The sequence below is a fragment of the Aphelocoma coerulescens genome, chromosome 28 (genome assembly GCF_041296385.1).
Source record: "Aphelocoma coerulescens isolate FSJ_1873_10779 chromosome 28, UR_Acoe_1.0, whole genome shotgun sequence".
Taxonomy (NCBI): Eukaryota; Metazoa; Chordata; class Aves; order Passeriformes; family Corvidae; genus Aphelocoma; species Aphelocoma coerulescens.
This window is the reverse complement of record NC_091041.1, coordinates 1,475,298-1,600,310: the sequence shown is the minus strand read 5'-3', so window position 1 is coordinate 1,600,310 and position 125,013 is coordinate 1,475,298. Positions and strand designations below refer to the sequence as shown.

The 125,013-nt window shown below is 51.8% G+C and overlaps 5 protein-coding genes and 1 pseudogene across 11 annotated transcripts; 5 read left to right on the top strand and 1 right to left on the bottom strand.

The window, feature by feature from the left end:
- Positions 1-26,603: 26,603 nt before the first annotated feature.
- On the top strand, positions 26,604-35,368 carry ANGPTL4 (angiopoietin like 4). Its single transcript, XM_068997110.1, has 7 exons — positions 26,604-27,119; positions 27,441-27,551; positions 28,023-28,149; positions 32,392-32,505; positions 32,591-32,686; positions 32,981-33,256; positions 33,814-35,368. Exons 1-7 carry the CDS (start codon positions 26,604-26,606, stop codon positions 33,993-33,995), a joined length of 1,422 nt encoding a protein of 473 aa, XP_068853211.1. The 3' UTR covers positions 33,996-35,368.
- A 14,499-nt stretch (positions 35,369-49,867) lies between these two features.
- On the top strand, positions 49,868-67,864 carry RAB11B (RAB11B, member RAS oncogene family). The gene is made up of 5 exons (XM_068997369.1): positions 49,868-49,976; positions 55,497-55,692; positions 57,534-57,727; positions 59,290-59,370; positions 63,103-67,864. Exons 1-5 carry the CDS (start codon positions 49,937-49,939, stop codon positions 63,246-63,248), a joined length of 657 nt encoding a protein of 218 aa, XP_068853470.1. The 5' UTR covers positions 49,868-49,936; the 3' UTR covers positions 63,249-67,864.
- A 793-nt stretch (positions 67,865-68,657) lies between these two features.
- Positions 68,658-102,824, top strand: MARCHF2 (membrane associated ring-CH-type finger 2). Of its 5 annotated transcripts, none has more exons than XM_068997376.1 (5): positions 68,658-68,716; positions 81,117-81,336; positions 84,881-85,076; positions 97,201-97,410; positions 100,020-102,824. In XM_068997376.1, exons 2-5 carry the CDS (start codon positions 81,161-81,163, stop codon positions 100,176-100,178), a joined length of 741 nt encoding a protein of 246 aa, XP_068853477.1. In that variant the 5' UTR covers positions 68,658-68,716; positions 81,117-81,160; the 3' UTR covers positions 100,179-102,824. The 5 variants fall into 5 exon arrangements, with proteins under 5 accessions (XP_068853477.1, XP_068853478.1, XP_068853481.1 ...); XM_068997377.1 differs by lacking the exon at positions 68,658-68,716 and adding an exon at positions 68,799-68,876; XM_068997379.1 differs by lacking the exons at positions 68,658-68,716; positions 100,020-102,824 and adding exons at positions 71,269-71,859; positions 94,988-95,123 and having other exon boundaries at positions 97,201-97,317.
- Positions 102,825-105,116: 2,292 nt separating this feature from the next.
- On the bottom strand, positions 105,117-108,210 carry LOC138099808 (E3 ubiquitin-protein ligase TRIM7-like). Of its 3 annotated transcripts, none has more exons than XM_068997325.1 (3): positions 107,872-108,210; positions 107,650-107,738; positions 105,117-107,033 (listed from the first exon to the last, which is right to left on the bottom strand). In XM_068997325.1, exons 2-3 carry the CDS (start codon positions 107,720-107,722, stop codon positions 106,513-106,515), a joined length of 594 nt encoding a protein of 197 aa, XP_068853426.1. In that variant the 5' UTR covers positions 107,723-107,738; positions 107,872-108,210; the 3' UTR covers positions 105,117-106,512. The 3 variants fall into 3 exon arrangements, with proteins under 3 accessions (XP_068853426.1, XP_068853425.1, XP_068853424.1); XM_068997324.1 differs by having other exon boundaries at positions 107,650-107,759; positions 107,872-108,209; XM_068997323.1 differs by having other exon boundaries at positions 105,118-107,033; positions 107,650-107,762; positions 107,872-108,206.
- A 3,962-nt stretch (positions 108,211-112,172) lies between these two features.
- LOC138099868 (butyrophilin subfamily 2 member A1-like) lies at positions 112,173-116,193 on the top strand. Its single transcript, XM_068997460.1, is given in 6 exon segments — positions 112,173-112,697; positions 112,700-112,744; positions 114,029-114,036; positions 114,265-114,487; positions 115,031-115,305; positions 116,137-116,193. Coding segments are annotated over 6 exon segments (789 nt in total). The 5' UTR covers positions 112,173-112,516.
- Positions 116,194-120,294: 4,101 nt separating this feature from the next.
- LOC138099867 (E3 ubiquitin-protein ligase TRIM11-like) lies at positions 120,295-122,315 on the top strand (annotated as a pseudogene).
- The last annotated feature ends 2,698 nt before the right edge of the window (positions 122,316-125,013 follow it).

The following is a 125,013-nucleotide window of genomic DNA, read 5'->3' as shown; positions in this document are numbered from 1 at the left end:
TCCCAGCTGCAGCCCTGTCCTCTGTGGGAAATGCCCTTGCTCAGGGGCAGCAGCCCTGAGATCCCCAGCCCTTGGTGATAAGCAGGGACACTGGCCTGCGTGGGGACAAGGATGTCCCCATCACCTGGTGGGTGATGTGTCTCAGCTTCACCCACGGGTTTCCAGCTCATCCCTTCATCCTGCAGAGCAGGATGGGGCTGGCTGTACACCGGGAGCACAAACCAGCCCCCAATCCCTTCTGCTTCTGTGCTCTCTGCCCTCTAGCATCCAGCAAAGACTCCAGCTGAGTCCTTAGGACAAAGAGGGAATTTCCTGCCCAGCAGATGCCTCTCTGCCTGCCCTGCACAGCCAGGAGCAAGCCACCCAGTGTTTCCCCGGGGAGTTATTTCCAGCTGTTTTCAGGCGTCCACTCTCCCTGCCCCAGCTTCACTCTCCCCGCCGCAGAGCCCTCGGGCTGACGGCATCCGGCTCCCTTTTGACATTTCCAGCGGAATCGGGTGAGGCCACTTGTGTCCGGCACACAGAGCGCCCTTCTCCGGCCGGCGCCCGCGGCCGGCAGGTTCCCGGCTGCCGGGGATCTGGCAAGGGCCGGGGCGACGCAGCGGGACCTTCCCGACGGGAATGGCACAGATCTGTCATTGAGAGGAGCAGAAAAGCCCCTCTGTGCCGCCGCCCGAAGCGGCACAGCTGGTGCCGGCAGACAATCGTGCCTTTGAGCTGGCAGCGGTGGAGCGGGGCCAAGCAGAGGGGCTTTCCCGCTCCCCCCCTCCGGGGGCGGGTCGGAGCCTGAATCCTCCTCCGAGCAGCACTTCTGGCATTGCTTTCGGCTCTCGGATCTCCACCGGGAACTTCTCACTCCATCCGCAAGACAGGAACACGTTCCCCAAGTGTGGATCCATCGCCACCACTTCAGGAACTCCCTCCTGCCATCCTCTGTCCGGGAGCCCCAGCGTGTCCGCACTGCCCGGTGCCAGCATCCAGCTGGTTCGTTTTTTGCTAGCGAGCCGGGAAGCTGGAAAGTGTCTGATCTACGGGAGTTTTTCTTGCAGATGCTGCACAATGTAGGTGGTGCCTCTGAACTTGCTGGTCTGAGCCCACCTAAACTGCGGGGACAGGGACGGCCCCACAAGGAACAGCCAGGCATGTGGCACCTGCGCCTTCTCCCTCGAGGAAGAAAAGAAGAACAGAGTGATTCGGCCCCCCAGCCACGGGGGCAGGGAGCACCTGCAGTGCTACTGGCACCTGGGGACATCTGGGGCTCTGTGGGTGCCAGGAGTGATGCTCCGGCCCCCTGGCACTGCTCCAAACACGTCTCCTCTGAGAGAAGGACAGACACCTGAAATGAGGGGCAGTTGTTAATGATTCAGTGTGTTATCTGTGTGTTTGAGGGGTGCAACGCGGGCCCTGGGTGTCGAGGTCGAGCAGGGTGTGGGGGTAGCGTGAAAGGAAGCGTCCCTCCGGACAGAGGAGGATCCCGGGAGATGGGGAGCCAAAGCCCGGCCAAACACCTGGGCGGTGGCTGGTGCAGCCCATCGAGCTCTGAACAGGAGGGTGATGCCGCAGGGTGGCCAAAGGACCCCAAGACCCACCGGGCAGAGGGGAATGGAGGCAGTGGTGGCTGGGGTGGGGAGTAGGGCACCACGGCACAGCTGGGGCTGGGGGACTGCAGAGGTGCCGAGCTCGCTGGTGAGGGGAGCAGCATGTCGGGGTCTGCCCAGCGTGAACCTCTGGGGCTGGGTCCGGGGGAACTGTGGGAGCAAGTTACATCTGCCTGCGGGAGCAGCCGGGGTGGGGTGACAGGTTGACAAGGTGATGGGGTGGCAAGTGGATGCACTGGCAGGGTGACGGGACGGTAGAGTGATTGGGTGAGGGGGTGGCAGGGTGAGGGGGCGGCAGGGTGGCACGGTAGCAGGGTGGCAGGACGGCAGGATGAGAGGGCGGCAGGGTAGCAGGGTGAGGGGGAGGCAGGGTGGCAGGGTGAGGAGGTGGCAGGGTGGCAGGGTAGCAGGGTAGCAGGGTGAGGGGGAGGCAGGGTGGCAGGGTGGCAGGGTGACAGGGTAGCAGGGTGAGGGGGTGGTAGGGTGAGGGGGAGGCAGGGTAGCAGGGTAGCAGGGTGAGGGGGTGGTAGGGTGAGGGGGAGGCAGGGTAGCAGGGTAGCAGGGTGAGGGGGTGGTAGGGTGAGGGGGAGGCAGGGTAGCAGGGTAGCAGGGTGACAGGGTGACAGGGTGGCAGGGTAGCAGGGTGACAGGGTGACAGGGTGGCAGGGTAGCAGGGTAGCAGGGTGGCAGGGTAGCAGGGTGAGGGGGCGGCAGGGTGGCAGGGTGACAGGGTGGCAGGGTGGCAGGGTGGCAGGGTGGCAGGGTGAGGGGGTGGCAGGGTAGCAGGGTGAGGGGGTGGCGGTGACCCCGAGCTCGCAGCTCCAGCGCTGCACTCCCAAAGCCCCGTCCCAGCCCCGCTGCGGCCGGCAGGGGGCGTTGCCGCCCCGGGAACCGGGCGGGGCCGGGGATGGATTTAGGGGATGGATTTAGGGGATGGATTTAGGGGATGGGTACTGAGGGTGTTTTTAGGGGATGGATTTAGGGGATGGATTTAGGGGATGGGTACTGCGGATGGATTTAGGGGATGGATTTAGGGGATGGATTTAGGGGATGGGTACTGAGGGTGTTTTTAGGGGATGGATTTAGGGGATGGATTTAGGGGATGGGTACTGAGGGTGTCTTTAGGAGATGGATTTAGGGCATGGGTGCTGGGGATGGATTTAGGGGATGGATTTAGGGGATGGGTACTGAGGGTGGATTTAGGGGATGGGTACTGGGGATGGATTTAGGGGATGGATTTAGGGGATGGATTTAGGGGATGGGTACTGAGGGTGGATTTAGGGGATGGATTTAGGGGATGGGTGCTGGGGATGGATTTAGGGGATGGATTTAGGGGATGGGTACTGAGGGTGGATTTAGGGGATGGGTACTGGGGATGGATTTAGGGGGTGGGTTTAGGGGATGGATTTAGGGGATGGGTGCTGGGGATGGATTTAGGGCATGGGTACTGAGGGTGTTTTTAGGGGATGGGTACTGGGGATGGATTTAGGGGATGGGTACTGGGGATGGATTTAGGGGATGGGTACTGAGGGTGTCTTTAGGAGATGGATTTAGGGGATGGGTACTGAGGGTGTTTTTAGGGGATGGATTTAGGGGATGGGTACTGGGGATGGATTTAGGGGATGGGTACTGAGGGTGTCTTTAGGGGATGGATTTAGGGGATGGGTGCTGGGGATGGATTTAGGGGATGGATTTAGGGGGTGGGTTTAGGGGGCGGGTGCTGGGCGTGCATGCTGGAGAGTGCCCTAGGAGGGGGCATGGGGTGGGTGCCTGCTGGGGACAGGAAGCAGCAGGGCCCTGGGGAGGTGGGGGCAAGAGCTTGTTACTGCTTGGGACAGTGACAGGACAGACAAGAGCCCACATGGCCCAGGTCAGCACAAAGGTTTATTCTCCCCCCCCGACCTATGCAGCCCCTCAATGGCTGCTCCCAAACACCAGCCATGGCTTGGGATGACACAGAAAGATGGAGTCATGGGAGGAGAGAACAGAAGGCCTCCATTGCAGCTCTCACTCAAGCCTGCAGCCCTGCTCTGTGCTGCTCAGGCTGGCAAACAGCCCCCCTGAGACCCTCCCAAGACCCCACACAGGAGTAGAGCGTCCCGTTCTCACTGGTGATGGCCACAACAGGCACATTTCAGGGCCCTGGAGATGCTCCACCACCTAAAACACCTTAATCAGACCAACAGCAGCTCAAGAGAGCTAATGGTGACTTTTTGGGGGGAGGGTCACTGCCATGCTGTTTTTCTCCCCCAGATGATGCCCAGTGCAGCACAGGGGATGGCTGGGGACAAGGACACGCTGGAGTCCTGGTGGGAAGTGAAGCTGGAGCAGCCTGAGCTCTTCCTTGGAGGGCAGGGGGCCTTAGCCATCAATCATTTAGTGCTGTGAATTTTTAATGTGTAAAAATCTCTTTAAGTGAGGAGTCGAGCGCAGAGTGAGGCTGATGATTAATTCAGGGATGACGCATGGAGGCGAGTGCTGGCCTGGCCACAACGGGCGAGGGGTCCCACTGCTGGGGACCGGCCACCAACCAAGTCAGGGTGGTGGGGAAGGGATGGACCCCCTAAGGGCTGGTGCCACAGGGTCACCAGTCGGTGATGCCACAGTGACAATTCCCAATGTCCACCCAGGACATGGCTGACACAGCCCTAGAGGAGTTGCATGCACCTCTGTTGGAGTATTTTGGGGGGTTGTGAAGCAAGGAGCCGCTCTGAGTGGGGTCTCCCTGCTCAGCTGATGCTGCTGGTGGTGTTGGAGGCTGCGGGCTCTGGCAGCCCCTCCACACCAGTGTCCCCCTTGGAGCCCCCACCCCGTTTCCAGCCTGCAGCTGGGTACCAATAAACGCATAAACAAATAACAGTGACAGGAATAGTGCACAGATGGTGGAAGTGACCCACCAGGTGTCCATGAGGGACACACTGCACCTCCTCATCACCCTTGTCCCCTTCAGTGGGGTGAGAAAACCCCAATCCTCCCACTGTGGCCTCAGGGAGGACAAGCCAAACCAAGAGACCCTTAGGGTATGAGATAAGCAGAAAGTGTCACACCAATAGCAGGATGGGGAGAAAGAGCAGTGGCCAGGGCTCTCTTGCTGCAGCAAACCTTCTGGCCACACTGCTCACACCCAAGCACGGCGCAGCGCGGGCAGGGCTGGTGCAGCCACAAAGCCCTGGCTGTTGAGCAGCCAGCAGGTTCAGGCATGACAGGAGATTGAGATGTGTCAAAGCTGCTCCTGTGTCCTGCCAGCATCCCCAGATTTCCAGCAGACCCTCCTTTTTCAGCTGTGGCTGGATACCAGCAGCGTGGGGAGCTGGGAGCTGGGCCAGCAGGAGGAGACACGTGGTGGTGCCCAAATGCAGCTGCCACCTCTCAGAAGTGGAAAGAGAGGTGTTTTGATATAGGTCTGTTTTATTGAAAACTGCATTTCTCCAACAGCATTTGAGCTGCCAGGTTTACCTTTATGTATTTGGGGAGCTGGGCTTGGCATTCCTATGTTAAAAGGCAATTAATTGAGGATGTCTCATTAGAGGGGCAGGGAGGGGATCTGCCCTGCAGGGAGCTCTCACAGGTACTTTCAGTTTTGCTGAGGTTGGACACGGAGCAGCGCGGGAATTTTCTAGGATGAACCACGTTGGTACAGCTGCAGTTCAGGGACATCCGGCCCCACACGCATCTCTGGGGGAGGACCACCAAGAAGAGCCATGGAAATGATCAAAGTCATGTGGGGAAGATCCTCAGCACTCGGGACCCAGTAAAAAGCTGCTGTGCTCTGTCTTGGCTCTGAGGTTTCTGTGGCTGAGGCCTCTGTGAATGAGGCCTGGGGCCAGGCTGGAAGGGAGCAGGGAGGGGAGCCTGAGGAAACCTGCTGCTCTGCACGAATGTGAAAAAGTCGAGTGGATTTGCAAGTCCCCAAATTCCACATGTGCTTCAGAAGAAGGAGTGATAATGGAAGGGCTCTGCTTTTGGGAAGGCGAGTTTAAATAATTAAGAGGAATAGTGAGGTGGAAATGAATGTGCAGAAGGTTTGGGGCTCCCTGGAAAGAAGCAGAGATGAAAGGAATGGCCTTGCTACAATATTCATAAAGCTCTGAAGGCAGCAGCACGAGTGCCTGGAAGAAGGGTTGCTGAGTGATCTCGTCTCCTCCGGAGACCCTGTCCAGGCAGCCGGCGCAGGCGTGGGAGGATGTGCTTGGCATGTTTGGGGGGAACAGCTCTTGTGGCTCTTCATGCCACGTGCAGGAGATACCCCAGCCCCGCCCAGCCCCAGGAGATTTGGGGGCCTCCTGCCCACCCCCACCCCCAGCCCCTTCCTTATGGGTTTTGTTCATTTCTTCTCCTTTGTCAGGGATGAGAAACTGGGAAAGTCTGTGCATGAAAGGGTCAAACCCTAAACTGGTTTCATTGGACCAAAATCTGGGACAGCAGTGCCTCGTGCACTGGTGCAGGTACAGGGTCTTTGTGCTGGGGATGGTGTTGAACATCAGCACTTTCATGCTGGGAGTCAGCACTGGGTGCTGGGGCTTGTACTGAGGGCTGGTACTGGGAGTGGCCCTGGGTACTGATTCTAAATCCTGGTCCTGGTACTAGGGACAAGCATTTGGTGGTGGTCCCGGGTGTGAAGTGCTGGTCATGGGTGTTGGTAGTTGCTCTGATGCCTTGTGCTTTCAAAGCCCTCGGCAGCATCCTACTCTTCTGTTGGCCAGACATGACTGCACTGTGTGGGGAGCACTGTCCTTCCATGCAGCCCCCAAAATCCGGGGTCCTCCACAGGCAGCTGTGAGTCCTGGGCAGTCAGGGATGTTCCATGGGAGGTGACACTTCATTTTAGCACTGTCCACCTTGGACTTTCCAGTAATGTATTGCCAAGAACCAGGTGCACACACTTCTGGTGCCTCCCTGGTGTGAGCTGCTTGTCCCATCCCAAGTGGGAAGAGGGGTCTTCAGCCCTGCCCCTGTGGATCCCCCCTTTCTGACACCCCCAAGGGAAGAGTGTCTCCCAAGACCAAAGGAACTGACCGCAACATGAGCTTTCTGATGTGGATTCTCCATAGCAGTGGGGAAAGTGCTGCAGAAATTCCAGCCCTCAGTCCAGGACTCATGGAAGTGTCTTAAGGATCCAGGAGCTATTCATCAGCAAACAGCAAAAGGAAGGAGGGTGAAGGATGCTGACTCTTTCCTGGGGGCTGGGGCAGGAGGTGGGGATGCTCCCTGGAAGGTTTTGGGAAGCTCACGGATGCCTCCTTGAGCACAGCCCACTGCTGCCAGCCCAGCTGAGGACAGCTTTGTGGGTTCTCACTGCCCCTAACCAAACTCAGAATTTCCCTGGGCAGCATTGACCTAACTCCTGAAATTCACTGATTTCCTGTTCAGACAGAGGGGTGGAAGCTTATGCAAACACAAAGAGCTGCTCTCCCCTGCGTTTCTCCTCCCTGTGCATTCCCCGGGGAGGGAGGGTTGGCAGAGCACAACACAAAGCAGAGATATGAACATCTGGAACATTTCTTAGATGGAAGAACCTAATGTGCCTGGCTTGTTTGGCTGGTAACTCACTGGTGAGCCCAGGGTTTGGCTCTTGAGGGATTTCCATTCCCAGCATTGCCATGGGGTATTTCACCCACAAATGGATGCTGGAGTTGCCACTTTTCTCTGTGCTGACCATCCCGTCCATGTGGCCCTGGGTCAGACTGGAGTGCACCACATCTGCTCCCACCTTGCAGTGCGTTGACACACACTGGATGTGACACCAGTGAGAGCTGCTTTCCAGATGGCTGGTGGCCGGGCATGGTTTTAACTGTGCTGTCTTTGGCCTTAAATGCTCAATGCGGCATTTGGGGACATGGTTTAGTGGTGAACCTTGCAGGCCTGGTTTAATGGCAAGACTCAATGATTTTAGAGGTCTTTTCCAACCTTAATGATTCCTTGGTTTTATGATAAAAGCCCTTGGGAACTGCATGCTTTTCAAATGCATCCTTGTCTGGAGTTGCATTATTTCAGAGGAAATCCAAATCAGCTGCTGCCTTTGCTTCCCAGTGGGCCAAGGAGGGTTTTTGCTGGTTTGATGTGCCTGCAGACATCTACCACTGTGTTAATGCGAAGTTTGGCACATTTCACTGTGGCCACTGGCTCAGAAAATCTCCCCGGTGGGTGCACATTCACTCTGCACTCACCAGGCTCTGATCCACACCAGCCTGTTGGCCACTGGCCACCCCACTTCATCTGAAAGACCTGACAGATTATTTAGTGGCTGCTGCCATCACAGAACCCCGCGGAGCTTCTGCAGAGGCTCGGCAGAGCCTGCAGCCTGGCTGTCAGCGGGGAGGGGGGTGCAGCAGCCAGCAGCCTGCCCATGTGGGGTGCAGCATTCTCCTCTCCCTTCCCAAGCCAAGCTTTGCTTCTTGGGTGGCTGTGGGTGGTGCAGGGGAGCAGTGACCTCCCTCACAGAGGGTGATGGAATGCTGTGAGAGGTGGAGGCAGCTGGGGCAGTGGGAGCTGCTGGCCCAGGATGACACAAGGATGTGCGAGCAGGACCAAGCTGCCAGGGTCTTGCAGTAGTTTCCAGGGACCAGCAGCAAACTCTGAACTAAAGGGGGATCTCTGCTGAGACTGACTGGGAATGTGAAGAGAAGGAGGAGGGGAGAGCAAAGCAACCACCACCCTGGCAGTGGGATCAGTGACACCGAAGAGGCAGAAGGGCTGTGGCATAGGGTCAGCCCTGGTTTTCCCCAAGCTGTGTGACTGCCCACGGTGTGACCGAGCAACATCCCCACGGAGATGGGTACTAAAGGGGCTCAGCTGCTGATGGGGTCCCCAGGCACTTGGGCACCCCCTCCCGCTGTGACTCAGTGGAGGGGCCATGCTGTGTCTGGCAGCAGGCTCAGGGCTGCCCTGCCTCACCCCATGTCCCAAAGCCCTGGGGAAGAGGAGTCCCCAGTGCCCAAGGATGCCCTGAGGGTCGACTGGGATCCCCCTATGTGCCCTCAGCAAGGGAGGGGGTGATGCCAATGGCTCAAGGAGCATCACACCAGAGGACAGAGGGACACTGCACCCTTGTGCTGTGCTCGAACTGCCACATAACCAGGGCATGGCCAAGGTAGACCCCCCAAATTCGCACTTTCCTCCCCCAGATCTCCCAGCTGGGGACAGGACCTTGTGGATGAATCCAGGAAGGGGTCCACATACATCTGTGGTTGTGCAGCCCCTTTTCCAGGCAGGGGGTGAGGATCCCAGGGATCCAATGCCCCACACCTGGGGGCCATGCTCACCCTCAACCCTGTGCTGAGGCCAAGCCCTGGGGCTGAGGGTCCTGCCAGTGAGGGAGCCCTGCCAGCCACCTCCTGCAAATTTCTGTTACCTGCCATGGCACTCCAGGCATCCCATGTGCTGCCAGCAGTCTTCAGCTGGAAACAGCTCACCCGCAGTCTTTCCCTCCATTCAAACCAGGAGGCCAATCCTTCTCCCTGGGTTTGTTGTCCTGGACTTGGGCTGTTGGAGATGTCCCTTGCCTTCCAGTGAGCTCTGCTCTTTAAACCATGACGGATGTTCCCAGGGGCAAGTTGAAAGGAAATCAACATGCCAAACTGAAATACAGTGGAAATAGCCTAAAAGTCCATGGTAATGAAGCAGAGAAATGGTGTCAGTCTATTTATAGAAGTGTCTTGCAGTGGAAACATTGCACTTGCTCCTCAGCCCTGGGGAGTGTCTGATGCTGGGGAGATCAGCCTTAAACCCCAATTCCCAGCGGGCCTCCTACACTGGAGCAGGGCAGAGGCTGAGCTGTGTTGTTTCCAGGGGCACAGCTGAACTTGAGATGTTTCAGGGGATGTCAGAGCCTTTACCAAAGCCTGTGTTAGTCTTGGATGGTAAAAGCCCTTCGTGCTGCCCTGGCCACAGCCCCCGCAGCTGCTCTGTGCCCAGAGTGGGGACGGAGCTGGCAGTGAAACCTCCAGCCAGGCTGCTTTGGGCCTTCCCTCCAGGGGCTGGGTAGAGCTGTGTCTCGGCAGGGCAAGGGGAACCTTGATGATGTGATGCCAATGCCACCATGCCCAGGCCCTGCTGATGTGGGGGTTTCACAGACACTGTCCATGCTTGAGCGGGGCTGGCCGGGGGTCTCGGCCATGAGGGGAATGAGGGATGGGGCTGCAAAAGCTGCTTAAGGGATTTGAACTCTTAATCCCCATTACAAATTAATGTCCAAATCCCTAAAGTGGGGGCAAATCCCACCCCAGAAGTTCATTTTTCTTCAAAACAGAAAGAAACACAATCTGTAGCTTGTAGGACCAGTAGCCCAGGAGCAGGGCTGGCCAGGGTCACCCACAGCCCCAGGCCACCCACAGCCAGGTGCTGTTTGGGCACAGCTGCCCTCAGCTCCCTCTGGGTGCTGGGACATTTTCTTCCTCTCTGGCTGTTTCAAAGCCTGGGAATGCAGCTTGGGCTCTCATCCTAGTGACTGATCTTCCCTCTGCCACCTAGCCATTAGTGAGTCCCCAGAACTCTCCTCCCATATTTCGGGAAAATATTTCCCCTCTTCTGCAAAGCAGTAGCTGGTTTGGAGAATGGTCCAGCTCCTGGGAACCCAGGCAGGTTCTATTGCTTTGAAATCAATTCCCATCTGAGGGCTAAGCTAATTTTACACATGACTTACTTTCACACCTTTAACAAGAAGCAGTTTCTTTCTCGATGAGCAGTGCATATGGCAGTTAACTTGATTATTGAACGAGTGAGAACATGCAGCACAGAAACTGCATTGGATACCCAAGGCATTGGAAAGGGTCTACAGAGAGGCATGGAAAAGTGCAAACATGAACATATCCAAACCCGCTGAAGCTCGCTGACAGGAATCACATCTTGTGCTAAAGCTGGTGAAAAAGTCAAGATGTAATTTAGTTTTAAAATCTGGCTCAGCTGGCCTTTCCCTGGCATTTCCTGCCCTTCGGCAGCAGTGTTCTGTCTGTCCACAGCCACAGGAAGGTGCTGCACGGCTGTGGGGACGGGAGGACCCACTGCAGGCTCAGAGTGCTGGGACACACGGGCTGGATTCTGCTCGTGCTTCACCTTTCTCTCCTTTCACTTCCAGTGGAAATCCCTGACACAGGGCACAGGGACTCCCACTGACTCCTGGTGTGGGAGCATTGCAGGGATTCTTGCTTGGAGGAGGATGGAGCTGCATGACCTTTGCATAATGAGGGACCCTCCACCATTTGGTCACTAACAGGGGCAAAAGGCTCAAAGCAAAGCTCCTTGACCTGGCCATGCTCCTCTCTCCCTCCATAAGGATTTCTCTGTATTTCCACTCACCTCTAAGTAAAAACACATCTTGGGCAGGAGACAGTAGGTGCTCAGAGAGGGAAGGGTCCATCACAGCCCCATGAGCCCAGTGGCCACGGGATCTCCCTGCTGGTCAGACAGCGCCAGCCCCAGCACCAGGTCAGGGTGGCCACAGCGTTGTGCAACCAGGTTTGGAAACCCCAGGCAGGGATGGAGATAGCCCGTGGCTCTGCAGCCCACCCCAGGGCTGTATCTCCTCCAGGGAAGGAGATTTTTCCTGAGTCCCACCCAAATCCCATGAGCAGCAGCTGCTGCATCACAGACAGGAGTTTTTCCTCATCATCCCTAGGCTGGATTAAATCCCCCCAGCACAGCCCCTTGCTCCCAGAGGCTCAAGGGTTTTTGCTTCTGCTCCTGTTTCCAGCAAGCTGTATGGGAACAGGCTCTTTGCTGTTATCCCAGCCCTGTCCCAGGTCTGTGGGTCCTGCTGGTGGATCATTCCCAGACCTTGGCAGCACAGGAATTTTGCTGTAATTTCCTTGCCCAGGTGGTAATCATAACGAACATCCTTGCCGCAAGGAAGCCCAGCACTGTCAGCTCGAATGACGCTTTAATTCAGGTTAATTAATGGATTCAGGCAAGAATAAACAAGCAGACAGGCTCCTCAGAGCAGGTGATGGAAGAGCTGAACCCGAGCTGACAGCCGCCCACGGGAGACGGCCAGTCCGGGGGTGTTGGGGGGGAACACTCCTGCTTGAAGCTGCACGGGGCACAAACCCAACTTATCCTATGTGGGTACCCAGGTCATCACCCCACGACCCCAAACCACCTGGTAGCAAGCAGAGAAAGGTCCCAGGTCAGCCCAGGACCTGGCAGGTGCCCAAAACACTGAGCCAGGGAGGTGTTTCTTCATGACAGGTCTTTCCAGGATGTTCCCCAAATGCTGGGGTCTGTGTAAGTGCACCCCACCTCCACTGCATATGTCTGGGGTGGGTGCCTGGATTGAACCCCAAATTTTTAATGAGGTATGATGTGAATTTACTCTGACGGGTCAGCAGCTGGGGCTCAGGACCAGACAAGCCTTCTAGGCCGAGACAACCTCCATGGAGCTCAGCTTTCTGTGTGCTCCCAGCACCCACCTCAACAGAGGTGGCTTGTGCCAACCTGCCTGTTGGCACGCCTACCTCCAAAGTATAGGACAAGCCCTAACGGATTGTCCTAAATGTTATGAGAAAACAGGATTTAGTGCCTGGGGAGGGTTTTCTTGTGCAGCAGTGCAGGGTTCTGGCTGGGATGGAGGAGAGTGCTGGGGCTGCGCGCTGCCTGCCTGGGCTCTGTGCAGAGCGTGCGTTACTCCTTCTTTTCCCTGTAAAACTGCTTCTGAGGGACACGCTCATGAAATATAAATGTGAGACCTGCTTTAGGAGGGCAGAGCCCGGAGATGAACAGCGGGTCTGCGCAGGCGGCAGCTCACAGCCTTTCCCATCTTAGCTGCAATTAATAATTTATGGTTTTCATAACAAGAGCTGTGATCTGAGAGCCCAAAAAGCCCTGGGGGCTGGCAGGGCTCACCCCACCAGTGCTTCACCTGCACAGACAGGCACTGTCCCCACAGCCCCCCACGCAATGCCACACGGGGTCGGGCCACACCTTGCCATTGGCACAGGGGGCTGGGTCTGTTCCCCAGTGAGGGTGGGTGGCACCGACTGGGAACGGGGGGCATGGGCTGGTGATGGGTTGGTGATGGCTGGTGAGGGGTCAGTGAGGGGTGGGGACTCGTTGCTGAGGGGAGGGGATGGGTTAGTGGTGGTGGGTGATGGACGGTGATGGGTTGGTGGGGATGGGTTAGGGACAGGTGGCAACAGATGGTGAGGGGCTGGTCATGGGTGGCAATAGGTTGGTTATGGTTGTTGACAGTCCCATAAAACTTTACAGTTTGGGGACTGTAGGGGTGAGAAGAGGGGTAATAACCTGCTGGGGACTGGGTAAATCTGAATGAAAACCTGTCTTCACAATCATCACTGGGTGAGAACCTCAGTTTCTGCAATGTCATTGTCTTCTGCGAGGAAGATGACCCAGAATAGTTAATTTTGAGTGAGCTGACACAGTCCATGCCCAGGAGATACCAAGTGCTGGGCCAATGTTCAGAGGGTTGGGGATCAGCTGCCCATGCGAGGACAGCACTGAGCCAAGCTAGGGCAAGGTCAGCGACTGACAGATGGGACTGTAACACAAGTGTGGCTCCTGCAGCAATGGCACTCCCTTGCTGGAGGGTTAGGACAGGAAAGGGCTTCTAGGGGCCGAGGAGAGGAGATACAGCTCCAGGCAGGTTGCCCAAAAGGCAGGGCAGAGGTGTGTTGTCATACAGACAACACCACCACTTCCATGCCGGAGCCCTACAGCCTGGCTGCACATCCTCTGCCACTCCTGGGAAGAGAGTGATGCCAGGGCCACCATCACCCACTGTGCCCGGGGACACTGCCCTGGGTGTGTTCCCAGGCACAGACTGGCTCTAGGCCAGATGTGGGAGCGGCACCGGGGCCAGCTGAGGTGTCCCAGCCCTGTCTGGGCTGAACTTCCCCCTCCTGGCTTCTGCTCTATTTTCAGCTCAGCTAGAAAAAAACCCTTTGGAGTTGTTGTTTCTTCCTTTGTTTCCTAATTTAGATGGTCCCAAGGCTCCATAGGCAGATAAAGGCGAGTTTATTGCTTCTCTGTGTTTATGGCACTGCTGGAACACGCTGCTCCCACAAATATTACATCAAGGGAGCATGGGCAAGGCTCAGCATCCCCAGCATGGCTTAACTCTCACCTACATCTGCCCATCACTGCTCACCTCTGGCACCCTGACATCGCAGCCCTGCCGTGCCGCTGCCGTCTCCGTCCTGGTTCCACCACGCTGCCTCTGCCTGTGCCAGTCCCTGCGTCACCCTCTGGGGCAGCCGGTGTCCCCAGCTCCTGCTCTGAATCGTGCTGGTGCCTCAGCTCATCCCACGACTTGGAAGAGTCCCGGTGCCAGGTGCCACACGGATCCCACAGCTTCACACTGGCCTCAGGCCCTTCTCATGTGCCTGCTGTGCCCACAGGGAGTTTAGGGACAGCACCAAAAAGCCCTTAAGGGATCAGCTGACAGCCTCCATATCCCCAACAGCTCTGCTCTGCCATCGGGGCAGAGAAGACACAGGGCAGAGCAGGTGCAGAGACAGGCAGGGACACCACAGGACCCCAGCTGAGCTCATCACACTGTTGGGAGTGAGGACCGTTCAGGATGTGGGTCCCTTGCACTCTGGAGACTTCCCTTGGTCTTGGTAGCCACAGCCCAGTCAAAAATCATCCCCGAGGGGTGCTGGGCTGTCCCTGGCTGGCAGGGCCGGGGCTGCGCCGCTGTTGCAATGGAACACGAGGCCCGGGCAGGGTTTCTTTGGCTGGGACAGTGGGTCACCGCCACGGAGCCCAGGTTGCATCATGCCAGCAGAGAGGGAAGAGCAGTGCCCAGCCTCCCTCTGCTCCACGGCCAGAGGCAGCTGCCATCGTGGGGGAAGGCAAGGGTGGGGGAGAGGCAATGAAGGGGAGAGGATGGCAGTGGGAGGGCAGGGGGGACAGCAGTGAAGTTGGAGGGTTTGTTACCTGTGTGAAAGCAGCTGGGGTTAGGGGAACCCTGAGGCACTGGAGGGAAGGGCTCAGGACTGGGGCTGGGTGTTTCAGTGGCTGTGCTTTAATGCAGCCTGACTTACCCACACAGCGCTGGTGGGAGAGGGATGCCTGTGAGACCTCTTCTGTCAACATAAGTACAGAGACAATGACATTGGGGATGTCAGGGTTTTTCAGGGCAGAGGTATGATGAGCCCCAAAGCCCCTATCACAAGCACTGCCCTGGCATGCTGCCAGTGCCCTGCCTCTTTCCAGGGTCTGACAGAAAAATGAACTCAAAATCCCTCTTTGTGGGATGGCCAGACAGCCAGAGATCTCTGACAGGGTGTGGTTGATGGGGCCCATTCTCCCTATCTCGAGTCCTGAGAGGTGTTGGTGGTGGTGTAAAGCCAGTGGGGTCAGATCCCTGGCGGTGGTTGGCACCTGGCAGAGTGTCCTTATCACCAAGACGTGACTAAAATGCAAACACTGGCCTGCTTGGTCTGGCTTTCCAGAGAGGTCCAACATCCCTGGCCAGTCTCACCACTTCTTCCCAGGCAAGGAAGAGACACCAGACTGGCACTGCCTTACCCAAGCTGTGGTGGTCACGCTGGGCACAACACTGACCACACACAGCTGTGGAGGTGTCCCAGGCAGGCTGCATGGGGGAAAATTAAGGTTGTCTGTCACCACTGCAGGGGAGAGGGAAGTCTGTCCCCTCCATGCTCTGGCTCCATGGAAAGGGACATCATCATCCTCTGAAGTCAGCCTGGAGGCTGGGAAATGTGTCAGACCCTGAGCAGCAGCAAGGCCAGGGATACCTGGAGAGGAGCTGGACCTTGGGGAGTGGTAGTGTGAGGACAGCAAAGGAAATCAGAGATAAGGACAGGAAATAACAAATGTGAGTCAGCTGAGAAGTACGTGGGCAAGGACAGCTTTGAGGAGCTAATCTGCAGGAGATAACGCTGCCAAGATGGAGGAGCCTTGGAGCTCATGGAAAGGAAGAGTCAAGGCACAGAGGTGTCTGAGACTCCAGTGGCCAACACAGTTCTTTGCATTACACTCAGCGACTTCCCCCTGGGAGCTGGGGGAAGCGAGGGATCTGGCACCCAGCCTTGGGCACTCCGGGGAGCATGTACACTTTGGGATGCATTTCACAGCCTCCAAAGGCTTCCCTGAAATCCTGCAAGGGGTGTTTATCCCCTGGCAGACAGGACTAGCTGTGGGTGCAGCCTGTCTGCTTTTAGTCTGGTGGAGATTAAGCTCCCCAGGACCTAATGGCGATTTTTTTGGCAACCGTTCAGCAGGCTTTAATCCATCTTATCTCTGCTCTGAAAGGATGAATTAGGTGCCTCTCCAAGCGCTCAGTGGGGAGCAGCAGTGGCAGGAGCTCTGGCAGAGCACAAGCTGCTGCAGGCACCCTGGGGCTGCCCTACATACGGCAAAGAGCCCCGGAGGCACCAGCTCGCAGGCAGGAGCCGGGGCAATCTGGGGGCTAGGGAAGAGGCAGCACTGCAGGACAGCCAGCACACTTCCCTGCACCCAGCAGAACCCTCTCACCTTGCTCCCCCTGCACATCCAGCTGTTGGCATCACCAGGAGTCTTGGCCTGAGTAATGAAGGTCCCGATTCCCTTGGGATGTGCCTGGGTATGAGCCAACAGCAGTGTCTTGGCTGGTGGGAAAGACTGGCAACAACATGACCCCACTCATCCTGTGCAGAGGCTGCCATGCCTGGACCACCAGTGCCTGTGAAGCCCATCCAACCCATCTGGCACCTAGGGATGTCCCTGCTCCCACAGTCCGGATGCGGTCAGGATTCCCAAGTGACAGAGAGGACATCATGGTCATGTGGGATGGTCCCATCATCCCACTCACCACTTGCTGTCAGGCACAGGGACTCTGAACTTGCCTTTTTCAAACCTGTCCTGACATTGCTAATAATAACTGTGTTAATTAGGGAGCTCTTACGGCCCTGCATGATTCGTTCAGTCAGTTATGGGTAATATTGTCAGGGTAACGCAAATGAGGGGTGGCAGTCGCCTCTCCAGCAGCCGTCTGGAGTGCTGGAGCCATGTCTGAGACCCGAGGCACTTGCTGCACATCAGGGTGACCCAGTTGATGCCACAGGCAAGGACATGGCTCAGTCCCACACAGATGTTTGGCCCAAGGAGCCCCACAGCTGCTCGTGTCCATCCCCACCACAGGCACTCAAAGGTGCACTTTGGGGCGAGGGGCTGTGCCCCAGCTGGGCCATCTGCCCCGAGCCACCCAGCGGTCCCTGGCTCTTAGATGACTGCCCATCATGATGGCATCTTGCCTTCTCCAAGTCCCTTCCAAGTGAAATCAGAGAGGACAGTGACACTGTCCATGGGCTCTGCAGAACCTGAAATCTCCCACTTCTCTGCAACGAAGAGTTGCTGCAGTGGGTGGCTGGGGGCTTAATTTCTTTTTGGCTGTGGTATCCCTCAGGTGACAGATAGCCTGGTGGCTCACTTGCTCACCTGCCCACCCAGCAGGGGTTAGTACCACAGCATGGCACTGGGACAGGGTCTCTCTGAGCCTGCCGGCAGGACTGGGTTACCCTGAGATCAGCTGGGGACAGTTTGCAGGACGGTGAGAGATCCCCTGTGACATCACCTGGTCTCGTCCTGCATACACCCCACAGCTGGGAAATGCCTTTAGAGGGGAGGTTTCCTTCTTTTCCACGGCAGGGCGAAGGCAGTGGCGGGTTCGCTGCGGGGCTGCTGCCAGCCGGCGCCCATTGGTGCTGCCGAGGGGCCTGTCCCCACTGGATCACCCTCTCAGGGGCAGTTGTGGGTGGTGCCACCGCCTGGCATCACTGCCATCCACTGTCCTTGCTCCTGACCTCAGCCCTGTTTGCTTTGGACCAAGCTGTGCTGCCTGTCAGTCAGTGTTCGAGGTGGCTGAGGTGGCCAAGGTGGCTCTCCAGGCAATGCCAGGATGACACCCTGGCCATCGAACCCAGCCCACCACACCAGCCCCCAGCCCACCCCCACACTGCATCAGAGGTTCTATAGGGACCCCGGGCATCCCTCCTTCACTGGAGGGTCATGGGGGTCTTTGCTGGAAATTTAATCAATGTCTTGTTTCTCTCCTTAGCTTTAAAGCTCCTTTTTTCCTCTGGAAGAGGATAGGAATTAATTGAGCAAGAATTAATCAGAAAGCAGAAAGATGCAAATTTTCAAATGAGACATCAGGTGCAGCAGGTCCTGCCCTCTCTGTACTTTGGTTCCAACCTCAGCTTGTTCTGCTCCAGCCACTGGCAGCCCTCATGTCTATCCCTGGCTCAGAGCCCCACAGGAGCAGAAATCCCCTCTGCGTTGCGTCACCAGTTGAACTCCAGTGCATGTTGTCTCCAAAGTAACAAGCAGCTAAAATTGGTAGAAAGTTTGATCTGAGCCTCAGCCAAGCTTAATTTTTAATTGCTTCTAATTTCACTCTCTGGGCTGGGTTTGCCAAGCTGGGCAGAAAGGCCACAGGGGCAGGTGTGGGCCGGGTCACCCGCGGGCAGCACTCTGCTCTCCCTGGTCTGGAGCCCTCAGCCGCAGCACTCTGAGGGTACTCAGGGCCCCCAGACCCGGGGGTCCAGCTCAGCTGCCTTGTCCTTGGCCCTCTGGGCTGTCAGACAGGCTCTCAGCTCCCCAAGAGACCCATTTGTTGCCCCCATGGCCAACATGAGCCCCTTGACTGAACCAAGAAGGCAGTGGGACAGGTTTTCAGCTTCTGGGTTTGTGTGTTCAAGACTATCATGGGGTGAGGATTTGGTACAAAATCCCAAACACCTTGTGGCATTCCTGAGCCCATTCCTGCAGCCTTTCCCATTCCATGCCTGCAGCCTTTGTCTTCCCATCGCATCCCTGAAGCATATCCCTTTCATTCCTTCCATCCCATTCCATTCCATCCCATTGCTGCGACCTTCCCCTTCCCATTCCATGGTTGGTCAACCAGTCAGGGGAGCGTTTCTGGCATGGAGACACACAGGGAATCCTACAGTCAGCACTCACATTTCCTGGAAGGCACCTCCTCTCCCAAGTGCCTCCCTGAGCACGGATTATGAGGCCACATTCCTGGTGTTATTCATGGCTACCAACAGAGAGGTGAAAATCTTCTGGCCCTGGCTCAGAGCCGCTGGAACTTTGCACAAAATCCCCAAACACGTTATGCCTGTGCTGACACAGCAAACAGTTACTCAAATGGCAAAGGTCACTTTCCCCTTTCTGACAGCTATTTTTGCTACATGTCCTGAAGTCCAAGGATAAAGGAGATGCAGAGCCAGGCAGAGTTCCACCCCTCACACCAGCTCAGGGTGTTAGAAAGATTTGGGAGAGAGGAAGGAACCATCCTGGGGAAGAAGCCAGGAGGACAGTGTCCCTCCTACCTGGTCCTGCTGATGTCCCACAAAATCATCCCAAGGAGCTGAGTGGGGTTTGCAAACATTTACAGGATGTGGTTGTGCAAACGAGCATTGCCTGGACTGGCTGCACAGCTGGGTTTCACCAAAGCCTGAGGCTGTGGTGAGTCTCTTCCCCAGAAAGTCATCAGCACCTCAGCAAGACTCCGCAGCGAATGGAGAGCAGCGAGTGCCAGCGGCTCCCAGCCCTGTGAGGCTGCCGTGTGTCACCAGTGGCTGGGAGCACCTGGGAACCGACACAGGTGGGGGAACAGCCACGAGGGCTGAGCCTGGTGCTGGTGATGCCACAACCCATAAGCTGCCCCAACTCCACGGTGCTGAAGGCAGCCCTGAGCCACTGGAAGGTCCAGCCCTGCTGTGATAGTGCTCTCCCGATGATATTCCCGTTTTCTGCGGAGTCCCGGGAGAGGCTGGTGATGGGGAGTTCCTGGGTAGCCTCGCACCGAGAGAAGGAACATGCACCAGAAATGCTGGTGGGCTTTCTCTGGTGGGTCCAGGGGAACTCCTGATGAAAGTCAGGTCCCCACCAAGGAATGCATTGAAAGTCATGCAGGGGGACTTGCCTGGGGCCACTCCTACCTCATGGGCAAGGGCACTGGGATGGCTGGGACCAGCCCTCTGCACCCTGGCCTTTCTCTCTTCAGAGAGTTTCTCCCAAAGGAATACCCTGCCCAGTCAAGGGCACTGATCTGGGTGGGTTTGGAAATGGCCACTTAGCAGGTGGGAACCACAAAATCACCGTTAAAATTGACACTCCCCAGCACAAACCCTACTTTTCAGCTGGAATGGAGGAGCCACGATGCTCTATGGTCTCAGGTGATCACTGCCAGCTCACGATCATGGAAACGTCGCCCACTTTGATTGACAGGAAACTCCCCATTTTGGACCCTTTTTTGGGGATGGGAGGGTTTTCTTAGACTCAGAATTTGCCTTTTCTCTGTGCTTTGCAGTGAGGAAACAATTTCCAGGCCCCCTGAGTGTGTAGCTGCATTCTTGTCTAGATATTTGAATTTCCTTGTGTGGGGGATCACCAGATGTCAAACCTGGGCACCTCCCGAGGGCACATGCTCAGCTCCAGGTGAGTGAGGTGGTCCAACAGCAGCATCCAAGCTCAAAGCTCAGGTGCAGACTTGGACCCACATCAGGTTTCTCACAGTGCCAAGCAAAGCCCTGGGAGCGGAAACACCCATCTGCCAGGTAAAAACCCCACAGCTTTTGTTTTTTTAAGAAATTCAAACTAATCAGATGCTGCTCTGTCCTGTCCTAGTAGAACCACTGCATGGCACATGCTCCTCTCTGACCTGAGGATGAGGAAAGCTGGGTGTAGGATGCCCCTGCAGAGGTACTTGTGAGTGCTGGGTACTGGGTTCCAGGTGTGGGATGCCCCAGGCGAGGTATTCTATGGGTGCTGTGCACTGGGGTGGAAGGTTCTGGGTGTAGGATGGTAGGATGCCCCAGGGGATGTATCTCGGTGCTGGGTGATGGATTCTGGGTGTGGGATGCCTCGGGGGAAGTACCTGTGGCTACTGGGTGCTGGGCAGCCCCCACTTGGGAAGCCGAGCCCAGCAGCAGGGACAGTGCTGCTGTTCTGGGGAGAGCTCAGATCCACCCCATGGGCAGCAAAACACTCGGTTTGGGAAACCAAGAATCAGCCGAAGTCCCTGTCAGAGCAAGGAAAGAGCCATGGATGGAAATGGGGCCAGCTCTTCTCTCCCAGCCCTTCTGGGGATCTGGAGCTTCCCCAGCCACTGCTGCTGTTTTGCCAGCGAGGGGGATGGGAAAGGGGCTGCTGGGGTTCTTGATGCTTTGGGGCATTTTCATCTGTTTCTTTTCAGGTTTTCACAGTTTTTTTAAATCTCCCAGTGCCTGTATGTCCTGTGAGGTGGGGTGTAAAAATCTAGAAAAATCCAGAAGCCGAGCATGAAAATGCAGAAAAATCTTGACTAAAGATTAAGACATATTTCCCATTGGAAAATGCATGCAACAGACAAAGCCTTGTTTTCATCACTTTATTTTTGGTCTGCAACCCTGCAGACCCTTCCCTTTACAGCAGGAAATATCCCGACTTCCCAGACGCAGCCCAGGCAGCGTTCCCGGACACCCCGTTACGCAGCTGAGCGCACGGTCTGGACGCAGCCGGCCGGGGGGGCTGAGAGACGTCACCGCTACCTCGCCTGGTCCCTGCAGGCACGGCCCTGCCTCGCCCTGAGCTTCGGCCAGCAGAGCCAGACAAGGAACCCGAGCATCACGTTGTCTTAGTCACGAACCAAGCAGGGAGACGTGTGGGAAGAGGTTTGATCCCCAGCTGGGGTTTTTAGGATGGTGCCTCAAAATTTGCATGCTTTGCTCTTTGCTGCTGCATGAGGAATATGTCCTGTCATTCTCCCGTATAAAGCTCTGCTTCCTGGAAGTCTCTTCCCAGGAGGAAAAGCAGCTGTGGTCCCATGGGGACAGGTAGAGATCTAGCAGAGCCCTTGTGGATGTGGCTGCTGCTGGCTGTGGGTGAGGAGCCCACAGAGCTCTTACCCAGCACTCACCCAGCAGGGTGTTGGACAGGAGGGCGCATCCCCAGGGGTTCTGTGGACACCCATCCTGAATGTCCTGGGACAGCTAAAAACCTTCCTGGGCAGCAGAAGTGACCTGGCAGTTTTTCACACAACGTAGCCAAAAAAAGCCGTTCGTGTTGCGTCAGGAGATCCAGCCTGTGAGGGGCCGTGCCAGCAGGACAGAGGGGTCACGGCCACCAGCAGATGCTGACTGATAAATGCCAAGCAGTGCCAGAGCTGGCTCTGTCCCATCACAGAGGAGGAGATGGTTGGCCCGGAGTGACAACAGGGCTGTGGATGAACTCTGTGAGCTTTGCTTGTACTTGCCACAGCGGCTTTCTCCTTCCAGTGGCTCTGGGCATCTCCTTTCAGAAACTACGAATGAAATGAAAGGATGTCCAGAAAGTACTGGAGAAATCCCTTGTCACCCTCATGCCCACCAAAGGCTCTACCAAATCCATTGTGTGCCACTAGCCAAAGGCTGCTGATAGAATAGAAGCCACCATTGTCTCACAAAGAGAGCAGAGACCAGTCCTGGTTCCTGTGGTCCGGCCCTTCCCACATGGGCCTATGAGCAGACTGAGTGTGCCAAGGGGCAGCCTCATCCCCAGGAACCTGGAGTTCCCTGAGCCCTTAGCTGCAAGCTCAGCCAGCCGGAGTCCCTAATGTGAAACGCATGTTGTTTAAACCAAGAGATGACTGTAAAAAATAAGGGTCGGATTTCTCTGGCTGCGAAGCCTCCCACGTTACCCCAAGCCCTCTGGTTTCCTGCCTTCTGGCATGTGTGACCTTCTGCACAGTAACCCCGGTGCTCCCCACAGAGCCCGGGATGGCAGGAAGAATAAAGGGGAGTGAAGACTTGCATAACGTTCATCCAGGCTTGCCAGGAAAATGCGGAGGCTGCTTGGACCAAGAGCATTGCTAGCCTTTTATGTCGGCTTTTCAAACGTGAAAACAGGCCTCCCTGCTCTGGGCTAATGGGCCCAGGACCTTCCCCAGGTGAGAGGGACCCCAGGGTGGCTGCAACCCTCACCCATCCTCTGGAGCCCTCAGAAGATATGGCAACCTGGGTAATTGCATCTTGCCTCACTTGGGCTGCCAGTGGTTTACCCAGGGCTGCCCTGTGCTGGCAGGGAAAGCCAGAGGAGAGAGGGTGGGAATGGAACCCAGTGACATGGCTGAGCTCCCAATGGAGCTGCTTCTCACTGGGGTGGATGGCTATGGCAAATCTTCCATCTTTTTGACTGACCCTGCTTTGAAATTAATCTCTGCTCAAGAAGCAGCCGAGAGCAGAAGCTTTGGGTGTCCTCTGTCAGGGGTGAGGGGGTGTCCCGAGCCCTGGGGAAGGATGAGGCTGTGCTCTGGCAGCCTGTGCCACCCTGCTGTCCCCTCAGAGCAGTGAGGGTTGGGGTACAACCAACCTGGGCAGGTGGCAGGAGCTGCATGGCTGCTCTCCAGAGTGGGGAGTGACAAAGTCTGAGCCAGCAAACTCGCTTGGGAAGAGAGGGAATAGGTGACCTCAGGGGTGGGGGTTTAGCAAGCTGTCAGGGTGTGTGATGGATGAATCCTTGGAGGACCAGGTGTGAGCAGTGACTGGATGGGGTACCCACTCTGTCCAGGAATGCTGCCAGTGCCTGTCTGGGTGAGATGTGCTGCTGTGCCCAGATGGGGGCCAGTAGGAAATCCATGTTGGATGTTTCCTGACCTCTGCCAAATCAGAGTAACTGTTCCTCTGGAAAACCTAAATTTATCCTTGAAGCCATGACGATGTATTTCACATGTCCTAGTCCCTCTCACTGGAGTCTCCCTTATGTTTGCAATTTCTAACAACAAAGCAACACTGTGAGCATCCTTCCTATTAATCATCCAACCATCCCTCCCGGTGATGCGAGCCCGGGGCTGAGCAGCTGCAGGAATTCGTGCGAGTTCAGACCGGGCTGAACTTTCACACAGTGACCTGCCAGGTCAGCCTGGGAAGGAGTGGGATGGAGAAAGGCAGAGAACAAAGACACTCACCAGAGTCCACCCGCTCACAGCCTGACATGCACGGGACAGGAACGGGCATGGGGATGAGGACAGGGATGCGCTGCCATGCATGTGGGGGCTGTTTGAAGGAGCTACTTCTGATGTGTGCTGGTGATGCTGCCTTTCCTGGGTGTCTGAGCTGGTGGGATTGCATGGAAGAAGGGATAGGGATGGATATAGTGAGAGGAATAAGGGCAGGGATTGAAGGATGGGGTTGGGAGCATCCCTTGGTTCCTGAGAGAACCTCCACAGAAAATAACTTCCACAGAAAATAACTTCCTCTGGAGTCTGCTCTTCCCTGCCCAAGGGCTCACCCCAGACACCCACAGAGAGCCCCGAGAGCCATTGTTGTGCCCTGCTGCTCCCTGTGCTGCTCTGGGTCCCAAGGCCACTGGGCCGGGGCAGTGTCTTCATGGGGTCCCTCCTGGGGACCTGCACAGGGGAAAGGCTCCTTCATCCCCTGGGACCAAACCTTGATCCTGCCCTGGCCCCAAGCCAAGCTGGGCAGTTGGAGCCCCACAGAGATTATGACCATAGCTCTTTTCCACACAGGACAGAGCAGGGCATGGAGAAACACCCCAGGAGCTCACACCCTGCTGGCCAGGCCGTTTTAAGCTCCATTTTAACTCGAGAGCACCCAGCTCTGTGGAGAACACCTTCCCAGCAGCCTGCAGTCATTCCCAGCCTGAGGCAGCTCATGGCCTCTGAGGGCTTTGCATTTGTGTACTTCAAAAATTTTTATTTCTCAGGGCAAATTTGAGAAGTCGCAATAGGAAAACGCAGCCAAAGGAAAACGCGTAAATCATGTGGCTTCTCAACAGGCCTTGGCTTCTCACATTCCCTCTCTCCTGCCACTGCAGAAAATAACCAGTGGGAACACGTCTGCTGCAGCACCCGGAGTAACCCTGTCATTTCCCAGGACAAGCTCCAGTGTTGGGTAACGGTGGGCAGGGAGCAGAGCTCACACAGGATTCATTTTGCCTGACATCATTCACCCACAGCAATAGCCAGCACATGAAACTGTGCTTCCCTGTTTGTCCCAGTGACTCGGGGGTTGGTGTTTTCCAGTCCAGAGGGCTCTTGGGGTGCCAAGTGCTCCAGCCTTGGGCTCCATGGGCATGACTCCTGCCAGCTCACTCTCTCCTGGGATGCCAAAAACCAGCAATACAAGCTGAAAAGCAGAATTTTCATTTTTCAGATTCCACCGGGGAATTTTTGGCAGAGCTTTGGCTGCCTCTCCAGCCCTACTCAGAGGTGGGGGATATGATGGCAGATCTGTTCTTGGTAGAGGGGCCATGACCCATGAGGGGGCACAGGCCAGCCAGGGGCACCCCAAAGAGCCTTGCAGGGACCCCAGGCCCAGCAGAGAAGGCTGGGGGGGGGGGCAATGGAACCCCATCACTACCACCCTTCTATGTCCCCAGCTCCTCTCTAGCAATAGTGTCAGGGGGAGCACAGAGGGACCCCCCAAAACCACAAAGATGTGGAAAATGAAGCTCACATTTTTATTGCTTCTTTTTCTCCTGCAGTATTTCCTACCCGGGTTTTTTTTTTCCTCCTCACTTGAAAAATTCCTTCTGACCATGAAATAAATGTGAAAACAGTGGCTGGCAGAGGGGGCTTGGGACTTTCTGGAGTGTGTGCCTGCTGGAATTTCCAAAATTCCTCTTTAACCTCCATGACTCCACCCTGAGCTGTTGCTGCTGGGTGCATTCTCTGAGGCCTCTCACTCACCGTTTGGACAGCAGCAGCCTGGGAAATGCTTGGAGATGGCATGGGGACTCCTCGAAAGAGAAATCCTCCTGCCAGGCATTTTCCGACAAGATGAAAAGCCTTTTCCTGGGGCCATGCCTGAACTGCAGGGCTCCGAGCAACAGCAGTGGGATGGAGGCAGAACTGCTGGGGGCTTGAGTGGAGAAGCTCGGCCCCGGAACCCACTGCAGCCCTGGTCCCAGGGGGCTCACATCGGGCAGACCCAGTGAGCAGTGGGAAGCGGGGACTTGGCTCCAAAATCCAGAGTAGGAGGAGAGGCAGTTCCCTGCTCGAGGCTGCGCGGTGCAGAGCAGGGACAGAGCACTGGGGCAGCAGGAGGAAGCGCCCCGTGGGGAGGGAGCAGAAGGGCTCCATCTGCTCCAATCGGAACAGAGCCGACAGCAGCTCCATCACAGTGTGTGAATTCCTTCATGGAGAGAAAACACAGACACTCGAAAATCCCTTTAAGGCAACGGAAAAAGACAGAACAAGAAGGAAGAGCCAGAAACCAGGGTCCAAGACACTGGCAAATAAAATAAGATGCACATTTTTTCACAGGGGAGTGATTGAAATCTGTGGGGGGAGGGTAGTGAGGGATGGATATATTCATCCTTGTTGCTCTTGGAGACCAGGAATGTTTAGAGGAGTGAACATTCGGCTTCCCTCAGGTGTACAGAGGAGCTGACCCGAAGAATGCCCCCTCCCCAGGGTTGGCAGCACCCACCTGTGCCAGGCCAGGGCCCCCCAGCAGAGCCCTGTGCCCACAGTGGGCACCTGCCCTGGGGCCCCAGCAGCCGCTTGGGCAAGGCCTGGGAGCCCTGTGCCACAGGGTCCTCCCGCCCCGGGGCCAGCAGGTCCCAGAGGGGCACGGCCTCTGAAGGTGACACGGGGGCATCCACAGGGGTGGGGAACCAAGCATCAGGGCTTGGTGCAGATCAGGGTCCCCAGTGCGGGATGAGGGGCAGGACAGTCAGCAGGGCTGGGATAGGGATGGGAACGGGGATGGGCATAGGGTAGGGATTGGAATGGGGATAGGGACAGGAAAGCGGATGGGAATGGGGACAGGAATGGGATGACGAGGGGAATGGGGGCAGTGATGGAGATGAGGACGGAGATGGGGGCAAGGATGACGAGGACTGGCACAGGCAGGGCTCAGCGACAGGGACCAAGGCTGCCCCGGGCGGGGGCGGACAGGACCCGGAGCCGGCGGCGGATGCGGGGCCCGAGCCGCGGCCGACGGGGAGGGCGAACAAAGCGGCGGGGCCGGGTGGGCGGGGAGGGGCCGGTGCGGGGCCCTCCCCGCCACGGGGGCATAAAAGCAGGGCGCCCGCGGTGGCGCGGGGAGCGGAGCGGGCGCGATGCAGCTCGGCGGCGCGGCGCTGCTGCTGTGTGCGGCGGGGCTGGCCGTGGCCCCAGCGCCGGCACCGGGAGCCGGGGCCGAGCGGCGGGCGGCGGCGGGAGCCGGGCGGGAGCGGCGGGCGCAGTTCGCCTCCTGGGACGAGGTGAACGTGCTGGCCCATGGGCTGCTGCAGCTGGGGCACGGTCTGAAGGAGCACGTGGAGCGCACCAAGGGACAGCTGCGGGAGCTGGGCGGGCGGCTGAGCGCCCACAACAGCTCCCTGGGGCGGCTGCTGCGGCAGGCGCGGGAGGCGCAGGAGCGCGGCGAGCGGCTGCGGGGCAGCGTGCGGGAGCTGGAGGGCCGCGGCCGGCAGCTGCTCAACCTCTCCGAGGCGCTGCGGCAGCGGCTGGAGGAGGTGGCGGCTGACAAGGACGCGATCCAGGGCCGGCTGGAGCGGCTGGAGGGCCGGGTCCGTCTGGCGCTGCAGGTGCGGCCGGCTGGGAACCAGAGCGCTCGGGACCTGGGGGCGCTGCAGGTGAGCGCGGGGGGCACCGGCATCCACGGGGGAGCGGGCTGGGGGGAGCAGACCGGCACCGGCCGGGGGGAGCGGGATAGAGAGGACCCGACACGCCCCTGCCACTGGCACCGAGGCGGGGAGCGTTGGTGGGGGGACACTCCCCAGAGCCCACCCGCAAGGGGACAACGAGAGCGATGCCCCGGGACATCGGGAGCGGTGGGTGGGGATCAGCTCCAGGGGAGCGGAGCGGTCCTGGGGGCACCTGGAGCACGCTCCCGGGAGTCTCGCATGGGCAGAGCTTCCCGGAGTTGTGGGGCTCACCTGGCTCTTCCCCCGCAGTCCCTGATGGATGCTCAGAACCTGCGGATCGAGGAACTTCTGCAGAAAATCAAGCAGCAGCAGTACAAGCTGGACAAGCAGAACCTGCAGATTAAAAGCCTGCAGAGCAAGGTGAGCCCCTGTCCTGTGCTGCAGCCCCCAGCCTGGCCCTGCATGCTGTGGGCACCCTGGTGTGAACACCCCTGCTGTCCTAGCTCTGGTGGCTGTGCTGCTGCTCCCCGGCTTTGGGGACCCCAAAGGGGCCACAGCTCTGGTCCCTGTGCTGCAGTGATGTGAGGGTAGCAACCTGCAAGCTTCCAGAGAGTTTGTGTGGAGCAATAGGAGGAACTGGTGGGTGGGTACAGCCTCCCTGGGCTCTGCCTTTGCATTTATCTGTAGAATAAAGTAGCTAGCACGGGTGTGAAAAACCACAATCATTTCTGGCTTTGCCAGGACTGGGTATTTCCTATTCCTCGAGGTTTCTAGGCAAGTTCAGCCCCATCTCTGGTCACGGGGAGTGGCTGGCCAGCTCCCCTGAGTAACGGGGTGGAAAACAAGCGCAGATGAAACTGTTCTGATTTGTGCATTTTTTTTTTTTTTTAGGTCAATCTACTAATTCCCCTACACCACAACAAAACACAGTCTCCAAAATGGAAGATAAGCCTGAAAAAGAGCCTCAACCTCACCAACCAGAGTCAGAATATCAGTGGGGAGCCCGTGCAGACACAGAGTGAGTATCTGCAGGTGCTGCCCTGCTTGTCCATGCCAGAGCAAACCTGCAGCAGTTGTAGCTTTTTGGAAACAAAAGGTTCATTTGTCCTGAGCCAGGATGTGAGATTTGCTTGAAAAACTGGAGCTTGGGAGTATGGCCAGAGTGAGGGCTTCTGGAGCACAGGCAGAAGCCTTCTGGGCCAGTGTTAGTCCAGCAGGAATTTAGGATTAAAGAGGCTTTTTTTCCTGCCTGGTGTTAGGAATGCAGTGGGGAGCAGACAAAGCCTGAGAGCAGGTATTTGTCAAGAAGAATTGGCAGGTGGGGGGTGAGGAGAGGAGGGTCTCAGCTCTTCTAAGTTAGCTCTTGTTCACCTGCTCACACTTCACCAGGCAGGATCTGCTTTGCTTTCTGTGGGAGGAGGGGAGGGTTAGGGAGCCCTGGCCTGAGAGCAGAGCTGTGTACTTTTGTATCCCTCTCCCTTGGCTCGTATTTAGAGATCATGCATGAAATGCAAGTGTCTCAGCTCGCACTATCCTTAGCAGAAGGTGCTGAGTTGCAGTGGCTGCTCACAGCCCTGGGAAATGTGCACTGGAGCAGGCGAGTGGATGCTGCATCTGCAACTCCCGGCTCTGCCTGGAGCATCTTCTCTGGCAGCAGGGCTGGAGGGGCTCCTGCAGAGCAAAGGGCAGCAGAGCGGGTGTCCCCAGCTGCGCCAAGTCCTGCAGCCTCCCTCCAGACGGGAAGTGGTGTCCCCGCAGGGTTTGTGGGCCAGGAGCAGCTGCTGTCGTGTTGTGTCAGCTAGATCACAGTGCTGGCTCTGCCTGTGCAGCTGTCTGGGGATCTTCAGCAGGAGCCAAACAGAAAGCAAGCAGCATGAGGAGGCATGGGGAATTCCTTCTCAGGGCCTGATGCAGGGATGGTTATAGGAAAACACATGGTAATTCATCTGTGGAGCTGGGAGCTGTCACTGGTGTGTCTGAAAGCTGGGTGGGCAGAACAAAGGGCTTGTCCACATGGACAAAAAGAGAGGTGGGATATGGGGCTTTGAACTCCTCCTGGTGCTCAGTTCAGTGGGGCTGTGCAGGGTCAGCCTTACTCAGAGCAGCACTTCTGAGCCAGGAAACTCTCTCAGAACTTCTCTCCCCTGTTTTTTTCCAAGCTCTGCTTTGTGACTTGCCTGCAGTAGTGTGTGCCATAGAATTGTTTGGGTGGGAAGGGACCTTTAGAGGTTATCTAGTCTAACCCCCAATTCCACTCTTGGGGTATGCTGACTGTGGGGTGCAGGGAGATGGGTTGGGACCTTTCCTACTTGCTGGTGCAGATGTAGGCTATGCTGGCTACAGAAATGTTTGTGATGCACAGTGGAAGGCAGCAAGAGCTACAGCCCCCACAGATGCTGTGTGAGCTCAGCACCTTCCAGTGCTGCACTGTCCCTGATGGAGAGACCCTGGGCATGCCGATTCTGTCCCGCCCAGCTGTGAGCTTCCCCTTTCCTTTCCTAATCCCTGATGTTGGTATCACTGACAGAAAACAAATTGGCTTCCTTTCATTAGCAAGTCGAGTGAGTTTTCTGGCAAACCTTAAAGCACACAGGCTGGCCCTGTGCCCTCTGCCTGGGGAGGCTTGTGGCTGCCTTCAGAGCAGGGGAGTGCTGGGGAGGCTTGTGCTGGCGGCTCCCGGGCTATTGTCAGGCAGAGCCCGGTGCCGGCGTGGCCCTGGGGAGCGGCGATGAACTCCATCAGCAGCCCTTGCAGAAAGACCCTTTTATTTGCATCCAGCAAACACAAGTTTTTTCAGGGCTGGGCTGGCGTGGGGCCAAGCATGTGAAAGTTGAAGGCTCAAAGCTGCCTGGAGAGTGAGAGGTTTAATAGCTTGCAGAAGGAGGATCACGTCTTTGGGCAGAGCCTGCGCTTGCTGGCAGCCAGCCGAGTAGGGGAAAGGTAGAGCCCTGCTCACGTTCTCCCCATGGCACTGAGACTCTAAAATAATGGGGTTGGGTTGGGGCAGGAGAGGGGGAGGCAATGCAGGCAGCTCTAGGCATGCCCTGCCATCCCTGCAGATGGGTGTTTAATACCAGGTTAGTGACCTCCCCTGTGTCATGGCTGGAAATCCTGTTGGGTGAACACAGAGCCTAAGGCAGCTCCAGTCTTGTTGTCTTGCTTGGCTAAATAAAGGGGGAGGGAAAAGAAAACACAGGAGCAGTCAGGAGGGCTTGTTCTGCTGGTGCTGTTTGGATGTGCAACATGAACTGGAACTAAAAAGCATGTTCCTCAAACAAAAAGATTGAACAGGGACTGTTCAAGCAGCTGCATCTCGTTCAGCTGCTGGAGAGTCCCTGTGGCACCAGGGGAACAGGGATCGAGTGCAGGGAGCGCAGCCAGGGCCCAGAAATGAGAAACAGGCAGGGATGGAGTTGACTTGTGCATGCTGGGACTGCTGAACATCTGCCTGGCATCATCCCACTGATGCTGGGAGATGCAGTGGGAGAGGAGGTGAGGAGCTTGGCAAGCCTAGCACCTTCCTGCCATGGCAGTATGAGCAGGGGCCTCTGGCTGGGGGGTTCCTTCCTCTGAGCCTGGTTTGCTTCCCTGCCTGCATGTACCCAGAAAGTGGGGCTATTTGGGATGCCCTCGGCCCCTGCACTGCTGGGGGCTCTGGGTGGTTTTGATCCTCGATGCACAGTGCACTCAATCCCTGTGTCATGGGTTCAGGGTAGGGCTGGGGCACAGCTTGTCCTGTGGTGCACTGATGGTGGCACCAGTCCTGCACTGGCATTGCCCTGGGGGTGTGAGGGATGTGCCACGAGCTGTGCTGGCTGTGGGAGAGGGGCTGCCCCTGCCGAGGAAGGGAGATTTTGTGGGGGGAGGGGGAAGCAAAGGGAGGGATATGTTGGAAATGGGTTAAAGGTGATGGCAGGTGTCGTATTTCTGTCTCCTGGGTCACCCCTGACCTTTCTTCTAGTTGGGGCACTGCTCTTCACTCCAGTGCAGTGTTGGGGCTCCTCAGCACCCAGTGAGGGTGGAATGGGGTGATGCTATGCAGGGGCTGCTTTTGCTCAAAGCACCTCTTTTTTCCCCCTGCATCTGCCCCCAGGAAGGCCCTGGCTGCTGGAGGAAGCCCTTCTCCCTGCTGCTGCTCTGGATCATGGTGTCAGCCCTGACCCTGGGGCAGTTACTGCAAGGGGACCCCCACAGACAGCACCTCAGCACAGCCCAGGGCTTGTCTTGAGGTTTCTTTACTTGTCTGTCTCAGGGTCATGCTGGCAGCAGCTGTGAGCCAGGGTAGCCAGAGCTACAACCCATCCGCTCTGGCTTGGGGAGAACAGGCCCCCTTTGTCTGGGGGTGACTGGGGCACCTGTCCCTGCTGACAAAGAGCCCCTTGACTGCGCAGCAGCCTGGGGATGGAGTCCCTGCACATCCTCCTGTGGCCTTCTGACTCGGGTGTTGTAACAGGTTCCCCATGCCTCATCTCTCCCAAGTGCTGTGGGTGGTGGTTCCTGGATGGACTTTTATCAGTGCTGTTGAAATGGTGCTTTGCTGGCAGCTCTGGGCAAAGTCCATGCAGGGCAGAAGGAGCAGTGGGAGCCCCTGGGGATGGAGGGGGACAAGCTGGGGGTGGCTTCACCCTGGGCAATCCACTCCTGTGAGGAGCTGGGGCTCCCAGAGTCCACCCCCCCTTCCTTGCCTCAGTCACTGTATCTTGGAAAAGGGGTCGCCCCAGCCTGGCGCTGTGCCTGCTGGTGGCAGGTTGCCCAGCAGGACGTCTGGCTGGGGCCACCACAGTTGCTGGGAGAAAGAGGTCTTGTGCTGGATGCTCAGGCACGTTCCTGATGTCAGGACTCTGTCTTTCTTTCTGCCCCTGAGGCCCCTTGACCCTGTTTCAGCCTCGTGTGGGATGGGGATGCTTGGCCCTGGCAAGCTGCTCCTCCCTGTGGGTGTAGAGGAAACTGGGAAGCTCCTCCGTCCCTCCTCGATGGGGAGCCCTGCTCTCCAGCCGAGGTCACTCCAGCCTGGCCCAAAGCCTGGCTTCTGCCTTGGATGAAAGCCCAAGGAGCTCTGTTTGAATAAAAGGGAAGATGTGGGATCACAGCATTTAAAGATGCTGAAGTTGGGGGCCGTGTCCAGAGCCGCAGCCACTGCTGTGCTCGGCTGGCCGGGCTTGTGACCAGGGCTGCAAGTGCCCAGGCCATGGTAGGAGCAACCTGCTGAGGAAGTGGGGTTTGTGGCCATCTCCTCAGTTGCTGTTTCCTTCCCCTGCAGAGCTACCAGAGGGTTGCCACCAGCTCTTCCTGGCTGGGCAGCAAAGCAGCGGCGTTTTCCAGGTGCAGCCCGCAGGATCCCAGCCCTTCAAAGTCTACTGTGACATGACCACAGGTGAGGCCGTGCACTGTCCTGCAGGGCTGGGCTGGGTGCTCTTGTAAATGGTAACCCCAAGGGACTGTGTTTTCCCTTCCCATAGAGGGTGGCTGGACAGTGATCCAGAGGCGCATGGATGGCTCTGTGGACTTTGACCAGCTGTGGGATGCCTACAAAAATGGCTTTGGAGACCTTCATGGTAGGTGGATGATGGTGTCTATGTTCTCACTGTGGGATAAGGGAAGCTTAGCAAAAGCTATTCCCCTTGCTGGCCCCTGGAGCTCTCTGTGCTGAAGCACAGGCATGGGCTGAAGAGGGGGGGACACTGCTTGCAGAGCAGGGGTCCTTGATCTTCCTGATGTGTCCTGCAGGTGCCAGACAGTGATTCAAACAGTGCAGCATCCTAGGTTGTCCCTGTTTGGAGCTTGCTCACATCTCTGCTTTTCATGGCATGTTTGTGTCCCTGCAGCCAATGTAATGAGTCTTATTTCAGGTGACTTCTGGCTGGGCCTGGAGAAGATACATCACCTTGTCCAAGAGGGAAAATACAATCTCCTGATTGAGCTGGAAGACTGGGAGGGGAATTCCCAGGCGGTTCAGTTTGTTTTCAGTCTTGGTGGTGAGAGCACAGCCTACACACTCAACCTGCTGGGCCCTCTGTCTGGAGAGCTGGAAAACGCCATTGGGGAATTCAGGCAGCTGCCCTTCTCCACTCGGGATCGTGACCATGACCTTAAAGCTGACACAAACTGTGCCAAACACCTCTCAGGTCAGTCTGAGGTCTTCTATCCCAGTATATGCACTTCCCTTTCAGCCCTCTACTGTCTAGTGATGGTCCAGTGGGACACAGACCCTGTGGCACTAGACTCCTCGGCTGAAGGAGCCTGTCTTGTCCCCTACTTCCCTGGGACAGCTGCTTCTTTGGGAGGAGCCGTGCAGGGAGCCGGGGGGGAAGCTGAAGCTGGGGGAGGGTTCATGGTTCAGGTCTTGGCCCAGGCATCTGTCCTCATAAGAGCTTTGTTGTCTGCCACTTTGCTTGGAGCCTTTCCAAGCAGAGCAGAGGCCTCCCCTGCCCTGGCTGCTGAAGGGTTGGAGGGGGTTTTTCACAGAAGGAGGAGCAGCCTGGATTTGCAGATGCAGCCTGAAGTCATATAGGATCTGTGAGAGGTTCCCCAGTGCATGGGACTCCTTGACTGTGCATGAGGTGGTCTTGTAAGATCCCAAAGCCCTAGAAAAGTTGGGGAAAGGGGGGCATCAGCTGCCTTGAACCTGGGTTTTTCTGTCTGGAATTTCTATGAGTTAAAATTCTCTTCATTGCCCTTGCAGGTGGCTGGTGGTTCAGCACCTGTGGCCATGCCAACCTCAATGGGAAGTACTTCCGCTCCATCCCCCGGCAGAGGCACGAGCGCAAGCAGGGCATCTTCTGGAAGACATGGAAGGGCAGGTACTACCCCCTGAAGTCAACTGTCATGAAAATCCAACCTGCAGTACTGGACGCAGAGCCCTAAAATTGCTACTTGAGACTTTCTCTGTGGAGCATGGACCTGAGCTCCATCACTTGGTGTTTACAGAAAACAATCCCCCCTTCCTTGGTTAGAAGCCCTCTAGAGGCATAACATTGCTCCTCGCTAAAAGTAAAACAGCTCTGTGTTGCCAAAACCCCTGCATGGGAGCTCCCAAACCTGAAGAGGAGCCACCAGGAGGGAGATCCACCTCCAGAGCATGCACGAGGGTCTTCTGACCTGCTGTGTGCTGCTGTGAGAAGTTCAAATTGTCTGGTGCTTTCTATCCTGTCTTAACATTTCTGTACTGTGTTGATGAGCTGGGCCTGGGGCAGGTGGGGCATGTGAAGTGTCTCGCTGCTCTGGACCACAGCATTGGGTATGGAGTCTTGCTGTGTCCCATCTTTCACTGTTGTTCCCTAATGATGTCCCACATACCCTCCTGTGAGAGCCCCTGGAGCCTCCTTCCCTTGCTGGGTCTGGGGGCAGTGAGCCTCAGGCAGCTCCATCTGTGCAGCCCCTGTCCCCCTGAGGTACAGGGCTTGGTGGGAGTGCTGAGGGTGACCTGTGCAGAAGGGGACCTCAGGCTCACTTGCCTTCCCTTTGAAGACCTGTATTTCTGGCTGTGCTGGAATTTCCTGGGAGCTGGGAAAACTGCTTCCAGCTCTAAGGTTGATGGGTGAGATCCTGCAGCTGCTTGCCTGAGGGGCCAGGTCCTGGGGAGCTGTGTCTGGAGCTCTGTCTGGAGCCTGCCAGTGCTGCTGGGGGTGGGTAGGACAAGCAGTGGGGACAGCACAGATACTGAGCAGTGACTGTCCCTTGGTGGGACCAGCCCTGCTGTCACTGTCAGCCCCCCAGGAATAGGGGCTGCCTTCTTCCACCAGACCCCTCATGCTTTGCAGAGTGACTGGACCTGTCCCCACACGTGTGTCCCAGCACTACAAGGCCAGGGGACGGCAGGGTTTCTCTGCAAGAGCCACAGCTCATCAGGTGTGTACCATGATGTGTGGCATCACCTCTGCCTTTGGGGTGGGTGTCTGGGGAGAGGTGGCCAAAACAGGTCCCTGAAAACTTACAGGCCAAGCTGCAGTCTTGGGGCTTCCCAAGCATCCTGCCCTATTGAAGTCATATTGACTACTGTGCTAGAGCTCCTAGCTGCTAAATACTGTACATAGTTGTTTGTAGGATGTTGGACCTTTTTGATGAATTCCGTGTTTTGATTTGTTTTCATATTTAAATGCAGTGTTAATAACAATGTGGTGTAATTTATAAATGTTGATGCTGGAAAGGAAAACAAGTGTAGTTTGTGTATTTTAAACTTTTTTTTTGTACTAAAATATCTTTTCTGAAGATGTCTTTTAATAAAAACAAGCCTTTAAGTGTCGTGCCTGGATTATTTTCCTGATGGTTTACCTGTGGCAGGTGTGTGGGAGCATTGTGAGGACTCTGCATTTGAAAACTTCCCTTGCTGGAAGTGTGACCTGAGCACTCTGCTCCCTTCTGGCCTCCATTTTCAGCTGTAGCCTTATGGAGCTCTGAGATAAATTGCTGCTTGAAGTTTATGGGCTCCTAAATTTCTTTTCTTCGTGGAAATTAGGCTGTGGGGCAGCAAGTTTATAAGTGCTGATGTGTTGGGTTTTCTTATTCCCTGATGGCAGACCTTTGCATGAAGGGGATATTCTGTGGACATAGCTGGAAAAGCCTGTGCCAACTCTTCAAAAATGAGCAGAGGTTGAAGGTCTGGGTGATCCAGGCTCATCAAAGTCAGAGCTGATCAGGACAAGCCCCACCAAATTAGCAGCCTTTTGCCTGCTTATACCACATGTGTGTAGTCATCTCCAAAAGCATTTATTGTAACTTCTGGGGTGTGATTATAGATGTAGGAATGAAAGGAGCCAGGAATGGAGCAGGGGCCTTTAAGGTGATGGGGGTAAATTCCAGCAGTGCTCCCAATACTGTATTTTTTTTTTCTCCAGCTCCAATCTACTAGAGCTGGAGAAAAGCATAGGTGCTTCTCTGGCTGGGCAGGGAAGGAAGAGAAAAACTCTTTGTTGCAGGAAGAAAAGATGAGTCTGCTCTAGTCCCTTGAGCAGCTCTATAAATACCTGATGTACCTAAATATGGCCCCAGCTCCTGCATCTGTCCTGCGTCCCGGGGGGAAATCCCAGGGTTAATGATAGCCCCAAGCACAACTGTGCAAACAGCCCATTATACCCAGCTCTGTGCTCACTCCTGCATTCACAAATGCATTTTTAATACTCCCTTTGCTTAATTCAAAACTTGCTTAGTCCCTGAGTGCAGCAGCAGCTACCGGAGTGCATGTTTTAGTCTGGATCCTGAAGTAATGAGACTGACGTGGGATTTATGCATCAAATAGAAGCTGGTGAAGGAGCTCTTCTGCATTTACTCATTGTCAGGGGTTTTTTTGGCACACCTGGGGTTTGCTCCCCTGTGGTGCATTTGATCTACAAGGAGCTGCCTGGTCGATGGTGCCAGATAGTACCAGACACCATCCTGGGTTTGGTAAATGCCAAATGGGCAACTGCTAAATGTCCTAAATCTTGCCTCTCCTAGGGCTCACAGCTTCTGCTTTCCTGTGTGTCTCAGTCGTGCCCGTTCTGCTGCACGAGTCTGCACGTTCCGTCAATGCCACCCATGCCCCAGGGCCGCTGGTGCCACACTGGAGCATGCGGCACCCTGGGGCCCTTTCAAGGTCCCTCTGCAGAAGAAGCCAGTTCTGAGTCTCTGTTTTCATCTGAAATCCTCCACCTCTTTCACTTTTAACAGCCCCTTCAACTGCAGCTCGCGGGAGCTGCCACGGGGCTCCTGACAGCGACAGCCCCAGCGCGGCCGGAGCACAGGCGGCCTCCAGGTACCGCCTGCTGCTGCTCCCAAAGCCAGCGTGCTTCCTGCAGGGGCCGGGACCTGCCGTGCCAGCAGCTCCTGCTGGGATGAGCCAGCCGGGACTGCGAGACCCTCCAGCAAAACCCCAGCGATGGCTGATGTAAGGGCTGCTTCTGAAGGTGGGGATGGAGTAAAACCAAAGGCTGCAGGGTCTGGACAGGCGCGATGGGGTTTTTGGGGCAAGCAGCACTGTGGGATAGGTTGGGGCCGTGCTCAGGGTGGCACGGAGCTGGCGCACCCCTCAGTGATGAGCGTGGAGGTGTTAGGAGAAGCAGAGCGATTCGGGATTCTCACAGAACATCATTAGATCAAGACGAAGTTGTGTATCAGGCACCAGCATCCCAACCCAGTTGTGTCTGTGGCCCCAAAAAGTGAGGATAGGCCCAGCCTGCTGCACAGAGCTCCCTCTGAACAGTAGCAACAACCATCGGGAGACAGGACAGCAGGGCCTCAAGCTCTTTTTTGTTCAACAGTGGAATCCAAATAGCTCTTTGGCAAAAGGGGAAGGTGTGTTTGTGTGTACACAGAGCTGCAGTAGCTTGGATGGACAGGCTGAACCCCTGCATCTGTGGCACCAAGGTGCTGCAGTGCGTAAGCCAGAGGCATCACCAGAGCCCCCCACCACCGTAGCACCACAGCAGCAGTACAAAACCAAAAAAGGCAAATTGGCAAAGTCCCGCTGAGAACAGAAACCTGCCACACAGCCAAGGAACAGCAAACGGAAAGCAAGAGAAAAGTTCTCCACCCACCAACACCAACACTCTCCAGGCACCCCCAGTCCAGCACTCGGCCTCACCAGCTTTCAAAGTCATCTCTGGTTCCCAATGCCTCAGGGTGCCTGGAGACACAGGGGTGCCAGCACTCTCCCAGTCCTTCCAGTTGCTTCAGCTCTTCTGCTGGATCTCAGCAGCACCGAGCACAAATTGAGTTTCTTATGGATGTGCCTGGCACAGCTTTGTATCTGCACCTTTACCAGGGACACCTCCCAAGCAGAGTGTTCTGGGGTGGCCCCTTGAGGGTGCTCATGGACTCCCAGGGATTCAGATCCCACTAAGAGGGTGGGAAGGGGAAATTCTGGCTTGAGCATCCCAGGCAGGCAGCTGTGTTTCTGGGACACTGCAAGGGTTGAGGCTCTCAGGACAAGCTTCAGCATCTTAGGTGACCATTTTGAGCAAGTTTTTGTCATGTTAGAAAAAGAAGCAGATGGCATAGACCTGACAGCTCTCCAGGGTGTGGGCCCCAGCAGAGTTTAGCAAAGTATTTGGGGCTAGCAGGACCCCCGCTGGCTGTTGAGGAGCACAGGCAGTGCAGGTGGCTCTGTGCGGCTGCAGTGAGAGCTGCAGGGTGTGCTCGGGGTGTGTGGAGGGTCACGCGAGGCCCCTCTGGGGTCACTGGAGCTGCTGCTGTGAAGGGGCTTTAGTCCCAACAGTGACAGTCTGGGGCCAGTGGGCCCAGAGTGGCATCAGACTGGTTGGACAGGAAAGTGTCCTTAATAGTTTGTTGATCCAGGTGGGACCCACAGGCCACCACCTTTGTAGTCTCCCTTCTCCAAGCACCCAAATGCTGCTAGCAGGTGAGTTCACCTTCATCTTTGGAGCAGGGAGCAGCCTGAGTGTGGCTGTTCAAATTCCCCGAGCACATTCAATATAAATGCTAAGGGTGGGCCTGGGCCCCTCTAATGGAGCATCATTTCCTTCAGATTTGGTGACACTCCTGCAGGGACTGGAGCCCCTCGGGAGGCACACGCAGAAGGGGTTATATTTTTGTTAGCATGTAAAAAGGTGGTTCAAGTCCCTCTTAGTGCTTGAAAAGGCAGGAATAAGCCCCGGCACGGAAAAGAAGGCGCCCTTGGCCGAGGCTGTGCAGGACAATCCTGCGCTGTGCCTGCAGCGGTGCCCACGGGAGCTGCGGGCGCAGCGGTTCCCGGTCCCCAGCGGGCCCGGCGAGCGCTGGGCAGCGGGAGCAGCGCGCGTGGGGCCGGCACCGTGTCCAGAGGGGGGTCCGAGGGCACAGCCCGGCCCGGCCGTGGCCCTGCGGGGACTGCAGGTGCTCGGGGGGCTGGGCTGAGCTGGGCTCGGAGGAAAAAGGCTGAGGAAGAGCGGTTGAAGCATTTTTAAAGATACAATGGGAACCTATTAAAAATTGTGCGCTAGAGACAGTCTTTGACGTTTGGTGATTCCTTCAAGACATTTTAATCTAAGAGTTGATTTAAAATTTTTTTTGTGGCCTTCTGAAAAGCTTTTGTTCCAGCTCCCAGGAGGGCCGTGTCTCTGGGGCTCAAACACCCGCAGAGGGAGCTGGTCCCTCAGGGCACTGTGCACATGGAGCCTCATCAAAAAGGGGGATTCGGGGAGATCTGCATACAGAGGCACCTCAGCTTCCAAATGTGTGCTGCTTGTGTCCATTTTCCTGGGAAACTTGCATTTTTTGTGAATTCGGATTTAGTTGTAACTATTTGAATGGATTGTTGGGGTGTAAACTAGAAATACCATGGCGCATGTTCTCCAGGTGTGTGTCAGCTCAAACACCGCTGAATCTTTGTATGTATATGAGGTTCCCTGTGGACATACACTTGCTTATAATGTTGCTATTTTTGTGTGTATTTCTAAAAGAATATTTATAAAAGCACATGTTTCTGCATGTACATTTATATTAGGTGAAGGGATGGCAAATATACAAATAATATTTGAAGACTTCCCCCAGAACAAGGAGAACTCTTGTAGCTGTTCTTGAAGATCTTCTATGTTCTATTCATGAAGGGAGGGCATCACCCATTGTTGCAGTGGGGATACTGCAACACGCCTATATGAAACCAGGAGTCCCGTGGAAAAGAAATATACACGGACGGATTCTTGCTAGATGTTTCAGAGATGTTTATTTCCCCAGCCGCATGGCCGGGCTCTGCCGAGAGACTCTACCACAGTCACAGGACCCGAGCTGCTTTGCCCGTGCAGGGGAACACAAACCAACCCATGGGGAACGAGGCTGAGCAGGGGCAGGGAAACCCCGTGCCTCCCTCAGGGCTCCCGGGGCGGAGGGAGGAGACCCCAACATCTCACCCGTTTTATTTTAATAAAAGGAGAATGAAGACAATTGGATAAACATAACAAGAACAGTTTCAAAACAAAACAAGCCACCCTCCTGAGTCTTTAAATGTCCAAACAGATTCTGTGGAACATCTTAGGGCTGACAGAAGGGAGACAGAACTCTCTGGACATGCCTGTGGGGAAACTGAGGCAGAAGAGGGTTCCTTCCCTCCCCCTTTTCATCCCCCCATCGGCATCGGAGAGGAATTGTAGGGAAATGGAACTGTATAAGGAAGCCATGGGGTGAAAAACGGATTAGGAATAAACTGGGGATAGGGTAAACTTAGGAAAGGGTTCATATTGGGTATAGGATAAAAGGGGAAATTAGGCTGTGGGTAGGGAAATTGCTGGAATGGATATTGTTTATAATTTTGTGCATAACGGCTGCCTTTGACTGGAATACCTCCAGGCCCAGTAACATTCGCTGCTTGTAAACCCTTCTTTCCTTGCACTATATCAAATTGAACAACTTCCCCATCTCCTACACTTTGCAGGTAATTTTTAGGGTTATTCCTTTTAATGGCAGTTCTATGGATGAATAAATCTTCCCCTGTATCATCTCGTGTTATAAATCCATAGTTGTTTTTTACATTGTACCATTTCACAGTTCCTGTGACTTTCGTTGCTAGAACGTCTCCCATCACATGCTTGCGTGTCTGTCGTGGGTGCCGGTCTCGCGTGGCCGCCGCCTCGCTGACTCCGGCGTCTCGGTCAGGCCCCCGCGCCGCGGCCGCTCTGCGCTCTCTGCACGGCCCCGCTCCGGCGCGTGTCTGGGCTCTGCGCGGCCCCGCGCTGCCATCGCCGCTGGCCCCACACCCCGTGAGCGGCTCCGCTCCTCAAACTCCACGCTGCTTTGAGAGCGGCCCCGTTTTGGCTCGGCGCTGCGCTGCGCGGCTTCTCGTGTCGCTGTGGAAACCGCCGCTTCTCCCTGCATAGGGCTCTCCGAGCCGTATGCACAGAGCGGGCTTCCACACTGACCTCCGGTTCCTGGCTGCTCGTGGCCCACGGCACCCATGGCGCCTGCGGCGTCGCTCCCTCACTCGCGGCCGGGTGGCCGGGGACCCCGAGACAGGGATGGGGTCCGCAGTAAGGCGCGCGCTCCCGAGGGGGCCGGGCGCATCCAGCACAGGCACCTCCGCTGGCACAGCTGCAGTCACACACTCCTGGGGTGGCCGCCACGCGGTCTCGGCCACGGGAGAAGTATGATCTTCTGCTTTAGGGGTAATGGGACCATACAGATGCTCCTGAAGAGCTTCGCTGATTACCAAGGATCCCCGGACAGCTTCCATCGCTCGTCCATCCCTTAGCTTATCACAGATCTCGTTCCAGAAACACTCCTGAGAATATCCAGGAGGTTTGATATCAAAAAGTAAGTCTCGAGAAATATAGGGGAACTCTTTGAAAAGCCAGATAAAAAAGTGTTCAAGATCTCCCGGTTCCAATACTTTTTTGTTTTGTTGTTCAAGGATCCCTTTTACTTCTAGATACATTTTTTTCTGTGGCTCAAAGAGCCCCATTTCCCACGATTCTTCCATAGTCCAGATATGGAATAGCGAAACAAAACCAAGAAGAAGAATCCAAAGTTTCCAGGGTTTACTCACACAAAGTCGCTTAGGGATCGGGGATCGTTCTGCCCTCAAATCTCCACCATTATGTTGCAGTGGGGATACTGCAACACGCCTATATGAAACCAGGAGTCCCGTGGAAAAGAAATATATACGGACGGATTCTTGCTAGATGTTTCAGAGATGTTTATTTCCCCAGCCGCATGGCCGGGCTCTGCCGAGAGACTCTACCACAGTCACAGGACCCGAGCTGCTTTGCCCGCGCAGGGGAACACAAACCAACCCATGGGGAACGAGGCTGAGCAGGGGCAGGGAAACCCCGTGCCTCCCTCAGGGCTCCCGGGGCGGAGGGAGGAGACCCCAACAACCCATGGCTGGGACTAGTGGCATGTGCAAAGCAGCAGGAAACCTTCTTACACTATTTCTATTAACTTGGGGAAAACTTTCATTTTCTTCCAGGAGGACGATGGGCAAAAAATCCTGCCTGAGCAGGAAACTGGTTCCATTTCCTAATGCTTTGTATTGCCTCTTCAGTGAAAAGACTTTTGCTACTGAAAAAAAAGTTATGTATGCATATATGTGTGTGTGTCTGTGTGTGTGTGTGCATGGGCATAAAGGAATGGCTACTGGAGTGGTAACACAGAAAGTGGGACCCCAGCAGAGGCTGGTCACACATTACTCAGTTCATCTGTATCCAGTTGCAGTGGGAGCACCAGCCTGTCATAAATCAGTGGCAGCAGCAGCAATTACATTACCCTGGGACATCCTGCAACAGTCCATGTCCCACACGAGGTGGAGATACTGTTGGAACAGTGTCCAGCCCCAGCTCTATCAAAACAACAAATCCTCCTAACAGCAGATATCCTTAAAAAGATGCAACACCTTGAATCCAGTGAGCCGAATGCCTTACCTGATGATGGAGAAGCACATCTCCAATCTGAGCAAGGGATGCAGATTTCATTAACTGATGTTCCCTCACATAACCCAGATCTAGTTCTCGGCTCATCCTGCTACCTGCAAGGACAGTCATGGTCTGCGTAGACCACCCATGGAGGTGCCAGGTACAGGTAACAAGCAGAACTGCTCCCAGCAAGGAGGAGCACACAGGGAGCAGCTTTGGCTCATGCTGCACATCTGGGAAGAGGGAAATGAGTTAACAGCTATACATTTGATACTTGATATGCTTTCGGTGTTTGTCATGCAGCAGGAATGTTATGGAAAGAGCAGGGATTTTTCACATCAGCAGGACAGAGAGTATCCAATGGAGAGGAAATATACAAATTGCTAGGAGCTGTAAAATTCCCTGCAGAAATTGCTGTAGTACCTTGTCCAGCCTGCACTGGAGGCATTACAGGGCTTGGCAGACACAATGCCTCAGCTGACGCAGCTGTGAAGGCACAGCCAGGCAGCCCCTGGGATTATTGTGCCACTGTGACTCTAGCTAATGGTTGTCCAGAGTGAAAGGCCCAATTTGACAGAATTTCAAACTGTGTGTGAGAAGGATGGCTCAACAGAAGGAAAGAGATGATGGGAAAAGTGGGAGGCAACTCAAAATGATGATGGAATATAGTAAAGTGGGGAAAAACTGATCTGCCAAAGAAATGTTTAGTCACTGTGGAGAGATGGTTTCAGGGTAAAGCCCATGGAGGGACAAAAAGTGTGGGCAGCTCCAGGAATGTATGCCGCTGCGAAATGAATTACTAATAGTTGCCCAGTTTGCCCAAAGTTCTCGTGTAACAGACCAAGCTCAGAGTTTGGACAGTGACCATGGGCCTGCTTCCCTTTCCAGTGCACAGAGACTACGGACACATCACCTCCAGCTAGGGACAAGCGTTTGCTGGTGTTGCGGGTTGGGTTTGTAACCGGGCAGAAACACCAATTTAGTGTAGTGGTTTGGTCTAAAATACTCCTTACTGTTTATCTTCTGTGAGATAAGAATTAGGAGGAATGCAAAGCAGGCACTAAACTTGAAAGAATATAAAGAAGTTTATTAACAGACCTAAAAGAAGGGAAAAAAAATTATACCACCTTCAGAACTCTCCTCCTCCCCCCACCTTCCTCCCTTCTCCCACTGACAATGTAAAAAGACAACCCTTCAGATGTTCAGTCTGTTTACCACTTCCATAATAACCTTGTTCAGTCCATTTAGGAAGAGAAGTCTCTTCTTGCTCGTGCTATGAAAACAGTATCACACCGAGACAGCCGCCCACTTCCAAATATTGTTCAGTCCATTTAGGAAGAGGAGTCTCTCTGCTCGCAATGTGAGTCCCTTCCCCCAACTTGCAGCTTTTCAAGGTCACACACAGATAGCAATTGGTTTTCCCGCAACTGCTTTCGAGGGTCCACTCTTGAAGTTTTTTGGGGTACAATTGTAAGGTTGAGCCGTTCAGAAACAAAAAAAACAGAGGCCCTTCTCCTTCCCTGGGAGCAAAGGGTCTTCCTCCTCTTCATCGTTAGAACTATCTCTGGGAGCATCTCTAGGAACTGAGGTTTTCTCCTTTCCCATTTGGAGCAACAGTCCTCATCTGGTTCATCTCTCCCTGTCCAAACTTCTCATGAAATTACAGCTGTGTCAGCATCTGCCTATTGCTTATGAGTTGAACACTCCACCCCCCATATCTTCATGAAATTACAACGGGATACTCTGATATATCACAGCTTCACAACAGAATTTCAGCTTTAAGCATCTCCTCCCTCTCTTCCCTCAGGTTTTCAGCTCTTCACAGCAATAAAAGGGTTAATCTCACCTCGGCCTTGCGGCTGGAATGTCCCTTATCGCAGTTGGTCACTGACCTCTGCCGGACATCGGTGCCGCTTTGCTGAATCTCGGCCGCAGTGGGGTGGGGGTTGGTTCCGAGCTGCTCTGGCCGCCCACAGCCCTGCTGGGGGGGTCATCCTGGAGCCGTGGCCCGGCCCGGCCTGGCCCGAGCAGCGCCTGGGCCGGGCCCACTGGGCCCTGCAGCCCCCTGTGCCAGCCCCGGAAACGAGAGAGAGCTTGGGGGGAGTTTGTCTGTTCTTAAGTGTGGATCACAGAGGCCGTCACAACTTTAAGTGGCTTAAAGAATTGTCCATATTCAAACTGGCCGCTGATAGGTTCTGTCAGGTCATAGAGGAAACTGTAAGCACCCCTTAGCAAGGACATCCGGGACTATGCTTGCTAACCTATGAGAGCTGGTGGTGGTGGATCAGCTGCCAGGCTGGGCAGGAGCCTTTCCAACACGAAGGGCTGACTCAGGAGGAGCAGTAAATGCCTGCTTAAAGGAAGTTATACCTGATACTCAGGGTTCCAGAGCTTGTTGAAACAGACAGATGTGCTCATTTTACAGCAAATATAATCCATCAGCTGTACAAGTTTTTAGGGAGAGAGAGGAAATTACATATACCACATCGCTCATAGCCTTCAGGAGAAGTAGAAAGAATTAATAGACCATTAAAAGATAGTGAAAATATGCATGTACACTAATCAGAAATGGCCAGAAACCTTAAATTTGGCTCTGTGGGATGTCCAGAATACTCTGTGATAAGCCATAGGGCTGACACGAGCAGAAATTCTCTTTGGAAGGCACTTAGCTATGCCAGGATCTTATATCTCAGCTATGACCAGCTTATTGGATGGAGATTGACCCAGTGTGTCATATATATGCAGAAAGAGCTCAAAGAACAAAGTATCCTCAGTATTATCAACTCAACCCCCTGAAATACAGGTACATGATATACAGCCTGGAGATGGAATTTTAAATAAGGTATTTTGTAGAAAATCCAAATTAGGACCTAGACAGGAGGGGGCATGTGCTGTTTCACCGTGTTCCTATTTTGCTGTTTAAATGTTAGGTAAGAAAAATTGGATACACTATTCTCACATCAAAAAACAATGGATGATTTGTTCAATCACTTTCACTGGTGGTGACCAGGGATCAGTGTTGGGCCCAGTCCTGTTCAGTATCTGTATTGATGATCTGGATAAGGGGATTGAGTCCACCCTGAGTAAATTCACAGATGACACCAAGATGGGTGGGAGTGTTGATCTGCTGCAGGGTAAGAAGGCTTTGCAGAGGGATCTGCACAGGCTGGATTGATGGGCCGAGACCAAGAGCATGAGGCTCAAAAAGATCAATTGCCAGGTCCAACACTTTGGTCACAATTATCCCCTGCAGTGATGCAGGTTTGGGGTAGAGTGGCTGGAAATCTTCCAGCAGAGAAGGGCCTGGGGATGCTGGTCAACAGTGGCTGAACATGAGCCCAGGAGTGTTCAGGCCAAGAAGGCCAATGGCACCTGGCCTGTACCAGCCATAGCATGGCCAGCAGGGCCCGGGGGGTGATTCTTCTCCTGAACTTAGCACTGGTGAGGCAGCATTCTGAGTCCTGTGTGCAGTTCTGGGCCACTCAATTCAGGATGGACATTTTGGTGCTGGGTGAGTCCAGAGAAGAGCAACAATACTGGTGAAGGGTCTGGAGTAGGAGTCTGATGAGGAGCAGCTGAACTCCTGGGGGGGCTCAGCCTGGAGAAAAGGAGGCTCAGAGGGGACCTTCTCGCTCTCCACAACTCCCTGACAAGAGGGTGGAACCAGGTGGGAATCAGGCTTTTCTCCCTGGCAGCCAGTGACAGGACAAGAGCACATAGTGTCAAGCTGCACTAGGGGAAGTTTATGTTGGACTTTAGGAAGAATTTCTTCAGAGAAGGGATGATTAGATTCTGGAATGGGCAGTCCAGGGAGGTGTTGGAGTAACTGTTCCTGAAGGTGTTTAAGACTAGATGTGGTGCTCAGTGCTCTGGTCTAGTGGACAAGGTGGTGCTCGATCATAGCTTGGACTTGATGATCTCAGAGGTCTTTTTCAACCTTAATGATTCTGTGATTCTGAGATCAACTGGTTGATAAATAACTGACTTCTGAGAATCCTCTGTGATTTTGTGTTAGTAATCTTTTAAGTATTTGTGCACAGGAGTCTATGTTGTACTTCACCCTGTTGGCCTTAATTCTGTTATGTTTTTTACTTGTGATAACGTTGCATATAAGGGCAGTACTCAAATGCCTTGGAAGTTTTTTCTTCTTCCTTTCAATATATTAGCAGGTGTGCTCCACTAAAACAAAGGGAGGGCTGTTGTGGAATGGTCCAGTGCCCAGCTCAGGGAGCTGCAGCACAAGCTGCAGGTTGTGCTCAGAGTGGGGGGAATGGCCAGAGTCCCTGGCAAGGGGCCAGGACCTAGCACTGACCCTTTGCCTGACCAAGGGCTCAGGGCCCTAGGGAACCAGCAGGGAGGTGGCCACTTAACCCAAGACTCTGCAGGAGTCAGGAAGAGGAGCTGGGCTAAACACCAGCATCAGGATGGGCACAGACTGGGAGGGGGCACAGCCCAGGGAGGCTTTGTCCGGGGTCCCTCCCCAGGGGCACCAGCTCGAGCTGTTCTGTGTCACTGCACCACAAAGGAACCGGGGGCTGGGACTGTGCTGTGGGAAGCTGGGGCCGAGCCGGTGAGAGGAGCTGGTCTGACTGGGGGAGTGTGGGGTGTGCGGGGAGTCCCACGGGGCCTGTGGGGTCACTGGAGGCACCACTGTGAAGGGGTTGGGGCGGTGCCAGTGGGACCCCCAGAGCAGGATCTGAATGGTCTGACTGGGGAGTTTCCTTACCAGTTTGCTGACCCAGGTGGGACCTCAGGCCACTTCCCTGGAAGCTTGACGGCCTGTGGCCAATTTGAGGACATGTGGAATTTACAGAAAGGTTCTGGAAATGCATTCCCTCATCAGTGACACACATCTGGTTTTGGTGACATGGCACTGATTCTCCAATGCAAAACATACCACGAGCTGGGGGGACTCCTGGATGTGAAGAACGTGGGGACTGTGGGCTCACGTTTCACCCCACATTGCCCCAGGACAGCATCCTTCTTCTAACACCAAGTCATCATCTCCACTCCCTGCAGCCCATGTTAAAACCCTGTCCCAGGGGATTTTGAAGCTGAAGGCACTCACAATGGTGCCACCTTCATGTATTGCTCTTTAAAACTTATGGCAAGAACTCCCAGGCATTAGAAGAAGAAAAGAAGGAAGTGATTTCCATCCAAACTGATAAAAAATAGCTTTGGTGGGTTTTTAGAACTTCCTCCATTAGTGTTCAGTTCAGAACCAATAAAGTTACTTGTAATCATGAAAATAAGATGTTTTACTTCTACTGTGCAGAGCAAACCAAGGCAAGCAAAGGCCTCCTTTGCAGACCAGCAAGGAGCCACCCTCCTCTCCCTCCTGTCACACAGCCACTCACTGGTTGCAGCATTATCAGCTGTGAGAAACTCAGCATGGCATAGTTGCCCTTCCTAGGAGATTCTGCCATCCAACATGTTCCAGCTTTGCTCCTCCTGATGCTATTTAAGTGTTCATCATGGGATGCTCAACACTCCTGGGTGTGCTCTAATCATCACCCACCAGGGCATTTCACTGGGGCCCTGCAGGAACAGGAACAGCATCAACAGGAGAAAGTGGTACCTTTCTCCTTCCTGCAGATCCTGGTGTTAAAACTCCCTTTGGCATGGGAAGGATTAAAAGTCTGATGCTCTATGCTGCATGTGAGCACCAAAACCTCTAAGAAAAGATTTCCCCCCAGCCCTTCAGCAATCACTGCCTGTCAAGAGAAACAACTGGCCCAACCCATTGCTAGGCTGGAGCTGCACCTTCCCTAGACCACAGGTTCCACGAATTTTTGGCTTTCCTTCCCTGCTGCTTCTATTGCCTGATATGCAACAGGGATAGCTAGATACCTCGGCAGTGGGATTGCAGTGTGCTTGCAGCAGGTTGGTTCTCACCCATTCTCGGAGCCTGGGTCATTAACAGCCTGGCTGTCATGGAGCTGGACACCCTGCCAAGCTGTCAGACTGGCTACTGCCTCTTCCTCACCCCCCACTCATTTATTAGCGCTTATTTTTGTAAATGGGACCTGTTGGACGCCATGATCCCGCCTGTCCAAGGTGTTCACATGTCTGGGGGAAGCTGAGAGCAGCTCAGTGCCATGGAGCCTGGAGGTCTGAATCTCTCACCATCCCGACATTGCTCCCACTCTGAGCATCTCCCAAGGCCAACAAAAATAAGACCAAAGCCAGCTTTTTCCTCACCATTGTCTCAGTCTTGCTGCTGCTCCCTCTGTGATACTGCAGACCCACTAATCCTTTAGCTGGATAAACACTCCTCCAGGGAGGAAGTAGGGCAGACCTGTCGTGATGAGCACAGCCCAGAAAGAGAGAAACGTGTGATGAGCAGAGCCACTTCCCCGCACATCACAGAGGGAAGGAAGGAGTCGGCAACTTCAGTGCCGGGGTTTGTCCAACCACAACGAAAGGTGTCAGACCAGTGATGGGACACGAGTGTGCACAGCTCGTGAGGGGGCACGAGGAGGGGGCCACCAGGGTAGCAAGGACACCCTTGTGCTCCCGAGTGGCTCCCTGAAACTGGTCCTGCAGCCTGGACAGTGTTCCCAGGATGAGTTTTTGCAATTAGCTGTCGGGAAGGTGGAGGATGTCCCACTTGGAGCCCACAAAGCCGAGGCGAAGGGTGTCCCACAGCCACTGCTCGAGTGGCCACGAGGCCTCTGGCTGTGGTCACTGCTCCGCTCAGGAAACTGCCTAGAGCCGTGCCAGGAAAAAAAAGGGGATATGTTTTCCTTGGACAATGGTGTCACCGTGAGGGCATGTTTTTGCCAGAACAGCCTTTTCAGCTGGTGTTTAGCAGGAAGGCGGGGCCGGGAGCGCGGAGCGGGGCAGGGAGCAGCCGAGGGGGAAGCGGGGGCGCTGGGCGCAGCCGGGTGTCCCGAGGCGCTGCTGGGGCTCTGCCCCCCCGTGCTCCCCGGCTCCGGTGCTGCGCTGACCGCCGGGCCGGGCCGGGCCGGTTCTCTCCGCACCCAGAGATGACACCACGCCCCAGCAATGGGGAGTCACTCTCAAACGGGGCGAAACCCCTCTCCCAGCGATCCCGCTCAAACCGGAGAGGTCCCATCCCCCTGAGGGCCACGTCTCCCTCCGGTGTGACCCCCTCCCCCGAAAAGAGGCCCGCTCCCGCCCGCCCCGGCCGCGCCCCCTCCAACCCCGCCTCCACAGCCCCGCCCCGGCCCTCACCCAAACCCCGCCCCCTCCCGCCCGGCCCCGCCCCCGGCCCGGCCCCGCCCCGTCTCTCAGGTTCCCAGCCCAGGCACCCAAGCACCTCCCCTCCCCAGCTGCCCTCTTTTCATTGGGCAACGCTCCTGCCAGTCAGCGGAACTTCCATCGTTTATTGGCTGTCGTTGATGGAGCTGGCGCACCGTCCGCCTCCTGCGGGCTCTGGCGGGCGCTGATTGGCCCGTGCGGGAGCGCCCCTCCCCGGCTGGGCCGCGGTCGGTGCCGGGCAGGCAGAGGGTCGGCGCCGCCATCGCCATGGGCACCCGCGACGACGAGTACGACTATCTGTTCAAAGGTGCGTGCTCAGCGGGGCCACGGCCGCCGCACCGCGCCGGGTTCGGCCGGGACCAGCGGGCCGCGCGGGCTCGGGACGGCCGCTGCGGCCTTGGTGCGCGGGGCGGCCTTGTGGGCCCCCGGCCTGCTCTAACCCCGGGGGAGCGGCGGGAGAGCCGCACGGGCTTCCCCGCCCCGCCCGGCCCGCGTAGGCCGCGCGCCGGCAGCTGGGCGGCTGCGATCCCCGGGGGCGGCCGGAGCCGCGGCGGGGAGCGGGCGGACCGCGGGCCGGGGCTGTGCCCGGCGGTGCCGGTGGTTTTCCGGAGATCGCCCGGTGTCGAGCCGGAGCTGAAAAACCATAAGCTGGTGAAGGTTCCTTCGCAGGTCCCCGCTGAGCGCCGGTACCGGGAGCCTGGGACCGTAATGGTGTTAATTTGATTGTGCTGATGGGTGTTTTGCCGCGCCTGCCCCTGCCTGTGACATGTCGGGTTGTCCAGGGCTGTGTGAGGGCTCAGTGCTGCTCCTCCTGCGCTGGCTCCGGGGGAATCGTCGCCGTGGGTTTCTGTCCCGTGGGATGTCTTCGGGGTTTCTGTCCCGTGGGATGTCTCCGCAGGCCGGGCTCCTGCCTGTTCAGAGGCTCAACCCGCCCGATTTCCCGGAGCAGCCCACAGCTCTGCCTGTGAGGCCCGAGGAGCAGTGCAGGTGGGTGTAGCACCATCATCTTTGGTTTTCCAGCCTGTTTTGCATCGGATCTCCTGTTGATAGAGCGGCTGAAACCCGATTTTCATCCCGAGAGTTCACTCTTGGGAAGGGCAGTGCTAACGGTGCCGTTGGTGGTCTGTGAGGGCTCTGGGGGTCACTTGCTGCTGTGATGATTTCCCAAGCGTTTGATTTCGGGACACGGTCTTTGTACCTGGACACTCACAAGGGCAGCAGTGATTCCGAACTTGTGGACCAAAGGAAAGAACAATTACTCATCTGTGGGAAGTATTTTATAGATATATTTGCCTGTTTACTTTATTTGTTTTACAGTGGGTTGAATCTTGAGGATAATGGGGAAAAAAACCCCTTATTTCTTCTCTGCCTATAAAGCAGAAGACCAGCCTGTAAAAATATGCTAAACTGTCTGAGTCTAAAGTAGTTTCCTTCTGAAGTCATTCCACCGTCTGTTTCCCAGGTGGTTTAATAGCCAGGAACTTGAAAGCCTAAAAATTGTACTTATTTTTTTCTTTCTCTGAATAGTCAATTAGGTAGGGAGAACAGCATTTGTCTTTTAAAAATACTTGCTTTGAAATGTGTTTTTAACGTTATGTGGAGTAAGACTCAACCTGAAGCCATTTGGTCAGGATCTGTGCTGTGGTGATGCTGGCATACTTTGTAGCACTTAAAAAAAACGGGTGAGAGGATTGTCCTTTTCTGTGCATCTTTTGGGAGGAGTTGTGTGGATGTTTTTTAAAAAAATAAGTAGATAGAGAAGGGTTTCTTTGGAGGTTTGATTATTTATCTTTTCCTTCCTTTGGGGCTTTTTGGGACTAGACAAGAAATAAATGGGACCAAGTGGGATGAGGGCTCTGCTGTGGGACCAACTCCCCTTCCTCTTCTTCCTGCCTCCTCCAGCAGTGGAATTAAACATCAAGGACAATTGCCATAATAATGTCCAGGACTTTGGTTGGCTTGTGGTTTAGCCCCTTCTTAGCTACACAGACGGCTTTTGAACTCTCTTCTGTCAATCTGTGTAGTAGTCAGAGGTAGAAATAATGACGTAGGAGGATCTCAGTCTGGGAAAGTTTATTAAATTTAAGGCTTGACTGTCTCCCCTGCCACCCATTTCCAAAGGACAGCACGTGGCAGGCAATGACTAACTTAAGGTTTGGGAGCACTCTGGGGATGTGAGTGATTATGGTCAAAGCTGCTCTGCCGAACTAGTGCTTCTTTGTTCCCAATTTCCCTTTCTTTTGTGTGCATCCCAACAAAACTGCTTATTTTATTGATCAGAACAAAATATTATTTGTTACTCACGCCAGCCTTTGGGGGAAGGAGCCAAACCGTGTGTGCAGGGCTGTTTGGGGTAGTGAGGCTCCGAAGAGCTTGTGGCTGTGTTCAGTGATGTGACCCAAGAGAAGCCAGCAGTACAGGCCCCTGTTCCCAGTTAGTTTTGTAGCGGGATGGTGAAAAAGCAGGGACTTTGCAGCCTGAGCTTTGAATGCGTTGATCTGGAATTGAATTCATGACCTTTGAAGAGCCGTTAAAAATGTTGGAAGTCTTGTACCTATTAAAATGTGATCTGCACATTAATTTTGCTCTCAAGAAGATTAGCTATTATCAGTGTTTATTTTAAGAATTAAATCTGAGGTTGTGCAGATGTGTGCTGGCTCATGAAAAAGGCAGGAAAAAGCAGCATAGGAAAAAGAGCTTTCCTTTACCTTTGTGGGAATTTAGACTGCTCTGATTAGTCTCAGCTTAGCAAAGGCTGTGGTTATTAAAAACAAATGTGTATCCTATTAGTCACCAATATCTGGTAACCTTATGTACTTCAGATTTATCACAAATTCTGGTTAGATGGTCTGTGCTAGAGGGAGTCTTAATCTTCCTAATTGCTCAAAAGTATATATTGTTTTTTCCAGATTAATAAATGAGTGTATTTACAGTTCTATCATAAACCTGATCTATTTATTTTCCCTTTATTACCAATGATGTATGGCACTGGAATTTTAATTCTGACTTTGGCTCTTGTTTTGTATAAGGATCTCAACATATAGGGCACGTGTTGGGGGGTGGGATTGTGCTGTAGTTCTGTATATTGTAGACATGGGAAGCAGAGTGAGGGTGGTGGCTGAGTTGATGGATGGGTAATGTGGTGATGGATAACCCACACAGTGGCAGGGGGTGCTGGATGAGAGAGAAAATCAGGAAAGACTGAAGGAGCAGGATTCAGGATATAAACAGGGCACTGCACGAGGCTTGTCTGTGTGCTTCGAGCCATCTGAAGATGGCTGGTGCTGGTTATTGGTTCATGTCACTTCCAAGATGAAACCAGTGCATCTTTCCATCACCAGTGTGGCCCTTAGGGGCATTTGGAGAGTGACTTCATCAGTTCTGGTGAGATGTGTTTAGGGAATATTCAGACTCTTAAACTGTCATTTGGAACTTTTTTCTACTCTGTCATGACTTCTGAATTTGAACAGGTGATGCTGTGTGGTGGCCTGTTACCAAATTTAGAAACTTTCCCAAGATCTAATCACTTAGTCCAGGATGCTGAAGGTACCTTCTTGCTCAACTCCCATAGAAAATAAAAACTTGTGTCTTCTGTCTGCACGTGGGGCCCCCAGTCTTGGCATCTTTCTTCTGAAAGTGAAAATGCTCATTTAGTGCTCAAGATTGAGTATTAATAAGAAATACTTGGAAACTCTAGGCTAGAATGCCCTTTATTGAATTGGGATCTGGTTGCCTTCCTTTAACTTCTGAAAAATTCTATTTTAGAAGCTCTGCTGCAATGTGGGGCAGCCTGGTGAAGGGAGCCTGTGAGTAACCAGCCAAAGAAGCGTGGGACCTCTGGAATTTTCTTCCAGTGACAGGTGGAGTTAATGACCTGAGAGCCGTTTGCATGGTTTATGCCCAAAACTGATACTTTTAAAATGCCAGAGCATAGGAGGTGGCTAGAACCTGGAAAGGCTGTGCTTTCTCCAGCTGCAAAGTCATGGGAAGATAACTCCCTTCAGAAACAGTTGGAAGCCTCAGGGCTTTTCCAATCTGGTCTAGCTTGTGTGGTGGATGTTCTTACTTTTGGTTACGGTCAGGGCTTTGCTGTAGGATAGAGCCTACTGCAGCCAGCAGATCCCTGTGCGAGATGGGTGACCTCGGCCTGTTGTTGGAAGGTCCCATGGAATTAGTGATGAAAAACTGTTTGTCTGGAAAATAAAGCTAACAAAACCCTAGAGTTAGAACTTGTAATAAAATCTTTTTTTATCTGTCTGTTCTCATACCCTAAAAAATGGTTTAGGCAGTTTGCCAGGGAAGGCAGAGTGCTGTGAGGAGGTTTAAGCTCTCCCGGGTAGGGAGTTGTGGTGCCTTGCCACGATGTGCTGGCTGCCTGTTCCTGCCTCTTTTATGTTTTGCCTGTTCAGCTGTGCTAGCACAATTGTCTGTCTGTGCTGTCAGGCAGATGAGATGCTGGGGGAACTGGCCGGAGCGTTTCAACAATCCCCCTGTGCAGCTCTCTGGAGCTGTCGCAGCAGAGAGCCAGGGTCCAGCAGCAGCCTGGGAATGTACTCCAGGGGTGGGGTGGCAGCCAGCTGGAGCAAGGCGCTGCCAGAGCTGCATCATCAAACAATGGCCTGAGCAGAGAAAAGCTGTAGTAGCATTAAGAGACAAGTATGATCCTTGGCCCTGGGGGGACACTGGTGAGCTCATTCTGGAAGTGTGCAATGAGAAGATTCTTCTGTAGTTGTTGGGGGGAAATTGGGAATGTTTTTTTGCCCATGTCTGCTTTTCCGTAGGAAAAACAGACCATATGAATGAGGAGGATCAGCAAATCTCTACTTAGAACTGGAGTAGGAAATATTCCCAGGGTTAAAGAAGCTCACAGAGGCTGGCTGCCTTTCTTCCTTTTGCTTGAGCCAGGACACTTGAATTCCAAAGGGTATGTGATACAGCGTTTGGGGAGAGGAAGGGAGAATGGCTCAGCTGTTTCAGCTTTTGTTTCTCTCAGTTGTTTCTTGCTCTCATCCATAAGCCAAAAAGTAGAGGGAACCTCCTGCCACAAGATGTACCTTTGTTTTCACAATTCCTTTCAGGAAAGCTGGGCTTTGTGTGCTGAAGATCTCTCTGCACTCACATTTTTCTGTTATCGTGGCAACACCACGTGTGGAGGCAGAGGTTTCTAGCTCATCTCTTACTTCTCATGCAGTTTACTACAACTTGTTTTGCTGGATGAAGTTCTGCTCTGCTTTGTATCTTTTTTGTAGTATCAAATGTCTTCTGTTTTACCTTTCTGTGGTGAACATATTTATGAATTAAATTATTGAAATAAAACACCCCATAAGACTCCATCAGGGACTGCAAATAATTGTTTACTTACCATGTTTTTGGTCTTTTAATAAAAATAGAGTACACTTATACTGTACGACGGCTTTTGTTGGGCAGACAGGTGGCCTGTTGCCATGTTCTTGCCTGTAGTGTTTCTTAAAATGTGGGTTGCAGCCTTCCTGTGCCAAAGGTTGAGTGTCTGAGGGGCATCTCTTACCTCTGCCTGCTGCAGTGGTTGGGGCCTCCAAAGTACTGTTTGACTTTGACAGTCACTGTAGCAATTTCTCATTTTTACCTCTGAGGACTGGGCAGCTACTCACCACAAAACAGCTTGGAGCTCTTCTGGGGTTTGAGAAGCAAGCTGTGCATAGTAAAGTCTGAGGTGCTGTCCATGTAAGTCTCTCCTGTGTTATCTGGCTGTGCATTTCTGGTGGGTGTTGCCTGCCAGGCCTCACTGCTGCGTGGGGTCAGTGCTGGTATGAGGAATTAATTGTGAAAATAATGTCTCTCCTTTCAGTTGTGTTGATTGGAGACTCTGGAGTTGGGAAAAGTAATCTTCTGTCACGTTTCACACGCAATGAGTTCAATCTGGAGAGTAAGAGCACCATTGGGGTGGAATTTGCCACCAGGAGCATCCAGGTGGATGGGAAGACGATAAAAGCACAGATCTGGGATACTGCAGGCCAGGAGCGATACCGCGCCATTACCTCAGCGTGAGTACTGTGTCTTTGCTCAGCAGAATTCAAGCAGAGATGCTGCAGATAAATGTATGGGTAGAGAATGAAACATATTTTGGACATGTGACAAAGTCGTTGTGACAAACTTCAATGTGGATCCAAGTCATAAGATAAGAAATACTTTGTGTTCCCTTGATTAATATAATGAAAGTAATTTTTAGATTCTCATGTTACTATTATAGAAGCAAATGACAGCTTAAATCAAAACTGGGGGAAATTCTGTTTGAGTTTTGTGATTTGGTTTTTTGTCTGTGCTGAATGTGCTGTGTTCATTACATGGAGTGTCATTTCAGATGGAAACTGTTGGTGTCAAGTTTTGGTCTAGGCATGGAGGCTTACTGTAACACCCATGGCTTCTGCTCTCCATTGCCCCCTCAGTCTTGAGATTGAGGGTATTTTTAGGAAAATCTGCAGCCAAAAAGTCCCTTGAAATCTCAATGACTTTGAATTAGTCACAGTCCTGAAAATTAGGTTTGTGAGCACACACATTGAATAGCCAGGACATAGGAAGGCAACTATGATAGTGCTGACTGTGCAGCATCAGGCACAATCCCTGAAGGTGAGAAGCTTTTTCACCTATGGCACCTTGTTAATTCACAGAGTGGCTTGAGGTGTACCTGTTTCTGTGGAAGCAAAAGTATCTGGCAGAGGACAAAAAGCAAACCCTTTGGTCAGGCCTGGTTCTCCAGAGCATTTTCTGATCAGTGAGTTGATTTTTTATTACGTTGCAGATGTGTATCAGTTTTTAAAGGTAAAAACATGTTTCTGAGTCATGCACAGATTGAGCCATTAAACTCAAGGTAAGGGGAATTTTGTCAAGATGGGAGAAAACCAGGAGAGCCTGGAGCCTAAAGGGAGCAGTCTATAGGGAAAGGGATGCAGAAGCAGATGTAAGTGACAATTTCAAATTGCATTGTTTCTGGAACTGTTAATGTGACTTTCAGGAATTCTTTTGTGACCCTTGTTCTTGCTGTAAAAACTGCTAGTCCAGTCTGGGTCAACCACAGGTTTTACTGCTGGGAACTAGGGCAGCTGCAGTCCTGTGATCCTGCCTCTCCTTTGTGCTGGCACTAACTCCTGCTTGACACGTCACTCAGCCAGTTCAGCCTGCTCGGCCAGCGGAATGCCAAACATCAGGGAAAAGGGAATGTTTTCTGCTGACTTGGTGCCCTGACTCAGTTCAACAACATGTCAGACAGGTGCTGGTAGAAGTGAGGAGAAATGGTAGGATTGTGTGGAAGAGATATGGATGTTACAGGATTGCTGATACAGCTTGACTTGTGCTGAGCTGAGCCCTTGGCTTGAGTTGAAATGGGCCCAAACCTGCCCTGAGGGGGCAGACTCTGTTCCTGGATTAGAGGTTTGTGGATAGTGACAATATAGCCCAGAGTCCCCTCTTTAATTTGTAGGAGGGCTGGGGGATATTTGAAGGATCAGGGACAAATACTGACATTTTATTAAGGGCTATTTTCCTAGTAGAAAGTTAGGTTGTAACTTCACAAAAACCTCCCAGCTGTACTGATTCTGGAACGGTGAGTTTTCCTGCACACGGTTGGAGTGGACAGGACATTTTTAGTCCTGGTTTCTGCAGGCTCTCCAGCATTTTGGTACACACACAGGATTTTTTTAGAAATGCCATTGGAAAAAAAACCCTGCATTTGGAACTTGGTTTTAGGCTTCAAAACCCCTCCAACAACAGTATTTGCATCAGCACAACTTTTTCTGACGTTTAAAGCATTATAGAAGAGCTAGATGGCCTGTTTGTTGGTGTGGCTGGGACAGAGCTCTCGCTGAAGGGCTGTGCCTCATGGTTTCAGATATTACCGTGGTGCTGTTGGGGCTCTGCTTGTCTATGACATTGCCAAACACCTCACCTACGAGAACGTGGAGCGCTGGCTGAAGGAGCTGCGAGACCACGCCGACAACAACATCGTGATCATGCTGGTGGGTAACAAGAGCGACCTGCGCCACCTCCGGGCCGTGCCCACTGACGAGGCCAGGGCCTTCGCAGGTTAGTACTCGGCCTGGCTGGGCTGGGGCTTCAGGGGCCTGGGGGATGGTGCCTGCTCTGATCACACTGTTTGGTCCAGGGCTGAACTCTCACCTCAAGTTTTAGTTTGGACCCTAAAAAAGACATTTAAGATGTTTTATTGGGTTTTTTAGAAATTAAAATATCTTGGCTTATTAACTAGCATGTGTGGTTGGCTTGGGGTTTTTTTTGAGAATTTTTTTGTCATTTTTAGTTTGTGGTTTTCTGTTGTTTTTTAAATCTGGTGGTAGTACATGTTTTTGAAACACTGTCCTTGAGCTGCCTGATAGCTGAAGATAAAACATTTCCTCTTACAAGGCTAGAAACAGTAAGCAACATTTAGGAGAGAAAATGTCACAATAAAAATATAAAATATCACAACACAAAATGTCCGTCCTTCCTTCCTGGAGACCCGATTCTGCTGAGTAGATATTGATGTGGACAGCTACAAAGAATACTGAACCTTCTCTTGGATGGGGTCATTGCTGCTCTAGAGCGCTGATGCATACAGTAGTGTCATCTGGTCTCTCTTAAATGCAGCGATCATCAGACTTGAAAATGATCATTTGTTGGGAGAAGTCAAGTGGGTTATGTAAGATGCTGCTACTGCATTCCTTCTCTCTTCCTTACCTGGCAGAGCACTGGTCAGATACTCTTTTGCCCTTAAAGTCCTGGGGACATTCAGCTTTTGTGTGGCTGTCAAGCTTGGAGGTGGAATGTAAATGTACAACCTTTAAAGTACTTCTAGAAATATTACCAAGGCTTGCTTAAACATGCTTTCTGAAGTTTGCTGGTAAGCGAGTACCCTGAGGGTAATAAAGCCACTTAAAATTTTCAGATGAATGAGAAGTGACATTTATCTAAGAGAAGCAAAACAAGTAGTTTTGCTACTTGTGGGTGCCCCAGATACTCTATTACTTTGGTCACTTGGTTCAGCTTCTTACTTTTTGACCCTGACTTCCTGCTAAGGCTGTTTTAAATGTCTAATTGTTGGGTGTTTAAGCTCCATGACTGAATTTACCTGTTCTGGGTATGTGATACAGAACTATATTAGGTATGATATTTAAGTGTCAATCACTTTCTTTTTCAATAAAAAAAATTCTTTTGCATTGTAAGAGGAAAGAAGAAAATAGACTGTGTTCCAGGGGGTCATTGTTATTTGGAAGTGGGGTCTGATTAGGAAAGTATAGGTCTGTTGATCTTTTTGGGGTTGCAGAGGAGAATTGTGTCTCTGTAGCAGCTGACGTGCTTTTGCTGGGGCTCTTGCTTAAGGCACCTCCAGGTGTGATCTGTAGCCAGAAGAGAATGATATTTTGTGTTGTTTGACTGAGCAAGGGCTGCAGTGGGGAAAATGCTCTTGCACTTTGGGCAAAGGAGATGTTGCTGAACTGCAGCACCAATGTGTTCCTTGTGTAACGGGGAGAAGAAAAAAAATGACTGTGCCCTGGCTGGTTTGGCCTAAAATAAAAGATAAAAACCTTAAAGTAAAAGTGAAATAAAGTGTTATTAAAGTTTTTAACTGAACCACTTCTTATTTATTACAGAAAAAAATAACTTATCTTTTATTGAAACATCTGCTCTGGATTCAACAAATGTAGAAGAAGCCTTCAAGAACATCCTTACAGGTACGGTTTTTATGGATTCAGAGGAGCTGCTGAGGTGGTAGATCTTCATGGGGACATTTTACAGTTATCTGGAATGTTTTGGAAATGAGTGTTGGGAATGATGGTTAGTTTGCAAGCTTTCTAATCTCGCCTTTGTGTTCTGCCTCCCACCCCATACACCCTTTTTTGTCCCAGAAGAGGGTTTCTGTCTCCTGGAGGTTCCTATCTCCTGATATTCCACACATTCAAGCTATTGCAATAGCACTGTTGTAAAGGAACTAGTAATTGTACTTCTGTGCTGGGAAGTTAAATGTTCCAGTATTTTCTCTTGCACCAAAGCAGACTGGTACCATTTTCAGACTACTGAACTCTTGTTCTCAGCTGATAGCAAGGGTTGTAGGTTGATTATGTATCAGTGTGAGTCTCTTACTGGGAAAGAAGCTGAGCATTAATAGGGTTAATTGTAAAGGCAGGCTCTTTTGGGTTCCTTTTGCAGTGGTGTGCAGGGAAGGACTACAGAGCCTTGGGATCACTAAGTCAGATGCTGGCCAACTCTGTTGGTAACAGAAATGCAATGCAATTAGAGGAAGATCACAGAATCCCAGAGCCATTTGGGTTGGAAGGGACTTTAAAGCTCATCTCGTTATACCCCCTGCCCCCCTACCAACCTTCCACCAGACCAGGTTGCTCCAAGCCCCGTCCAACCTGGCCTTGGACACTTCCAGGGATGGGGCAGCCACAGCTGCTCTGGGCAACCTGTACCAGGGCCTCACTACCCTCACAGCCAAGAATTTCTTCCCAATATCCCATCTAACCCTGCCCTCTGGCAATAGGAAGCCACTCCCCCTTGTCCTGTCCCTCTAGGCCCTTGTCCAAAGTCCCTCTCCAGCTCTCTTGGGGGACTGTCAATGTTGGAAGTCTGCTGTAAGGTCTCCCAGGAGCCTTTTCTTCTCCAGACTGAGCAACCCCAACTCTGACTCCAAGGTGCCCAAGAAGAAGCAGGCAGGAGAAAAAGGGCAGCCAAGCTGCCTCTATAGCTAAAAAGCCTAACAGATGAGGAATGGGGTGTATTTGCTGCCCAGCAGATTTGTGTTATTAGAGCTACTGGTGAAGCAACTGGAGCGTGAGGCAGAGCCGACTGCCCAGAGCTGGAGCTGGGCTGGTCTCGCACCCTGTAGCAGATTCACAGCTGATCTGGGACACTTGGCTGGATCTGAAACTTTCCTGGCACTTTGAGACAGTATTTGTGGTTTTAGTGCTCTGAGTGTAGCTCAACAGTCACCATCCATCCTGTCTTCCCTTGCAGTGTTCCCTCTTAGGTCCCTGAGAGTGGCCCTGGTTAGAGACGCTGGCCTGAGGCCACTCTAGGAGAACCACAGTGTGGTAACAACTCAAGCTGAGGTCAAGCCTAGGCAAACGGAACTTAAACCCCTCTCTCTCAGCAGCATCCTGAGCTCCCAAAAGAGTTGAGATTGTCCAGTTCAGATAGCATGGGCAAAAAGGAATAACCCTAAAAATTACCTGCAAAGTGTAGGAGATGGGGAAGTTGTACAATTTGATATAGTACAAGGAAAGAAGGGTTTACAAGCAGCGAATGTTACTGGGCCTGGAGGTATTCCAGTCAAAGGCAGCCGTTATGCACAAAATTATAAACAATATCCATCCCAGCAACTTCCCTACCCACAGCCTACTTTCCCCTTTTACCCTATACCCAATATGAGCCCCTTCCTAAGTTTACCCCATCCCCAGTTTATTCCTAATCCTTTTTTCACCCCATGGCTTCCCTATACAATTCCCTTTCCCTACAACTCCTCTCCGATTCCGAAGGGGGGATGAAAAGGGGGAGGGAAGAAATTAAACCCTCTCCTGCCTCAGTTTCCCCACAACCCATGCTCAGAGAGTCCTGTCTCCCTTCTGTCAGCCTTAAGATATTCCAGAGAATCTGTTTGGACATTTAAAGGCTCAGGAGGGTGGCTTGTTTTGTTTTAAAACTGTTCTTGTTATGTTTATCCAGTTGTTTTAAAAAATAAACGGGTGAAATGTCGGGGTCCCTCCCCCCGCCATGTAGCCCTGGGAGAGTGGCCCTGAGGGGAGACACGGGGTTTCCCTGCCCCTGCTCAGCCTCGTTCCCCATGGGTTGGTTTGTGTTTCCTGCGCGGGCAGGGACCCTCGGGTCCCGTGATTGCCGCAGTTCCTCGGCAGATCCCGGCCATGCGGCTGGGAAATGAAACATCTCTGAAACATCTAGCAAGAATCAGTCCATATATATTTCTTTCCCACGGGCCTTCTTGTTTGATACATCGTGTTACAGTAATCCCCACTGTAACATAGGCATATGGGTAATAAGACTGATTAGTCCTGAAAAGGCTATTCCCAAAGGGATTACATCTGGGGGAGAATCATCCTTCTAAGAGAGGAGAAGGAACCTAGGAAAATGTGCTGTGTAGAGTAGTGAGTTGGAAACCACCACAGGGGACTTGGTGGAGGGAAGAGAGTGGGAACAGCAGGACAGGAGTTTCCTTACTGGCCACTCGTTTGAGGGATCACTAAAGACTGGAAGAAAAAAAACCCACAAAACACCCCAAAGAGATGCTACCCCAAAGCAAAGGGGGCTTGGCAATGACTCTGAACAGCTCAAATTCAAATACAGTACTGAGCAGGAAAGAAAGAGGATGTGACAGCCTCTGAACAACCCTCTTTGTCCCTTTCAGCAAAGATCTGTAGGTAACCAGTGGCAACAAGATTGGCCTTGAGTTAAAGGTTTCCATTTTAAACAATATAAATATGTGCAGATTCTTAAAAAAAAAGAAAAGCCTAACAAAACCCCCCGTAAACAAGTCCTGCACAGTTGCCTATGATTTTTAATTCTTACTAAAGGCTTTGGGTGTTGCTGGTTTGGGGTTGTGGCTGTATGAATGTGACCATAATATTTACCACAGACTTCCAGGGAAGTACTTGCCCTTTTCCTGTTTCACAATGGAGGGAAGTTGGAACAAGGGCTTATAGTCAGTGAAATAAATAACTCAAAAACCTTTCCACTTATGATACTTCTACTAACTATGCAGTTGAAACAGTTTGTTCCTGATGGCTTTTAAGCTGCCAGTCTCTCTTCAGTGGTTACAGCTTTGTGGATCTGTGTGCTTTCAAGCATAAGTTAGAGTCAAATCAATTCATTTGGAGAAGGATGGGGCTTTATGGATCCGTGTGGCTTTCTACTGTCATAGGTAGGAAAACTGATGTGTTGCAGAGAGGAGCATTGCTGTTACTTGGCGGTAGCAGGTTGCCAGGAGCAGAGGTGGGGATCAGGTAATTTGCTGCTGTGAAGGACGTTTCCCAGCATCCTGGTGATTGGTGTTTCTAGAGTATGCTGCTCGCTTTTTTTTAATCACAAAGATGATGATTCCCTGTTTTAGAAATGAGCATTCCTGCTCCGTTCCCATTTAAAAACCCTTTTAATAATCCCCATTTTTGTGGAGTCATTGAAAAAGAATGGGATAGGAAGTGCTCTTGCAGAAGACAGTGAGGACTCTTGTCTTAATAACTTTTCCAGACAGAGCTGGTGTATTCATTCCGGAACTGGAACGCCAGCCAGATGTTACATGCCACATCTGCTTAGCCTAGATTCCCTTTCAGAGCCCTCAAGTTAAATCTTCTCACTCTTGGGTTCTGGCATGTTCTTGGACAGTTTGCTCGGTGCTGTGCCCCGTGGGAGGCCGTGCCCCCGGGGCTCTGACCCGTGTGCTCTCCTTGCAGAGATCTACCGCATCGTGTCGCAGAAGCAAATCGCCGACCGGTCTGCGCACGATGAGTCTCCTGGCAACAACGTCGTCGACATCAGCGTCCCACCAACCACCGATGGACAGAAATCCAACAAACTCCAGTGCTGTCAGAACCTGTGACCTTCTCTAGATGACTCTTGTGCCCTCCACTTCGTCTGTGCTTCATTTAGAAACTTGTGTGCACTTCCTATCTCCTGTGATTCAGTGACTCCCTCCCCCTTCCTTTGCTCCATTCCCAAATCTCCCCTCTCATATTAGAGCTTTAATTGTAGGGCTAACATCCCCCTGCCTCTGAAACCCCTTCCATGTGGTGACTTCTGGGCTTGAAACGTAGTCACGGATCTGATAGACGTGTTTGTGTTGGAACATCTGCTGCTGGATATTATCCCATGAAACACTCTTCTCAAATGGGTTTGTTTTGGTTTTGTTAGGGTTTTTTTTAGTTTGCTTTTGTTGTTGTTTTTGTTTTCTGGGAGGGGAACAATGGGACTTGACTCTACCAGTTGAAGAATAACTACATTTAGGTGACAAGGTTTTTTCCTCCCATAGTCAGATATCTCTTTTTCTTGTGTTTCTGTAAACATGGGGGAGAAATTAAACTAGCTATCCTGCCAAATGCTCTGTTTTCTGTCCTGATGAAGTCTCACAGTGAGGATTTTAGTGGCTGCACACACATAAGAAAGCTGTTGAAAATAACATTACTTATTCTGTAATTACCCCTAATACAGTTAGTCTGGCTGTGTAGTTTACTGTTTCCTGCTTGGGAAATCTTTCTCTATTCTTGTTTTATTTGGGAACAATGAAATATGTCTGCATTGCTTTTTCTGCCACCATGAATGCCTGTGCAGGCTTTATGAAGTGGCTTAATATTTATTCATAGCTTATGTTAATCAGTTAACATTATTGTACAGTAAGTGCCAGCGTATTGATTTCAGAAACCTTTTGCAACCTGTACAAGTAGGCTTCTTTTGTACTGTAGGTCAGTGTCTGAAAGCAGGATCTGCTCTAGTTCCAGGGTTGGTTTTTTTTTTTTGCATGCTGCTTTTTCTCTAGATCTCTCCTGCCCCTGTCTGAGTGAGTGAAGCAATATTTTCATGTCACATATATACTTGCACTTGTAAGGGTTTTGGTTGTTGTAGAGAAACACAATACTTTATACATTTTGTAAAACTTCTGCAGATCCATAGCATCTGGAACTTTCTCTTCATGATCTTTCACTATTGACCTCTACTAAAATGCATAATATTAGGATCTCACATAATAACTACTAACATTGTTTTCCTCTTACCGTTTTACTGAACTGCAGACTGTAATTCTTAAATGATTGTACTTCACTGATGTAACAGATTTGTCATCAGCAGGGCTAACTACTCTAATTCTTTGTTGTGCTGAATGCGAAGAATGTTACCACAACTTTGTGCAGTCAGTCTCTTGGTTGCTTGTGCAAATCTCTGATGGCTTTTCATCACTCACTAGCTCTTGCACACTTGTATCCCCTCGGGTATCCACTGAATGTTCTGATGGCCAATACTGGGTGAAACGGTCTAAAGGAAGAGCTGGAGACCATCAGCTGCTCCCTGAAGGCTTGTGGAGCCATTTGCAGTGAGTTTTTGCTCTGTATTCTGAGCCTGTACCTCACTGGATGAATCCCAGCTGCGTATTAATGAGTTGATTTTTCTTTACTGATACAAAGCAAATATGAAACTGTGAATTGTGTTTGAAGGGGAAATCTGACATTCCAGTCTCAACTGTTCTGTCTGGTTACGTAATAAAATTAAGGGCAGTTAACTCTGATGGCTTTTCTTTTATAAGATTTCCAGACCAATGCCTTTAATTTTGTACTGTATGCACTGAGAGGGCTCCAGCTCACAGCACAGGATGCACGTGGTGCCTGGCACTTCCACTCTTCAGCTTTGTTTAGAGGATACATTCAAGGTGAAGGGGTGCATGCTTTGCAGGCTGATGCCATTGAATGAGGGTATGAATTCCTCTTTAGGCATCACAGGGCTCTGTCCTAAGGGGTGTTCCAGTTCAGGAAGCACTTTCAACACTTGGTATTTACTTCACTAGCATTCTCTTGAGAGAAGGTGGGAACTGGGATGTCTCCTTTTTGGTGGTCCAAGACCAGAACGTAACGTGCAGTCAGTGTTTAGACAGTAACATGCAGTCAGTGTTTAGACAGCTGGCAGTGAGAGAATGGAAAATTTTGAAATATTGAAAATATTTCATTTGAGAACAAGTGGACACTAGTGGAGCTGGGCTCCTTAATTTTTGAACAAACTTTATATAAAGAAATCAGTTGGATAGCATGAGGATGAATTGTACTGTTAAGAAGACTCATTAGTTCAGGGTGGTATATTAACATGCTTACTCTGCAAGTCCTGTTCTTAACATGAAGTTTCTAGTATCAGTCTGGCCTGGTGTAAGAAGCCAAGAAGCAGTTTAGTCACTTGCTTGTCTCTTAAGAGATTTTCTTCAGTCTTTGACTTTGTGGAAGGCTCTAAACTTTGCCGCGGAGTCCCAGTGAAAGGTCAGTGTCTAGGGCTTAACTGCTGTTAAATTTATGGGTATTGAAGAGCTCTTGAACAACTCCATTGTCCAAAGCCCTCTCAGTGCTGGTGGACCTTGGACCATTCTATTGTGTTTGAGATCTGTTGTGTGACAGGGAAAGGCCTCCTGCCCTTTGCTGGGGGCACCCAGGATGTGGGAGTTGCATGTGTGCACATGTTCACCCATGTAGCTCCTTTGAGCACTGGGAGCTGAGGGGGGTTTATCTGCCGTGGTCCCTCAGTATGAGATGAGGCTCTTCCTCAGGCGAAGCCACAGCCCTTCTGTGGGTCTGAGGTGCTCCTGCCCAGACTAAGCACAGGGCTCTTGGTGACAACAGAAAAAGGACAGGGACCAGTTCTGCCAGATTAAGCCATCTTCCTGTGCATAGACCGGGGAAAATGCTTCTGGTCTGGGGTTCCTGGTGTCCTGATGAAGCATTGTGCACTCCTTAGAAACTGCATCCACAACCCAGCCCACTGTTGTGCTGGAATTGTTGAGGGGAAGACTTGGAGGAATCCTGAGGAAGCTGGAAATGCTGAAGAGCTGTCTGACATTCAGAGAAGCTCTCCAGTAACCCAGACTCCTTAAGCTTGCTTTCCTGATGTGGAAATTACAGACTACATGTAACCTCAACTGAACTGCTTCATCCCACAGCTTTGCTGGCTGTGTGTCTCTCAGTATTACTGTCAGGAAAAAAGAAAAGGTTCCAGCTCTCTTCCATCTGTCCCAAGGGATTTGAGGGCTGAATTGTGCTTTTGTAAAACTCCTGATAACAGGAAAGCTGGCTGTGAAAGAAGGAATGTGTGCTCTGCTTGCTTTACTTGGATGTTGAGGTTGACTTTCCTTTAACTATTGAAAACACTACAAAGCCCTGAGTGCTGCCACCTGTGTCAGTAACACAACCGTCAGTCAGAGGCTCCTGCTGATATCTAGAACAGGCCCTTTCATGCAGAATTAGGCAGGAGTCTGTTGTGCTGCCTCTCCTCTTACTGATGGGGAGGGCGAAGGCCAAAATTCATACATAAAAGTGACTTGGTCCTGAGCACACCAACAGCTAATTGGTAAAATAAATTCCTGGGGTACACCAGATCAATCCAATCTCTCTTCCTGCAGAGTCAGTGCTTACAGACAGGTGAATTAGTCTGGGATCTTCACTGGGGCCTGCACAGAACAAGGAAGTTTGGTTTGTAGGAAAGTTTTGAAGCTCCATACTTGTATAAATGTAAAAATCCATTTGATGGGTGACTGCTTGCTACTTTGTTAAAACGATATCAGTGTGTGCTGTGGAGGCCGTCAAGATTTGGTAGAAGAAAGGCAGTTTGGTGCCTTCTTGGCCCTGTGGCAGGTTCAGAGGCAGTAGAAAGATGATGGATCTCAGAGATGCCCCCATTTGGGTGCTGTTCTGTGACCTGTGGTGACCAAGGGCTCTTGTGTGAGCACAGAGCTCTTGGCTGGGAGTGGTAAGGGTTGGGCTGTGCCTTTATTTGAATCAGTCACTCAACAAAAGCTGTTGGAAAAATGTACAGGAGGTATTTTTGCTCCGTGGTGCTTTGATCCCTGCATGCTGTACTGCTTCAGAAGGTGTGGGTGGGATCTGTTTCTGGCTCAGTCTTACCAAGGCTTGGTGATCGTTTCCCTTCCAAGCATGAAGGAAGAACTTGCTTAGAGGTTCTGGACTCTGTAGAAGGAAAGAAGATCCCAGTGAAGCGGTTCAGTCACTTAGGGAAGATGTTTTCCTCCATAAAAAAGTAGAACAAACTGTGTTAAAGGTAGGGGCCTGAATCCAATCAGACAATTGGAAGTGAAGACTTAACTGTCCTTCGAGTAAAACACAGTAAGTGGGGGCTGAAGGGTGGACTCTCTTGACTTGCAGACTCTTAAATGTAGTTGGGATGGTGATTTATGGAATGTTTCCATGGAATGAGTATCTCCAGGGCTGCACTGTTTCAATAAATAACAGCAATTCCTATTTTACACTGGTCAGATAATGCATGGTAGTGTTGACTATCAGGCTTTGTAGGCTATAAATAGTACTGGGCTTTTATGCAACCCAGAAGAGAGGTTCCTTTCATTTACTTTTATTCCTGGTTCCTGTGTTAAGTGCAATTCACTTTGTAAATAAACACATCACTCGATTTTTGTGCATGGTTATGATGTATTGTGGATATAAAGATTGCCAAATCATACTGTGTGTGTCAAGTTCTGTTCCAGACACAACTGTAGAAGAAGGTGGGGACAGCTCCCGAGCCCGAGCGCAGGGTGGGCCGGGGGTGCGTGCCCCTGCCAGTGCCCCGGGGAGCGGCAGGACGGGGTACCCGCTGCCCCCGAGGCTGTTCCACCGCCCCAGGGTGCCGCGTTGGGCGGGGGAGCGTGTCCCGGTGTCCGGGCTGTCCCGCTGTCCCGGTGTGCCGGGTGTCCCGCTGTCCCGCTGTCCCGGTGTCCCGGTGTGCCGGGTGTCCCGGTGTGCCGGGTGTCCCGCTGTCCCGGTGTCCCGGTGTGCCGGGTGTCCCGCTGTCCCGGTGTGCCGGGTGTCCCGGTGTCCCGGTGTGCCGGGTGTCCCGCTGTCCCGGGTGTCCCGCTGTCCCGGTGTGCCGGGTGTCCCGCTGTCCCGCTGTCCCGCTGTCCCGGTGTCCCTGGTGTCCCGCTGTCCCGCTGTCCCGGGTGTCCCGGGTGTCCCGCTGTCCCGCTGTCCCGCTGTCCCGGTGCGGGGCCAGCTCCGGGGCGGGCGCGGTGCCGAGGCCTCCCGCCGACGGGGGCGGGGCCTGGGCGGGGGCGTGGCAAGCAGAGAAGGGCGGGGTCCGAGGCGGCGGGGGCGGGGCTCGGCCGCGGGGCCGCCATTGGCCGCCGGCTGTTGCCAGCGGGGTCGCGTTGCTACGCCGGCGGGCTGCCCGCAGCCCATTGGGCGCTCGGGAGCTGCGTCAGCGCGGCGCGGGCGGGGATTGGCGGGCGGGCGCTGGGGGGCGGGGCCCGGCGGCCGCCGCAGCCGGCGCTGGGGCGGCGCGCGCCGCGCGGAGGGGCCGCGGGCGCCGGGAGCGCAGGTACCGGACGGGGGGAACGGCCGGGCCGGCCCCGCGCCCCGCTCTGCCCTCACCGGGCCGGGCGGCGCTCCGGCGCGGGGCTGCGGCGGCGGGAGCCGGGCCGAGGCGGGCGCGCCGGGGGCCCCGGAGCCCTGACAGCCCTGCCGGTATCCCCGCCGAGGTGTGTCCCCGTTGCGTGGCGCCGCGCTGCGGGTCTGGGGGGCGCTCCGCTGCCGCCGGCCCCGCTGCCCCCACGGGCCCCGTGCGAGACGCTGCCGTCGGTACGGGCTGCGCTGCGTTCGCTGTGCGGGGCCCCCGCGCCTGAGCCGCGGCCCTGCCTGGGCTGGGCTGGGCTGGGCTGAGCCGGGCCGGGCTGGGCCGGGCCGGGCCGGCACCGTCCCGCGGGAGCGCCGGGGCTGTCGCGTACAGACACACCAGGGACAGAAGTGCCGGGGCTTTGAGAAGCGGCGTTTGTTTGTTCATTAGATTCTTCTTCCCTGGGTATAAGCAGTTATTAGGAGAAGTTTCCTTTGCCTGTGGGCTCCCGTGCCTGTTTTTTTCACGTGTTTGGGAGCGTTCTGATGCCTGTTTGTGTCCCCCCAAGCCTTGTGTGCACGGACACGCTGCCTTGTAGAGCTTGGTGCAGAGATTTCCCAAGAGAATGAGCTCGGTGTCACAAAACAGCTGAAGAGGTTGCTGCAGTCCTGTGTTGGAGCAGCAGCTGCTTTCCTCCATGGTGTAAGCTTAGAGTTTGTGATGGACTTTTCATAAACTGGCAATCTTTAAGTCTCTCTATCTCATTTAAACTCAGGTTTCTTGAGCCAGCTGTCTGTGACAGAGGCCAGAACTGCTGGTTTGTGGGATTGATCCAAGGGACAAGCCTGTGGCTCGTGTACAGGAAGGTGATTGTGACATGGGAGGTGTTTTTGTTGCAGTCTCAAACACTTGTTATATGTTCTAGATCTGGTGGGGGGACCAAGATTACCAACCAAAAAGCCATGCAGTGGCCTCTGGAGTATGCAATTGCTTGCACTTAGTGCCCACAGAAATGGTGCCACCAAGGCGTGGGGTGACACACCTGCACTGCATGGTGCTGCGGAACCAGGGAGAGTTTAGGCTGTTGTCCTCTTGGAGGAAGCTGTGCAGAGCTCGAATTTTGCAGGCAGGCAGGTGGGGTGTTGCTCATGTTGGGGGTGATGATGGTGAACTGGAAATATCAGGGTTATCCTGCTTGTTTGTATTCAGTGCACTGTCGCTGCCCTGATGTGTGTGATGAAGATCTGTCAGTGGGGATGTGCTTCTCATCCCACCCTGTGCCCTTTATTTGCATATCCCTAAGGGACTGTTTCTGTCCCTCTCTTTAACTCTCCCTCTGTCTTTTCCTTCTGATGCAGTTTCGAGCACTTTCTTGACCTTTTTCCAGGTTCTTGTTGAGAATGCCTGTGATGTCACTGTGGTCAGCCGGCTGCATTGGCTGTGGTCTGTCCTCTTTGTCACCCTGCTCGTGGGGACATAAAACCCTGCTTGGCTGCCACTCACACGTGCACAGTATAATCCTCTGAACAGCTGGACGTTAGTCTTGGCTTTCCAAGGCTAAAGTATTGGAATACTTTTGTGCATCTCCAAAGGATTATGCAGGGGAGTGTTTGGAGGCTGGAAGTGCCCTAGTTTTTCAGGTGTATTTGAAGCTGTGATGGTGTGTCACCTTTCAGAAACAGAGGCTCGAAGGGAAGGGAGCTGGGACTGTAAGATCTCTCTGTCACATGCATGGTGACAGTGAATTTAATAATTCCAGTTGAGGACAGAAGGTCTAACTACCCCCAAGCACCTGCTGGGGAGTGTTGCAGGCAGCCTGCATCAGTAGGGAAGTCTTAGCTTTGCTGAGAGCAGGCTGGGTGGCACAGGGAATGGCCAAGTGTGAGCCTAATGTGTATTTCACAGACATTCTATACCAGCTGTGAAGCTGGGGGTGTCTGTGTGTGGTTAGCTGATCAGTACCACTGCCTAAGTGGAAACAGAAAATGGCATTGGAACTAATGTTCCTTGTTTTGGGTGTCTTTGACTGCTCTTTTTTGCTGTGGAGTGCACAGAGGCTGCAGGGTGAGGTCACCCTGTGCAGGACGCCAAGGGGACCATGCAGATGAGCAGAACTACAATGCACTGACTGTGAGCAGCTTCTGACAGAGTTCTTGCCTTCATGGATGCTGGGAGAGGGCCTTTCCTCTTCTAGGTGAATGATGCTGGCCCGCATCAAGCAACTGTAGGGCACGATGTTTCCCTGGGAGGAAGTACTGTTTTCTTGAAACAGCATGACCAAAATCAAGTCAAAATGCATCCATGGCAAGCTGAGGCTGGGTATGGGCTCTGAGCCTCTGCGAGTCTGAGGGACTGCTGCGAGTCCTCAGGATATAACTTTGCAGTAGTTCTGCAAGTAGAGGCACAAAGCAAAATAGGCATTTGGGGACTTTTTCACTATTATTTAAAATATCTTGGTTTTTCACACTAGGAACACAGAAGCTTTTCTTAGAAAATGAAGGGAGGAATCAGGCATCCTGAACTATAAACTCCAGGATGAGTTTATTTTTTCTCCACTTGACTTTGACTCAGCTTTGGGTATTTGGAGATTTCAGAGTTTCCGTTTCCAAACTGGTTTTTTTCCCCCTCCAGACTGAAGTTTGAGCTGGTGTGTCTCTTTTCCCTCCCAGTCTAATTTACTCTGATTAACTTATGCTTCTGCCTGCTCTTAACTCCAGCCTTTCCCTCAAGAGGGAAATGGTCTCAGTTACTGACTCTTGTCCCCTTGGAAGCACTCTGGGCACATCTCAGTCAGTGACACCTGGGCACACAGTATCTGTGATGTCCAGGACAAGCCACGTGGAAAACTAAGCCCGGGGCACTTTGCTGTGAAGGAAATGAGCACTAAAGCAGGGTGGGCAAGTGGTCTCCATGAAGTCCCTGTATGTTAGGTTTCTCTGGTGGTAAAATGACGCATTAATCTGTGCTGAGGCTTATCATGTTTCTGGCTTATCACGTTTGTGGCTTATCACATTTGTGGCTTATCACATTTGTGGCTTACCAGCACAGTTCATGTCATGCACATGAACAGCAGGATCTCCCCCTCTCCAGTCCTGGTCTTGTTCTCTCTCCAGCTCTGACTGTAGCAGGTGTTTCCCGGGAACTTTTGTCTTTGTGCTGTGTTTGTTGTAAATAGACCAGCTCAGCTGTAGCTGATTGCAGCAGCATTGCAGCTAAGCTGGGAGAGGGGGTTTCCCACTGCAGCTGGTTTGGGAGAGCTCTTGGCTGGTCATCTTGCTGGGTGAAAGCAGGGAAGTCACTACTGGGTGTCTTAGGGTCTTGTGCATCTTTCCTGGGAGTGGAATGTGCCTCTCCTGCTGTGCAGTTACAGCCTGTGAGAGCTCTAAGCACTGAAGGTAAAGTGCAGAATGACAAAATCCTGAAAGCAGGGACTGCTGGCATGTCCTGAGGCAGGGACTGAACCCCGTGCATCCTCCAGTGAAGGGAGCAGCCCAACAGGAGCTGCACTGACCTGCAGCTCTTCCTACCCATCAGCCTTGCAAATGCCTTTCCTGCCCCAGTCCTCTCTAGATCAGTGTTAGATCAGTCTAGATCAGTTAGATCAGTCTAGATCAGTTTGGAATCTGTCATTTGCCCCCATTTCAAGTAAATAGGCATCTGTAAGTTTTCTTCCAGGTTTTTCTTCCAGGTTTTATGTAGCAATTCTAACTAAACTTTCCAATTCCTGATAGAACTCGATGATTATGTGTGGTTAACCTCAAGGACAGATGTGCTGTAACTGTTGTTGCAATTTTAATCAGTTGTCATGAAATTAGTGATAGACTGATGGAAACATTCTCTTCCAGTTCCTAAAAAGAGGGAACAAGGGGCAAGGAGCAGGACTGGCTCAGGAAATATGAGTACAAACAAATCAAATGTACCTTCTAAAGCACTTTTCTGCAAAAAGGAGAATGCACCAAGCTTGTGTAGTCTTGGCTTGAACAGCAGTTCCTTTGTTAGAAGCTTTGAGAGCTTTAGTCCTGTTTCAGCTGAAAGCTTTTTGGGGTTAGATTTGAGAATGGTGGGAGGGGAAAGGTAAACTTCAATTCTGGACTGTTTCCAATTTATTTCCTCCTGCTTTTTCTTGTACTTCCCTGCAGACAAATCAGACAAGGCCTGTGTCCAGAAGAACTAGAAATGCAGCCTAAGCAAAACATTGCAAGCTGAAACTGAGAGAGTTTTGCAGCACAGATACTAGGTGTGAAGTTTCACTTGAGGATTGAGGAGGGAATGTGTAGCAGTAAGGAGTGGGCAGAAGGGAGACACTGATGCAGTTGGCTGGGATCAGTGGACCCTTCTCTCTGGCTGACCATGGGGATGCTCTCAGCTGGCGTCTGCTCTGGAGCTCGCTAGAGTGGGGTGGTGAGTCACAGGCTGCCTTTGGTGGCGCCTTTGCTGGAAAGCTCTTTGAAAGCTGAATGTTCTGAGGAGATTTGTGATACAGCTAGGTTGAAAAATATTAATAGTCAAGTTAAATTCCAGATCAAATGTCTCCTGGGAGCTGAGCGTGCTGCCTGGTTTCGTGCAGCGGTTGCGCACAGGCCGCGCCGCTCTGGGCAGTCGGGGTGAGCAGGGCTGCAGCGTGCTGTGCTGGTGGTTTGCTCCAGGTCATCTCCAAGCAGAGCGTTGTTATTTGTATAGCAGTGTAAATGGTGCTCTATAAACCAAGAAAGAAAACACTGAGGAGCATGCAAGTTCTTTCTGACCTGGGCTTCCCAATCCTGAAATAATGTGTTGCATCCTCCTGAGTCGTGCCCTTTGAGGGACTGAGCAGTTCCATGGTGCGTGGGTGCTGCAGTCTTGATTTGGTGCATGTGTTACCACTACACTGAAATTCTGTTTCCTGAGGTGTTACCCACAGCTGGAAAATCCATTTGTTCTGAACAAAGTGCAACTGCCTGGCAAGTGACTGTGCAGGACTGGGGAGCACTCGAGCTTTGGCCTTGCTGCAGAGGCTGCCTCTCTTTAAAGAGGAGCTCGCTGAAGCAATAGAGCTGGGAAGCAGATGTGTCTGCTGCTGGTGTTTTGTAAAGTACGGGAGTGCAGAGAGATGTGAGAGCCCACACAGCTCTGGTCCCTTCAGCAGGGCAGGGCTGTTGTGTCTGGTGGGCTGGCTGTTGTCCCCAGTGGTGGGTAGCACTCTGCAAGCATTGCTTTGTAGGCATGATAATCCTATTTTTTTCACCCTGGTTCATGGTTTCAGTTTCAAGTCTTACTAATGCATCTTTCTTTCCGTGGAGAAAGAGAGTGATGAAACGCAGAGGGAGGTGGGTGCAGAGTCTGTGTAGTTGCGTTATGTAGTGAGTTGTGCTGCTGTTCACCTCTGAAAGCTGATGTCTTTTGAATCCTCAGAGGAGTTGCAGGTGTTCCTCGAGCCCCAGCTGGTTTTCAGTTGTTCTCTTATGAAACTTGTTATTAAAATGGCTGAATTTTGATTGGAGATACCCTTTGCAAAGAATTTTCTTCTAATGTTGCAATTCGTTTTTCCAGATGTCGGTAATTAAAGTGCAGTAAACTTTCCTTTCATACGGCCTTGTGGCAGACAGCAAGTCGTGAAAGAACTCAGATAACTTTGTTCATTTTGGCATTCCAGCTGTAACATACAGCCTAATCTTTCCCAAGCACAGCAAGAAAAAAATCATCCTTTAGGCTGCTTCTTTTTATACTGATTTTTTTCTCAATGTCTAAGCTTGAATCTTTTGCTTCTTTTTGAATATTGAGTAACCTTATTAGGCAATGAAGAAAACTTGTTTGAGAAACAGTGGGTGAACAACATGATAGGTACCCTGAAATCCAGGGAGGCCTGCTGTATCACAGCTCTGCTGTGTCCACATGAGATCCATGCCTTTGGCTTGTTTGAAAGTTGGGGTTCTCACCTGCCGGGAGCCCCCTTGAGCCCCACAGGAGCTTCATCTTTGCCAGCCAATAGTTTTCCATTGCTTCAAGACATGGAGATGAAGTGAAACTACTGCAGATGTTGATCCAATATGCTGAAGTTTTGGAGAGGAGGGATGTGTGTGGATGTTGGCTTTGGGAAACAGCAGTTATTGATTACCAAGGCTTGCTGCAGTGTTTTCTTACCAATGGGGAGTAGAAGTCAGATCCTGGCAATGTGTCTCTTTGGAAAAAATGGAAGTGGAAGACTGTCTCTTCATCTGTCTCTGCAAAGCCATTTGCCATAATCTAAACAATCAAGACTTCAGAGAGCTTCTAGAATATGTCAAAAGAGTTTCTTGGTATAGAGAAGTTACGATCATTTGTCCCCAGCAGCAGCCAGTGAGTGAAGGCTTGAGTTACCCTTGACTGCTGCTGAGCTGTGTTTTTGGAATAGTGGAGAGGCAGCCCAGCCAAGTCTGGCTGTGGTCATGTACAAATGTGACAAAGGGGTCCAGAAAGGCTGTGTCCTCTTAAGTTTCTGACCTCCTCCTGGGTGTTACAGGGTTAAACTTGGCGCATGTGTTTTTAAACTCAACCCCAGGGATGAGGCAGGTGAGCCTCTGGAGACAGCCTGAAGCTTTTGCTGTTAAAGGTGTAGGAGGAGTTCCCTGGTGTGGAGCTTTATCAGAAAGTTCACAAGCTCCCAGAATGTTGTGCCTTGATTATTTTTTTCCCTTGCTTTTTGGGGTTTGTTTTAGCCCAGGGTCAGGGCTGTCCCCTGGCTCTGATCCACAGCATTGCTCCACTGGCATCCTCTGAAGAGCAAGTTGTGGCTGAAGTTTTTACAGCATCTCCTTTAGCTGCAACTGCCACCAAATGTTGCAGGCAGGGCAGGAAATAGAGCAGCTCCTGGAGAGTGAAATGCTTTTCTGTGTGTTACTTACCAAATTTTAAAATCTTTTAGAAGCTGTTGCATGGCATCAGATCTTATTTTGAATGTTGAGGTATATGCCATAAAATGCTATGTCACTTTACTCACTGGACAGGGCTCCTTGCACTCTGACTTTAGGGCTGTTGTAATCAGGTGACTTCTGAGCCCAGGACTGATGAGATTTCTTCCCAGGCCCTGAGTGATGGGAGAGTTGCTGATAGGTCAAGTGTGGGCAGATCCTGTGCTGGCTTTTTGGGTACTTTTAAGGTGTTACATAGCAGACCTGCAGGGTAACTTTGGGGAGTCAGTTGAGGTATAAAATAATGTATTTTTAATAAAGAACAAAATAATACTGTGGTTTCCAACCCTCAGCAGAGAGTATGTTTAAACAAACAAAACTGAAAACAAAGCCCTGCACAGTTCGGGACAGGTTCTTGGGGTTTTTTGTTGATTTTGTATTTTTTTTTCTTTAGTTTAATCCACTTAGGCAACCTTTCAACAGTAGCAGGGAGCACTTCAGGCCACTCATCACATCCCATCCACGTGTATCTCTGGTGGCAGTGTCTTAGGTGTGTGATCACTTGGGTGTGAGGGCCTAGAGGCCAGAGGTAGAAGAGGGGGTACTCTGCCAGTCACCCAGAGCACGGGGGCTGCAGGTGAGGCCGGTGCCTCAGGAGGCAGAGCTGGTGCTGCAGGATGTGCTGCACAGCTGGGATTGAACCTGGGCTGTGGGAAGATGTGTGTTAGCTGTGTGAGATAGTGTGTGGGAGCAGGTGCTTAGATGTGTGAAGGAAGCAATTCTTTGTACGGTGTCTCTCAAGGTGGAGAGAGATGTTCAGATGGTTGTAGGGCCCAGGATTTGGGAAATCCAGTTTTAGTGGTGAAAAGGAAAGCATTGATGTTTGGAAACACCCTTTAGCAACTGGAAACCTTCTGTTCACTGGTGACATTTGCAGGATTGTATGATTAGAAAACTCAGTGTCTGCGTGCCCAAAGTGGCTAAAAGGGCTTTGGAAAGCAGGCTGGGAAGCCTTGCACCCGGGGTCAAACTTCAGCTCCTGTGAGCAGCGGTCAGAGCTCTGATCTGCCATCAGTGAGTGGGTTACCTGCTAAAAATTGAAAAAAACTCCTTGTGTACAGATGGGTGGGTTATGTTGGCTACACAACTTGGTTATCTCAGGTGGCACCATGGGTGAGGTGCCAGGTCTCAGTTACAGTAATCAGGGAAATGGGTTGCTCAGTGAGAGGAGCAGACTGGGCTGCTGGCAGCATCAGTGTTGGGTTTTTTTCCTTGGTGGACATGTCCCAGGGAAGCCGGTCTGTTCAGGAGCTGGTGTGTATGCGCTGCACCCAAAGAAGGTGGAGCTGGTTCTAGCTCCAGTTTGCTCTGGATCCTGTCAAAGCAGCAGGATTGCTCCAAGGCTTTAGACTGGTTGGGATATTCATTAGTGGGCAGGCTGTGAGCAGCACGGCAGAGCCACGACCTGCACCTGACAGTCCCCATTACTGCCATCATTTGGCTGAAGCTTTTCCTATTGTCTTTCTCATCTTGTGCTTTTCACTTTGTGGCTTTGATCCAGGTGTTCATCTGGCCTGCTGTGGTTTCCCTGTCTAGGAGAAATAACTGTTTTGTTCATCTTCAAAGTCCAGATATGGAGAGCAGAGCTGGGGGACCCTTTAGCTCCTTGACTCGTGCTTACTTCTGCTGGGCACATCTCCTGGATGGAGAGCACTGGTCCAACCTGATCTCTGCAGTCTTTTGAGGAAGTTCTGCCTGCCTCATTGCCCTTTAGATGACATAAACTGGGTTACAAATCTCATTGCAATGCATGAGGACTGGCAAGGGGGGGTATCTTGCAGGCGTGTTTCACTTAAGCCGTGGAGCGGGATCCTGCACCAGCGCCCCGTCTCTGCCTTGGAGCGGTGACAGAGCACAAGCTGCTCTTCGAGGAACTGCCTTGTTTTGCTGCACATGTTTGAGTTTTGGAATTCTAGTGCAGAACGTGCTCTTCTGAGCCAACTTTCCATAAACAGGGTTTGGTTTTTTCAATTTGAGTAATAGCTACAAACTCAGCCCTTTATGTTCTGGATCTACTCAGAAGCTAAGGATGCAAAGTCTTGTTGAGAGGAGGCTTCTGGTTTATTTGCTTATGTCTAACTGTGGCAGCAGAGGGGATGTTGATAATAAACCTAGTGTCTCCAAGACTTTTTTTAAAAATGTGGACAAGAAGTGGGCTCAGGAATCACAGGTGCTTAGAAAAAAAATCAGTGTGTGGTTCAAACCAGCTGTTTGGATCTTGTTTCTCATCCTGGGATTTTGATGTTTCTGCTGCAAATGGAGCTGGGGAAGGGGCTAGAGCACAAATCTGATGATGAGTGGCTGAGGGAGCTGGGTGTTCAGAAAAGGAGGTACAGGGGGAACCTTCTTGCTCACTAAAACTCCCTGAAAGGAGAGTTCAGCCAGGTGGGAGTCAGTCACTTCTCCCAGGTAACGAGTGACAGGATGAGAGGAAACAACCTCAAGTTGTACTGGGGAGGTTTAGGCTGAAAAAATTCCTTCATGGAAAGGGTGGTCAGGCACTGGCACAGCTGGGCACTGGCACAGCTGGTCAGGCACTGGCACTGGCTCCAGGGCAGTGGTGGAGTCCCCATCCCTGCAGGGATTTAAAAGCTGGGTGGATGTGGCACTTGGGGACATGGATTAGTGGTGGGCTTGGCAGTGCTGGGGCAACAATTGGAATAGATGATCTCAAAGGCCCTTTCCAACCTGAACAATTCTGTGAACACTGGGTTTGGGCTGGATGAGCTGTTGACAATTGTGAGAGAAGGCTGTGTGTTGATGAGCTGATCCTTCAGGGATCAGGAAAGGGACTGACTTGGCTGTACACCATGGTTCATGTTCCACTGGGTATGGAACTGGGACCCGAGTGCACTGCAGATGTTATCTTTGGATTTCAGTTACTTCTTTACTAACCATGAAAACCTTGCTGCTTTTCCTTCGTATTTGCTGAGTGGCATGAGTCAGATATTAAAGCAATGACTTCAGGTTCCACCCTGGGCTGGAGCCCAACAAGGAAGCGCCAAAGAACTTGTACCAGAAACCCGCGCGTTGCCTGAAGGGCGGCAGGGTGGCCATTCCCTGCCAGGGCAAGGCCATGGGGCTGCCCGTGTCTGTCAGATGGGGAGCACAAAGAGCCTCAGTATAAATACTCCCAGGACACAGTCAGTGAGGGCAGTTTTATTCCAGTACACAGAATGGACCTTTTTCCTCTGGACTTTAAAATAGACAACATTTTGGCCGAACAAATGGAGCTGACCTTTTTGTTAAAAGCATGTTATCTTCTCGTGCTTGTTTCAGTAAGAGGTTGTTAAAATGGAAAGAACTCCTTAACTTGCAGAACAGCTGACTTAAGTAATTCCAATAGCATTTATCATTTCACGTTTTGCTCCTTGGAGTTGGAGAGTTTGTAATCTTTTTTTTGAAAAGGAGAAATAAGAACAGTAGCTCTAACTCTGTGTGTTCTTTGCACAGGTGGAGAGAGAGGCTGAGTCTATGAAGTTAATTTTTAAGTTGATGAAAAGATTCACGTTTGTTTTGAAGATGACTGACCTGCCCACAAGCTCAAGTTCATTCCTGCTCAGATGCAAAGGAAGGATTACAGATAGTTATCCAGAGCAGCTTTAATAAAGAGATCAGAAAGTCTTCTATTAGAAACTGGAAACTATTCTGTAAAGTGAGGGAATGCTACCAAAGTTGGCATCTGGTGCTGAGGCACCAGTGAAGAGCTCTCTCCCTCTTGAACGCATGTACATGAAGGAAACTGTCTTGACAGATGAAGCCCTTGGTTGTGTGAGTTGCCTAATTTCCAAGACATGGAAAAGCACTTGTGCTTACCCAAATCAGTGTTTTCAGGGCTTCAAGGATCATGTTCTTGTACTGGCTCTTTGGTCCTCTGTAGTGTGGCCAAGCCTCCAACCAGGAAGGAACCCTTATTTTCTTTAGTTGTTTTAGTTAGATTTTGGCTTAGTTGAATCTGACAGAACTGCAGTTGCATGGGAATGTTTGACTCCTGTTGTGCACAGAGATCTCAAAACAAAAAAGCCTTTCCTTGGACGGGATGGTGAAGATTTGTTTGCCTGCTCCTACCTCCAGGAGGCAAAGATTGCAGATTCACCCCATTCCCCTGAAATTTAGCAAACCTAATTATTTTCATGTATCTTCTTTGGGGTTGTGGTTATTTTATCTCCCTTTATTCCTCTCCTTTTTTCCTTTTCATTGCTTTCATTTGAACTTCTTTTATGGATTTTTTTCATCTTGAAATCCAATCGCCAGGATGAGGTAGCATTCCATCTCTGATCCCAGCAGTGCTGGCGCACAGGGATTACTGTGCGTGCCTTACATAAGGCAGCCCTGTTTACAGACACAGGGATTTTGGTTTTACCAGCAGTATGATGTTGTTGGATTGTGTTCAGCGTGACTCACTGTAACCCCAGCTCTTTTTTTCTGCTGCCTCTGGGGGACCAGGTTAAAGGCGATTGGCAAAACCAGGATTTTTTGGAATCTGCAGAGCATACCTGATTTGGGGGATGAGATATCCCCTGCCAGGGAAGAACTTGGCTGTTTCTGGCAGCTTGGGCAAGCTGCTGCTTTCCCTCAAAGGCATAGAGCTCTGCTGTCCACACGTGGCTCATCAGAGCCAGCTCCTGGTTGGCTGTGTTGGGCTTTTCTCTGCATCTTCTCTCCAGTTCTTGCATTTGCTGTTTGTTCCGTGTGTTCTCTTTGCTGGGTAAATGTTGGAAATGTGCTGGTGTGCTTTGCTGTTTGCACATGGCTCTTGTAAAAGTCATGATTGGTCCAAACAGTTAAAAGAGAAAGGAGGCAGGCTGGCCTGCTGCCCTTCCCAGGGAGGATTTTTGGTGCTTTTGGGAGGTTCATATCCACACATTCACTGTTGGGGCATACTACAGGGGATATAGAAATGGAAGCATGCACATTTCGTTAAAGAAATAAAGAGAAAGAAGATCAAAGATGGGGTGGGGGAGCCCTTTGGGCTTGGACAGTCTTTCAAGTGCTCAGAAAGCTCCTGAAGGCAGCTGAGAAGGGCCTTCTGAACCCAGCCAAATAAACAGGTTTAGGTGCCCTGTTCAGGTGAAACTTTGCTGTGTTGATGGAGAGTATAGGTTTTCGGGATGGCTCTAGCCAGAACAGCACAGGCCCACGGGGCTTCTTGTTTGGTTCCCCATCTCTGTGTCGGCACATTCAGTTTGAAAGGCTTCATGAGGTTAAAGGGTGGTTACCAGGAATTCTCTCTGGGAAAGGCAAATTTGCAATTCTGATGGTAAGTTATGTAAGTAGAACACTTGGAGCCTTAATTTTATGGTAAGGCAGCCTCACAAAGCCTATTAAAGGGGACAGAAGACTCACAAAACGCGTGTCTGTTGGGGCCCTGGGGTGCTGCTGGCGTGAGCAGGGCTGAAGGAGGGTGAGGGGTTGGGCACTCCCGGGTTCCGAGTTCTGACTGTGCTGCTGTTCTGCAGGTCTCCCGGGTGCCAGGCCCGGGACAGAGGGGCCCGGAGCTGCCATGACGACAGGCGACTGCTGCCACCTCCCCGGCTCCCTCTGCGACTGCCCGGGAAGTGCTGCCCTCTCCAAGTCGGTGGAGGACTCGGACATCGGCCGCCCGCAGTACATCACACAGGTCACCGCCAAGGATGGGCGGCTCCTCTCCACCGTGATCAAGGCGCTGGGCGCCCAGAGGTGAGGCTGCTGCAGGAACAGGGCTCAGAGCTGCAGCTGGGCTCTTCCCCTTTTTGGGTGGCTCAGGGGTACGGGGAGACGACAAAGTCTTGTTGAGTGAAGGAGTTTTCCAGGGTGCTAATACTGAGTGGGAATCCTCGTGAGCCAGCTGCTTGCCCGGCCTGTGTCCTCCGCGGGGCTCCCGCTGTCCCGTGTGCTGGTGGCCTGGAGCTGGCGTGCTCATGGAAGCCCCAGACCTGCGGCCGCTCAGGATGAGGTGCCACAGGTGTCTGTCCCTGCACGCTGCTGTCACGGCCTCGGGGGCAGCAGCAAAGCTGGGGCCGTGCTGTTCATGGAGACGTTTGAAGGGCTGGAAGGGGAGCACAGCCCCTGTTCTGGGAACGTCCATGGAGTACAGGCATGGTGTTGATCTTCCGCTACAGGGAGGGGAGCGTGTTTGTGTTGCAGGAACTACAGCATCCAGCTATTGCTAGAGGGGACACGTGGCAGCTTCACTGGCTCAGGCTCCTCCTGATGTGACTTCTTGTCATGTATTTTGAACAGCTTCCAGAGAAGAGGACGTTTGGCAGCATTGTTCAGTCCAGCTACCGAGAGCATTTGTGTCACATTTTGTGTTCAGAAATCCTGTCTGAACAGCTGTTAATTTTTTTCAATGAATTTGGTCAAACATTTATGGGATGTGAAAGCAGTGGTTGCAGACATGGGGAAGGAATGCAGGGAACCTGGATGAGAATAGAGGCAAACATAATTGCTGCATCCAGCAAACCTGGAGCAGGCCAATAAAAATGTGAAAGGAACTGGGCTTGCTCTCTAGCAATAGATAGGCTGGGTGAGAAGTTGTTTAACCCTTAAGAACTTGTGGGGGTGTAATAATCATGTGGGAAAACTGCCTGGAAACACATTAAAAAACCCCAACAGGATTCTTTATGACATGGACACCAGTTTGTTTCTTTTGGTGGTGGGTTTCCTTGTCACCAGCACTTAGCACAAAAGCCAGGAGCAGCGTGACTGCACTGGAATGTTGAATTACTGATATGGTGTCTACAGCCTGCTGGAAAACTGTGTCTGAGTGTGTGTCATGTGGGAGTGTGACCGGGCCCCCACCCAGGGCAGGGGGGGAAGGAAGGAAGGAAAATGAAGTCTGATAAGAATTTTTTTTTTTCACACACTGTCAGCAAATTTTTTCATTTTGGATTTTTTGTTGGTAGCCAAGGTTATAGTAATGTGCTGGAAATATGAAACTTCCCAACAGGAAGAGAACGAATGAAATATCTTGCAGATGCTTTTCTTAGGAAATGACAAATGCATGAGAGCACTGGAGGCTCTAGGGGATTGTCTGTCCATGTCACTAGGGCTCTGTGTGCAGGCTGTACTTTTGCTGTACTGGTACAGCATTTTATGGCAATAAGTGTTACAGAATCATCAAATAATTCAAATTGGAAGGGAATTCCATAGGATGTCTGGTCCAGCCTCCTTTTAGAGCAGGCCTGCTGAGCTTTGTCTGATGTAGTTTCCAGGATCTCTGAGGATGACGTTTCCACCACCTCCCCAGACTCCTGTTGCACCTTTTGCAGGGATTGTCTTGGCTGAGGAAGTCCCCTAAATAAAAGGCATGTAAAAAGGAGGCGAGAACACAGGACAGTGATGTTTGGCAGAGAGAAGGGGATGGTGTACATTGGGTGTAATTTGCTTCACAGCCTTAAATATAAATAAAAGTCCAATTGGGATGAAACCAGCTAAATGTTGAATTGAAAGTGGTAGAGATCTCCTGTGGCACACAGAGAGGAATCTTGCTTCTCCTTTAGCAAGCTGACATGCACTTCCTTGCTGGCTCTTGTCTTTCCTTCCTGTCCCACCAACCTTTTTCCCCAATGTGCTCCTTTTCCTTGAACTGTTCTTCCATGTCTCACTCTTGCTTTCTGTGCAAACTAATGGAAGTGGTCCTGCTGCTTTTGAAGATTACTAAGTGCTTGCTCTGACTGTTGTGTTGCAATCCCACAAATTTCTGCAGTCAGGTGGGGTTTTTTGAAGTCAGAATACCAGTGGAGTGGGAGCTAATGGTACAGGTTCTGTGTGGCTTTTGTTCTCTTAGCAATACGTAGAAAAAAGTGGTATCTGGTATCACTCACCTGGATTTCAAGAGGACATACAGTAGGGTCTTTGAAATAAAGATGTTCCTTTCTCTCCCTCTTGCACCCTTAAATCTGGGCAGCTTTGGATGGAAGAGGAAAATGGTGTGAAGGAAACGGCTGGCGGGAAGGTGGAAAGAGAGATGCTAGTGAGGGCCTGGTGTCCATGGTCCAGGGAAGACAATCCTGTCCTAGGCCTCTGCTGTCCAGCATTTTGTTCCTAAATGATCTCAGTGATCAATGAATGCTGAAGAGATGTACTGAACTGCTGAGAACAGCAAACTTTGGTGTCTAGAGCCATTTGGCCTTCCCCAGGAGCCCAAAACATCCTCATCATGGGGCTGGCATATGTGGCACAGGGCTGCTAACAAACCTGTGCCTTGGGATGCCAGCTGGGATGCCCCATCCCTGTAAGTGTTCCAGGCCAGGGTGGCTGTGGCTTTGAGCAAGCTGGTGTAGTGAAAGGTGTAGCACTAATTGTTCACAGTCAGTGGTGCCAGCTGAAGGTGTCAGGAATATCTTGGGAACAGATGGATGGTTTGAGTGGGATGAGCAGCACAGGCCTCCTGTGGGGAAGGTTGCAAGTGTCTCTGAAAGTGTTTGTTACTTGCTTTGGTGGGTACCTGTGGTTCTGTGAGGTTCTGTGTGATTCTGTAGTTGAGACTCGTGGCCAAGGAGGTGTTGTTGCTGAAGCACCAAAGCATTTCTGCAGCCACTGAGAGGCCAAATGTTGCAGAGCAGTTGTTGCTCTGGGGAGGGTGTGCCCATGGGATTACTGTGCAGTGATAGGCAGAGGGTTTGTATGCTGGAGACCTTGGTCTGGGTGCCTGTGAAATATGTTGTGTTCTTGGAGAGGTGAGCTTCCTGGGTCAGTGCAGTTACATCTTGAGATAGTGCTGTTCCTTGTGCAGTTCCTGCTCAGCCCAGGCTGCAGAGCTGAGGTGAGCTGAGAGTGGGTAGGTGATCTGGTAAATGTGGCTCTGATTGCCAACCTCTTGAGTGGCTGCAGGTGGCTGGGGCATGCAGTGACTGTTGTGGGTCATTTGGCTTCACTTTGGGTTTTGCATGCTTCAGGCTTGGTGTTGGGTCCAGTATCAGCCCCTGCCCAGTGTGAGCAGAGCTGAAGACTCTGGGACTGCAGTCACTTCTGGGGCCAGCTGAGTTGGCCTGGCAGATGTGTCATCTTCTCTTGTTACAGGTCTTCCAGATTTTAAATGATCTAAAACGTCCTGAGCACCTCCATGGTCCCCTCAGACTGGTTTCTTGCTGCAGCAGGCTCCTGGCATGCTGTGCCACACACTGCCTGCTGTTCATGTGCCTTTCTGGGGCCTGGTGGGACCAGACCCTGTGGCTGTGTTGTTCTGCCTGCTCTGACTGTGATTTCATTCTGTTTGTCTCTTGTTCTGCATCTTTAGTGATGGTCCCATCTGTCGAATCTGTCATGAAGGTGGAAATGGGGAGGGACTGCTTTCCCCATGTGACTGCACAGGAACACTGGGCACCGTGCACAAGAGCTGCCTGGAAAAATGGTTATCCTCCTCCAACACAAGTTACTGTGAGCTCTGCCACACAGAATTTGTTGTAGAGAGAAGACCAAGACCCTTGACAGAGGTACCATTTTCTTCCTGCTTCATTTTTATTTCCATATCATTTGAGAGAAAATGATTGCCCTACTGTTCTTGTAGATCTTGCTTGTCTCCTCCTCCTCACAGTACCTTTATATTACTTTGTACTCATGAAGAAGAATCTATTTGGAGAGATCAAGTCTCTTATCAGATCAAGTGATGTATTTGCAAAGACACAGTAGTAGTGTTTGGGGCAGCTCCACGTGTGACCTGCCCATGTGCCACCTGCCAGCAGCAAGCACTGTGCTTGTGGCTGTGCTTTAATGCCTGGGCATCAAAATGCAGATGTCACAACATGACTGACTGAAATATGAAGTTCCCATAAATACTCTTTTTTGCTGCTGGTTTTAATCGTATCTCACAGTGTTGCATTAGTGCAGCTCTCTTGTATGTGCCTTCCTTGTCATGCTCTGTTCTGAAGAGTGAGATGTGCTGATTGCTGATACTGTTTGTAAAAGACCTGTCTTCCCATGACTAATATTGATGTGTGCTTCAAAGCCTTTGGGCCGTGCTCCTTCCTGCTGCTCTGTGCTCCTCCCAGTTGAAGGAGAAAACAGGACAGGGCTCAGCTGGTCCTTATGTTCCTCTCTGTACTGACCGTAGGGGAATCAGGCTGTCAGCCCCCCAGAGTTGGAACATACAAACCAGGCTCTGGCTGGTGGGTTGGGTTTTTTTGTTTTGGGAACAAAGGCAGCATGGACCAGGCCATTGTCTGACCTCAGAGTTCAAGTGTACATCCCCGAAACAGGAATATGTGAGGTACAATACAAAAGACTTAAGGATTTTAAAAGATGGTTTAATATGTCTGCAATTGTGTGAGCTCTCCCCGTGTCAGTGTGCTGCTGGCTTGGCTTGGGGATTCCTTCAACACACTGTGCAACTGCAGAGAAGCATCAGTCTGCAGGTGGGCATTTACACTTAATTTTGGGAGCCCCACGTTCCTGCAGCCATCATCAGTGGGAGGATTGGGAGGTCTGGGAGCTGATTCTTAGCGACAGGCTCCTGTCACCTGCTGGCTGTCGGAGGTTTGTCACTGCCTGCCAACAGAGTGTGTGTGGAGGCAGGGTTGTTCCGGATTTGTAGTGTTGACTGCTCTTGTCCACTCTCTCCTTCCCCTTGCCCCATCAGTTAGGTCAAAACTGAGTCACAACTGGAATTCTAAGTTGCGTTTCACATCTCTGTTTCCATTCTCATCAATTCCAGAAGTTGCTTCTTTTTTATTCCCACCTCCCTCCAGAAACAATATTTGTCCCCTCCTCCTTTCCACAGTCCCCAGCTCTATTTCTCACACTCCCATCTCCTCCCAGTGAACCTTGGAGTGGAAAAGACTCCACCACTGGGGAAGCATTCAAGTTTCAGTTTGCAAAATGGATGTTAAGTTTTAATGACTGTTTAACTTACAACTGACTGTCATGGACTTGACAGCCCCAGACAGGGGGAGGCTTTAGCCTACAGTGCTAACCCAAACCATGTATTTAGCCCAGCGGTGAGCATTACCTCAGTGGTTAATGCTGTTGCAGTCTTACTGCTTCTCTCCTAGCTGCTACAACATATAAAATGGAGCTTTGGCCAGTATCTCTCAAATGGTTGTTTCAGAGGTTGCAAAACACTGCTTTAAAACATTTAGGAAGGGCTGTATCTTGGCTTTGAGGACACAGTGCAGGCAAGCCAGGGACAGTGAGTTTGCTAGGGCTTATGTGGGCCAAGTTCTGAGTGCAATTCAGATGTTTTAGCTTAAGAGCTGGTAGAGTATTCCTGTCCAGAAACAAACACGTGGGAGTGCATTTAGCCATCTTTCACAATGCTGTGGCACCTCGTAACAAGTATAGGCTTGGAAAACTTCACACCCAAATAAAAGCTCAAAGGCCAGTGTGTAATGGAGGAGTTTCTCCTGTGACACCAACTCTCTGCCTCCATCTGGCATGAGGAGCTTGCTGGGAGAGTAGGACAGAAAAGTCCTGTCTGTACTCCAGTGTGGGTGAATAAGTGCTCCAGGACAATCAGTTTTAATTCCTGTTGAAATTTGTGAAAAGCCCCTTTGGACTAGAGCCTGTAAGGGTATGGTGATCAGCAAAGAAACTGTGAGTGCTGAGAGGTGTTGGGCGGGCAGCATTTAATGAACTCAAACACAAGAGAACGGCCACTGTGTTTTCAGAGAGGAGTAGACTCCTTGAGCCATTACTGCCAGCTGGCAAAGGCTTTGGGATTCCAGTGATTTGTTACTTCTGGTATTTTGGGCCTGTCTGTGAGCACAGTGAAGGGGATGATCTACCCTGTTGTGGTGTCTGCTGGGGAACAGCTTGCCCAAAGTGCCTTGTGAGCCCGGAGGCTGGTAAGCACCTGATGAAAAGTCTCCAGGTAGCTGGCGAGAGTGATCCGCGCTGCAGAGCAGGGCCGAGCCTTCATGGTACAGCCCCAGAGCAGTTCCCTGGCCAGCAGCTCAGGGGCAGTAAGGTTTTCCATAGCTTGGAAAGCAGCATATAGCCTGGTTTAACACTTCTCATGGTAGCAGGGGCCAGCAGCACGTCCCCCCAGGCGTGGAGTGCTGTGGGTGCGGTACCAGCAGCGTGTGCCGGGCCCTGCACAGCGCCATTCAGCTGATCAGCACATGTGCTCTGTGCCTGGCACACCACGGCTGGAGGGCTCCTGCTAGAGCAAAATGGCTCACCTGGCTGGAAAGACCACCTGGTTTTGTTGTATTACTTCCACCATGCTGTAAACCCTCTGATCCCTGCCTAGAGCCTGGGGAGAAAGTGTCCTGGAGTTCAGTTTCTCATTTTCCTTGGGAGCTATTACAGCCACTCTGCTCACCACTGCAATCTGTGCTGGGCAGAGGCAATGACAGTGAGTATGTTCCACCTCGTGAGGTTTGCTGGGGCTTAGAGGTTACTTAAGAGGTCACCTGACTGAGTGTGACCGCTTTGGGAAGCTCCCACTGGTAGCAGAGGCTCTGCCTGTAGTGCAGAGCCCTTTGGAAGGAGCTGATAACCCCTTGGCCACTGGCTGGCACTTTCCATTAATGCTCTGCCTGCAGTCTGGTGCAATCTCATCCCCACACCAGACCAGGCTGCAGCTCTTCACCAAATACTTTTGGGAAGAGTCATCCCCAAGTTGTTCATCTGTTTCTGAGAAGAGGGTTGGGGAAAGAGGCTGCTTAGTCATTTAGAAATGTCACTGTTCCCCCAGCCACCTTATCTGGGAAGTTCTATGCCGCCTTGGTTGTGGGGAGGGGTGGGGAGTGTTTTGAAACTTTGGGGGAAGTGATGTTTGTGGTGAGTGTGCTGTTGAGGAGCCCTGATAAAAATTCACTGCTCACCAAGTAAAGCTGGGAAATCAAAATAGAAATTAAGAGCAGAGGAGAAATGGGTGGAGACTAGGACTAGGAATGATGCAGGAGCATGCTGCATGGCAGTGGTGTTGATGAAAGGGTCTGTTCCATGTGTGAAAGGCTGTCCAAGCATTCTAGCTCTCTTTTGCTGTCACCTGGCCACAAGGGAGTTCAGTAACATGCTACCTGCTGCTGTTGGGCCTCTGAGGAGAAGGCAGCTCTTGCTGTTGGCTCTGCCATGTCCTGCCTTTCCAGCCTGGGGAAACTCAGAGCTGGTCATAGTGGCTGCAGCGGTCACTGGTAGCACAGCTGATCTCTGGGAAGGGACCATCAGCTTCATTAAGAACTGGCTTTGTCCTGTGGTTTTGAAGATCCTTCAGAAGGAGAGGGCCTGGGGCTGACTGTGAGCTGCAGGATACATTTTGGTGAGTGCTGGGGGGAGGCTACACGGTCAAGCCGAAATGCTTCTGTGTAAACTTCCTGATTTCTTGGAAGTCAGGAAACACCATGACCAAAATTGCCTTAGTTCTTACTTCAGGCCTCTTATCTATCTGTGTTACAGTGTGGCCTTCATGGTTACAGGCTGTGTCTTCCAGACACAGTGCATGGATGGAAGATGCTCACTAGCTAACTTTGTTAATCCTGCTGTGTGCTCGTGTCCCTGCTCACCAAGACCAAACTATTCATTTTCTCAGGAGCTTCTCTGGGGTACTCATTGCTGTGACATCTGAGCACTTCACAAACACTAACTGAATTTTGCAGCTGCCTTTACAGAGGAAAGGTGTCAACTTTGTCCAGTATGGATTAAAGATAATTTGTTATTAGAATTGTATTTTTGTTTTCTTTAAGCAGATATTGATTTATATTGTGGTCTGTTCAATGGAAAAACAGTAACAGTGTTGATGCCAGTGTGCCTGATCTCTGAACCCAGAGTGGGGAACTCGTCTGAGCCCAGAGCCAGCTCTGGCAGCCACAGGCTGGCCCATGGGTGTGGGGGAAATATCTCCTGCAGTTCAGCCTAGTTGAGCTATTTTTTAACTAGGAAGCTGGTCAAAAGCTTAAAAAAAACCATGAAAGGCTTTAGTAAACTGTCAGGCTGTGAGATAATGGGCTGAGTGCTTTTGGGGGGCATGTTTTGAACCCCTGCAGGTGGGGATGGAGAATTGACCTGCTGCCCTGGGTGGAGAATTCTGTAGCCAGAGGTGCAGGATGCTGCTGCCTATGCTGTGAGAGGACAGAATGGCTTCTGCTCAGCTCTGGTGTCCAGCACAAGACAGTTGTGGACCAGGGTTCTTGAGTGAGAAGCATGTCCCCAGCAGAGAACAAAATGGCCAAACATTGGAGAGGGATGGTTTTCCAATACTTGATTTTCCTATATGATTGTTAATTTAGTGGGCCTCCATGTGTTTGAAGGGAAGTGATCTGACTCCATGACACTCTAGCCAGCATGGCTGGCATAGTCAAAAAAGGCAAAATCCTTTCTGTGTTCCCTGGAAGATTTCGGCATTTGATATTTAGATGAAGTGTTTGAAGTGTCAGTTGCAGCACACACAGCTTTCTTGGAGGAGGTACTTTCCTCTGTTCTAATAATACCATGCACAGGAAATGCCGAGGTACTGCTCAGGATTCTTCTTCAGGGAGTATCTGTACCTTTGCTGTCCAGAGCACGGTAGAAGGAGGAGCACAGGCCTGTGGACCTGAAGGATTGCTGTGGCTTGGACAGCTCTTTCTCCCAGGCCACAGGTGGTTGTACAGTTCTCTAGGCATGATTGAGTTTATTTGTCCTAATGTTTCATGCCTTAAATGTGCCTCAGCCAGACTTTGTTCTTTAAAGTCCTATATAGTATATGGAGAGAAGGGAATACCTCTTGCCATGAATTAATTCCTGCCTCCTTAGAAGGCTAAGTTAGGATGTGTCAACTTCTCTGGAGGAGCTTGCCTCTTCCTGGCTGTAGGAGAACCAGGATAAGTGGTGTTACAGGCAACTTGTGTACGAGTCAAAACATTGCCCCCCTGCCTCTGTCCTTAGTGTTCTCCCTTTCACATAAACTCTTCTCTTTGGTCTGGGGCAAAATCTATCACAAACCTATTTTCTCTTACAAAGTGCTCTTCCTGCTGGAAATACTTTGTCCTTTGGGATTTCAGGCAGAGCTGCGTGGATGGAGGCATTTGGGACTGTGTTGGATGTGTTGCGTATTTCCAGACAGCATTACTAAGGGTGACAGTGTGGCTGTGTTTGTACAGCCACGAGCCCTTCTGCACAGCTCCTGGCCTTCTCCCTGGCTGCAGCCCACTGCCCACAGAGGGAGGTGGGTGTGTGGGTTGGTCTGTATTGGTGTATGTGAGCCCACTCCTGCCCATTTTTACTTTCCCAGGTTACCAGCAGAAGTATTTCTTTTCCATGGCCGACTTGTTCTGTGTGTTTTGCTGTGGCACCGACCCTCTCAGTTCTCTTCAGTTCATTAACCACTTGTAAAGTGTTTTAGCCCCAAGCTATTGTTAATTTTGTCCCCTCTGAGTGTTTCTCGATGGGCTGAAGAGAAACACCACCTCAGCAGCCCAAAGACTCCTGTTTGGGGCCATCTGCCCCTGCTGTGAGCCAGCTTTGGTTTCCCAGCTCCATCGCCTGGGCGCTGTCCTGGCGCGGGGGGTCAGGTCTGTGCCTCAGCCCAGGTCTCTGTGGAAATGTCCCAGGGCTGCAGGTCAGGTAGGTGTCAGAGCAGCAGCTGTTTAGTCCCAGCAAAGATCACTCTATACTCCAGAGGAAGGGTGTATTTTTGCTCACACATCATGCAAATACCAGGGAGAGGAGCCAGGAGGTTTCAGGTCTCTGCTCTGATAGTGGACACAAACTGCTGGTGCAGAGACCAAGGCTCTGGATTTGCTAAAATTACTGGGAGGTTGAAAGTCAACATACCCTCATGGTGAAAGCTACCAAGTATAATGCAGAACTTGTTCATAATGCTTCTCCAAGCATTTAATACCTTTGCTAAGGCAAAACTCATTTAAGACATCACTAAGGCATCATTTAAGACATCTCACTAATTCCAGAAAAGATTTCTCTGGTGAACCAGTCACTATTGGAGCAGTCTAGCCACACCTTCTGTTTCCCAATTTCTGTTCTTGCAAGCAAGTCTCGGGAGGGAGTCCCAAGAAAATTTTGCTTCCATGTCTTCAGTGCTGGTGTTTTCCAGCAATGTGTGCATCAACAGCTTGATTTATAAATGGGCTGCTCTAGTGGTTCTTGTGTCTTTTGATTCTCAAAACAGCTCCTCCTTCCAAGGGTGCTGTGTTGTACAGGAGCCTGACAGTTTTTTGCTCCTCCTGTTTTTCTTGGAGTTTATGGTGCAGTTTTGATTAAGGATGATTACTTTGCAATGATTGCTAATACTTTTGGTTCACTTAAACTGGATATTTTATGTAGGTCAGTGGATTGTTTTTTTGTCTCTTGAAACTTTCAAACACAATGTCACATGCAACGAAATGTGTTTGAAATTCTCTGAGGTGTTGCTTGACTGTGTGGGTCACGCTGGAGTAGGGGACACCTCCCATGGGTCTGTCACGTGCAGTCCTTCTGCGTTGTCTCCTGAGTCTTCTGCACCTCTGTGGCAGTGGGAGGTGCTGCAGAGATGTCCTTGGAACACGCAAAGGGAGGTTTGCAGGCAGGAATTGTGATGTTACTTCTGCTTACGTTATTAGGGGAAGAAGTTTTGCCTCTGGGCGCAGCACCCGGTGCAGTGCTCACTGCCCCCTCTCCAGTTCAGAGAACTGAGCTGTGATATAAGCTCTCCCCCACCCTTCCTCCAGCCTTATCTTCCTTGCAGACAGACTTCTCTCTTTGCTTTCCTCGAACTCTACTGCTGAACTCACTGCACCGTTGTCTGATCTGTGTTACTCTACCCTTCCCCAGCCCATCTCTCTCTTTGCTCAGTGCACACCTCTTTTAGACTCCTGGATCTAGTGAAAAACAAATCCCTCTTGGTTCCAGCTGAGTTCCCACTCCTCTAATCTTTTTCTTTCTCTCTTTACTTGTGTTTGCTGTCTGGAGATGCTGTTTGCAGATCCAGCATGAAATCCTCTTGGCACTTCTCTGTGCAGTCCCGGGCACTGCTCTGCAAACTGCAGTGGCCTGTTTGGGGCCAAAACGGGAAATACTTCATCCCTGCATTCTTGGCACTCACCAGCACTTCTGTCTTCCTTACGTGTCCGTGTTCACCACTCTGTCCATGCCTGTCTGTGCTGTGATGATCCAGAAGACCAGTGGGCTTTCTCTGAGGTGCAGCTGCTGGCGGTGCTGTGATCCCGCATTTGCACGTCGTGGTGTGGCATTTGCCATGGTGACCCACCCATGGAAGCACGTGCTGCTCTGGAGGAAAGCGTCCCAGTGACCTGCAGCACTGCTTGGCTCTGTTCCTCTCCTGTCCACCATTTCTAGTGCTCCTGAATCTCTTGGGTCAGCCCAGAGCCCTGTGCTGCCCAGCAGCCGAGGGCATAGGGAAGGCTTTCATGCCCGTACAGCAAGAGATTTAGTTTGTGGAGTGTCAGTGGTAGGTAGTTAGGGAAAGGAGGATGAGGAGGGGCAGCTTTGTGCTGCAGCATTTGGCTGCTTTGCTTGCAGGGCTCAGGGCATTTCTGGGTCTTGGCTTCCTGACCTCTGGGTACTCTGTCAGAAAACATCCCTTCCCACCTTGGTGACAGAAACAGGACCATTCTGCTGGAGCTGCCCAAGGAGCCCGATGGCCTGCAAGAAGGTTTCGGTGCAGGCCCAGAGGAGGGATGTGAGTCCCTCATCTGAAGTTGTATTTTTTGATTCAACATGTTTCTCAGGACAGGGACAGGGCTAATAGTGCTGCTGTGATTAAGGTCATGTGATTTTTTTTCTGGTTTTGTAGCCAGGCAGCAGGTCAGCAGTGGAAGGAAAATCAACAGGCACCTGAGAAGCCACAGGGTAATTGTTTGGTGGGCAGAAAGCAGGTGGCCTGTTTTGTAATGCAGCCAAATACTTGTGTGGTGCTGTGGCTTGCCATCATGCTGTGGCTGTGAAGCACGTAGGGAACTCTGGCAGGGTCAGCCCGTGAGGTTGGCAAGTCACTCTGGTCCTCACTCATGCCCACCAGAGTGAGTGGTCCAGCTGCAAGGCTGGGAGAGATGTGAGCACTTGCTGGCTGGAGCGTGCTGGTCCCTGCAGTGCAGGTGCTGTGCTCACTGAGTGCTGCATGTGATGTGTCTGTGAAACGGGCTGACAGCTCACAGCCACGGACATTTGGCCACACAAGGTAAGTCAGCTGTAAAAATCAATGAAAGCTAATTTTTAAAACACCCATTTATAAGCCCCCAGACAGATTACAAGGTGCTGAGTGCTACTGGGAGAGTCCCTCTTCTGTCCACTCCCCTTGGTCCCCAGGGGCAGAATGCAGCCCAGCCCTGAGATACATGGAGCAGCAGGTGCTGGGATGGACAGGCTGGGAGAGTGCTCTGATATGCTTTGAGCTCTGCTCTTGGCTTCCAGAGGAGCTGATGATGTCCTGGTGCCTTTTACTGCCTGCTCCTCTCCTGCCTCCCATGACCTGGGCTCACCCAAGCTTCATGGGCACTGCAGCACCCAAAGGTCAGCCTCTCATCATCCCATAGCCCTGCCACGGCTCTAAGAAATGAGTTCCCTTCCACAACCCTGCTGAGCCCAGTATCTGGGAAAGCCTCAGGATCATGCCAGAGGACAAAGAAATGTGGTTGTACCCAGAATTCTGTCACACAAGCAGAGGGAAGTTGTTTCAGGCAGGACCTAGGACTCAGCTCATAGCTCAAATGGGCAGCAAGCAGCCACCTCTGCCTCTTTCCCTTCAGTCTCAGACATGATTGCAGTGCGGAAGCTGCTGGGAGAAGACCAAGTTGTGCTTTTTTTGCTTTCCCGTGCTTACTTGATAGTTTTCCCTACAAAAATTGTTTAATCTGCCTGACCACTTTATGGATTGTTTGCAAAGTTTATTTAAAGTCTTGTATGCACCAATATGTTGCTGTGCCAGAAATGCTGGGCCCTTAGGTTGGCTTATTGTGTTCCACTTTTTACTGTGTCAGTGCATATTGGCAAAGTAAATCAACTACTTCAAAAGGAAATTAATTTGCTTCCTGCCTTTATATGTTTGGTTCCCATCTTGGGGAGGAGGAAGGAGTTTCAAAAGTCACAAGGAATATAAATAGAATTAAGATGCAGTAAAGTACCTATCTGCCTGAGTTTCTTATTGTACAAGGGTCAAAAGTGTCCCAAGATGTCCTGTTGCAGGGAATGGGGTGCTCTGGGCTTGCTGCTAGAGGGAACTTGGTCCAGACAGGGTGATTTGGCACTCACCTGAGTGCTGTGTCACCAGGCAGCCCTGTCCTGGTTGGACTGGGGAGAGCCTGGCACGTGGCTGGGTTTGAGCGCTGGGGCTGCCCAGGAGGTGCTCTGTGTGGGAGCAGCTTTCCTGTGCCAGTGAGTTGCTGTCCACCCTCACTTCCTCCCAGGGCTGCTCAGACTGCATGTGTGGTCTTTACTGTCCCCACACAGCTCAACACACTGATCTCCTCCACAGAACCACGCAAGGGGGGACCTGCAGGTCTGCCTCCTTCTCCCAGCTCCTGTCCAAAAGACAGTTCTGCCTGCTCTGAAAGCTGCCTGGTGGAGGAGGACCTGGTGGTGCTGGTCAGCAGTGGATGAATATGAGTCAGGTGGGCAAGAAGGCAAATGGCACCTGGCCTGTACCAGCCACAGTGTGGCCAGCAGGACCAGGGCAGTGACTGTCCTCCTGTGCTGGGCACTGCTGAGGCCCCACCTCAAATCCTGGAGTGACCCCTTACTCCAAGAAAAGACAGTGAGATGCTGGACTGTGTCCAGAGAAGGGGGCAAGAGAGCTGGGGAAGGATCTGGAGCACCAGGAGCAGCTGGGGGGGCTCAGCCTGGAGAAAAAGAGGTTCGGGGGGGACCTTCTGGATCTCCACAACTCCCTGACAGGAAGATGTAGCCAGGTGGGGGTTGGGCTCTGCTCCCAGGGAACAAGGGACAGGACGAGATGAAATGGCCTCAAGGTGTGCCAGGAGAGGTTTAGGTTGGATATTGGGAAAATTTCTTCATGGAAAAGGTTGTCAGGCATTGGAACAGGCTGCCAGGACACTGGTGGAGTCACCATCCCTTGAAGTGTTCAAAAAATGTATGCATGACTCAAGGACATGGTTTGGAGGTGGTGCTGGATTGATGGTTGGACTTGGTGATCTTGGAAGTCTGTTCCAATCTTAGTGATTCTGTGATTCTTTGAGGCTTTCTTCTGGCTGTCTGCCCATCAAGTCATGCTCCAAGTGGCTTCAGAATCAATGAAAGTTCCTTGACTGTTACACAGAAGTGTTCAGATGATTCAGGTCACATCCCTAAAATATCGTGGTTATGAGTCCTCCCAGATGAAATTCCTGGCCAGGCTCATACCTGTCACTGCAGCATCCTCTCCTCCACTCGTGGCTAACTCAGTTTCCTGTCCAAGGTGCTGCAGAACCTGCTGTTCCTGTGGCTCTTACCAGCCCAGCTATTCCCCTATTCCATGCCTGGGGTTGCCAGTTCCCCCTTGTCTTTCCCTTTCCCACAAAAGTTGGCTGTGCTCCCAGTCCCATTCTTACCTTTCTGCTCTGTCTCACTGAAAATCCCTGTTGCAGTTAAATCTGCACTCACTGTGTGCCCCCTGCCCTGCTTCCCTCTGGGCCTGCTCTCTCTGTGTGCCTCTGGCCATCCATGTCCTCAGATTACCTGTCCTGAGGTCTCACTAATTTCTGGCATACTTGCCACCACCACTTCTGTATTGCTACTTAAATGGTGGCTTCTGAGTAGGAACGGAGCTTTGTGTGCAGAGTTCTCAGATGGGTCCCTTCCCAAGCTGTCTGTTCCAAAGCAGGTACCAGACTCCCAAGTCTGGCAGTAGGATTGGCCTGACAGCCCAGACCCTTATAGTCTCTTTCCTGCTCTGCCTGTGCCTTTTCAATAATATTCTCCAAGTTTTATTTAAAAATAAAATTTAAAAACTCTGAATGAGGCGGTCATCTTTGTGCAGGGAAGAATCTGCAGGCCAGCACACAGAGATCCCAGTAAAGATGTGCGGTAACAATTTGGTATCTGTAGGAACCACAGCTTCTTGCTGTTCTAAAAAAGGAAAGGCAAGGCTGAAAATAGCATAATCCCAGGAAAATAGAACAATTGCTGTTGCTGAAGTTAAGTATCTAAAATTAACCCACAGTGGAAGCAAGTCAGGACTCCCAAAAGAAGGAAACATGTGGAGGTCGCCTGTGAAACTCTAAAATGCTGTGATTCTCCCAAAGGAACCTGAGGGCTAGCTTTGGGACAGATGCTCTTATGGCTTGGCCTTGCTGCAGACCCCAGTGCCCCTGTTTCCTACAGCCCCTGCACCAGTTACAGAGTCCTGGGTCTGTTTCTGTTGAAGCTCAGTCCAAGACCTGTCAGATGAATATTAAGCCAGGCTTTACTGAACTGACATCCTGCGGTGCCTGCTCCTCACTACTCCAGAGGAGAGCCCAGGAGCTTCTGTATTCATGACTGCCTTCCCCATTCTTTAGCTGTTTCTTCCATTTCCCTTGTTAGTTGTTAAACCTAGACTTGACACTCTCTGGTTCCATTGTGGAGAAGGTTTATGTGAGTCAGGCAGGTTCACCCAGACTGCACAGTGCAGGCGAGAGCTCCCCAGCTCCTCCCGCCCGCCGTGCACGCTGCCTGTCCCGGGCTGATCCCCTTCTCCCATCCTTCCCGCAGTGGCTGAAGGACCCCGGGCCCCGCAATGAGAAGAGGACGCTGTTCTGTGACATGGTGTGTTTCCTGTTCATCACTCCTCTGGCGGCGATCTCGGGCTGGCTGTGTCTGCGCGGGGCCCAGGACCACTTGCAGTTCAACAGCCGGCTGGAGGCCATCGGACTCATAGCACTCACTATAGCACTTTTCACCATCTACGTCCTTTGGACGCTGGTAAGTGCCAGCTGCCGGGGTCCTGCTCCTGCTCAAACAGGAGCTGGAAGCACTGGCTCACACCTCGTCGGTGCCACCTGCTATTTCTGCCTCCCTGTGTGAGAACACCTTGGGCTCTTCCACTTGAATGTCCATTTAGTTATCTTCATGTGTGAGCTGCTAAAGTTGTTGCTGAGAATGGAAAACCACTTCCTGGTCATCTGCTTTCCAGACTGTCACAGTGTTCCCCAAGTGTTAGGTGCTGAGCTGGGATGGGGCTGGGGCTGTGTGGTTGGGTCAGGCAGTGGCCCATCTGTGGTACAAGAAGAAATACAAACTTGGTACCTGGGCAGTGCAGGGGAAAAGTAAAATCTGGAACATGTTTGACTCCTAAATAATTTACCATCGTGTCCCCCTGTGCTTTTGCTGCTCAGCACAGGCTGGCCATGCCCAGCTGGGGCAGACTGGCCTTGGGGATCTCTGGCCACAACTAAGCAAATTCCTACACAGTATTTTTAAGGTGTGGGTAACACAGGTGTGTGCAAGGAACTCTCTGGCCATGGGGAAATCCGTGGCTTCTCTGATGCTGGGTTGTGTGGTCGGCCCTGAGTCAAGGCTTGGTAGCCAGGCTGCCCTGGCCCACTGCTGCATGGAGGGCACTGGGGATTGCCAGGAACCTGCACTTGAGCCAATCTGGGTGTTAAACTGATCCGTGCTGGGAAAGAGCTTCCTGCAGATGCCCCGTTTGGCATCTCTGGATGTGCTGAATTAGAGAGTGAGGAACTTGCAGCTTGCAGGGAGCTGAGAAGAGCAGGAGAGCGAATGCGGGTTTGGGTGTGGCACAAGCAGAGGCTCAGCGGGGCTGCCCAGCCCCTCCCCAGGACCCCGGGGCTGCTCTCTCCAGGGGCTCCCAGGCCAGGGACTTCCCTCTGTTTTCCATTCACTTTTTTTGCCTTGTGTTGCTGGGTGGACTTCTGGGTTTGGATCTTGATTTTGGCTCTCCTATTCCAAGCCCTGTGTGTGCTCATGCCCTGTCAATGCCCTTTTCCAGCTGCTTGCTGGGAAACACCATTTTGGGAAGGGAAGAAGTGCAGTTGATGCAGGAGAAATAGTGGGACCCCAAAAAGCTGGCAGTTCTGTGGGCAATAGAAATTCCCCAGTCCATTTCTCTGCTGTGTCATGTTCCAATTTCTCAGAGTAACCCCTTCCTCTGGGGCTGGAACTCCTTACAACTCTCCCCCACAGACTCGGGAGCCAGGGCAGGATGAGCTGGTGCTGCAGCAGCCCCTGCTCTGGGGGTGAGAGTGCCTGGGGGCAAAACTGGAGCCACTCCTTGCACGGGAGCCATGGAGGAAAGTCTCCATGCTGCATGTTCCTGCATGAAGCTTGTTTCTGTAGGAAGCCAAACTAAAATTGGAAACCTTAAGAGGAAGTGTTTCCATCTTCTCCACCTCAGGACTGGAGGAAATGGAAAAATGTTTGTGCAGTAACGAGCCCTGACTAAAATGGCCCTAATTCTGCCATGCTTCACTTTTCCTTGAGCCGAAGGGGACATTAGGTGAAGCCCCTTTATTCATATTCAGCTCATTCAACCCTGGGCTGTGCAGTACAAGGGGCTGATATGTAGGAGAGGGTTCATGGCGGTAATAAGGGTGAGGGTTGTGAGAGAGGCTTCGCGAGGAGCAGGAGCCTTCCTTGAGGGTTCCACCGTTAGCTCCCCCTTCTCTGAAGACTGGGAGATGTGTTTGTCAGCAAACAACCTTATTGCCACAGTCCCTCTGCAACAGGAAGGGGGGGTATGCACAGATCAATAAGCTCAATTACCTCAGTGCCACAGTGGCACAGCTTCATTTCTCATAAGATGTGTCACAGATCTATCCAGAAGTAATAGTTTTACTGAGTTTTCCGTGTCAGATACACTTCCTGGTACGTCTTAGTTGCCATCTAAATGCTTCCTGTGAGAAAGCCTGGTTTAGATCAGTGGATGACTGGATTCGGTATTTAAGCCGAGCTCGAAGCTCCCCTTGCAGGGCTGCTCTGAAACTGCAGGGCCAGCTCCTGCCTCTGCGGGGCTGCTCCAGGTCCCTTCAGCCTTTGCATCCTTCTGTCTCCCTCTGGATGAACAAGTCTCCCAGGCCACGTTGTTGTCAGAAAAAAATGAGTCCAGCTGCTGTCCTATTCTTGCAGACCAAAGAGGGAAGTTTTTTGCACAGGGAAAAGAAGTTCCCCTGGGATCTGTGAGATGGGAGGAGGCTGATTGGATTCAGACCCTTGTTTTGCCCCCCCCAGAGTGCTGGCTGCAGCCTGGGGCTGGGTGACAGGGCGAGTTGTAGCTCATCCCCACCACACTTCACCAGCCCCGACCTAAACCCAGCTCAGCAAACCCCGACCCACTCTGCTGGTGCTGCCCAGAAGGCCCCTTTGGCTGTGCCCTGCTCAGCCTGGTGTCACCAGGAAGGGATTGATTGCTGGTCAGGGACATGGAGGGCCCCAAAGCGTGTCGGGGTCCGTGCTGTCTCCCTTGCCTCAGGATAAGGGATCCCCCGAGGTGCAGGGGTGCTGGCATCTGGCTGTCCCTCTGGCACGAGTGGCGGGGGTCGCTGACAGAGCACTGCGTTCTCGCCCGCCAGGTCTCGTTCCGCTACCACTGCCAGCTGTACTCGGAGTGGCGAAGGACCAACCAGAAAGTCCGCTTGATGATCCCAGCCTCGCGGAGCCCTCACCCTGTGCCCCACTCCCTCCTCTCCGCCAAGCTCATGAAGAAGACCGCAGATGAGACCACCGTCTGAGCCGTCCCGCGGCCGGCCGAGGTGGAGGGCCGAGTGTCCCCGCAGGCCCAGGGAACACGGCAGCTGTGGGGGCACTGGAAAACAATCATCCCACCAAAGGGACTCTGCGCTCAGCACGTGCTTTAGACCTTGGCAAAGAGACACATAATCAATATCTGTGTGTGAAATGGCCCAAAAGAGCCTGATGGCAGAAAATGCCTGTCTGCAGGGACACTTTCCTATAACTACCATACGTGGAAAACATCTCCCTCTCTCTATATATATATCTATATATAATATTATTTTTTAATGGCCATGCATATTGTGTTTCAGTCCTTTTGTGTTGATGTTCTAAGCTTCAGGATAGAAGCTGGCAGCCTGATCTCATTCAGAGGTTAAATCAATGCCTTTTCTCCAAATGACCATATGAAGAACACTTTTCATCAACCATTCTTGAAAGTCCCCTTCTCCTTTGCACTAAATTGGTTTTGATATACTGCAGCAGCCTTCCCGTTACTCTTTGGTCTCTTTTGTGGTGTTCTGTCCTTTCTAGAAAGTTGAGTGTTTTTAATAATTATAATCCCAGAAGGAGTAAAATGACGTAATACGGAATGGAGACATTTTGTATTGTAAAGTACTGTAATTTTGAGAATTTCAAAATCAGTTTCAGAATGAGAGAATCTTTTCTGGTGCAGACATGATCTCACAAAATGCTTTCCTTGAGATCCTGGCTCATCCCCCGGACTTGGATGCACTCAGCCCTTGGTCTGTCTGGCAAAGGTAGATGGTGGATCCGAGGGTGGGGAAAGATGGCTCCATATTTGCTAAACCCACCATTGCCTTTTGCTTTGAAAAGATTGAGAAAGGAGCTTTCCTGACCCCAGAAGGTGGGAGTTGGAGTCTCTGTTTGCTGATGTCCTTTCACCACCTTGAGGCTGGACCTCCTGTAGCATCAGTTCCACACGTACCTTAGGGGACAGGCCATGCCCTGCGGCGCTGGCAGGACACAGGTGCTCTTGGCTGTCTCTGCGCTTTATTTGCACATTCCAGAGGAGCTGCTGGGGTTGGGTTCATCCCTGGTAGCGCTGCCTGCCTGTTGTATTCTCTAGTGAACCCAGCCCCCAGTTTGCTGGTTCCCAGAGAACAGGCTCTGGGTCCCTTGTCCTGTGGGGCTGGTGTTCCTCCTCCTTTCACCTGCATTTCCAGCACATGCAGCTCTAAAAAACCCTCTGTCTCGGAGTGCCCCCTCTGCCAAGAGTCTCTGTGGTTTGGCTTTGGTCCTTGCCTCTGCCACCTCCTCACCCTGCCAGACAGTGTGTGTGCCTGGTGCCGAGCTTTCCTGAGCCTCCCGAGTGGCGCGGGCTGTGCCCTGCTGGGTGCTCCAGAGGTGTGTGCAGCTGCTCAGCTGGAGCCTGCGCTCTGGCTCCATGGTGGTGAGTGTAGAGAGCAGGCAGGAGGCAGGCTCTGAGGGGCCTGTGTGCCTCTGACCCTTCGCTGAAAGCAAGTGGATCAGGGCAATGCCCTGCGAGATGGAGATCTGTAATTTCCTGAATTCAAAGCACCATGTGCACTTCCTCCTCCTCGTCTCTAGCTGCAAAGCAGGATGTGTTTCCTTATGTGTTCCCTCACCCTGGGCTGGAAGTTGCCGAGCAGCAGGGACCAGTGTGCCATCTTGCCCAACAGGATTGCTCCAGTCCTGGGCCCTGGTCTTTGTCTGCTGGTCTCTGTCTGCTCTCCTCCACCTCCTCTCCCAGAGTTCCGGTGCAGCGTGGGGATACCCCGGCACATCTTGTAGCAGCCTCTCTGTGCCCTGAGGGCTGCTCTGAGCTGCTCTCTCTTCCAAGCATGAGGGGCTGGTGTGACCACGGGGTGAATGTCCTCTGCTACAGCCAGGCTGCACATCTCTGCTCCCCTCTCTCAGCCAGCCCCCCGACTGTCCTTTCTGCCACGTACCCATGGGTATCTGCCCTTTTCCCAGTCATGCAGGGATTACTCTGCCCCTGGTACTTTTGGTGGAGAGTCTGCTGCAGCCCAGCTCCAGTCACAGTCCCTGCTTCAGTCCCACACAGGCACTCCCCGCTTTGCACACCCTTTCCATGGCAGCAGGCTCTGCACCACTGCTCTGTGCCTTGTCCTGGGTGCCCCTTCCTTCAGCCCCTTCCCAACAACCCCCTTGTCACCAGGACATCACCAGTGAAGAAAAATGGGGGGGAGGGGAGGGTTTAACCTTCCCAGCCCTGGCTGCCTCCCAGGAGCTCGGCCCCACAATGCACCGAGTTCTGGCAGGTGATGAGGGATGGTCTCTCCCACAGCACGTCCCCAGGGTAAGGACTCAATGGAGCCAGTGTTCCAGTTAGGAAACCCACTGTCAATCCAAATATGCAACTGTGAAAGCCAGAATCCCCTGGCTGGGGTAGTGGGGGCCAGGCTCTGTGCTGCTGTGTGGCCATGGCAGCACTCAGCATCCTTGGCTTATTTGTCATTGCCAATAATTGGAGTTGTTGCATGTGCCCCTGCAAGACCCAAGAGTGACTTTTTGAGTCTTGTCCTCCTTCCCAGAGGAGATGTTCAGCTCGTGGATGTGGGCAGTCGGTGTCTGACCCACCACGTTCCAGTGTGTTCTGGGGAAATGGGCTGTGCAATGATGTAAATAAAAGTGAGACAAACTTTGGGCTGTTGTGTTGTTACTGGAGGGGGCCAGGGCTGCAGAACCCAGGCTGCCTCCCTGAGAGCACCCCCGGTACCGCCTGCCCAGGGCAGCTGCCCTGACCAGCCCCCAGAGCCCTAGCAGAAGGTTTCAAAGTTGGACAAAACCCAGAGCTTTTGTCATTTCTGGGCAGTTTCTTTGTCAGTGCATAGAAGCCTGCCTGGCATGGGCCAAGCAGGGCAGTGATGTTTGGGCCAAGTTGAGTCCTTTGGCCCCTGGTTGGGCCAGGGGTGTGTATAGGGCTGCACAGAGCGACCCTGGTGCTGCCCATGATGCTGCCCCACAGAGGCTCCTGGTGCTGCCCCTGTGAGTTGCCTGACCCGGGCCTGCCCACGGCCCTCCAGCCCAGCCCCTCGCTCCGGGACCGTGGGAGACACTGGACACATCTGCGAGCCCATGCTCTCGCCTGGTGGCCCTGGTGGGGTCATGGTGGGGTGCATCCAAGCTGTGTCCGAGCTGTGTCCAGGCTGTGCCCAACTGTCCCAGATGTGTCCAACAGTGTCCAAGGTGTGTCCAACTGTGTCTGAGCTGTGTCCAAGTTGTGTCTGACTGTGTCTGAGCTGTGTCACAGCTGGGTCCAAGTTGTGTCTAACTGTGTTTGTGCTGTCCAGGCTGTGTCAGAGCTGTGCCTGAGCTGTGCCCAAGTGTGCAAGAGCTGCTGGCAGCTGCAGGGCAGGAGCCTTGCTCCGAGTGCTCGCTACCAGCTGGCTCCGAGAGCCATCCAGGGCCAGCACCATGGCAGGGGCTGCAGGGCAGTGTGGGCAGGATGCCTGCCCAGAGCTGGGCCGGGAACCTCAGGGCAAGGACTTGGACAGCCATCAGTCCCCATTCTGTGGGACAGTGAGGAGCCCCAACATCCCCTGCAGCCTTGGCCCCTGGCCCTGGGGCAAATCCCTGTGTTGCAAATCTGGCCACTCTTGCAGGGGAGGGTTGGAAATTGTGAAACTGCCCGTTTAAAGTGCCCCTCAAAGCATTGCAACACCAATGTTGGATGCATTTCTGAGGTGCTGGAGAAGGCTTTAGCAAGTGAGACCTTGGATGAGTTTCCTGGCCAAGTCAAGGGTTTCCTGCCAAATCAAGGGTTTTCTGGGCTTGTTCATATTAAAAGAAAAAAAAAACACGTTTAGAAAAATAGAGTACCATGGTTGGCTCAGCCAGTCCTTTAAAATAAAACTGTGATGCCACACAGCAATCTGACAGGGTGGGGGGGGGAGAAAAAGTGGCATCTGCAACAGCAGGAACAGTGTAAAAGGAACAGAAATCCCAGAGAAAGGGCTCACGGGGGAAAAAGAAACACAGTTTAATGGGAAGGGCGTTCAGTCACAGCTGCTTGGCTGACGTGCCAAATCCAGGCAGGCTTTGTTTGGAGCATGTCTGACAGACCAGTGCTGAGGAGAGCATGTTCATTGAGGTGTCTCCACTGCCCATCACTGCAGCCTTTTTCCCTGGGAACAGGAGGGTCCCAGGGGCCTGATCACACCCTGCTCTGGACTGAGGGCTTTGGGAGCTTGGGAGTTGCCCTGTGGCCTCTGTGTCCAGGCACCGGCTGAGGAGGCAGCAGGCCACTGCTGTGATGTGCTGTCTGTGCCCATGCTTGGTATGGGACAAACCTCCCGGCCCCAGTTGTCTCCCCAAAACCACTCAGAGCCCATGTGGGTCCAGCCTTGCTCAAGGACCACGGCGTTCCTTAAGCCTTCTACACATTGTAGCACCGGAATTCAGAGACCTCTAGCACATGATAGCTGAATTTAAACTCCCCTGAGTCTTTGTAGTGCAATTCTACATGAAATTGTGTATTTCTCACACAAATGCTGCAATTATGCAACTCAGTTCCCAAAGAGCTGGGTTTTTTTAAATTTAATTTTTGGGGGGCACATCAAAAAGGAAACCAAAGCACAAAATTTACCTCCTCCAAACCAAAAAATTGCAGTGAAGAGGTTTCTGGACTCCAATCTGTTGAAAAACCGAACTTTCCTCCAGTCTAAGGAACTGAGCTGGCTTTCAGAAGGGAATTACTTCTTCTTGATTGAGGTAGGTGTCCCTAAATGCACAGCACAACTCTTTTGGGGTGTTTTGCATGACAAAGGACAAAAATACAGAACTAACAAATCTTCTGCCATCTCCATCCACCAACATTCTGCTGTGAACCTCTGTCATGGTGTAACCCCAGCTGACAAATTAACACTGCACAGCCACTCAGTCACATACCCCCCTCCAAGGGGAATAGGGGAAAAAAAGGAAAAAATACCTTTTTATTTGAGATAAAAACAGTTTAATAATTGAAACAAAGTAATATGTAATAATACCAATGATAGTAATAATTTTAATGAAAAAAAATATAAACTCCAGGTGGAACAAGTGATGCCCAATACCCAGTTGCTCAGCACCCACTGATCTGCCTCCCAGCAGCAGTCAGCCCCTCCCAGGCAGCTCCCCCAGCTCACACACCGGGCAGGATGTTCTGTGGCATGGAATATCCCTCTGGCCACTTTGGGTCAGCTGTCCTGGCTGTGCTCCCCCCCAGCTTCTTGTGCAGCTCCTCGCTGGCAGAGCCTGAGACACTGAAAAGTCCTTGACTTGGGGAACACCACATGACCGATGGTTTGGTTGTTGCTATCAATATTATTCTCACCCTAAATCCCAAACCCAGCACTGTGCTGGCTACTGAGAGTAAAGTTAACTCTATCCCAGCCAAAACCAGGACAGTCTCAGAGGCTCCTGCCCATGGAGAGTAGGAAGTGCCTCACTGGGAGCAGAGATCCCTGGGTATCCCCAGTCTTAGTGCCACCACAGTGGAAGAGGCTTAGGGCAGGGCTCTGGGGGCAGATACCTGGGCCTGTCCCCACGCTGCATCTCTCTGCAGCTCCTGGAGTAGAGCAGGGAGACCAATACTGTCGGTGTGAGTCCAGGTGCCACCACAACAATGACAACTGAGGTGGCATTAAAGAGGGTCCAACCAGAAAAATGTTCGGAGAAGAAATCTAGACTGGACCCAGGCAATGTTCCCCTTCACCTACATCCCCCTTCTCCTCTCCTAAGCACAGGATTTAGCAGGATCCTGTGAGGTGGGACTTCGATGGGTGAGATTAGAGAATGGCAGATACTTGGGAATTGCCTCTCCTGTGGATTTCATGCTCAGTTTCATGCTTTCCTTCCTGGGCTGCCCCTAGAGCTGCTAGCAGTGCTCTGCTGCAAGAAACGTGGCAGGCAAGGAGAGGCTCTGGATGTCTTGGCAAGATAAGTGTTATCATGAGTATCCAGGTATGTTTGGGTTTTTTTAACTTAATTGAAAAAAGCCAGAGGCACTACTCCAGCACCCTTGGAGGAGCAGGGCCCTGCTATATTTTCCATGGCCTTGTACAGAGCAGTTCTGCAGTGCCTTGGCACTCAGTGGTGGTCCCTGCCATGAGACCACCAGGCACCAAGCTCCTCCCTGCACTGAGTCTCTGTGCTCCCCATTGTCCCTGCAGTCCCAGCCGAGGGGTGGGGAAGGAGGCTCTGTGGTGGCATCCACCTCCATGACCTGCCAGTCCACCCCTTGGTGGCAAGAGAAGCCAGCAGGAAGCAGGACCCTCCCAGTTCCCAGCACCAAGAACCACGATGTTTGCCTTTCCAGTCTCTCCCCTGCGCCCCCGATTTCCCTCCCTGTCAGGGGCACAGCTTGAGCCACGAGCCCATCCCCACCCAGAGCCACAGGCGCAGCCTCTCCCCAGGACACGAGGCCAGGCAGAAAGCAAAGATCGGGGCTTCATTCTCAGCATCAGCAAAAGTTACCTGCTGGTCTGTGAAGTCCAGGCAGACCTGGATGGCCCTGGGGAGGCAGGTAAGGTGCAGGGGAGTCCAGTCAGGATCAGTGAAAGCGTGGTACTGTCCAAACCACTGCCCCACAGCCCAGATGCCCTCCTGGGGTGTGAAGTTGAGCACCCCCTTCCTCCTGACAGACTCCTGGGCCACTCCCACAGCCCACCACTCCCCTGCCTCGGCCACCTCCACCTCCCAGCAGTGTCTCCCCGCAGCAAAGCCGTGGCTGCCCAGCACACATGGCTCCGTGTCGAACCGCTCGGGGTTGTCGGGCAGCAAGGTCCACTCGTCCCCCCGTCCCACCCCTTGCTGGTCACTGGCCAGGATGAGGAAGGGGTTGGCAGTGTCTGGGTCCAGGGTCACGTCGGCTGGGGACAGAGGAAGAGAAGCTGCTCAGAACAGGCAGCCCCAGGGCAGCATCCACCCCAGCAAGAGAAGGGACAGGATGAGTTCCTTTTCCCTGCAGTGGGAAAACCCCCCTAGCTGGACTGTCCCTGGCTCCATGCTGCCCCAATCCTGTTCCTGCCCCAGGGGCTTGCACACATCCAGGCCAAGGGGACCTCAGTTTCCTGGAGGAGGAGGTACCTGGGTGGGTGGATGCACACCTGCAGTGCAGACACCTGGACCTGAGCTTGGGTCTCTGGTGCTGGGAGAGCAGAACAGGCAGGTCAGGGCACAAACCAGTGCCGGCCGTGGTAGACATTACCTCAAGACCCATAGCCCCAAATTCACATCTCTTTCTGTGAGCAATGTGGGGGGCCAAGAATGTCAGCTCAGGAGCCTTTGGTGCTGGAGCTGGGTCTACAGATAAGCACCAAGAGTTCAGCTGGGAGTACTGCAGCCACCAGGTCCCAACCCATTAAAAGCCCAGGCTGGGACAAGCCCCGGTGCTTTGACCTCCAATAGTTCTCCCACAGAGAAGCAGGATGCATTTTCTCCTCAACAGAGGACAGTTCCCCCTCCTCTTCTCTTCTGAAAACTCACCTATTCCACTCATCTCCTCCACCTCCTCCACCAGGGTCTCACTCTCTACTCTCTCCATCCTGGATGCCAGCATATCCACAGTCAATCAGCTGGAGGGGAGACAGGATTCACTGCTGAAAGTGGGAATTGCAAGACTCAAAGACTGCCTGAAGATGGTAAAGCAGAGAAGGAATGATGGAAAGGTCACAGCATTCAGGCACTTTTTAGACAGCCAGTGCTCACCTGCTCAGCCTGCAGGTTGGCTCCAGAAAAGCAGGTTTGGGATGGTTTGGAAGGTCTTCAGTCTGCTCCCCACTCCTCTGATCTCCTCATCAGCTCATGGCTGGACTGGGCTTGCCCAGCACTTCCAGCTTGTTTGAGCAAGCAGGGCACAGTCCAGAGGGGCTGGATGGCCTGGAGAGCAGAGCTGAGAGTCTGTCTGGGGACCACCCCACAGAGCTTCCCTCTCCCCTCCTCTGGACAATGACCTCCCATGCCCTGAAGCTGCCAGCCCATGTGGGACCTCATCCAACACTTGAATTTGGCAATTCCTCCTGTTCCTGCAGTGCCCAGTCCTGTTTACATCACAAGGTCTGCTGCATCTCCCCTCCCTCGGCCCAGCTGCAGGTGGGTGATAAGAGCCCCTGCGTGCTGGAGGAGTCTGTATCTCCTGGGAGGGTGCCTGGGGACACCAGCCACAGGGCAGTGGCCATGCTCTGGGTGTCCAGCTGCATCCTGTGAAAAGGGGAGGTCTGGCTCCTGCCCTGGCTGTTTGCCCAGTTTTGTCCTGCTGCCCATGGGTTCATGGTGGGAATGTTTGCAGGGCATGTGCCACCTCTATTGCTCAACTGGTAAATGGGGGACAACACGTGCAGGGCTTTGCATCCCACCTCTCTGTTCTCCAGGCTGTTCATGTGTCCAGGGACAATGGCCTTATCCCCATTCACAGGGATCACGGGGGTTCCACTCTGCTTTGTCACATCACCCTGGAAAGCACCACTTGAGCACAAATAAAGCAGGATGCAAGGGCAGCTGCTGCCAGGTGGCTTTGCAGACACCAAGTGTGGACCCTCTGCCTGCCTGATACTCCTGCCTGGAGTTTGGCTGGCTTGAACAAACTCACTGACTGATTCCACTTTACCCATGACCAATCCCTTTTGCAACCTTTTGAAGTGTGTGTCACCTTGTCCTCCCCAACTCCTTCCATTCCACATGGCTTTAGTGCTCACATCCTTCCCTTGGCACACCCACTTGTCTGGGACACCCAGCTTTGATTGCCTGCTTTGCACAGGTATGCAGTCTGGATTTCCCTGGAGCGATTCCCATGGAACTGTGATTCCATCATAAGTTATGAGGTTCAATTATTACACTTCTTTCTGCTGTCATTTGTTGTTGTTGGGGGTTAGGATTTTTCCCTTTGTTTCTTTCTCTCAGGGAATTTTCTCCCATTTGTTGCTAAGAGACAATAGCGGTACTTAAGAGAGACAAAAGACAAAGCTGAGGAGAACGGGGAGGAGTGCAGCTGGCTGCACTATCTTAGCTGAGGGGCATTGTCTTGGGAAGGGCAGAGATACCACGAGATTTGGGCTGGGGAAAGGGGCAGGATGCAGCTTCTAGCTCTCTCTCACTCTCGCCATCAGAGGGGAGACAGGCTGCGGTCACTGTGGGGAGAATTCGCCACCCCTGCAAACCACCCAGGGTCCCATCTCCTGCTATCTTCTACTGTGAGTGAAACCCTGCTCGTACGAGCAGCCGTTGCACTGGGACCTTATCAACACCCTCCCTCACTGGGAAGGACCCTCACCATCTACTGGGGTGCCTCAGGGAAAACCCGGGACTCCGAGCCCCTTCCCCCTCTGAGGGAGCTTCTTCCTGCCGTGTTCGGGAGCCCGGCTGCCGCTGCCCAGTCCCGCCGTTTCCCTCCCACTGCTCCGGGTTTTTCGCTTCACTGTAACCCCACACCTGCCTGCCGGGATACCCCGCGGCTCCTGCTACAGCTGCGGAGTTTCTGATACATTTCGTTTGTCACCGCGGGGTGTGCCCGCCTCTGCCGTTCCAGCCTGCTGCTGCGAGGTTCCTGCTGCAGTCCATTCCGCTTCCCGAGTGCCGCTGAGCCCGGCCGCCCCAGCGAGTCTGTAAAGGAAAGCCCCTTCTCTCCCTGTGCCGCCGCCTCAGCCGCCATTGCCGTGTGGAGAGGCGGCCGCGCTCGCGCCACAGCGCCCCCTGCAGGCGCGGGGGAATCGGCGCCCCCGCCCTGCCCGGCCGGGAGCCACCAGCGCCCCTGGCGGCCGCGAGCGGAGCTGCGCCGAGGGGAAGGCGCCGGCAGCCGGGAGCGGCTGGCGCTGGGCTCTGCTGCTGCTCGTCGGTGCTGCCGCTGCTCTTGGTTCATCTCCTTGTACAGATCTAGATATACTAGCAAAGAACGCGTACTCCTTTCCCCATATCTTTGCCTGAAAGCCCCTTAATTTCAAAGTTACAATCATTTGGAGGGAAGGGGGTAATATTTTTCCATTCCAAGGGAGGTTCCTGCCTTCGTTGGCAGGCACCTGTCTTTCAAACCGAGACAGTTGTCCAGGTCTGTGTCTCCGTACCCTTCCTTTTTTGCTTCCCTCTTTTCCTTGTCACCCCTTTTGGCCAGGTCCCTGATCAGGTCCCTTTGCCCCAGCACGTGCCCCGTGCCTGGCTGGGCTGGCAGGGTGCTGCACCTGGCTGGGCTGAGCTTCGCAGGCGCTGCCTTCGCCTCTCTCAGGGCAGCAGATCTCCCCGAATGAACCATCCTCAATGGCCTCACCTCTCAGCTGGGAATTTCTTTTAAGCTACTGCTGGGCTTTGCTCCCACCCTGGCACTGCCTCTGGGTGTGAATCCTGGCTCCATCACCTCCCTCCTTCCCACTGCCTCCAGGTTCATGCCATGTATGTGCAAAGTGCTGCCAGTCCGGGCAGCGCTGTGGGAGGAAGCTGTCACACACAGCCCTGGAGAGTCTCTGCAGCAGAGGTATTTCTGTGCCCACTGCCAGAAGGGCATGTTCAGAGCAAAAGCATTGCCAAAACCCCCCAAATTACTCAGCAACTTTCACTTTTGAGTAGAAGCAGTGCAGGAGGAAACGGGTGGCAGGCTGGGACAGGGTGACATTTTTGTTTCCTTTTCAGACAGGGAAAGACTTAGCTGGGACCAGAGGATCTCTCGGAGGTGCTGGGTGAGGGGCCAAGCAGCTCCTCCTCCAACTCAGAGCCCAGGAAAGATCTCAGGGTCTCCAGCTATGTGGCATTTTTTGGGAATCTGCAGATGGAAATCACCTTCTGGCATCTGCCAGAAGTGCCTGTGGTTTCCACCTCTTGTTAGCAAAGCGGAACCAAGTCCATGGGCAAAAAGGGGAGCTGGGAGAGCAGAGCAGGATCAGGTCCTGCCCTGGCTGGGCATTGGATTAGTGTTTTGGGTATTTTGCTTTCCCTGGTCCACGGCCACTTCCCACTCTCTTTGAGGTGCATGGAATGAGTCCTGGTTTGGTCAGGGCTTCTCCTTCTTGTTCTGCACCTGTTTGTCTCTTTCTTAATGCTGAATCAAAAAAGCCAGAGCAGTCTGTCCTTTGCTTTCCCCTGGGAAAACCCCACAACCTTTTATACCAATCTGGTACTTTGTGTATAAAACACTAACCAATGTCAGGCTGAAAATGGAAAATCAATCTCAACCTTTGGCATCTGCGGTTCTTCACGAGGCTTTACAAAAAGGGGCGGGATTCAGCAATGAATACCTTTAAAAGTGAATTCTACCTTTCTTTATCTTCCCTTTACTCCCGTTTGCCCGTTCTGTCTCCTTCCTCATCTCTAGGTGGTGCTCCAGTGAAGAGGATGCTCTCCAGTTCCCAGCTCCACTACTCTCTGCTGGCTTTTGTCATTTACAGTTTAGTTTTCCAAGTTTGTGAGCAGCACTAGATAAGAATCCCCTGGATCCTTCTGATCCCTGTGGCACAACTTCCAGCCTGATTATCTTCCCAGCTGCCAGTGCAGCAGCTCCCTGTGAACAGCAGAGCCCAGAGCAGGGTCAGGCCCTTTCCATACACCTTCTCCACTTCTGGGAGCATCAGCATCCCTCTGGATGCTGGTGCATCCCTGTGGCCATGGCAGCACAGGCATTGGCACAACCTCACTGAACCTGGGTGAGGATTAGATGATGCCAAAGAATTTATTATAATTTGCTGCCATTTCCCTCCCTGCTTTTCCTGTTTCCTGCGCATTCCCATTTACTGCACTGTGTCCAGGATGTGTTGGACCCTTTGGAAAACCAGATCGATAAAGGAAAAAAAACAGCAACAACAAACTTAGTCTGGGCTCTTTTATGTTGCTGACCTGAAGCAGCTTCTTCAAGGCAGCCCTGGCAAAGGATGCAGCAGAGCACTTTACTTAAAAGTGATCTTGTCAAAATGTTAATTTGCTTTTTTTTCCCTTCAACCAGAACCACTTTCTCAGTGAGCTGAGTGGCCAGTTTATTATAAGCCTTTTTCTTTTAAATTTTCAAAGATGCCAAGAACACCTGAGATGTTTCTACTTTTTTAATAGATCTTTGTAAAGGATGAGAAAAGATAAGGATGTTTGAATTTTATTTGTAGCCAAGTTGTCACTTGCTCCAGCCAGCCTCACAGAAACCTTCCAGCCACTTCCATCATTCCTTGTCCTGCTTTCTGCCCGCCCTGAGCTGCATGGGCACCACTTGTGCCCTTGAGAACCAGGCATTTGAAGAACTCTCCTGGCAGCACAGCACAGGACAGGGAAGCAGAGGGAGGAGTGGTGGCCTGGCCCCAGCCCACTGTCCGTGCTGCAGGGCAGGGTCCCTCTCCCAGCTCCCCTCAGTACCTCGTCTGCCCCAGCACCACAGGACGCTGCCAGCGCGATGGCCCGGCCTGGCAGCACACGAACAGCGCCGAGCAGCATCTGCTGTGCCCGAGCTCAGGTGCCACGGCAAACTCACGGCTCTCTCTTCTTCCTGCACATGTTTCTACCAGCTCTGCTCAGTGTGACAGGACACCCCAGCCTCATCACCGTGGCCAAGGGTGAGAACGTGGTGCTGCCCTGCAGCTTCTCCCAGAGCAGCACGCACAGGACATGGAGGTGACGTGGTGTCACAGGTTAGCAAGGATAGTCCCGGAAGGGATGTCCTTGCTAAAGGGTGCTTACAGCTTCCTCTGGGACCTGACAGAACCTATCAGCGGCCAGTTTGAATATGGACAATTCTTTAAGCCACTTAAAGTTGTGACCGCCGCTGTGATCCACACTTAAGAATTGACAAACTCCCCCCCAAGCTCTCTCTCGTTTCCGGCGCTGGCACAGGTGGCTGCAGGCCCCGTGTGGGGGCCAGTGGGCAAGGCCAGGCCCTGCTTGGGCCAGGCCGGGCCGGGCCACGGCCAGCCTGGAGCCATGGGCCTGTTCCAGCCATGGAACCCCCCCCCACTGCCTTGCCGTGGGCAGCCGGAGCGGCTCAGAACCCCCCCCTCCACTGCGGCCGAGATTCAGCAAAGCGGCACCTCTGTCCGGCAGAGGTCAGTGACCAACAGCGATAAGGGACATTCCAGCTGCAAGGCCGAGGTGAGATTAACCCTTTTATTGCTGTGAAGAGCTGAAAATCTGAGGGAAGAGAGAGAGAGAGGAGATGCTTAAAGCTGAAATTCTGTTGTGAAGCTATGATATATCAGAGTATCCCGTTGTAATTTCATGAAGATATGGGGGGTTGGAGTGTTCAACTCATAAGCAATAGGCAGATGCTGACGCAGCTGTAATTTCATGAGAAGTTTGGACAGGGAGAGATGAACCAGATGAGGACTGTTGCTCCAAATGGGAAAGGAGAAAACCTCAGTTCCTAGAGATGCTCCCAGAGATAGTTCTAACGATGAAGATGAGGAAGACCCTTTGCTCCCAGGGAAGGAGAAGGGCCTCTGTTTTTTTTGTTTCTGAATGGCTCAACCTTAAAATTGTACCCCAAAAAACTTCAAGAGTGGACCCCCAAAAGCAGCTGCGGGAAAAGCTGCAAGTCGGGGGAAGGGGCTCACATTGCGAGCAGAGAGACTCCTCTTCCTAAATGGACTGAACAGTATTTGGAAGTGGGTGGCTGTCTCGGTGTGATAATGTTTTCATAGCACGAGCAAGAAGAGACTTCTCTTTCTAAATGGACTGAACAAGGTTATTATGGAAGTGGTAAACAGACTGAACATCTTAAACAGAACTTACCATCTTAAGTGGTAAACAGACTGAACATCTTAAGTGGGTGGCTGTCTCGGTGTGATAATGTTTTCATAGCACGAGCAAGAAGAGACTTCTCTTTCTAAATGGACTGAACAAGGTTATTATGGAAGTGGTAAACAGACTGAACATCTTAAGGGTTGTCTTTTTACATTGTCAGTGGGAGAAGGGAGGAAGGTGGGGGGAAGAGGAGAGTTCTGAAGGTGGTATAATTTTTTTTTTTCTTATTTTAGGTCTGTTAATAAACTTCTTTATATTCTTTCAAGTTTGGTGCCTGCTTTGCGTTTCTCCTAATTCTTATCTCACAGAAGATAAACAGTAAGGAGTATTTTAGATCAAACCACTACACTAAATTGGTGTTTCTGCTCGGTTACAAACCCAACCCACGACACCTGGTTTTGGGAGCAGTTCTCACCCTTTGTACATCGCTACAAGGGGGGCCAGGACCAGTGTGGGGAGCAGATGCTTCAATACCGAGGGCACACTCAGCTGCTGAAGGATGGCCTTGCACAGGGCAGCACACACTTGAAAATTTTCCATGTCCAACTCTCTGACAGAGGGAATTACACCTGCTTTGTTCAACGTGGCTCAGATTACAACTGGCCTGTGGTGGAGCTCAAGGTGACAAGTCTGTAGTTCGTGTCCCTGGTATCTCTAATTTACTTTCTCACAGCCAGTGCTCTTTTCCCCTGTCCTCCTGCCCAGAAGTAGTTTGAGGTGGCTGCTTTGAAAATAGGGTTTTCTTAAGTCCCGTGTTTAAAAATACCAAGAATGTCTCAGAGAGGTGAAATTACCCAGCAAGGGGCCATAAGGAGCTCGTGAGATATGCTTCCTCCTTCAGAAGTGTTCTGGCTATTGTTTTCTTCATATAAGAAGGGGTGAGAAAAAAATTAGGCATTGGGTAATAAAGGAAGAATATTGTGCAGTTATGTTTTAATATCCAGGCCTGTGGATTATTTTGCTGCAGAAGTGGCCTCCAGAGCAGATCTCTTAAGTTATGCAAATGAGATTGCAAGAAATGTCCTGACTCCAGGTGACACTTGTCTGAAAAAACTCTTTGATTTGTCTGTGTCAAAGTTGGTCCTTGTCAGGGAGAGAAACAGCCAAACCACCATATCCCCCCAGTATCCAGCATCCCGCAGGCTCACCTGGGATGCCTCTGTTCCCGCAGGCAGCGGCTCTGCCCTGCTCATCGCGCTGCAGAGCTACGAGGCTGGGGGGATCTGGGTGTCCTGTCGCTCAGCCAGCTGGGACCCACGGCCCCAGGTGCTGTGGCAAGATTCCCATGGGTGGCAGCTCCTGTCCCACCAGGAAGACAGTACCCTGGATGAGAACGGGCTCTTTGCAGTGGAGAGCAGCATCATCCTCACCAGAGGCGTGGCGCAGGAACTCTCCTGCTTGCTGCAGCATGTCCCACACAGACCGGAGCAGGGATCAGCCCTTTACGTGAGCCGAGGATGGCATTGCCCCACCGACGTGCCAGGGAAGCTGTGCTCAGCACGTGGCCATTTCCATTCCATTTTCATTTCCATGTGCAAACAGCTGCGCCTTTTGACAGGGTTTGTGCAGGTGTGCTCCTAAATCCAGCACTTCCATCCAGAAGTGCAGGTTGGGGGGAAAAGGAACAGCCCTCAGTGTGGCAGAGTTTCTACAGACACCTGGCTGAAATAAACCCCGGAACTAAATGAGAAAGGAAAAACCAACCCATGCCCTTAGTCTCCCCTGCTGTGAAATCCTGTCCCACAGATTTAGTATGAGAAATAAATCCTTGTGTATTTTAGCACCTGCAGATATTGAATGTATTTTTAATTTCCCCTTGTTTCACAGGAAAGCTCCTTTGTCACTGGATGACTGATTTGGGGCTGGAAATGTATCAGCCGAGAGGCAATGGTGAACTGGACTAAGCATACACCAAAATGCTCTGCAGGAGCATGTGCTTTTCCATTCTATTTTGTTCCTCTTGTACTTTGGGAATGACCAAGTTTTCGAGACTTTCTTTTCCTGGGGAGTTGTTACCTTTCTCCTGGTGATACTGCTCTGCATTGGAGTGTTGCTGTGGATGTACATGTTACCCTATTTCTGATCCCCTGTTGACTAATGAAATATAATATTTGTTTTTTTCCAAAGGAGGAGAAACCATGATGTAACTAGAAATAATGCGGTTAGAAATCCATCTTCCCTTTGAAAATCCCCAAAAATGCAGACAAAATGTCATCAGCCTCAGAAAAGTGCTTAATTGCCAAAATGTGGGGGTACTTTTTGTCATTTTTTTGCCAGTTTTTGGAGTATAGTGAGGAGCTGATTTTCATCCTCAATGGGATTCAGATGGAATGACCATGTATGAAATAGATATAATCTCCTTCCCATTGCTAGTCTCAGAGTAACCTCCCCTTTGGGGATTTCATTTTTCAGATCCTTTTTTCCATGATGCCCATTCTTGGATGATTGCCACAGGCCTGGTCCTGGTTGCTGTGGCTGCTTTCCTTTGTATCACTGTTTGTCTATTTAAAATGAAAAGTACCATCCTGGGGCAGGGGCTGGGGAAGGGGCTGGGCTGTCATACTGAGCCACCTCTGGTCCTGATGGATGGGAGGGGTTGAGAAACACCCAGATGGGTCTTGTCCCGGTGTCTGGGGCACACATTCGGTGCCAGGGAACTTAAAGACCCAGAAGAGCAAGCAAGTTTGCTTGTTTGTTTATTTGCTTGCGGAATTCCCAAGGAATAGTGCTTTGGCTATTAAAAATGAACTCCTGGTAAATTGGTGCCAGTGAAGGGGGGAAACTAAATACAGGTCATCTGTCCTTGCAATCTTAGCACTAGCCAGTGCATCTGCCCCCTCCATCTCAGCCTGTCCTGACCTGTGTGGTCCTTTAGCGGGGTGGGGGTTGCGGGGAGGGGACTGTGCCACACGGTAACTCGTGTGTGTTTGTGTTCCTTGTTCAGGGGACTGCAGTGCAGAAATTGGTGAGTCTCCTCCTCTTCCTTACAAAGAATTATTTACAGAGTGTCTGTAGGACGGTGGGTTTGGTTGAGTTTTTTCAATTTAAAGTGTAAAGTAACCAGAAAAGCGTTGGGGTTGGGGGGAAGGAGAATGAATTTGAGAATCAAGAATTAGAGATGAGTAGAGATGATGTCTGGGGCTGGGAATGGGTGGTGGCAGTGGTGGTGCCAGCAGGCTGGGAGTGCCCTGGTCCCCTTGGAAGCGAGGGACCTCTGAAAGAACATTTCCTGCCCCAGATTTTAGCAGGATAAACTGCACCATCCCCGGCAGAGCGAGCTCCAGCTGGGAGGGGGACAGGGCTTTGGACAGCCGAGTTGTGGCAGAAACCCACCCTGGAGCATGTGCAGGCGCTTATGGGAGAGGGGACACAGGGTATATCCAAATATCCCACAACTCACTTGTGCTGGTTTATCTTCTTTTGCAGAGAAGCAAGCCAAAGAACTTGGTGAGTATCATTCTCTTTCCTATGTGGGAGACTTCTCAGTTGGGCCTTTGTCTAATCCGTGTTTTGCATGTGTGCCCTGGTTTTGGTTTTTCTTTTGGGAAAGGAAGAGGTAGCAAATACAGAACTTTCGTTTCAGAAACTTTATTTTCCATTGGTCCCTGTGTGGGTTTATGTTGGTGTGACCCAGCCCACTGCGGGGCTGGGGCTGTGTAATGCCAATCAATCCCAGCCCCTCCCCTGGATCGAGTTTCCCCAAGAGGCAGACTCAGAGGTCGAGGGGCGGTTCAGAAGCCTAAGCTGCACCCCCTGGGCAGTGCCCGGGTCCAAGCCGCCTCCCCCGGTTCGGGAAAATTCTCGGTTACTCGGTTGTTCACTGGTTCTCTGTTATAACTCCCGCCTCTCGGTTTACCCCGGTGGTTCTTGTTCAATTGTATCCTCCCCCTGGCTTGTAACTCATTGGTTGTTTTCCCCTTTCCCCGGGGTTTTCAAATTCCCTATAAAACTGAGGATGAGCCTCAAGGGAGGATCCCATCTTATCATTCCCATCCCATCCCATCCCATCCCATCCCATCCCATCCCATCCCATCCCATCCCATCCCATCCCATCGGATTCCAGCTTGTTTGGGTTGCAAAACTTCTAACAATAAACCTGTTAGAAGCCAGACCTGAACAGCCTCTCTCTGTCTCCGAGCTAACGTGAGCCGATAGCATCAGCTCCTGCCGTGTCTCCTCTGCACAGAAGCCAGCGAGCTCAGCCAGCAGCACTTTTCCTGATGCCGAAGTCACTTCAGCGATGCACAGAAGTAACGCAGCTGGACTCGCTCTGACCTGGGGCACGCCAGAGCTCGTGCTTCAAGCACCAAACCCTGCGTTAGGTTTAGGCTATTCCCTGTAATTATTCTATTCTGAGAAGAAAATTCCTCCTGTTTTCAAAGTACAGACTGACCATAAGTGTATGTCCCAATCAGGACCAGCAGCGTGGCTGTATTTATAGAAAATGGATGGAGCCCCTTCATGTTGTCAAACACTGAAGTTTTAAATCTCCACGCATTGAGATGACTTTCACAAATGTCCTAGGTTACAATGTAAGATGTGCCCACAAGCATGTATTTTATCACCTTCTTCATGAGCTGTTAAAACCAGGTGGGGCAGTGCTCCCTGCCTCCTCCCTCAAGACTATGTCCTGTTAATGGCCCATCAGTGCCTTATCTCGTGACTCATCATTCCATTGTGAGATGCTCCACCCAGAGGGAGAAACCAAGCATCCCATCCTGGATATAAACTGCGATTTTTGAAGACTACAGGCAGCGTTTTCCCACTGGATTTTCCAGAGGACAAGAGCTACATACCTACCCCTGGACATTCTGAGGAAGACCAGATCTTTCTACACAGGATCACCACTTCAACAGAACCACATCCATTCACTTCAGGAGGACTGCAGCCACCACCTTATCGGACTGCTGCTACATATATATATATATATATATATATATATATATATATATGTAAGTAAAGAACTGTTATTCCTATTTCCCATATCTTTGCCTGAAAGCTCCTTGATTTCATAATGATAATAACTCAGAGGGAAGGGGGGTCTCATCTGCCATTCCAAGGGAGGCTCCTGCCTTCCTTAGCAGACACCTGTCTTTCAAACCAAGACAACAAAGAACAACAACTCAGAAAGTGAGCAGCTACACTGGCATATCATTACCCTGAGCTAACCCAGTACAAGTGTGTTTGATTATGTCTCACCTGTATTTTTTTGTTTGGTTGGTTTTTTAAAGCATGGAGGAGATATGCAGTGCCTTTTGAAGAAGGTAGTTACAGTTTGGTCTTTCAGGGTGCTAAATCATTTTCCCTGCTTTATTCTCCCTTCCTGGCAGTTCCCCTCCCACAGTGTTGCTGGTGGGACCAGGGGTGGTTCTGCCAACCCTCCCTTTAGCAGAGGAAGTGTAACACCCCAACTCTTTGTTCATTTGGTGCATGCTCCAGTTTCAGGCAAATCTGGAGAGTTCTGATCCTCAGTGACTGTGTCCCCACATTTCAGACATCTGGGGTCTTCAGCCTGGAGGTCTGCTGTCAATCCTTTTCTCTCTCTGCTTCTTTTTCTGCTCCTTGCACCAACATTGTGACCTTGTGCACCTTTCCATGCCACAGTCTGCCAGTGCTCGCTCCCACCCTGCTTCTTCCTTAGGCAGCCCCATCCTGAATTACCAAAATATGGGTAGGGATCTAATATCGATACCCAAATGAGACAGACAAAGACTCTAACAGTTTAGAGTTAGAAAGTGTATGTTTATTCCAGCGCCGGGCAGCTGCGTGGGATAATTCCCTGATATGCAGTGCAAAGTTACAAGCCAACACAGAGTCTATTTATCTACAAAAGTTATGAATAACCAAAATACAAATGCATATTTATAACATTAACACCTCCCATTCTCCGCTTTGTATGGAAATTAGCTTAAATGTCATTAAGCATGCATAGTGTGTGCTCTGAATTGAGTCGGTGGTCTTTTTATTAGGGGAGAGGTCTCATAAGATGAAGCATAGTCATCCTCAATTTTACCTTTCTGCCTTCCTGGGTTTTAACAATACTAATTACTTTTGGTGACTTCCCAATTCCTCTTTGCGTGACTTTAAATAGGTTCTCAGATAGGGAGGAAATTGACAATTGTTTATGTTCTCTAAATCTATTTATCAATGTTTCTGTTTCTCATTCTGAGCACCGCTAAACAAATGTAAAAGTTGCAGATAATCAGTTATTTAGTAATCAGTTACTTGCATCTTGATAACTCATTTCAGGTCCAGCTCTTCTTAACTAACTATTAACTTTTAATTGATTAAACACACTTCTATTTTAACTAAATTCAGCACAGCTAACCTTCTAACTAAATCTTTGTTTCTTTTAAAATTCTGTGTTTCAAGCCAAGACCTCCCCTGGGGTGAGCTCTGCCCTGAGGTGTTCATTCTATCTCTCCTGCAGTGAACATGGTTGTCCTGGGTCCCAGTGTATTCTATTACCATCCTCATGAGCTGTTGGAACCAGGTGGGGCAGTGTTTCCTTGCCTCCTCCCTCCGGACTATCTTCTGTTAATGAGCCCATCAATGCCTGGCCTCATCACTCACCATCCCATTGTGAGATGCTCCACCCAGAAGGAGGAACCGAGCATTCCATCCTGCATATAATCTGAGATTCCCAACACCACAGACACCCTTTCCACTGGATTCCCAGAGGACAGGAGCTACACAGCCACCACTGGACCTTCCGAGGAAGAGCAGCCCCTTCTACAGGATCACTGCTTCAACAGAACCACATCCACCACTTCAGAAGGACTGCAGCCACCATCGTATCAGACTGCTACCGCCCCCCTGACTAACAGGGTGTCAGGCTGTATCCTGACTCTGTCACTTTGAACCAGTGTTTTCTGCCTTTTTTTTATTTCCCTATTAAGTTTTTATTCTGACTTGGTGCCTCCCACTGGTTTGTTTTCAAACTAGTACAGTGGTTCTGGACCCAGACACAGCCCACTGGGATCTTGTTCTGTCTGATGATGGCAAAAGTGTGAAATGAGGTGACACGTGACAGGACATCCCTGACATCCCTGAGAAGTTTAACCCATGCTGGGCTGTGATGGCTTCACCTCAGGGAGACAGTACTGGGAGGTGAAGTTGATGGATGCAGGAGGATAGGCTGTGGGGGGTCTCTACACAATATGTGAAAAGGAAGGATGATATTGAATTTAAGCCAGAGGAAGGCATCTGGATGGTGGAGGTGTTGGCAGGGTACTTCCAGGCTCTCACCTCTCCTGATCACACTCTCCTTCCTGAAATCAGAACCCCCAAGCGGATCTGGATCTGTCTGGATTATGAAGAGGGATGGGTAGCATTTTTCAGTGTTGATTAAGGTATTTCCATCTTCACATTTCCACTCGTATTATCTGAGAGGAAAAAAATCCACCTCTGGTTCTATCTGGGTCCTGGGACATGTCTCAAAATATGACCGTGATAAAGGGGAGGGAGTAAGATAAGGCTTTTCTAGGAGAACTTGGTAGTTCATACAGAAGAATTGAGGTTAGAAGGAACCTGTGGAGATTTCTGTGGCAACCAGCTGCTCAGAGCTGGGCTAACCTGAGGGCTGCCTTTGGTGTCTTTGGACCTTGTTCAGCTGAGTTGTGTAGGGTCTCCCTGGGCAGAGATCTCGTTACATCTCTGGACCTCTGTCCAATGCTGCATCTCTCTCAAGGGTCAGAACCAACCCTTTTTCTTTGGTCAGAATTTCTCCAGTTGCAATTCATGTTGTCAACTCTCCTCCTTGTTCTGTTGAACACAACTTCTGCTGAAAAGATGTTCCAGGAACAGGGATTTTTTGAAATGTACACAATAAAGTTACTTTGGTGTGATTTGTCTGTATGTGTGTCAGCATCAAGGCTGTCTCTGAGCAATGTCTCCTGCTCCTTTTAGCCTGTTGGATTTGCAGGAGAAAATGGCTCACTGCATCCTGCTGGAGCCAATGAAGCCATGTCAGCAGGGCAGGTCTGTTGGGGGAGGGAAAGGGTCACAGTAAGAACAGCAGCAGCAACATCATGTGTTTGAACAAACTGCACCAGCTGAACAAGAAACCACTTCAACCAGAACATTAAGAAATCTGAAACAGAACAGTTTTTCTGCTCTATTGGCTTGTGACTCTGGAAAGAATAATAGAAGATGTCAAGAAGATAGATTTATTGTAGAACTGTGATTAGTTTTAAGCTTGCAGTTAAAAATAGCTTTTGGGCTAAGGATATAAATTTGGTGAGCTTTGCAAATAAAGTAAATTCATTTGCACCTGGCAACATCCAGCACTGTGAGATGGGCAACTCCAGATTATTTTGCTGTAGGGGAAGCTGCCCCCTGCAAGGGGAGGAGAGCAGTGTGTTCTTTCTCAGACATGCTTTCACACCAAACCCCCAGTCAACTGGTGTCCAGCAGGCATGGACCTTCCCAAGGGAAGGCTTCACCCAGACAGAACTGGTAAGGAAGGAGACCTCAGTACGGGGGGGGGGGGGGGGGGGGTTGCAACAAGTGCCCAGACCTTTCTCCTGGAGAAACCTTCATAAGGTGTGCACAAGTTGATGATCTGTTATGTCAGGAACAGGTAACAGTGAAAAGGCTGTGCAGTATTAGAGGAGATGAGATGGGTGCGGGCAGGTGGTTTCAGAACCATGTTCCAGTGGCTGCACCACTGAGAACGAGGCACTTCAGAGGTGGTGATCCACAAAAGCAGGGCTCTGCCTCAGTCTCCACCCTCCAGCATCACACCAGACCCAGAATGGGCACTTTAACAGCTCTAGACAGCCATGAGCAAGGTCTGCAAGGAGAAACTGTACCAGCAGCACACAGGGGACACTGTAAAAGAAATGATGAGTGCTCACAATGGGCAGCTCTGTTAAGGGACCATGAGCCCTTCAGCAGGGAGCCATGTGAGGTAGCACACTTTCTGGCAGCTGAGTCTGAGATATGGTTGAGACGGTGCCACAACCTCTCAAGAGCACAGGCTGCTCTCCACTGCTACTCTTCCATGTGGCACAAATGACACACAAGCCAAAACCCAGGAAGAATCAAGAAAGATTACAAAGCCCTTGGGGTCCGAGTGAAAAATATTGGTGCCCAAGTAATCTTTTCCTCCAGTTTACCCATAAGAGGCAAGGGGATAGCCAGGAATAGATGTATGATGCAAATCAATTTCTGGCTTTGTGGCTGGTGCTATCATGGGGGTTTGGACCTTATGGTAACAGGACATTCTTTGATGACTACAACCTGTTAGGGAGGGACGGGATCCACATGTCTAGATGTTATAAATAAAGTATGTAATTTGTGCTATTATGTATAAAACTGGAATGTAATTAGACCATGTACAGACCGAGTTTCAAAATCCCTCCACCAGTATGGCTGAGAGAAAAATTTCACAACACCAAAAGAAGTTCTCTCACAATAAGTGAGGATTCCACCTAGGTGGGGTTGGATCTTATCACCGGGACATTTGCACCATGACGACTTGATCACCAGCTTCTGATATTTACATCTCATCTGATAAGGAATCGGACATTCCAGGAACTAAAAATAACTGTTCCAGGAACCAGAGATGGCCCATCCATCACCAGAAATGGCCCTTCCATCAGCAGAAATGGCCCACTCATCACCCAGGATGGACAATTCATTGGACCCAGGAAAGGCTTTGTGCAGCCCAACTCTGGGACAAGAAAACTTCATGAATATGCTAAAATTACGAGAAGAATAGAATTAATTTGGACTCTACCCAAAAACTGTGTAAGAAGAGACCAGCCAAAGCAGCAGTCGTGAACTTGGGATGTCTGGTGAGATAGAGATCAGATCTATGTGTGTGCACCCAGCTCCGACCCCGGGCTCGGAGCTGCTTTTCTCGATCGTGGCTTTCTGTGTGACCGATCTTTCGGCTGCAGAATGAAATCTATTTCTTTATTAAATTTAATTTGGCTGAATTTCTTTACTTCAGATGGTGACCCTGACGTGATACGATTTGGGGTATCGTGGACCCCTTTTCGCCCAGGAGGCGCCCCGCTAATTTTCCTAGCGGCCTGGCCAGACAGGAGATCCCGTGGACCAATTGTATCAATGAATCTAATTTAAAGTGGCACCTCAATCGAGAAAAGGGAATAAAACAAGCTCTCAGGGAACTTGGGGGGGACCCAGGGTGGGATCCCCAGAGCTGCGCCAGGGTAATTCACTCATAAAAATCTCCGTGCACGAAGAATCCACGCAGGAAAACGGACCGTAAGTATTGCATGGTTGAATGAGGGCAGTTGAGCGTGTGTGTGAGACGTGATATTATCACGAAGCGAGTGTGGACCCCAGGATCGCAGTTCCTCTCTCCCGCGAGGGAAGAGGTCGGTCACGGGGGAAGCGAAAGACACGGAGTAAAAACCTAAATTCTTTTCCACACGTCAAGCCCGAATAAATCGAGAAATTCGGGGGATCGACTGCAGACGACTAGGGGGAAGGGTACGTCCTTTATCGAGTTTGAGGATTGGTAAACCCACTAGTCCCGGACATATTTAGTCCAGGTAAAAGTCAGAACTTTGAGAGCAGTTATCGGAGGAAAACCCCTGTAGGAACCCAGAGTGCCGAGAATATTTCCCTGCCTGTTTTTAAGGGTTTTTACCCCCCTGGACAAAACTGGAATAGCTTTAAACCTTGGAAAAAATTACCAACAGTCAGGCAACAGCTAGAAAATACAGTGGTGTGAATTAGGTTATAGACTACTATGTAAGATTGTCACAGGGTGAAAATTTTAGAGGTTTTAGGCTTCTCTTTATAGTATGTAGATAAGAGTAAAAAATACCAAAATGGAGGATTTTGTTGTTCTCTAAACCTTCTTCTCCTTCTTCTACCACTCCATACTTTGCAGTAAAAGTAGTTTGGATTGATTGGATAGAAAATTCCGCAGCTCCTAGTCGTGTTACTGAATAATTGGTAAGAAAGTAAAAATAATGTACGTTTTTAGTAACTATTGGTTAAAATGTCTTTAAAAGGCTGCGTAAATCTTGAAAATGGCTCTCACTCCTACTTTTCCTCTTTCCATGCTGTACCTGGGTCACGCTAGTGGCTCAGTTTCTCTGATAAGACTTAATAAACAACTATCTAGAAGCACTGAAACTACAGAAGACGTCTCGTTTTATCTTTTAAGCGCCT

Excerpts from the sequence above, each read along its gene's own strand:
- ANGPTL4 (XM_068997110.1), top strand. The coding sequence starts at position 26,604 with ATGCAGCTCGGCGGCGCGGCGCTGCTGCTGTGTGCGGCGGGGCTGGCC. Across the intron at positions 27,552-28,022 it reads TTAAAAGCCTGCAGAGCAAG|GTCAATCTACTAATTCCCCT; the intron begins GTGAGCCCCTGT and ends TTTTTTTTTTAG. Across the intron at positions 32,506-32,590 it reads CTACTGTGACATGACCACAG|AGGGTGGCTGGACAGTGATC; the intron begins GTGAGGCCGTGC and ends CCCTTCCCATAG.
- RAB11B (XM_068997369.1), top strand. The coding sequence starts at position 49,937 with ATGGGCACCCGCGACGACGAGTACGACTATCTGTTCAAAG. Across the intron at positions 55,693-57,533 it reads TACCGCGCCATTACCTCAGC|ATATTACCGTGGTGCTGTTG; the intron begins GTGAGTACTGTG and ends TCATGGTTTCAG. Across the intron at positions 59,371-63,102 it reads CTTCAAGAACATCCTTACAG|AGATCTACCGCATCGTGTCG; the intron begins GTACGGTTTTTA and ends CTCTCCTTGCAG.
- MARCHF2 (XM_068997376.1), top strand. The coding sequence starts at position 81,161 with ATGACGACAGGCGACTGCTGCCACCTCCCCGGCTCCCTCTGCGACTGC. Across the intron at positions 81,337-84,880 it reads AAGGCGCTGGGCGCCCAGAG|TGATGGTCCCATCTGTCGAA; the intron begins GTGAGGCTGCTG and ends CTGCATCTTTAG. Across the intron at positions 97,411-100,019 it reads TCTACGTCCTTTGGACGCTG|GTCTCGTTCCGCTACCACTG; the intron begins GTAAGTGCCAGC and ends CTCGCCCGCCAG.
- LOC138099808 (XM_068997325.1), bottom strand. The coding sequence starts at position 107,722 with ATGCTGGCATCCAGGATGGAGAGAGTAGAGAGTGAGACCCTGGTGGAG. Across the intron at positions 107,034-107,649 it reads GGAGGAGATGAGTGGAATAG|CCGACGTGACCCTGGACCCA; the intron begins GTGAGTTTTCAG and ends CTCTGTCCCCAG.